This window comes from Phascolarctos cinereus, unplaced genomic scaffold (assembly GCF_003287225.1).
Source record: "Phascolarctos cinereus isolate Bilbo 61053 unplaced genomic scaffold, phaCin_HiC Scaffold_726;HRSCAF=1367, whole genome shotgun sequence".
Classification (NCBI taxonomy): domain Eukaryota; kingdom Metazoa; phylum Chordata; class Mammalia; order Diprotodontia; family Phascolarctidae; genus Phascolarctos; species Phascolarctos cinereus.
The window spans coordinates 174999464-175143642 of record NW_027556098.1 but is presented as its reverse complement, the minus strand read 5'-3'; the positions used below and the strand labels follow the sequence as shown (position 1 = coordinate 175143642).

General features: G+C 45.2%; 1 protein-coding gene across 1 annotated transcript; it reads left to right on the top strand.

Moving 5' to 3' along the window:
* Positions 1-23613: 23613 nt before the first annotated feature.
* NECTIN1 (nectin cell adhesion molecule 1) lies at positions 23614-127189 on the top strand. The gene is made up of 6 exons (XM_020984842.2): positions 23614-24553; positions 103962-104312; positions 106754-107056; positions 107673-107790; positions 110272-110423; positions 121813-127189. Exons 1-6 carry the CDS (start codon positions 24475-24477, stop codon positions 122355-122357), a joined length of 1548 nt encoding a protein of 515 aa, XP_020840501.1. The 5' UTR covers positions 23614-24474; the 3' UTR covers positions 122358-127189.
* Positions 127190-144179: the final 16990 nt, after the last annotated feature.

Here is a 144179-nt window from a genome sequence, read left to right as displayed (position 1 = left end):
GTTTTTTCTAAGAATCCGACAGTCAAAGTGAAGAGAGATATAGGATGACAGCTTGAGGAGATGGTAGTATTGTCCAAAGGTTTGTTGTTGTTGTTTTAAAGGATGGGGAAAGCTGGGTAGGTTTGTCAATGGTAGAAAAAAGCCAGTAGAGAGGAAGAGATCAGAGATTATTAGCAAGAGAGAGATGATTTGAGAGGGCAAGATATCAGAGGAATTGAGAGAAACTGGGATCAAAGATACAAGCACAGGTTGCCTGGATGTGGAAAAGGGTCACTTCTTGGGCACAGACTATAGTAAAGGAGGAAAGAGTAAGGGCATGGTGTTGTAAAATCCCCTCCCTCTCACTTGATCTGTTCTTTCCCCATCCTGCACAAAGAGCAGCAGGGGGATTATAGCTGGGTTATCGACAAGAAGTGAGGAGGAGAGAGGTAAAGCAAGAGATAGCTGAGAGTGATAAGTAAAGGCAGAGTGAGACAAAAGGACAGTGAGAGGGCAGGAGGAGGTGAGCCAGCCTCCTTCTTGTCTCCTCCAACGACTCCAATACAGTCTGGGCTGACTAATCATTCCAGTAACCCTGTTCTGTGATGGGGATAGCTATGACCAAAGTCAGAAGTTCCCCCCTAGGAACCAGACAAACCACCAACCTTCCTGATTTCCATTTTACCCCAGCCCAATTCCAAAAGCTTTGACCCTGAATCTAGAAGTGCTGCATCTTATGACAAGCTCTGATAGAAATATGAGGCAAACAGCTCGGGGACTGGCATTATTATATTCCTTTGATGGTTCAAGGGAAGACTCCAACTCTATAAATCCTAGAACTCCTGGGTCCAATTAAAATCCCGGGACTGGAAGGGCTTAGCATCTAGGAAAATAGCAGGCTTGCAGCTGCTCAGCAAATATTTAATGTTTATTTTTATGCATTGTCTCCTTCTTATTAAGTACTGTTTACTTACTTATCGATTCTATGCTGAGTGAAAAAAACGATATATGCAGCATTCCAGTGCCTATATCTGCTTCCATGGAGAACCAACTCCACCACGCCAAGGATGCCTGACTAGCCCTTGACAAAATGCAACGTAGGAAAGGTGGGGTTAGCTAGTAGATGAGAGATCAAAGCTAAGTTGTGATCGGTAGAGACACAAATGGATACAACCTTAAGCAAACAACAGTGTTGTTTGATGGAATCAGATGGGACAGACACCTTGAGGCTCTCTGCTAACCATGCAAGGCAAAGCACTTCAGTGGGGCATTTGCAAACTGCCAGGATAAGTACCAGATGCCATCCACCCCCAACAGCTATCTGTGTCACCTGGTGGTTAAAATGTCAAGGGGTTTTGAGATGTAAACTAGGGGGGAAAGAGGGAGTTCCTATTGAAGAGCTACTGTTTTCTAGTTCTAACAAGGACATCCCATGCAGCATGCTTGGAATTTCCCTTACTAGTTCCAGTAAACTCCATGAGACTTTTGGGACTGGCTTCTGACATGTAGGGCTGAATGCTGAGAGATTCGCACTGCAAGGATTCTTGCATAGACACCCAGGACTCCAGCTCACCTGTCTATGAAGAAGCAGTTAGGTTTAGATTTCTTGGATTGGTTCAAGGGCAGATGTCGCTCAGGCCAGTGACTATGGACTACTAGCTTCACCAGGCAGTTGTGGAGCTAAGTTCTCTTTGTTCTCCTGGAGACTGTAAATGCCCAAATGATCCTTTCTACCATTTTGTCTTCACCGTTGGTTAATATCCTTATTAGGGCGATGGTGGTGAGTCATTGGAGTGAACTCTAAGGGAGAGAAATTGCCCAATTAAGTGGGTTGGGTGTGGAGGATTCTGGGTTGGGATTCCCCCACTGACTAAATTCCCCACAGTCTACCATAATGTTTTGCATACCGAAAGTACTTAGTAGATGGCTGTTAGATGAATAAATGAATGAATGAAGTCATAGGATCATAACATCTTAGAGTTTGAGCCAAAAGGGGCATTTGAGATCATTTTAGCTAATCCCTTCCTTTTACATATAAGGAAGATAGTGACCTGAGTAGAGGTAGGCAGATGCAGAATAATTTGGAGATTTAGCTCCAGTACCTCCTTGAGGTGAGTCAAAACTCCAGGGAAGCTCCCAAGGCCATTGAAAGAGCTGCCCAATGAGTAATGGGAGTTGAAAGGAATGAACTTAGCCCAACCTAAATATCAGTTACACTAGCTGTTGTGGCTTAACCCCAACTGTCTCACCAAAAAAAAAAATGAATAATACTAAATATCAGTTGAAATTGGAGGAATTGCAGCTAAGGGGTGCAAAACGTTTGGAAAAGAAAGATCTGAGGGACTGTTTTTGTGTTGCTTCTATATAAGTATGCAACTGACTTTTAAAAAGAGAGAAAATGGTCCAGGGCATGGTCAGCCTCACAAAAGAGGCCAGTGATGTAGAAAGAGCAGGTGGACATTCCCAGGGCTACACTGATACTGCAGAATGTTAAAAGACCTAACAGAAGGCCTCTAGCACATTGGCTGTGCTACCTCTGGAGTCTTTATGAAAAGATGTGGATAAATGGCTGCTAGGATGAGAAGGCCCAGATAGGCTGTAATCAGCGCCGCTGGAGGCAGTCCCCACACTGGTGAGATCATAGTTCCCCTGAAGCATTAAGGACATGACCCTGGAGATAATCTTGTCCAACCGCTTCATTTCACAGGTCACAGGCTCATAGATTTAGAGCTATGTGGGACCTTAAAGGCCATCTACTCCCACTCCTCCATTTTACACATGAGGAAATGCATGAGGCCAAAAGAGGGGGAAAGACTCTCCCCAAATCCCCTAGGTAGTAATTATTGGCGTAGCCTGTATTCAAACCCAAGTCCTATGACACTAAATCCAGTGATATTTCTACTACAAAAGGAATGTCCTGATGTGGAATTGCTCCATTTCCCTGGCCTGCCTGCCCTCCTCTCCAGCCCCCTGAGCTGGCATTCCCCTCTGTAATTGGGCAGGTCATTCATTCCCCACCTCTTCATCTCACACAATTGATTTCCTATATTGATTGGGCAGCCCTGGTCCTAATGACTTCAGCCCTACCATTAGGCTATAGATAGGGTCTCAGGGGAAAGGGGGAAGAACTGCTGGAGTACCATTACTGTTTCTTGAATAAACATCCCTGAGATGTGTCCTCTTTTTTCCAGGAAGGACTAAGCCAACAAGCAGAGGAGCCAGGGAGGTCATCGGCGAGGGCCTCAGAGGAATCCTGCCCAGAGAAAGTCAAGCCAGGTAACTTTGGGTGGGAGTGGCAAAGTGATCTCTGATAACAGAAGGTCTACTATGCTACAAGGATGCTCCAAGCTATATTGGAAAGCTTTGTCTGGCTGCCCCATAGTCATCATGGGATTGAAATAGGAAGGTCTCTCAGTTATCTACTCCAATGCCTCATTTTACAGGTAACTTGTGGGCCAAATCACCAGGAAAAAGCCATTCTGGACTCCCATGGTTGTGACTTCAAAGTTGGGGGTTTCTCAATAATCATACTCTTTTTGGCTGATAGCCCATCCAGAAAGTCTACTCTTTCAAAACATCACAATCTGATTTGTCTAGCACTCTCATCAAAAATCTCTCACTTCCCTAGCAAGCTCTAAGCTCACAAGGCATGGAACAGAGAACAAGTTTATTACACACGACAAAGAAGTCTGACCAGAGCCCAGAGAGACTTAAGAAAACATTTCTCTCTTTTGGGTACAATTTTCCCAGGGTATCCTGAGTATCACCACCTAGTATCCTGAGGGCCACACAAAGGTTGATTTTCTCCTTCACTCCAAGCAGGAAAAAACTGAAGGTTGTTTAAGAGTCAAGTAAATCTGATTCTGATAAGCTCAACTTTCCCTCTATACAGTCATTCCAGTTTTCCACCAACCCTATCATTAAGAGTCTCTCAAGAAAGCAAAAAACTCAGGGTAGCTAAAGATTGATCCCACTCCCCAAATCTGCATAGTCTACACGGCTCACAGAGCCTAGGAAGGTTTTACTGGTTGTAGGGTTTACTTTTCCTCCTAACACTTCCTCTCACTGTTCTTTGGTTCTAATAGAGAACCATCCAATCATAACCAACAGAAAGTTTAGGTGGCCAAGCATGAAATCCGCAGCCTTCCGGGGGAAGACCCACTCTGAATTATATCCTTCTGTACCCCACTCAGAGCCTAGCACAGTGCCTTGCTCAATAGGTGCTTATTAAGGAATTATACAAAGGGCCAGATGCCACCTGGTAAACTTTGGAAACCTCTCCTGCATGATTCTCTGGGTCTGCTCTTATGTAAACCAGAAGAGTCATCTGCCCTAAAAGTAGACACCTCCCCCACATCATGGTACAAAGAAGACGGCACCAAACTTGCAGTCAAAGTTTGAGTCCTAACTCTGATACTTAATGAGTTGGGTGTCTATGAGCACCCTTTGAGCTTCAGTTTCCTCATCTGTAAAATGCAAATAATAATACCAGAACTACTCACCCCACATGGTTGTCATGAGGAAAAAGCACCCTATTAAAGTGAGTTATTATTATCATGATTGCGTGGTTTTGGAGCCCAGCATCCCACTCCATGAGTTCCCAGTAATTGTGAACAAGGAGCAGACAACAGGGAGGAGAGAGACCTCAGAAGCAGTTACCTCACCACCTAGGCCACTTCACAGAAAAGGAAAAGCTCATGACAGATTTATAACCTTAACTCGCTCACTTTCCCACTAAGAACATGAGGAGACCTGCTTTTCCCACCCTCCAACCCTTCCCTTCCACCCACCTGTACCTATAAGCACTGGGACTCCCAGGCCTGGGTGAAAGTGGAGTCACCTCAAGGAACCTACAATGTCTTCTATTCAAGGCATGGGAACAGCACAGCCCACCATTTTGCTTATAGGCTTATAGAACTGAAGGAACATTTCAAATAACCTAGGCTTACTCCCTCATTTTACATTTTACATTTTATGTTTATAAAACTGAGGCCCAAGGAAGAGGAATAATTTGCCCAAAGCCACACAAGTTGTAATTGTTAAAGACTGGTTGTAAGCCCCAGTGTTCGGACTTATGAGAAGCAACATGGTATGATGAGTAGAACGCTAAACATGAAGTTGGGAAGACCTGAGTTCAAATCCAGGTTCATCCACTTATTCACTGGGTAACCCTGACCAAGTCACTATTAACTCCTGTGGGCCTCAATTCTTGAGTTGTAAAAGAGACAAGCAGCTAGGTGGTACAGTGAATACAGCACTGGGCCTGGAGTCAGAAGATTCATCTTCATGAGTTCAAATCTGGCCTCACGCACTTTCTAGCTGTGTGACCCTGGGCAAGTCACTTGCCCCTGTTTGCCTCAATTTCCTCATCTGTACAATGAGCTGGAGGAGGAAATGGCAAAGCACTCCAGTATCTCTGCCAAGAAAACCCCAAATGGGGTCAGGAAGAGTCAGACACAACCAAAACAAGTCAACAACAACAAAAAGAGACAGTTAGACTGAATGGTCTCTAACGTTCCTTCCACCTCTAAATCCAGAGCTCTTTGCATCATAACAGCCTTCTTCAGAGTTAATCGCTTCCAAAAGGGGAGTGATCTCCAAACCCTGAAAGAATGAAACTTACTACTGTAGCACCCTTCCATCTCTGCACATCGGGGGTCCCCAAGTAACCTTTAATGTGATCATGCCAATACTCAGTCTAGGCTTCCTTGCTCCTTTCCCCCACCTCCACTAGACTGTAATCTCCTTGAGGGCAGGGACTGTGTTTTGCCCCTTTCTGTATATCCCCAATGCTTAGCACAGTGCCTGGCACACAGTGGTCAAAACTGCAGCGTTCTCCCATCCTGGCACATTGGGACCTCTGAGTCATCTTTAATATGATTGTGGAATCTTCATCTTGCGGATTAAAAATTGTCTGAGATGAGTGGTTAGTATACACATAGAAGATGGGCTTAAATGACAACTGGAAGGATTTAAATTAGAAGTCAGGAGAACTTCGGATAAGAGACTGGATGCAAAAACCACAGATTCTTCTTTGAACATCCTCATTCCCATCACCATAGGATGAGTCCATTTTTCAACCCATCCTCATGCGGATTCCTCATTTTCACTTTGGCCCCAGAGAGCCATCCCTCCTGTTCCCTTTCACACAAGATGCTCCTTTCGTTACATCCTCGCGGAACTCCTGTGTTTAGTTCCCCTTTTCAGTGACTTTCCCACCCTTCCCTAGGGTTCTGCCTCTCAGATATCCTGCCCCTTAGGAAACAATGAGGCATATGAAGATGCTATCCCATGATCCTCAGATATAGAGGGGGACAACTCCTGCCTACCACCGCCCCTTCACAATTCTGGGCTACAGGGCAGTGATTAAGAGTTCAGACAGGCCATTCCCTTTCTTGGGGAAAGAGCACAGGTTTCCCCAAACCAGGACCAGCACTCTAGGGAAGTCTTCCTTCCCTATTCATTGGTGTCATCCAAACAAATAAGAAGAATTAAAATGTATGTGCTTTAAGATTTGCCAAGCATTTTCCTTATAGCAACCCTGCAGAGGGAGAAGGTAGTATAAGTAATAGGTCCATTTTACGGATGAGAAAAAGGCATAGGGAAGTGATTTACCCAAGGTTACATAGCTAGCTAAGAGCAGGGCATGGAATAAAAAGAGAAAGGACCCCCCAAAATAACTCCATTATGCTTTCTCCTCCTCCCTCAAAGGCTGCCGAAAAGACTTAGAGAGAGGTCAGGTCCAAGGCCACAGAATTTTAGAATCAAAAAAGACTTCGTAGAAGGCACTCAATACAAACCCTCTCATTTTATAGATGAGAAAACTATTCTATTGCACAATAGAAATAAAAGATACTATTGAGCACACATATGACTAGAAAAGATGGGCCAGTATCAAGAAAGACAATAGATAGCCTGAGTGAAGCACTAGTGCTCCTGAGGTGATAAAAGAAAAAAGGGAGACCTCCAACAATCGTGTGGAGGATTTCTAACAACTATAGTTCACGTTTATGTAGCTCTTCAATGTTCACAAAGCTCTAGCCCTGTGAGATAACTAATATACACCATTATCTCCATTTTACAGGTGAGGGAGCTGAGGTCAGAAACGTCAAATGAATTGCTCACTGAATCTAGGTCTCCTCTCTCCTATTCACCCCCCCCCATTAGATTATAAGCATCTTGAGGGGCAGGGACTGCCTTTTGCCTTTTTCCATATCCCCAGCACTTAGCACAGTTACTGGCACATAGTGGGTACTTAATAAATGTTTATTGACTGACTGACTATTCTAGAAGACTTCTCATTACAAAGTACTGGTTCAGAACCACCAGCAAGAAACTCAGGAAGATGAGAATGTAGAGGGGCCAGGAGCTTCTTCCTTGGAGGAAATGCCCATACCTATAAAATGTGACCACACAGATAAAATGGAGGAGGCCTCAAAGTACCAGCACTCCTCCAACATTTCTCTGCTGAGCTAACCCGTGACTTGCACATGCAGAAGCCTGGACCCTGCCTGGCTTTGGAGATCCCTAGACTCCTTCTAATTCATATAGCTTCTCTTCCTCCCCCATCTTCACCCCCTCTTTTGAAGCAAGTCATCCCCACAGTTTTTTCATGTTCCCCACAGTCTTCTGTGACATATAAATCAGAGAAACTCACCCCCTAGCCTTCTTTATATAGCCATTTTTCTCCATCCACTTGCCTTAAAAAGAACTGGCCCCCAGAGGAATTCAAACTAGTTCTTTGAATAGGGTTCTGTGGACTTTTTTTTTAAGCCTTTACAAAGGAAATTTAGAAAAATTTACTGAGCAGTCAGAGTTAAAAAAAAAAAAAATCCTTCCCTTCTCCCCACCCCTCCCCCAGCCAGGGACACACAATTTAAATTTCATCTCTGACACTAACAATGTGACTGACCACTTTCTTTTTCCAGTCACAGGTCACACTTAACCTCTCTAGGTATCAGTTTTCTCATCTGCAAAATGGGCATAATAATAGCTAACATTTATATGATGTACAGCTTGCCCTTTGTATATGTAGTTAGATAGATAGATAGATAGATAGATAGATAGATAGATAGATAGATAGATAGATAGATGTGTGTATCATCTCATAATACCTACCTCACTGGGTTTCTGTGAAGTTCAAAGGGATACTGGATATAAAACACTTTACAAAAAGAGGGGTCTAGGCATTCCAACCTCTCAGAACAATATCTGTGGAGCATGAGCCCTTTCTGCCCCTGCCCACACAGGGGCCATTGCCTCTGGGGAGTGTGAAATCAACACTCCCAGCCAAGCAAATAGAGAAGAAAATCGGTACCAGCAGAGGCAAGATTGCTTTGGGGCCAGAGAGTCTGAACTTGAATTCTCCTGTCTCCTGACCTTTGTGACCTTCAGCAAGTCCCTTCCTTCTTTAGGATTCATTTTCTTCATAGATAAAGTGATTGGTTTAGACTAAATGATCTCGAGGGTCCCCACCAGTATTAGATCCTGAGAGATAATCTCAAACAACAGATAATACAAACATCTGTACTGAGTCCTGGAATCTCCAATGATCTTTTTTTGAAACAGATTTACCTACCTAATGGTGTTGGCTCAGGCTGATATGAAAAGGGAGCCGCATTCTCTCAGCGGGATCCCCTCTTTGATAAAGGGAGGAGCTCCAGAAGCGTGTGGAGTGGCAGTAGGGGGCCAGCCAGAGATGAAACATTTGCCACAGATCATGCACAAAGCAGATCATAGGCTCGCAGAAAATCGAGAGCAGGCTTTTTCCCCTAGAGCGGAGAGCAGGGCGGGGGATGGGAGTGAGCAACTCTGTTCCTATACCCAGCAAAGCGACCGGTACTGCTTGAGCTTGCGATCTTCAGCGCTGAGGAAGGCACGTTTTCTGCACCTCTGGACATCCCCAGACCCAGCACCAGCTTCTACATCGTCCCCTTCTCCCCCACCCCCAACACGTCCATCCCAACACACACACACACCATCCCCATTTCCCCACCCCACTCTCCTCCGAGGGATAGCCAAGCGAAGGATGCAGGGTGTGGACATGCGTACTTTCGGGGGCGCGGGCTCGATGTCCCCAGCTTCATGCCTCGCAAGCCACAAGAGTTCCTCACATCAAGACATCGGTCAACTTTTCCCAAGTAATTACTCTTCTGTGGCTGGCAGAGGCGGGGGAGCGGGAACTCTGCCGGCATTGCTCGGGAAATGGCAAGAAGCTGCGGGAGCTGCGGAAGCTGTGGGCACGCTGGCCAGCCCGCTATGCCCGTCTAGGCTTGGCAGAATGTTCCTGACCTAGCTCCTCTGCCGTCGGGGCTCCCTGCAGCAGCTGAGAGGGATGCACTCTCCAAGGGCCTGAGCGGACCTGGGACCCCGCACTTGCTCTGCTGACCCTACCTTGTCCAGGGGATGAGGGTGGGAGGTAATAAGATGAGGCAGCTTGAGCCCCTTAGTCCTACCCAAAGAAAAGGAAAGACCACCCCCCACACCCCCTCCCCCGGCCCAGACTGCCATACCTATGCCCACTAGGTGGCGCCGAGAAGTTGTGAGTCTGGCAACCCGCATCCTCGGAGTGGTTTGGATTTAGCCAACCCTAACCCTTGCGGTAAGGGCAGGATGCTGGCGCAGTGTATAGACTGCCCGACCTGAAGTCAGGAAGACTACTCTTCCTGAGTTCCAGTCTGGCCTCAGACACTAGTTGTGACCCTGGGCAAGTCACTTAACCCCATTTGCCTCAGTTTCCTCATATGGCAAACCACTCCAGGATCTTTGCCAAGAAAACCCTATGGGGTCATGAAGAGTCAGGATCATTTATTTGGTGACTGTAATACTAACTCAGTTCTATATGGTTTGAAATGAGGCAGCTGAGTGGGTGGGCCAGGTAAGTACTATAAGTTTTCTTGTGCCCATTTCACTGGCTTCACATTTACCCCTGTCTCAAAGATTGAAACCGAGGTCTTCTGATTTCAACTCTTTCCAAGGCACTAGACTGCCCCTCTACACTGAGAGTGAACTGTGTGCAAGGGACTGTGAATGGTCCAAAGATGTGCAAGGTCTACCAGTCTCAAATTATGTGCCCAGGGATAGGAGACATACAAATGAAAACTTAAGTACATATGACAAAGTGATGTAGTAGTAAGACTGCTGAATTCAGAGTCACGGAATCTGTGTGACTTAACTTCCCTGGTCTCAGTTCTCTAATCTATAAAAAGAGAGAATTGGATTAGATCAAAGCTTCTTCACCAGGGAGTAGATACACAGACGCTCAAGGGATCTGTGGACAGATTTCAAAAGGTTTATAAACTTGGAGAAGGAACAAAATTACATCTTTATTTTCAGTAATCTCTAATTGAAATTCAGCATTTCTATCAAATAGGACCTTAAAACAACAACACCATCAACAACAACAATATGATTTTGAGAAGTGATCCATAGGTTTCCCCAAACTTTCAAAGGGGGCTATCTCGAAAAAAAAAATTACGACTCATTGGTCTAGAACATCTCTAAGGTCTCTTCCACAGCACTTGTGATTCTGTGATAATTAATAACATATTAATTGTCTGGGGTTGGTGTAGAGGGATTCTCATACATATACCAGTTGGTCTAGATGACTTGATAAAGTATTTCCAACTCAGAGGTTCTGTGATTCTGTGTAGAGTGCTTAGTGCACTACCACAGGTAAGAGGAGGCATGGACAGATGAAGGTCAGGGGCAGCAGTAAAGGCTTCTCTCTGGTAGTGGCAAAGAATAGTTGTGGCCCTGCCCACTTCCATGCCAGGCAATGGTCAGGGGAAGAACAGCAGAAGTAGAATGTCTCCTGCTAGAAGAGTAGAAGCTGCTCCACCCCTGTCCTTTGAGTACTATCATGCCAGCCATTTTTCTAATACCCACTCCATACCCAGTCCCTCACCTGTGCCTTCAGGCAGAATAACAGCTGTGTGACTGTGTGACAATTAGCTTTCCCTTTCCAGAACTCAGGTTTCTCATCTGTAAATGAGGAAATTAGACTAGATGATTCCTTAATGTTCTTTCCAGTTCTATATCATATACCTAATTTAGATAAGAATTCATCATGTTTATAAAGAAATATGTAGAAAGACTGGGACACTAATGCATTGTTGGTGGAGCTGTGACGCAGTCCAATTGTTCAAGATTTCTATCTGGAATTAGTGCAAGAAAATAATGAATAAACAGTCTGAACTTTTTAACCTGCCATCCCACTACTGAGTATATGCCCCAAGAAACTCAAAGACAAAAACATAATTCGAGAACATACCAAAATATTCATTGCAAGACTCTGAGGAACAAAGAACTGGACATGGTAATTGATTAAGGAATGACTTTAAAACGATGGCCAATGAATGTAATGGAAAATTATAATGAAATAAGAAATGACAAATGTGAGGAACTCAGTGAGATATGGTGAGATTTGCATGAATTAACGTAGAAGGAAATATGTGGAACCAGGAGTACAACATACATGATGATCACAAGAATATAAATGAAAAGACCACCAAAAGGAAGTTGAATTCTGAATAATAGAGAAACCAGTCAAAGTTCTAGAGAAGAGAAAATAAAACATTTTCCCTCCTTGACAAGGCAGGAGCCGGGGAGGTGAATGGTTCTTCCTAGGGCAAAATAGTATACGTATTGTCAGATAGGATTTCTGCATCTAATGATTTTGCTTAATTCTTTTTCTTTATCACAAGAGAGGGCTCAATCTCAGGATAAGGGTTAGAAATGACTGTGACGTAAAGACAAAGAACATCAATAAAATGATTTTCTTTAATTGTAGAAGGTTCCACAGTTTCCTTAATCATCTGTTTCACCCTGTTGGGAAGTTCATTATTACTGACCTAAATCCTTCTTGCTTGGTTATGGGCCCATTTCCTCTTGTTCCATCTTCACTGGAGACAGATACCAGCTGGCCAATATGTGAAACACAATCTGGGTTGTGGTTCCTTTTTTTCTTCCAAGTGAAGTCTGACTCCCTTTCTAGGCATCTGAGGCAACAGAACTGGCTGGGGTTTGGGGGAGGGGAGACAGAAAATGGGAGGAAGACAGTAGACTGATAGGGTGACAAACTCAGGGACTCCCATCCAGAAGTCTTTTCATCTTTCCCAACTTTTTACATCTCAGTTCCCTCCTTTATATCTGAAAGTTTAATATTCAGTTCAGTCCTTGCTTGGAGCCAACTCCAAATGTTTATCAACACATGCTCTAATGCAATCAGTTCCTGAGGAAAATACACACCAGGTACCGGATGATGACAAGAGTATCAAACAGAGGTCCCTTTCCCACCTGCTACCCCTATGGCTGTCTGACTCTTTTCCTAGATCCTTTCTTCCCTCCGTCCCTCCCAAACAAGTTACAGGACTGACAGCCTTCTTTAAGTCTCTCCTTCTCCCAGTCTTCTACCTCCCTGCAGAGGGGACCTGTCTCCAGAATATGACTAATGATAAGGGATAACAAGAAAAAGAGGTCTAGGCACCCTCTCCCTCTCCCCAGAGAAGGCATCGTCACAGAATAATGGGTCATAGGTTGGACATGTGTGGAGAAAACCTATGTGGAGGTTTGCTACCAGGTAAGAGCCAAGTCCCTGGACCTGGTGGCTTGGTCTCCTGGAAACTGGATAAACCAACTTCAATGAAGGCATCTCACTTCACTCCCCACCTCCTAACCCTCCCATGCTGGAGACAGGATTTTTAACATACACCTAGAGTAGAATTTTGAACTGAAAAGAAAAGACAACTGAATTTTGAAAAACACCCCTAAAGTAGCAGCTAGGTGGATAGAGCACCAGCCCTGGAGTAATGAAGACCTGAGTTCAACTCTGACTTCAGACAGTTGTGTGACCCTGGGCAATTCTCTTAACCCTGATTGCCTCAAAAAAAGAAAAGAAAAATGCCCCTAAAGTTAAGCTAGATTTAAGAGTCCTTTGGAAGTGGGGGCCCTTCCATGGGGTGGGGGATAGAAAAGGCACGGGCAGAGAAAGTTTGATCTGGAAGAACCTGAGGATGAAAATTCTAGGACACTCTGTGAACACATGAGGTCACTGAATCCCACATGTCTAATGGCAGACTTCAGTGGATCACTTAATCAAACATTCACAGGTCCTTTGGAAGCCTCCTGGCAAAAGTGATATGCTCTATACTGCACACAAAGTCAGAAGAGCTGGATTCAAGTAATATTCAGTTCAGTCCTTGCTCAGAACCAACTCTAAATGTTCCAACTCTCACATTTACTATGTGTGTGATGTTACAAGATATGTTGTATCTCTAAGCCTTTGTTTCTTCAACTGTAAAATGGGGGTGCACTACCTACCATGTGGAATTATTATGAGGGAAACTCTTTTGTAAACTGTGAAGAGCTGAATGAATTCTTGTCATTATTTGTCATTATTAAGCTATGGACTTGTGTGTGTGTGTGTGTGTGTGCGTGCGCCAGAGTTCATTTGAAGGTACAATTAGCAACCTCTCAGCACAACACTCCTACTGGACAGAAAGAGGTCTTCACTTGAGACAGGGTGAAGCCCCCACTCTCCTTCTAAGGCTAATAGACTCCCATCAGTCCACTTTTCTAAAGACCAGGGTTTGCAGTCTTCAGCTTTTGAGACTCACAGCTGGCCTAAGAGGGACAACAAGGTCACAATGCAGAGAAAGACAGGACAGAACTGCCCAGGGTCAGGCTGTCTGAGGACATCCCCAGAGGAAATGTGTGTTTGGTTTGACCCTCCAACGCTGTCAACTGTGTCTTTCATCTAGCTGGGGGAGTTGTAAATGAGACTTTATGAGATTTCTAATGATGGCGGTTTCCCTTTATCAGCCTCCAAATGTGGCTTCCTTGGTCCATGCTTTTCTTGGAATCCTTTGGTCCAAAGCCAGGAAAACACCCACTCACTGCCCTGCTGCAAAGCAGAGTAAGAGTTCTCTCAACTAAGGAGGGAGAAGTGAGAAAAGTAGAGTACTGGAAAGCACACTAAGAGCTAGAGGTCATGGGTTCTAGCCCCAGCTGCCTCATCAATTCCATCTTTGACTTCCCCTATGTCAAAAACCTTCCTGTACCTTAGATTCCTTATCTGAAACTGAGAATAATGAAATCTGTTCTATCTCACTGAATGTCAGTCAACCACCATTTATTAAGCTCTAATGCTAGACACTGTAAGACAGTTAGGTGGCACAATGGATAGAGCACAGGGCCTGGAGTCAGGGAGACTCATCTTCCCGAGTTCAAATCCAGCTTCAGATACTTCCTAGCTATGTGACCCAGAACAAGTCACCTAACTCTGTTTGCCTCAGTTTCCTCATGTGTAAAATGAGCTGGAGAAGGGAATGGCAAACCACTCCCATATCTTTGCCAAGAAAACCCCAAATGGGGTCATGATGAGTTGGACATGACTAAACACACACACAGACCAGATGCTGTGCTAAGTACTGGGGATACAAAGAAAGGGGGGGTGGAAGAGGAATAGTCTTTGCTGTCAAGGAGTCACCAGTCTAATGTGTGTATTCATCTTTGAATCCCTATTGTCCAACATAGTGTCCCATATACAGTAGGCACTTAATAAGTGTTTATTAATGGAATAGAATCAAGCCCATAGGGTTATAAAACTTCAATGAAATTATAGATGTGAAAATGCTTTGAAAAGAAAAAAGCACCACACATGCATTATTAATGATGTGCCATCACAACTGTAAGTACATATGACGCACATACATTTTGAGTGTGTGCAGTGTATGCGTCTCTGGGCGTACTTGGACACTTTTTTGTACTATCTAGATCTGAGGCTATTTTGGGGTGAGCAGTGGGGGCCTTATGATTCCATTTGTGTAGGAACTCCCAAAGTAGAAACTCCCTCCATAGATTTTGTCAGCGGTCTGTGTTTACACAGGGACGTGTATCTGTCTAAAAGACATCATGGGATGGCAGAAAGAGCCAGGAATCTGTCAGAGTCCAAGGCTGTGGGTTCAAGCCAATCCAGGCTCCATTGTTATCTGTGTGATCAAATCCTTCTTGATTCTATGCCTTCACTCTCTCGATTATTTCTTATTTATTATCTCTATAGCTTGTTTACACACAGTTGTCTGATGTTGTCTCCTGAGCTCCTAGAAGGAAGGGACTATTTTGCCTTTCCAGTGCTTCGCACAGTGCATGGCACACGGTAGCAACTTGATAAAAGTTTATTGACTGATTGACCTTGGATTCGTCGCTTCCCCACTATAGGGCACAGTTTCCTCTTCTGTAAAATGAAGTGGTTGGACTAGAAATCCCCTGCTTGCTTCACATCGTATGATCCAAGGACTGAGCAGGCACGTTTGAGTGTAGCAATATGTGTTAGTGTGTCCACAGGAGAGGGTCATACCTCTCTCAAGGTGAGATTGTGTATGGAGTCAGGATAATGTGCATGGATCTGATGGTTGATCACTTTTTAAGGATGTGGCAGGATTGAGTCTGTACAAATTCCAGTATGTGGGTAACAAGCACTCCCCAGATAAATGTAGAAAAGGTTGGGAACAGTGTTCATGGGCTACTAGGTTTGCTGAACCTACCCTCAAGGCTGCTGTATGATATTAAATCCTAATTAAGAACCAGGACCTTTTGACTACATACCTTGATATGCTCTGATATGGGATGAACAGAATCAAGATGAACATAATTGTTATTTAGTTATCCCTTGTTACAAAAGACATGTCTCTGGCACATCCCAGGGCTACAATACTTTTCAGCCATCAAACCCAGATAGAAAGATTGTCATGACAGTGGGACATCAGACTATTCTTGCTTGGTGCCCAGAGAAGGTGAGGCAAGAGAAGAGACAGACAAAAGCTCTTTCCACCTCACTCACTAGGAGAAAGGAAAGCTTGGTTAAAGTCAGGCTCTGGGCCTCAGAAAGAGCTTGATAGCTGGGCCCAGAAATGGCAGGCAGGGGGAAGATTGGAGGCAGCTAGGTGGCACAGTGGACAGAGTGCTGGCCTTGCAGTCTCCAAGACTGGAGTTCAAATCTAGCCTCAGATACTTCCTAGACGTATGACCTTGGGCAAACTGCTTGACCTCTCTTCCTGTTTCCTCATCCATAAAATGAGGATAATTGTATAGGACTCAATGAGATAATATTTGTAAACCACTTTGCAAATCTTAAAGCACCATATAAATACTAGCTATTATTATTAAACATTCTCTTAGGAATTAACTTGTTGCTATGCATTTGAATGAATGAATGAATGAATGAATGAATGAATGAATGGAAAGGCATTTAAGTATGGACTACATTCCAGGATACAAAGGCAAAAGCATGGATAGTCTCAGTTCTAAATGAATTGGTTTTCTAAGGTTGGAAACAATACACAAATACATAGAGGGGAGTGGTGGTCTGAGAGGGGTACTTTGGTTCACAAAGTTAAAGTGACCATAGGAGGAGACGTGGGGAGTCCATGGAAACAGCCCATCCAGGAACAAAGGCAGAATGATTTGTTCTCTGGGCTCTGGGTTCCAGGGGTGGGAGGGGAAGGTCTGGGAGGTGAAAGAAAGGGAATCACATCTGGAGCTTTTGGGAAGTGGTATTCCCCAATCACTTGTAGCTGGGTGGGGTGAGGATGGGATAACCCCAGGGCATGGTCTCCAAAGTGGGTGGGGAGGAGGATAACCTGAGATATGCTGGCTTCCTTCACTCCTAATTCCCCAGCTAAACTCCCAAAGGAGCCACCTTCCTCTCCCACTCTTATGTGGATAAAGCCCCTCCTCCCTGGCAGGGGCCATTCATAGTGAAGTGGATAGAGTGTTGGGACTAGAGTCAGAAAGACCTGAGTTCAAATCTAGCCCTGTACATTTCCTAGCTGTATGACCTTGAACAAGTCACTTGATTTCTGCTTCAGTTTCTTCCATTGTAAAATGGACATAATAGGTATTATAGGGATCAAATATTTGTAAAGCACTTGGCACAGTGTCTCCTATATAATATCAGTTATATAAATGCTCCCTATTATTAACGTTTTCTGAGTTCGGCCAGTATTTTTAGTGGGCACATTTCCTGAGCACACACCAAAAAGGAAAGAAAGGAAGAGAAATAAGAATTCATTTCAATAGCAATTTTAAGGATTACGAAGCACTTTCTTCACAGTAACTCCATGAGGCAGGTGATATAAGTATTATTTTCATTTAGTAGATAAGGAAACTGGATTGTTGCAATTAAGTACCCACAATCCCACTATTAGTAAAAAGGTGAAGGCTGGATTTGAATCCAGGTCCCCCAACTCCATTGTGCAAGGCTGCCTCTCCAAAAATATTCTGAGTAGCTAGGAATTTTATTAGCAAAGTTTTTTTTTTATTAGCTAAGTTTTAACATCCATAAAGTAGACAATCCATATTCTAGGATGGAATTTCTTGGCCTGAAAGACTGTAAGCTAAGTGGCAAAGTGGATAGAGTGCTGGGCCTGAAATTAAGAACATTCAGCTTCTTGAGTTCAAATCTGACCTCAGACACTAGTGGAGCAACCCTGGACTCTTAACCCTCTTTGCCTCAGTAGAATGAGGAGAATAATGGCACCTACCTTCCCACTTGTTGTGAGGATTAAATATTTTCTCATATTTGTTTTAAAAAATAGCATCTGGCACACAGTAGCAACTATATACTCCTTTCTTTCCCCTTCCCTTCCTGGGGTGACAAAACAGGCCAGGATCCTCCAAGGAAGCACCTACAGGTGAGTGATGAGGCTGAGTGGTTACAAGGGGCTTTACATTCCCCAACCATTAACAATGCTTTTCACCTAGAAAAGCATTGGGCAGTCAGGGATGGGTTATGATCCTACTCTCAGAGGAAGCTGTACAGATTAAAGAGATCACATAGATCACAGATCTTTGAATTACTGTTGTTGTTTCAGTCATGTCCGACTCTTCATGACCCCATGTGGGGCTTTCTTCACAAAGATGCTGGAGTGATTTGCCATTTCCTTCTCCTGCTCATTTTACAGATAAGAAAACTCAGGCTTAAGTAATTTGCCCAGGGTCTGAGGCTGAATTTGAACTCGGGTCCTGCTGACTCCAGGCCCAGCACTCTATCTACCAAACAACCTAGTTGCCCCTAAGTAGCAACACGGGGAGGTTAATAATAATAGCTAGGATTTATATAGTGCTTTAAGGTCCACAGAACTCTATTTACACAGATTTGCTCTTTACAACAACTTTGGGAGGGAGGTGTTATTATCACCTCCATTTTACAGTTGAGGAAACTTGAGACAAACAGAAATTAAGTAACTTGCCCAAAGTCACACAGCTAGTAAGTATCTGAGACTAGATTTGAACTCAGACCTTCTAGACTCCAGGCCCTAGCTGCCCCCTATGTTGGGTATGAATGAATGAAATATTTATTAAGTGTTTATTATGCTCCAAGCACTGAAGCAATTATCAGCGCTACAACTAGAAAAGTAGAACAGTCTCTGTTCTTAAGGGGCTTATTTTCTACACCTATAGCAGAGTTCAGCTAGAGAGCTGAGTTCCTTGCCCAAGCCAAGGAAATTCTTTGGACTCAGTGGAGGAGTAGGTGATAAAGCCTGATCATCTTCCATCTTTTGTTTTGCTTTGGTTTTGTTTTTTTTATGTTTATTTTTATTTATTTTTTAATTAAATTTTTAAAAATAAAAATCCACCTTCTCTTCCACTGATCTCCCTATGCCCCCCCCCACCTCCCTACTAAGAAAGCAAGAAAAACAAAACCCCTATTACAAACATGCATGGTCAAGCAAAACAGATTTCTACATGGCCAGATCATCTTCCATCTTAACAGAAAGACTGGTGACTTCCTGTTCATCCACATAGTATATAAGTAGCCCCATCCCTAGTAGATGGGTAGAAGATAAGGTCCTGGCCCGAGATCACTGGTAAGCGAACCTGAGGGTCAGAGCGCAGCAGGAAGATTCTGGGTTCCCTTCCAAGGAGGTAAAAATGGAGAATCAGTATCCAGCCAAAAGGAGGGAAGTGACAAACGGGTATTTGAAGGAAAGTCGAGGGGAAGGACTCTCCAGGGCTCCTGCACTGCACCCAGTGCCCAATCTGGGTAGTAGGTGGGCTGGGATGGGGACGAGAACAGAGAGGGAGCAGAGAAAATCAACTGTCATATAATTATAGCAGTGAGTCTTCCACTGTCCAGTTTTAGACTATGCATGATACTAACATCATCCATGAGCACAGATTATAGAATCATAGACATTCAGAGTTGGAAGTGACTTTAGAAGTCATCTGGTCTGTTCAACCTTATATCTGCTAGAAGAATGCCCCGTGCAGCATCTCTGACAGATGGTCATCCTGTCTCTGCTTGAACACTTCCATTGCAGGGGAGCTAATCAAAGGTTGATTGTAGTACTGGCTGCTTTGTGTCCTATGCTATTTCCTAAAAATAAACCGTTTTCCTTGGCCTCCCTGCTGCTCTAAACAAATTCCTGATTATTTGCTTGGCCCGAACACCTACTCTTCTCTCCAACATAGGGGGCAATTTGAGAAAAAGGGATGTGGGTGGAGAAATCTGAATGTCTTCTCCCTTTGGTTCTTCATTATAGAAATTTCCCTTCCCTTTCACCTTGTCTCCATTCCATCAGCTCCAAACCGGCTAGAGATTGAGCTTTATACAATTCTCTCCCTTCCTCTTGGCCCTAGTTCACTGGGTCACATCTACCCTTGCCAAGGACCCAATTCAATATGTCATTACTACTGTTTGGTTTTGTGTAGGCCCTATCCAACCTCAAATGGTACCCACAGTTCTGGTACTCTCTAGTTATTTTCATAATGAAAGTTTGGTTGGTTGGCTTATTCCAGAGAATTTCTCTTCTGGCCTGGTTTTAGGACTTGCTTGCTCAAACACAGAAGGCCGGTTTCCATGATCTTTGGAAGTCTCTTCTTGATGAAGGATCCTGTATCCTTCTTGTCCCTGTATGGATGGTAGGACCTATTCTCCCAGCAGGACAACATGGGCATAGGCTGGGTGAGGCTGAGTGAGAGTCAACTTCAGCCTTGCAGGCATTGGGAATTTAATAGAATTTAAAGCTGGAGGCAACAGTAGCAACTACCTTATCTTAAAGATAAGAAAGGAGGCCCAGATTGGTGAAGTATGTTATTCAAGATCACCCAGGTGATAAATAACCAAGATGACTTCTGAATCTGGTTGCTCTGACTCCAAATACAGTGCTCTTTCTATTGTACCATCTTCGTACAACCCGCCAGTGGATGGAAAGACCTGCAGATCCAGAGAAAAACCACTGGGGAATCACTGAAATTCAATGACAGGGAGGCTTTGCAGAGATCTCTAGAAAAATAACAGTAATTAAAGGCTGCTGAGCACTTTGAAATACAGGTGTTTTGTCATCATCACAACAGCTAGGAGCATTGTGATAACAATAATTAGTTAACTGTTGTAGTGTCCCTAACTATAACTCTCTGCCCCACCCCCATCCCCAGGACTGTCAAGATTGGATGACCGTTTCGGTTGGGGCAGAGACTATGCCAGAGTTTGTCTTCCTTGACAGGGGCTTCAGCCAAACTTCATAAAACTTCCTACTTAAAGGATAACAGATTTAGAGTTTGAAGGGACCTTAGAGGGAATCTAGTCAATTCCTTCATTTTTCAGATGAGCTGGGTCCTAGATGGGTAAAGCATCAGTAGTAAGTAGCAAAAGTGGGATTTGAATACAGATCATCTAATTCCAGAGTTTTGTTTTTGTTTTGTTGTTGCCATTATACTATGGATTGCCAACTCCCTAGGGATGTGTGTTGTGTGTTGGGGACTACCACCTTTCACCAACTTCCAATCATCCCTTATCCATGTGCTCTTTGGGAAGTCTTCAGAAATTTATAATAATACTATTTCCTGAAGAGAAATTAGTTTGATGAGCTAATTACTGAGTAATGCTAGGGGCAGGGTAACTCTGGGCCTCCTCCAAAGTTGCTGCCTTGAAGTTTCAGATTCTGGGATCATTCTTACAGCTGCTTGCTCTTCCTCCTACCCAACTCATCTCATCCTTGGACAGACAGGTGAGATGGACAGAGATCCTCCAAATTCCCTTTGGGTTCTTGTCCTGGGAAGCATAGAAACTGCAGAGCTGGAAGGGAAACTCTAGAAATTCTACAGCAACTTCCTACCCAACCCAGGAATGCCTTCTGCAGATAGCATCTCTGGAGAATGCACAAAGGGGTGGAAAAGACAGTCCCTGCCCTCAAGGAGTTTACAATCTAATGGAGCAGACTACAGGTGAACAAAAATATTCAAAACCAAACTACATAAAAGATAAATAGGAACTAATTAACAGAGGGGAGGTGCTAGAATTAAGAGATTGGGAAAGACTTTCTGTAGGAGATGGGATTTTAGTTGGGTTTAAAAAAGGAAAAGATGGGATTTTTTAGTTTGGGTTTAAAAGAAGTTAGGGAGGTCAGCAGTTGCAGTGACCCACTCCCTCCCTTAAGAGGTCTAATGATTAGAAATGTTCTTTTTGGAGGGAAGACCCTAACTTTGGCCCTTGAAGATTAATTCTACATCACCTTCCCAGGATGACCCCTCAGTTACCTGAAGGTAGAAATCACATCATCCTAGAGTCTTTTCCCCCCCAAAACTACACGTTCTTGTCCCTTCTCAACCCAAGTGACGACTGTCTACTGGACAGAGAAGTTGACTTGGAATCAGAAGGCCTTGGCTTCTCTTCCCTAGAAGGTACTATTTATTAATTGTAAGATCATGGGGGGGGGGACAAAAAACTAAACTTCTCTGAGCCTCAGTTTCTTCATCTGTAAAATGGAGATAATAACACTTGAACTAGCTTCCCTACTGGGTTGTCAGGAGGTAAGCATTATATAAATGCAAACTATTGTTATGATGTCTAACCTGTTCAGCCACAGTTTGACTTGACCAGCCTTAACTCAGGCCATCCCACCTCTCCCTCCCCCACCACTACAAGAGAATCATTACAAGGCATCTGCCATTATATGAGAAGGTGCGTACACAGGTGATTGTGTGACTATTAGTGTGTGGACATGTAAGCAGAGTTGGACTATGAGGCACCTTGTGGTGTAGTGCAGGGGTGAGGAACCTGTGGCCTCGAGGCCACATATGGCTCTCGAGGTTCTCAAGTTTGGCCCCTTGACTGAATCCAAACTTCACAAAACAAATCCCCTTAATAGAAGGATATTTTTCTGTAAAACTTGGGACTCAGTTAAAGGCTTTACCGAAGGAACTAGAAGGCCACATCTGGCCTCCAGGCTGCGGGTTCCCTACCCCCAGACAGGAAAGAAGTGGTGAAACAGATGGAGCACCAGGCCTGGAGTAATGAAGACTTGAATTCAAATCTGGTGTCATACACTTACGAGCTGTGTGACCCTGTTTGCCTCACTTTCTTCATCTGTAAAATGAGTTGGAGAAGGAAATGGCAAACCACTCCAACGTCTCTCCCAAGAAAACCTCACATGGGGTCGTGAAGAGTTGGACTGAACAAGTGGGGGAAAGAACACTGGAAATGGAATCAGAAGACCAGGGTTTTTAAATCCTGACTCAGCTACTCTCTACTTGTGTGACCTTGGGCAAGTCACTTCCTCTTCACATTCCTCATTTGTAAAATAAGGGAATTGGACAAATTTACCTCTAAGGTCCTTTTTAATTCTATATCCTCTGGAACTTATACTCAAAACATGAAACACAGAAAATCATAGAGGTCAAAAGACCTAAGCAGCCAAGACCTAGCTTACCTGGCCCCTCCCCTTCCTTTTTGCTTTCCGTTTAGGGGAAGAATTTACATTTTATCAAAAGCAAGTTTCTTTCTCTCCAGGCCCCGTTTTGGGGACCAGACAAAGGGCAAAAAGCTTGGTCTAGTTTTCCTAAGGCCAGCACAGAGAATTCTGCCCTCTCTGGTTGCAACTGGGGAGCCTAGTCTCCTCCTTTAATTCCTAGAGGAGATCTAGGAGTATGGGGGGGTGGGGGGGAACCGCAGCATGAAGAGAGAGCTTCAGGCTGCTGGGGTAGAAATGCCTGTTGGGTTCGGCCCCCTTGGAAAAGTGCCCAATTCACCAGAATGTGGCATGGGTATGAAACGGGAGGGTGGTGGGGAGTTCCTGCTGGGGACAGTCTTCGGGTGGGCCGCTTTTAACAAGGAAATTCCCTTAGGCAGAGTAAGGAGAAGAGGGAGGGAATGGCCAAGGAGGGAGAGTTCCCCCTCCGTTCCCAAAGGGAAAGGAACATTGTAACCACACTGGCGACTGGGGAAGACTAGGCTCATTTTCTGGAAAAGGTTTCCAGGAGATGATAATGAGGAAATCTAGAAAAGAAACGTTAGTGTATTGCTCTCCGGTCTCACCTGTCAACCACAGAGCCTCCCACCCAGGCTCAGGATTCCTCATCCTCGGCCCCCAGACCACAAGCTATTAATCCCGTCTAGAATCCAAGAATCCTTCCTCTCTTTCCCCCTCTGCCCCCTCCCCCTCTCGGCAGCCAAAGCCTCCTTCTGCTCTGACCACTAGAGGCCACTACTTCCCTTCGCCAGTAATGCCGGAGGGAGGCTCCCCCTTTGGCCCTTCCCCTGGCAAAAAGCTACCTAAACGAGCGTCCCCCCCGCCCCAAACCCCAAGGGTGGACCAGGTAGTGACCCCAGTCACCCTCTCACTGCAGCCGGACCTTTGGCCTTCCTCCCTTGGATCGCGCGGTCCAGGCTGCCCGAGGCCTGGTCAGGCTCCTAGGGGGCCAGGAGGGGGTTAAAGCTAACCCCTCCTCCTCCCGTCTGACATCACTGGAAGAGGGTGAGAGGCTGGGAGCTGTGTGTGTGTGAGAAAGAGAGAGTGTGTGTTCGTGCTGGATGTGGGCTACATTGTTGCAGCTCGCGGGAGGAAGGCTGAGAGGGAAAGACAGAGAGGGAAGGAGGGGGACTCTCTCCTTTCGGATGCTGCGAGAAGCCCTCGAGGTAGTCCAGTCACCTCGCAGCGCTGTAGGATCCTGGGCCCCGGAGCCCGCCTGGAGCCCACACTCGGAGGACCCTGGCCAGCCATGGATGCCTGCAACTTGGAGCGAACGGGGACTGTTTGATTGATTGTGCCGAGCACCCCTCCTTTTGCTCCCAGAGACCCCGAAGATCAAGAGGCAGACTGCACTTGGGCTCCGGGAACCAGAGGAGCCCAAAGCTGCGCGGGGCGGGGGGGGGAGGGAGTTCCCTCCTGCCCCAGCCGGGGGCTGCGTGGAAGAGAAGGGAGAGAAGGGCGGGGAGGGGCGGAAGAGGGAAAGGAGAAGACGGGGCATGACTCGTTTAACTTGCGGCGGGCATCTGTCGAGGCTCTGAGCCGGCTGCCCTGGGGGGCCGGTTTGTGCCTGCGACCTGGGCACCCCTGCTGTATCAGATCCCGAGTTGACATACTGCAGAGAGCTGACCTGGATACTCGGAGTGCCGGCCACCCAATATTGATCCCTGCTCGTCTTTGGGGATCGTTTCGGGAGAGGGAGGAGAGCTCTCCTCGGACCCCCTCTCCCAGGACCTACAGCCCCCCAATGGCTCGGATGGGGCATGCGGTCGTCTCTGGCTGTCGGTGGGCTGTCGCTCTTAGCTTGGCCACTCTTTTCCTCCCAGGTAAGCGGTTTTCTTCTTTTCACCCTCGTCCCTTCTAGGCTCACATCCTTGGAGAGGCTAGGCGCTATGTGGCTGGACTGCAGGCGTCTGATTTGTGGGGAATGAGAGGGACCAGAAAAGTTGAATCGTGGTTTAGGTAAGGTTTGGGGGTGGGAGAAGAAGAGAGCGAGACTGAAGCTTTGAGAAACCCAGGCAGACCTGCTGGGAGCTGGTGAAATGCAGGCTTCTCCGTGGAAAGCAAGCACTTTCTTGCGGAGGGTTTTTTTTTTTAAATAATAATATGTAATCGCGTTCTATTTATTTAATAACCAGCTCTCTGCTCTGGAAGCAGTTTGGAAACACTACGTGTTACATAAATGCAAAATAATCATCGTAATTACCTTCTCGGGGTACCGATACAACAACCCCTCCGGGGAAGGTGTCAGTCTCAGAGCTGGTGGGCTGAGGGTTTAGGAAATGGCTTACGGCGGGAAAGCGTTCTTGTCTGACATTCTTTTCTCCCTGAAATGGGTTTCAGGGACTGGGGGCTCCCCCTAAATCTGAGTGCCCTAGGTCTTCGGCTCCTGCGGCACTAGGTAGACGAGTCTGAGAAAGATTACTTCTCACCTGCGGCTTTCTAGTGAGGCTGGGTTAGGAGTCCGGGGGGTGGGGGGTGGGCAGGGCTGGGGATTGAATCCTTGGGGAAGATGTATGGAGAAGGTCCTGGAACTGAATTCCCCCTTTCCCAAACTCCCTCCCCAGCTCGAGGAGGTCTGCTCTGAGGAGGTGCTCATTCTTCCTGTAGTCTCGCTGGCTGCGTGACCCACTTTTTCATTCATCCCCCCGGGGGTGCCCCCGCCCGTCCCAGGGTGTGGGCCTGTCGGCAACCATGGGGTTAACCAAAGCCCGGAGTCCGGGGGAACCAACAAAAGGTGGCTCGCGTCTGCCCATTCAGATACCGAGAGGGAAGAGGGAAGGCAGGGACAGGCAGGGGTGTATTGTGCTGGGAAATGAACTGGAAAATACGTTTGGGAGGCAAATTTAATGTTCTTAACCCCTTGAAGCACACTGTCCCTTTGCCCCCATGGGGGCTACCAACCTTTTAGCAAGAGGCCAGAAGGCAACATGCATTTTACGTGGCCAGGAAGATGAAATAAGAACACTCTATCACCACAATCAATGAAATCATCCAATGAAACAATATTTGTAAAGCGCTTAACACAGTACCTGGCACAGATTAGACGTTTAATAAATGCTTATTTCTTCCCCCCCCTTCCCCCTGGTGTGTGTTGGGGGGGAAGAGTGTCCTGTTTGAAACACGTGATCTTCACCTTGGAATCTGGAGGTATAAGTACAGAGACCCTTTTTGTATTGGGATGAGAAGGGGGGAGGTATTAGGTTCTCTTGCTTGGCTGCCAGTGAGTGTCTGGGTGCAAGTAGTGAGTGCCACCGACCCAGCAGGGGGCATAGGAGCCGGTAGTCCAGAAGAGGCCAAACCTGCCTTGGAAGGTAGAGGGGTGGGGAGCAGGGAGGAAGAAAGGTGGAAAATCATAGGGAGGCGTTTGTCTAATGGGCTTGGCAAAGAAGGTAGAGGAAGGTAGCACTGCAGTAATGTTTAGCTGCCCCATTCTGGTCTCTGCTCTTAATGGGGTGCCAAGAAAACTGGAATACATGACCAGTTCAGTAAGTGGGTTGGTCTTCCCTATTCTGACAGTGGCACTGCCCACTTCGGATGGACATCATCATCTTTTCTTCAGGACCTAGAACTTGATAAAAGCTCTACCCTGTCCCTTACACCCCCCACACGCACACTTTGGGGGCTTTGGGAAGCTGTGGGACCAACTGGAAACACCTGGTACCTATTGTCTGTAAGCCTTGGATCTTTTCATTCTTTCCTTCTCAACATCCCCAAAAATTTGTAGGAAGGAGGGCAGTGGTCTGCCTAGGGCACCAGGGGTTAACACGTGGGGCTGGGGACAGGACCATGGCCAGGAAGCTTTTGGGGACTGGGAAACAAAGCCTCCACGCTGTCTCATTGTTGTCTTATGCTTCTCCTTAGTGTGATACCCTAGGGCCCCATTCCTCCTGTGGGGCTGGGGACTGACTCAGCTGCCTGCCTGCCACCTCTGGGGAGGGGGCACAGATGCTTGGTGCCCTGAGCACAAGTGCTTGACACGAATCCTGCTCCAGGATGAGAAGGAAGGGAATCTCAGCACAGATTGGCACTAAGTGCTTTTTGATTGACTAATTGATGGATGTATTGAATCATCAGAGGCTAAGTTTTGTGGACTAAACCTTAGGTTTCCCTAGCTCTTTTCCTCCTAAGTAGATCTCTCAGCACTCTTACAGATCCTATTGGCTTATTCTTCCAGCAGTTTTAGGGAAGAGCAGGGAATGATACCTTCCTCTATTGCACAAATGGAGGCACAGAAGACCAGAGAGATTAAGCAACTTACCCAAGGTCACACAGCCTTTCTTCCCATCCAGCAGTCCTTTCTGCTCAGAGCTAGGGCTGCTTCTATCCGTCTTCCCTCTGGGGGAGCCAGTCTCGCTGGCCCTACTGCTCTTTTCCAGGTTCTGCCTGGGCTATGGCAGGAAGCCGAGAGGCTGTTGAGGAGACAGCCTAGTTGGGGAGGGGGAAGTAGAGAGAAGCGGAGCCCCCGGAGTGTGCGTGGGGGCCCCTGACTTTGAAATGCTCCCCATCTGGCTGTTGAAGTATAAACAGAAATATGTTTTCAGCAACACAGACTTTGTTACTCAGGGCAGTGAAATCCTGGATTCTCTCTGCTTCCTGGAATTGAAATCTATTATTACCACTCACCGTTACTTAGAGTGTGTCAGGAACCAAATTAGAGTGGGGCAGTGGGGAGTTGAAGGGGGGGAGAGCATTATTTAGAAGAAGTGGGAGAGTGTCCCATCTATATACACCCCACCCTTCTTAATTGGTTTCTCTAATCCTTTTGTTGTCAAAGGGAAAACATACACACCCCTGTGAATTGGTTTGAAGACCTGTTGTGGCCACAACTGGAATGCCCCTTAACTACAGCCTTGGCAAATATCTGGTGTGGTTGCTCCCTATGAAAACTGGAATATTATTTTTCTTCACTTCTCTTCCCTTCTCATATATACTATGTATCACAATCAGTATCGTTAGGAAAACACCAGACTCTGCCAATCCAGGATTTCTTCGGATGCTAGCTAGCTGGAATTGGAATGATGCTTACCTAGGAAGAGAGGGGGGCACTGAAAATAACTTAGGACAGCTTTCTCAGTTCCAAAAGCCAAGAGGAAAATGGGCATGTGGAATATAGAGGCAAGCAAAGGTAGATGAGATGAGGAGGAAGGGAAGAAGAAGCTATTACATCAGAGGCTAAGGAGAGCTGAGCTAAGCTCTGAGGCAAGTGTCTAACATCCACGTCTATATGTGGGGAGAGGGAAATAGAGGGGATAGTCAGTAAGGGCAGTGAGATAGAGGGAATGTCTACATGCCTGTGCCTCTCTAAAAAGACTAGGAAAATCTATGTCGTAGGTCTAGTTCCCTTATGAGTCACTTTTCTTTGCACAGGAAAAAATCTACAACTAACTGGCCATTGGCTTTTCCTGACCTCCTCCACCACCACCCTTTAGGCTCTCACCCCCAATCCAAGCCCAGTTGTGGGGAGGGGGATAGGCTAAGGAAACATGGGTGGCTTTGAGCACAAGTGTCTCACCACTGTTGAACACAAGCCCTGCATGGGGGATGTGCTGTGTAGGGGTCGGGGGAGCCATAAGAATGGCTTTGAATGTGTCCACGGCTGATTTGCAGCCTCCAGTGAGAAAATACATAAGAGATGTGGTGGTACCTTTGATTTGCTAATTTTTTATTTCCGGTTTCATTTGATAAAATTCAGCAGCTCCCACCTCTTGGGGTGGGGGTGGGGAGGCATGAAAGAAAAGTCCTTTTCACTTGCATTACTCATTTGCCAGCTTCTCCCCTTTAGGGGACCTTAGCTTATAAGTGGAATACTGACTGTTACCCTTAAGGTAAAAAACATCTTACCACCTTGTGTGAGTGCTCGCTCATACAGGTGGGCTTGTGACTCTGTGTTCAGGGCTCACCTTGTAGAGGGCCAGGTCTACAGGTCAGCATGCAACTCACCTTGTAGAGGGCCAGGTCTACAGGTCAGCATGCAAATGGGGGAATGGTAGGAAGGAGTATTTTTGTGTGTCTACATATATGTGTGCAACCACCAGCTTCCAGATTAGGATTGCAGTATTGATTCTGAATTCTCTGGTTCTCAAGTTCTGTTTGAATATGTCTCTACACAAGCAGGGCAACTGTATGTATATGCATATCGTATATGCACATGCGTATTGCTGCATGGGCCTATTTTCCTCCCTTTATTTAAGATAAATTAAGATAAATTAAAATTTTATAAACAAATAAATAAATTACTTGGGTTGAGCCAAGTAACCTTTAAAGTTCCTTTACAATTCTAATATTCTACCAAATAATCTGGCCACATTCAATCTAGTCATTAAGAATGGGAGAAGGGAAGAAGGGCATATATGGCAGTCTGCTAAGTGCTTTGCAAATATCTCATTTTATCCAACACTGCAAAAGAGGTGCTATTATCCCCATTTTACAGTGGAGGAAACTGAGGAAAACAGGTGAAGTGACCTGGCCAGAGTCACACACAACTAGTGTCTGAGACCAACCAGTCTTCCCGAGTCCAGGCCCATTGCTCTCTATCTACTGCACCATCTAGATGTCCTCAGAATGGGAAATTCAAGGATCTGAACCCTGAATCCTCCTCTGATCTTGACCATGAATTTAGATTTGTTGGGTTCGATTCACCCACTTAATCATGTGCCTATGGTTTTAGGAGAACTCTTGTAGTAATTTTCCCCCACCTATGTACCCCTTTGCCCCTTTCCATCTCCTCTGTCTGGGGAATTTAGCTCAACAAATATATATTATTTAGGTGCTTACAATATGCAAGACTCTCCGCTGATTACTCCAGATGCAATGATGCAAAGTTCCTGCCCTCAAAAAAGACACAATAATTTCAATAGGACATAAGCAAGTAGAAATGATTCAAGGTAGAGGGGTCTAATATATACAAGTACTCTAAGAAATACAAGGAAGGAGACAGCACTTTCAGCTGAGGGGAGCAAGAAAGATTTGATAGAGCACCTGTCCTGGAATCAGGAGGACCTGAGTTCAAAAAGGGCCTCAGACACTTACTAGCTGTGTGACCCTGGGCAAGTGACTTAACCTCAATTGCCTCAAAAAAAAAAGAAAGAAAGAAAAGAAAAATGCTTGATAGAGGGACCACATTCATTCAAAAAACATTTATTAAATATCAAATATAGATACTGTATAAATCTATATCATACTATATTATAGTATAGATAGCAAGATACTATGCTAGGTGCTGAGGCTACAAAGACTTTTTTATATAATTCCCTGCTGTCAACAAACTTACAACCTACCGAGGTTATAACACATACCCAAGGAAGTCAAATGAGAGTGTTAACATCTTTGGGGGACCAGAAAGATCTTCTAGTAGGTGATGGAAGGAAGGAAACCAGAGGCTTTTTTAAATTTTTTTATTTTTTGGCTAGGCAGTGGGGTTAAGTGACTTGCCCAGGGTCACACAGCTAGTAAGTGTCTGAGGCCCTTTTTGAATTCAGGTCCTCCTGACTTCAGGGCCGGTGCCCTGGACCACCTAGCTCACCCCAAACCAGAGGCTTTTTGAGGTGGGGCTGAGAGGGATGGCACTCCATGCCTGGGGGACAGCTTATGCAAAAGCTTAGGGATGAGAGGTAGACTGAAATACAGAGTATGTGGTAGGAGTCTGGCTGGAATGTGAAATTCATTCCAAGCATTAATTATGGCAGGGAGGCCAAAGAGGACAAGTCTCCTTCTCCCACCTTGTCCCCTTCTCTGAGGTTAAAATTGGGTCCATCCTTGCCTAGGCTTTTCCAGTGAGTTGTCTTGATCCCTGAATTTCTGGGAGGGGCATTCAGAAGGGTTTCTCCAACATTTGCTTGTTGTCTTTACATTATCCTGTAGGGAAGAGGATTCTTCCTTAGAGGGTGGAGAGAGTGCGGGATTTAGAAGAGGGGAATGGGCATATCTGCTGCTCATTCAATAGCTAATCCCAGTGGGGACCTCAGTCAATCCTGAGCATCTCTGAGGGGTCCGTATGTTGGGGTCAGTGACACATATGCTTAGCAGCATTACACAAAGGAAAACAGGACTTAGAGTTAAAAAGAGCCACAGCTTTTCACAGGTGAGAAAGCAGGATGGTGCATTGGAAAGTGTTATATCTGACTCCGAATCTCTTCTCTCTCTGTGGCTTATTACTGAAATGATTTTGGTCATCCCTTAATTTCTGTGGATTTCATTTTCCTATCTGTAAATCAAGTGGGTCGGACTAGGCATCTTCCTTGGTTCCTTCCAACCTTTAAATCTATGATCCTAAATTGAGGAGGGGCCCAATCATGGGAGTGATTTACCCAAGGTTACATATCTGCATTTGTCTTCCCTGAAGGATTGTGAGGTCCTGGAGGGCAAAAAGCCCCTTTGAATCCCCAGCATCTTATTGCCGGGCCAGACACTGAGTAAATAAGTGCTTAATAAATGCTTGTGGATTGACTTAAATTGCAGAGTCAGCATTTGAATGCAGGCTCTTCCCATTCCAAACTCTCCTGCCCCAAACATTTTCATGCTAATGCTGATTATGAAAGGGACCCTGAGAGCTCATTGGATGTGAGAGACTCTGGCTGGGGAGTGCTCTGCCTGGGTCTCTGATTGTAGGACAGGGCAATACCAGACCTAGCCACATTTTGAGGAGCGTTTTCCTCCGTGGGCTGCAGCCTTCCTCCTATTGAGCTACAGATGGATTGGCAGGGGACTCAGGTAACTGGAGATCTAGGTTAGAATCACCTTTCTACAGGGATTCCCTCCCCTCCCCCACTCCCCTAGCCAGAGATAACACACTCTGTATTGGTAATGCTGTAAGCCTGGGCTCGGCTGGTAGTAGGTTGGGGTAGGCGAAAGGAGAATGGAGCTGGGGAGACATCAGAAATCCCACCGATCCTTGGGACCCTTTCTGAGCTTCTACTATCTGTCTAGGAGAAGAATAACTGTTTTTGCCTTTGGCCTGGGCAGGACAGAAAGCTTTGGGTATAGTGAGAAATTTGACCAGTTGTCTGTATAGAAACTATGGTATTTTCCCAATATTACCAATATTTCTTTTCTAGGCAGTGGGGTTAAGTGACTTGCCCAGGGTCACACAACTAATTAGTAAGTGTTATGTGTCTGAGGCTGGATTTCAACTCAGGTACTCCTGAATCCAGGGCTGGTGCTCTATCCACTGCTCCACCTAGCTGCCCCTAAAGATACTTTTTCTTTTTTTTTTTTAGGCAGTTGGGGTTAAGTGACTTGCCCAGGGTCACACAGCTAATAAGTGTCAAGTATTTGGTCTGAGACAGATTTGAACTCAGGTCCTCCTGTCTTCAGTGCCAGCACTCTCTCCACTGTACCACCTAGCTGCCCCCTAAGATACTTTTCCTTGAAACAATGTTGTGGGGCAAGTATTATTATGGCCACTGAAAACTGAGGTTTGGAGAAATTAAGTAACTTCTTATTACCACATAGTTCATAAATATCAAGATTTAAAGCCAAATTAAATTCTCTTCTTTTCTGGTCCTGTGGTCTTTCCATTATCACGTCCTGCCTATCCAAGGGGGTATGCATGGAAATGTCCTGAGGCCCTGGGTAATCTGCTTAGTAGGGGAAATGCTTGGCTTGCTTTGGAAAGAACATTCCACCCTGACCTTAGAGCAGGAAACTACAGACCAGAGCAATTTTCCTTAAGCGTGGATCTGATCATGTGACTCCCCTAACTCTAGTAGCTTCCTATTGCCTGTAGGATAAAAATATGAATTCCTCTGTTTTTAAAATCCCTCACAACCTGGCCCCAACTCTCTTTCCAGCCTCATTGGAAATGACTTCCCTTCCTGTATGCTGTGATCTGGCCAACCTTGTCCTCTCTTTTTTGCCTCATTCCATTTCCCATAGCCATGGGATGAGAGAGCCCTTTGCCCCCTTTCCCCTCCAGTGCCTGGAATTCAATACCATCTTACCTCGACCTCATAGAATCCTTCTCTTTGAAGATGCAGCTCAAAGGACCATCTTCTAAAAGGCTTTCCTGATCCTCTCCAACTGTTAGTGCCCACCTTCCCAAACCATTCTTTACATGTTTGTATTTATTAAATTTATATTTATGCTGTATGTATATATTTTTACACGTTTTTGACTTTCTCATTAGAATGTCAGGTCATTTCTAGAAGGAATCATTTCACTCTTTGTACTTGCCTCACATTGTGAGTACTTGATTAGTTGACGATTGCCCCTTCTCGCCCTGGAGTGATTGCAGAGAGTAGACATACTTGGCATCTCTACCCTTGAGGCCCCGGATCTGGTCTTCTTTGTGCTAACTTTTTGGTTAGTGGGTACTTCGGTTCCACTGGAAGCAGGAAGGTGAGCCCCTTCTTTTCTCCTTGAAAGAGAACTCAGAAGTCTCCAACCTCTTATTGAGGCCACCTGGGACAGATGTAAAGAAGTCCAAGAACAGCTTGGAGAACCATCCTCTCTCCCTCCAAAAGCTGCCCCCCTCCCTCTGACTGGAAATTGTGTTTGTAGCAATAGTCACTGGAGGGAGAGTCAGGTGGCCTCCTTACACAGATGTTGGCACCTGAATGCTCCAGTGGTCAAATTCTCCCCCAGCAACAGGTATGGCCAAGCCTTTGTTCTGTACCATTTCATGGAGGAGCCTTTTGGCACTCCCATCTTCTCTTGCTGGCTCCCTGCCCAGCTGGGGCTTTGTTGGCCATCTGGGGTCCTCTCCCTAAGAGCAGCCAGGAGCTGAAAGGGAATCCTTGGGATCTAGTCTTGGTCCTACTTGGAGACTTCAAATAGAGCAGTACTAATAAGTCTTTGCAGAAGTCATCTTGCCCATTTCCTGGCCTCTGAGCCCCAGACCTAGAGATGGATCAAAGGCATAAGTAGTGGTGGGATCGGGAGAGCAGATAATTCTCCCCAAAACTACCTCTTCCTCTGTCCTCACAACTTTCCCTCTCAGAAAGTCATCCCCTTTTTTTTCACCCTGTGATTCTTTCTCTTTGTAAGCTGAGACCATTTATTTCTCCGAGGAGTGAAGGAAGCTTAGAGAATCAGGGTGAGTCAAAAGAAAAGTGAAGGAAAAGAGCCCAGGGTTAACCAAGCTGAGATTACAGTGTCCAACGGGATCATATTTGTAATAGCATCTCACATTTGTGCTCTCCTTCAAACAACCCTGTGAGATAGGTGGGTAGTAGCATGCCCATTTTACAGATGAGGAAACAAGTAACTTGTCAGAGGCTGATGTAAATGGCCCCTACTGGCTGCCATCACTGCAGTACAAGAGAATGGATCTCAAAAGGAAGAGTTAAGGATGACCCCAGAAGATGTCCTCTCTAGGCTGTATTCCAGACCTTCTCTAACATGCCATGGAAGCCTGTTTAAACTGGAAGCTCACTCCACCCCTGGATACACGTGGGAAGTATCTTGTCCCTACAGGCTCCCCCTCTGGTTCTTCCTGGAACCTCCATTTCAAGGAGGTTCTTCATTCTTTTCCAGGCTGCACTCTCAACTTTGGATTTTCTCTATGGCGTCCTTAGGCAGGGTACCTTCATCTCTTCCCCTTTTCCAGCTTCCTTTTATGTGTTGTCTTCCCCCGAACAGAATGTAAGCTCCTTGAGGACAGGAACTGTCTTTCTGCTTTTATTTGTACTCCAGCATTTAGCTCAGTGCCTGGCCGTAACAAAAGCATAATAAGTGCTTGTTGACTTAATTAACTAACAGGATCATTGATTTAGAGTTGGAGTGAACCAGAGGTCACTTAGTCCTACCCCACTTTACAGATGAGAAAACTGAAACCCAGAGGCTCATAAAAGGGATCATCAGAACAGGATTTGAACCCAAGTCCTCTGGCTCCATATCTGATGCATGTTCAGTGAGACCCAGTTAAATATTGGTGTGGAGTCACAAACAGGCACAGGTGAGTATAGGGTCTGAAGTATCAGGAAAGCAGAAGTCTGCAGTAGAAACCAAAAACACTCTCAAATGGATCTGTGATCTTAAAGATTTGGGAGTTCCCTCCAGTGATAAAGATAAAGTCTACCAAGCACTTTGCTAAAATTATCTTACTTGAGTCTTGACAAAAACCCTGGGAGGTACATGCTATCTTCCCCATTTTACAGATGAGGAAAATGAGGAGGCTCAGTGATTGCTTTTAAGAGTCTCTTGGTTTCAGTAAAGTGAGGTTGGACTAAGTGCCCTCTGTGATGAATCACGAGTTAAGTGACCTCCAGCTCTAAATCAAGTTAAGTTACTCACCCAGGTCACACACAGGATCAGAAATTGGATTTGAACCCAGGTCTTCCTTGACTCCATGTCCAATACTTGATCCACCAAAAGGGGGAATGGGAGATGGGAAGTGTTCATACTCATTAGACTGAAGAGTTCCTCTGCATGAAGATGAAATCTGGAAAACACAGAGCCTCTTCTCGGTCCCCTGCCCCCACACTCTTTCCTCCCCTGTGCTGCCCCGATTTTTCCCGGTTTATGAGGAGTCTCATTACCCAGCCAAAGACAATAAACCCGCCTGGCTATTCCAGCCCTGGATCTCATTAGAGGACATTAGTTCCACTGGCTGGTGGCTCCAGTAGGTCCACAGCTGCCAGGCAGAGCACACGGGCAGCAGGGCAGGGGGGAGGGGGGGAAGTGGTACAGTAGCATTGGCCACAAGCACAAGAGACACCTCTGATGAACTTTAGCCTGATTGGAGCATGTAATAGGAAGTCTAAGAATCATAAATTTCTAGAATTAGAAAGGGTCCTAGACATCATCTTATCCATCCTCAGTTCTAGAATACCCTAATGAGTATTCTTCTAACCACCTTAACCCCGCCCCCAAAAAAACCAACCTAATACCTAGCATTTGTGTAGTAGTTTTTATAAATATTATCTCATTTTATCCTAACAACCCTTGGAAGTAGGTGCTATTATACCCATTTTATAGAGTATCTTGAGCCAGGATTTGAACTCAGGTCTATCACCAACTAGCCATCTCTAAATGGATCCATCCTTTAGGAGAGGTCAGGTGGCACTTTTCCAGCTACGAGCCTAAATGCCTGAATTCCCCCTCCCTCCCCATCATTGACTGGATTTCTGTATTTATTGCATAGGCACTTCTATATGTAAGGTCTACTGTATTATCTCCCTAGAAAGAAAAAAAAAATAACTTGAGAGCAAGGGGTTGTTTAGATTTTTGTTCTTGTATCCCTGTGTGGGGTCACATATAAAACATATAAAATTCTGTTTAGATTTAAAATGATTAGCAATCTGGCCCCTTTCTACCTACACCTTACTGTCATATTCATACTCTGCCCTCTAAACCTGTCTGCTTGCTATTCTGCTGACAGTCCCCCATGCCTGGAATTCTGTTCCTCATCTCTACTTCCTGGCCTCCTTGAAGTCCTAACCAAAATCCCACATTCTGTAAGAAGACCTTCCCCATCTTCCTTATTGTGAGTGTCTAGATAGATAGGTATTTGGACATGGTTATCTTTGTATTTTCCCCCTATTAGACTGAGCACCCTGAGAGCTGGGACTGGTTTTTTCCTCTTTGTATTCTCACTGCTTAGCACAGTGCCTGACGTGTTTGCTTAGTGCTTAAAAAATTTGTCTTGACTTGACTTGACACAGTGACTGTTTAATAAATGCTTATTGGTGAAGAAGTACTCATTAGGAAGCATTATCTTTGCTCCCTTCCCAGGGCTATGGTGAGGAGGTGTGAAATAACTTTTGTAGAGTACTTGGAGGAGCAGGTTGCCAAACACACCCGTCAGAGGGGTTTGAGGGTTTGGTGAAAAAGACAAGCTTCCCAGGGCCAAGGGTTACATAGCAACAATGCTGGAAGAAGACTCTGTTCTTAGTACTCTCTCCCACACTGGTTTGGCTGGGAAAAGTGTTAAAAGATACACTGTATCAGAAGGGACTCCAAAGCTTCCTAGTGTGGCCTTGGAGAGCAGTACAAACAACCCTTACTCAACCCTGCTTACACCCACTTCCTTCCCGGGATGACCCAGCCTTTTGAAAATCATGGTCATGTCCCTCATTCCCCAAGGATGTCTGAGATGTCTCAGAGCCCAACAGGCCAAAGGATTCTTTGTTTTGTTTTGTTTTGTTTGTTTGTTTGTTTTCCTGAACAAGGGGGAAAAGAAGGACCTAGACACAGCCTTACCTACCCAGGAGAGGCACAGGACCTTGGCTACAGGGAAAGACTTACAGGATAGTAGCCAGCCAGCTGGGCCAGGGCAATCAGAAGATGAGCTGTGGAAGCTGCTGCCCCCACCCCCCACTTATTGCTCATATTTCCGAGTTCCTATTTTACCCATTACCAGAACCACCTTCATCTAGAAGGAAAATAAAATGATAAGATGAAGCTAACAAATGTGTCTACAGGCACTTAGCTTATCTGATGGTAATGAGGCCTAAAGGCCTGGATCCATCCTTCACATCCTCCAAGGACTCTGGTCGCCTTGGTGCTTTTTTGCACAGGCCACAGATAGTCTTTTGGTCATCTTGCAGATAAGTGCAGTTGACCACAAGGGGGACCGATGTAGCTGTAGGTGACTTGGGGCAGACTCATCCACACTACAGGAGTAAAAGGGTTAGAAGCAGCATCTTCATACACAGAGGACAGCACCGTCAACCTAGAGAAAGTAAATGAGGTAGACTTTTTGTTCCTGGAACCATTACTGAATCCCCATGTTCTCTAAGTTAATTTTACTGGTGTATTAGATCATGCTCATAGTTGTATTTAGATAGGAAGGAGTGTCTTGGGTGCTATTATCATTGTGTCCGGGAATATCTTTGGAATATTAGCACTGTGTGGGGGTGATATTGCAGTATTCTTGAAGTATCTTGAAAGCATTGCTTTGGTCCTACAATATCTTGCCACGACCACTGACCACTATTTTGGGAATGTTAGCATTCCACCCCTGAAGTGTAGTATTGCAGACATGCAATGTAGAGAGCCCTTCATTTGTAATCAGAGTACCTGAGTTTGAATTCTGTTTGACTCTGCTGGTTATTCCCTTAGGCCAGTCAGTTAATAGCCCTGGGCCTTTCCTCCTTAAGATGAGGGCATTGGACTGGGATCATCTCCAACTTGCCTTCTCGCTCTAAGTCCTGTTTGTTTACTTGATATATGTTTTGAATTTACTTCGGGTATATGTTATTTCTTTTTCTCCTCCCCCCATAGAACGTAAACTCCTCCGAGGGCATGGACTGTTTATTTTTACTGTCTTCGTAGCCTCAGAACCTGGCCTAGTGCCTGGAATTTTATAGGTGCTTAATATTAATAAACATGCTTGTCATTCAAGTATATGTCACTTGGGGTCCTTCCCACCTTACTGAGTTGGAAAGATTAGAGGCTGCTACCTCTACCAAGAGAAACACCTAGGGAATTGTGACTAGCAGGGAGTTAGCCCTGTGCTGAGGGTGGGTCCAGGACTTGGGAAGCTGATGCTGCCAAAGCCAGCCCCAGGCCAAAGCCTCTGGAAGGTTCTGTTACCTAGCTCTCACCTAGTACTCACCAAAGCCAGAACCAGTGATTCCCATGGGGCAGATAGGAAACAAGAGGCCAAGAGAGATGACAAAGGACAGGCCCCTCCACCTCCAGGAGTGGGGAAGGGATTTGCTGGGTGCTTTGATCTCAAGGGATGAAAAGAGTTTCGAGGCCTCTGCCCATTCCCCACCCCTACCCCTGTACCCCCACCCTGGGCACTGGGTGCTAGACACCAAGCAGGGCCAATCTCTTTAGCATGGGATCCCCACAACTCACAGTCAGGAGCCTGGATTTCTCTCTCCTTAGAGAACATGATAGAAGGCAGCAAGATTGTCATTTATTTGTCAATTATGTTAATAATTAATAGCCAACCCTCAGTGATCCATGTACAGATTATCTACTCTGTGGATTCTCTGCTGCAAGTTTTTCATCCTGGCCCTTTCTCCCAGAGTGCCCTACTGTTCTGTCCATCGATGTGTACTCAGGGAACGCAAACTCATTTGAGTATTTGCCTGCCTAATTAGGGAGGTAAATCTGCTGCAAAATAATCACCTCATATGTTCCAAAGCCAAAGAGAAATTACTTTTTAGTCTCTCCTTCTGCCCTAGACTATCTGTGCTCTGTTAGCAAGGATTGCTGCATGCCCTCTGTGTCTCAGCATACACCAGAGCCTCATTACTAGCTCTCTAACAAAATTCTGTTCTCTACTAAGGAAGTTTTGAGAGGAAAGATTGGCTCATAGCAGAGTAGTAGGCTACAGTGACCCAAAGGGGTTAGGTTACTTGCCCAAGGTCACACCAGATCAAAGCAGACTCGGGCTGGATAGGCTGTGGAGTATAGTGGCAAGAACATTGAATCTGGGGTCAAAGAACCCCTGGTTTGTCTAGCTCTGTATATTAATAGTTGTGTAACCTTGAGCAAGTCACCTGACACCGCACCCCACACCCCCAGCCTGGATTTTCTCTTGTATAATCAAATGGAGTTGAAAATGTTTGCATTTCCTATCTCATAGGGTTATTGTGAGCAAAGTACCATGTGAAGGAAGTACAGTGTGCTAAAGAATTGTCATGTTATGGCTAATTTCCATCAGAAAGCAGAGAACACATGAGGAAAACGGCAGAAAACCCATTCTTTTAGGTTATATGTGTGGACACACTTTTCCTTTCCTCTTTCCCCATCGGAGACAGTGTAGCCTTTATCAGGAAGTTGCTCTAGGATGGTTGGGATTTCACATCCTGGACTTTGCACATAGCTTTGAGACATAAATGGGAATACAAAGACAGGTTTTTCCCAGTGTATGAATAAAATTGGAGCCTATGGAAGTAACAATGCATGGGATTATTTTATTTATTATCCCCACTCTTCACCCCTCCCCTTCCCCAAGTGTTACCTTATCTGATTGGCCCATTATGGTACATCTCTGGATAATAGATGTGTCGGCATCCAGAAAGGTGTCCAAGGCAGTTCCCATGGTCCCTTCCTGCCTGGTACTTGTATAGATTTATGCCTCTTGTTTGTGGCACCCATAATAGAGTCCCCCACTGGGCTAGAACACACTGGTAATCAGTGTGGGGTTGATGGATGGTCATTTGGGAGCTAATGAAGCGGCCCCCTCCTCTAATGTGGCTGGGCCCTGCCTGCCTGTAACCAATGCCTGTTTTGCCTAGCCCCCTTGCTCATTTTTTGTCCTCCAGGAGTCAGATAAACTGCTCAAGGTCAACCCCAAAGACAGGGTAGGAGTGAGATGTAGTAGAAATACGGCAGGGTGAGGGGAGGCAGGCGTCAGCAAGGACTGTCTGGGGAGTCCTCCATGCGGTGCCGCTGTCGAGATGTTTGCAGAGGGTAATCATGTGGGCCTGTGTCTGCTGCCAGGAAACCTGGGTACGAAAGACTGGCAGTGGCTTCTGGGCAACTTCTCCCAGAAGGGCTCTTCCAGCCTCCCTCGATGTCCTCTCCTGTAGGAAGCTTTCCCCGATTAAACCCCACTTAACTCTAGCTGTACTATCACTGTGCCCTCTGAGCTGTTTACACAGTGCGTTCTATAATAATCATTTGTAGCAGTTTACAGGTTTCTTTGCAACTGTTTTTATATCCCCTGTGTTTGTGTGCATCTGTGCATCCTGTCACCCCTGCTAGATTATGAGCTTCCTGGTCCTAAGAGGCATGTTATTTTCCCTTGTTCACTTCCCAGCATTCAGTAGAGGGTGGGGTATGAGCCTGGTGCTGATGGACTGCACATGATAGCTGTGTCTACACGGCAACCCAACTGAAGAGTCAGAACTAGGTCAACAAACCAGTTGTTTTGTCTACAGGACGCCAAACAACTGGTTTTCCAGTTTGTCCCTTGGCTGTTTTGCTTGTAACTCTCTGAGTGTACCCCTGTATCCCCCCACACCCACTATACACACAAGACATGTACTTTGCTCATTTAGAGGCAGAGTGATATAGTGGATAGATCACTGATTAGGAAGGCTCGAGATTAAATTCCATTTCAGACATCTAATAGCTGTGGTCCTAGGCAAGTCTCAAACCTCAGTTTCTTTACCTACAAAATAGGAAAAACAACTGTAGTGTTTAATTCATAAGAATAAATATCAAATAAAAAAAAGAATATAAAAGCACCTGGCCAACTTCACATGTGTTAGTTATCAAAAGTTATTAATATTCCAAGGTCATCTTATCTTAGATGTAGTACCCCTCTGCCTCCTACCATACCCATTTCCCATCTCCCTGTTCTACCAAGGATCCCAAGCTACCATTTAAAATGGGACAAAAATGAAATCTAAAGATGTTAAGTGACTTGGCCAAGGCCACACCACACTTTAATAGGTCCATCAGAAGTGAGAAGCCATAAGGTGTAAGGTACAGTGGAAAAGAATACTGAATTAGGGAGTCAGAAAATGGTAGGGTCAAGGGACCCATACAACCATTTATTAGTGTGTTATATGGACATGTCACATAGCTTCCTTTTCTTGTAAAACCAAGAGAATAATGCTTCTAAGCCTTCCCTAAATTAGGTCTCTACAGACACCTTATCATGGTATGAAGATGATCCTGAGTTCTTAGAGGCTATGCAAACTGTTGCTGGCCTGACCGGGTTGGAGATTTCGATAGGGGCTGGGCAGCAGGCAGACCGTGTAGTCTTCATTTTCAGAGGCTCTGCCTGGCTAAGTGTGGAAAGGCTCATTACTACAGTACTGTCCACCAGGTGACACGTTTCAGCCACAAATTACAAAAACTATCTCTAAAAGCACTGAGGGGCTGAAATCTGCATGGGTGAAGGGAGTGTCTACATGGATGAAGTCATTGACCCTTGAATTATAAACCTGTGCTGTCTCATGATTGGGAGGAAATGGCTTTTTAATCCATGAAGCACTGTATAAATCACAGCTATGAAAAAAACCCACCCTGGTTCTGGGTGGCTCCCTCCCTGGGGCCACCATTTTTGGAAGGACCCTAGTGATAGCTTCACCTCACACAGGCCTGGTCTTTCCAACTCTCCTTTTCTCTTCTGCATGCCTGATTGTAGCATTATACCACTGTGCCCTTCTAACATCCTCTTTTGAGCTGTTTTCCTCATTAGAATGTAAGCTCCTTGAGGTTGTACGGACTGTCTAATTCTTTTGTATTTGTATCCTAGCACATAGCACTGTGCCTAGAATTTAGCAAGCACACAATCAATGCTTTATTTAGCTATCTCTTATTAAAATTACCCAGGTCTTCTGACTTCATTCTATTAAAAAAAAATAGAGTTTCTGGCCTAAATCTGCAGAGACTCACTTCCCTTCCAGTCTTTCTTCTACTTTCTCTTTCTTTCCCCATTAGAATGCAAGCCCCTTGAGGGCAAGGGCTATTTTGTTTATGTATACTTAACCCAGTCCCTGGCACATAGTAAACGTATAATAAATGCTCCTTCTGTCTAGCTATGTTGTTATTGTTCAGTTGTATCATAAAGAAATCACGAGGCCCTGGACCAATACTGTCCATGGGGTCTTCTTGGCAAAGATGCTGGGGGTAGTTTGCCATTTCCTTCTCCAGTGGATTAAGGCAAACAGGTTAAATGACATGCCCAAGGTCACACAGCTAGTTAGGGTCTAAGGTAGGATTTGAACTCAGGTCTTCCTCAATCCAAGCGCAGTGCTCTATCCATTAAGCTGCCTAGATGCCTCCTAGGCAAACAGAGGTTTAAGTGACTTGCCCAAGGTCACACAGCTCTCAGCACTCAGGTCTTCCTGACTCCAGGCCCAGTGTGCTATCCACTGAACCATCTAGCTATATAGCAAGTTGTTGAAATCAACCCATGTCTGATTTCTCCATACTCTTGAGACTTGGAAATTAAGGACCAAGTCCCAGAAAACTCACCTCCTAACCCTTTCATTTCACAGCCCTTCTCATTAAAGAATCACATAACCTTTCCCCTCGTGGGGGCCTCCAGAGTAGTTGTAGTTCACAACAACATGAGATAGAATGAGAACAGTGGTCTGTCTGCTTGCCGCCACACTAATTAGTGGCTGTGATGTGGCTCCTCCCTGACAGATGTATTGATCCTGGTTTTATATGGGGAAATCCCTCCAAAGCAATGCTCTTGAGATCTCCTAGGGAGGGCTTTGATATCCCTGGGCACAGCCCTTGTGGAAGGGGGATGGTAAAATATCAAGGGGCATGAACAGATTCAGGCTGCAGCTTCTCCTCTGCCCACACATGACTAAATGTCATTTCCACATGCACTGATACCCCATTAACCCCTAGCCAACCAGTCTTGGCATCCAGCCAGAATGTCGTTGGTCCACTACTATGCTGGGGAGCTATGGGGCTGGGGAATAGGCCTCCAAGTCATGAGATGATCACAGGTGGAGAACTGCAAGAGACCTTAGGGGTCATCTAGTCCAACTCATTCCACATATAAGGAGAAGTAGTACCGAAAAACAGGCTGATTGCTGAATCTGAATCTTCATAGTTCTGACAGACCTTCTCTCTGGTGGAAGAGCAGAAAGACAAATACCAATAGCTAGCATTTAATATAGCACCCGCTATGAGCCAGACACAGTGCTAAGTGCTTTGCAAATATCTCACTTGATCTTCACAGCAATCCTGGGAAGTGGGTACTGTTATTTTTGCCCATTTTACAATTGAGGAAACTGAGGCAAACAGAAATTAAATTACCTACCCAAGGTCACACAGCTAGTAAGTATTTGAGGCCAGATTTGAAGTCATCTCCTGATTATTGTCCCCCTGTTTTACTCCACCAGAGCTACACCACCTAGCTGCTGGCAAATTCCTTTAGGTCAGAGACATATAAACTTTCTGTCACCTCCCGTGCCTAGAACAGAGCTCCAAGGGGCCAGAGGAGCTCTACTGGGATGTGGGGAAAGACTTAATTGTTAAATTTTCCAGGAGAGCATTTATACTTCAGAAATTTGCAAAGGCTACACATCTTACTGTTTTGTTGATTGTCTGGACTTAGAAAAGGGGTGGAGGAAATGTTAATAAAGGTTAAACATAATAAAAGTATGTTACTTGCATATTTCCCCCCTTGAGCAAGTTGTTGAACATTCACTTGCATATCCCTGGGAGAAATGTTTGTTGAATGAATGAATGAAGCATTTTACCTTCGCTTTCCAAAAATCTTTCCCCAACCTAAGTGAAAAGGACATCGGGAGAAAATCATACCAATAGTTAACATTTCTATGGCATTTTAAGGTTTGTAAAGCACTTTGATGTATTATCTCGTTTGAGCTTCACTACCAGCCTGTGAGGTAGGTGCTATTATTATCCCCATTTTACAAATGAAGGAATTGAGACGGAGGTTGAATTACTTCCCCAAGGTCACCCAGCCGAATCAGATTGAATTCTAGTCTCCTGGGCTCCAAATCCAGCCTTACTGGCTTAGAAGATGTCAGGTCATTTGCTAGCCTCTTCACTCCAGACTGGGGAAAAGGTATCCTATCCCAGGTTTGGACAGCCTAGCTCATACCTGGGTGTGTGGGAGAGGGGGCATATTTATCTCTTAGGACTCATGAAGACAGGGTTCATGAGCCAGTCTAGAAGGATAATAATACATTTACACTGGACATGACAATTTACAGAGCATTTTTACCTGTTGTCTCACTTGATCTTGGCAAAAATCTGTCAGGTAAAGAACAGAAGGTATTATTATCCCCATTTTATAGGTAAAGAAACTGAGGCCCAGAGAACTCAATTAACCAAGTGTGGGAAGAAATTGGTGGAGCCTTATGGCTTGAACCCCAGTTTCCTGATTTCTTACCGTGGTGCCACTGTATTTTTCTCTAAGAAGCTAGAAGTTTTGTCTATCCAGGTTTTCTTAGATGCTCTGATCAGTGGGCATTCACAGATAAAGAGAATAGGGATAGAGCTCTTTGGTCCTGTTTGCCTCAGGCATTTGAACTTTCTTTTTGGAGAAGAGCTACTTATCTCTTGTAGGAATTAAGTTGATGTTGGGGAGGAAAGGAACCTGAGAAAATGGTATTTACCCAGAGGTAGGAGGAGAGGGAGATATTGAGAAGAGATAAGAAAGGAAGAATCTCATTATTTGAGGCACCTGGCACTGAGTCTGGCTTCCTCACCTTAGACAGTGTATCCAAGCTGACCCTGTCCTGGACAAAAAAAAAAAAAGCAGGTCATCCTGCTTTGCAGAGAGTCCCTGGCAGGGTTCACAAAGGTTTCATCATCGTTTGAACCTCATGGTGATGCAGTTGATGCTGTGTGTTCCAATGGACTGTGCTGAAGTCAGTGAGGAGGTGGTATGGTGTGATTTCTTGACCTATTGTGATATTATGCTGTGATGAATCTGTTACATGTCATGACACGTCATGTTATGTTGTGTTGAGGGAAAAGTGCTGCTTTATACTACCCTGATAACACAATGAGATCCAGCAGCTATTTTATTAAACTCCTAAATGCCTCATGATGGGTGTACAAAGGCAAAAATGACAGTCCCAGCAGGAATAATCCCAGCACCAAGATTCACCTGGCTGATGCCTTCTTTCTCCTCTTCCTCTCCCCTCCCCTTCCTCCTGCTTCCCCCTCTTTGGCCTCCCTCTGTTCCCCTAAGAGAGCCCTTTCTTTTCCCTCCCCTTATCCCTTTTATTTCCTTTCCTTGTCCTTTTCCTCTGTCTTCCTCTTCCCTTACCGTTCCCTTTCTTTCTTCTCTTCTCATCAACGGTAACTGCTCTTTGTTCAGAAGCCCCCTTCAGCCCCAGGACAGCCACACACACTTCTCACCTTTCTTCTCTGGGCTGGACTGACTTAGTGGATGACAATAGACTTACATGTCTGTGATGCTTCACAACAACAGCACTATGAGGTAGACAGTGCAAGTATTTTTATCCCCATTTTACAGAATAAAGAAACTGAGGTTCTCTCAGAGGATCAACTAGTAACTGTTAAAGTGTTTATTATGTAATCCCAGGTTTCTACAGTCTATGAATGTACTTCCTCCACTGTGATATGCTTCTAGACCTGGAGTCCATGTTGCCAAGGAGTAAATCAGCTTTCACCTCAGTGGGTCTGACATTGCACTTTATTTCACCTTTTCCTGCTTTCCTCCTCACTCTGTCCCCTCTCATCTCTGGGCCATCTTTTCCCAAGCCCAGCCACTCCCCCCACCAGAGGAGCCCCCCACCCCCACCCCGAGGGCTAGAATTTTCATCCTTCCCCACCTTTCTCTCCAGTTCCCTGGGCCTGTCATTTATCTACAATTTCTGCCCATCTCCTCCTGGCATCAGACCCCTCCCTACAAGGGAATGCATGGCATGGGATGGGTGGTAGCATTCCTATGCCCCTTCCTCGGGCACCTCAGACTTCAGCTTGCCAGATCCCTGAAGGCTAGGGAAGGGATAAGGAGAGGGAGGACTCAGGTAGAGTAGATTCCCCATGGCCCACTTCCCAAATGTGGAGGAAGGGCCATGGACTGACATGGGAGTGGTCCTCATATTCCCCCAAGGAAGTTCTCCAAATAAAAGCTTTTAACAAAAACCCCCCCTCCTGGAAACTGTAGTTCCATTCATCTACAGTAAGACCAGAACTCCCCACCTGGGGAGGGTGGTGCAGTTTGCCAGTCCATGTAATAAGAATCCGTAGGCTCAGACAAGGAGGGAACAAGGAACTGGGGCAGAGCAGAAGATAAAAAGTAATGAGGGGTTCGGGGGAGAGAAGAAGGGATGTGGTAACTTAGAGAAAAGGAGAATGAAGCAAAGACCTAGAGCTGAGGTAAAGTAATAGAACCTGTTGGGGAAAAATGGGCAGGCAGACTAGAGCAGAAGGAGAAATTTAGGGAAGGTGCTGGAGCCCAAGATTTGGAAACTCAGACCAGGAAGTCCACCTTAGTTAATAATTAGTGAAGGTGGTTAATAAATCATTGACAATGTTCCTTCCAAATTTCAGCTTCCTTCCTTCCCCCTGCACTTTCTAGGGTTGTGTCCTGGAGTCTTCTAAAAGACAATCCCCATCCTCTCCTTTGGGGTGAGGGGGGGCACCCTTCTCAAGCCGGCAAGTCCTCCTGGTTCAGTCCAAGCTATTACTATTTCTCTCCTGTAGCCCCAGGGGGACTTCGGGGCCACTTGTCTGATCTGGGTGCCCTCTTTCCCCTATCCCCAATAAGGTTTTGGTCTTGAGAGCCAGCCTAGTGTTTAATCCTAGGGAAGATAAGTGACCTGGTTTAGCTGTTCACCCCTACAGACCCTTCTGATGTTTCCTTGATATTTCAGTCTGCCAGGAAGCAGGGCAGAAGGAACTCCATACCCCTTCCTCAAACGGGCTGTGGTAGGGTGGAGGGCAAGGGGGGGGGGTGCTGGCTCATAGTCTCCACATAAGAAGACTCGGAGCTCTGCTAGTGCTTCTCCTTGTCAGTACCCGACTTGCCCCCAGTAGCTTACTTGGCATTAGGCCCTTTTTATCAGCATCTATCACCATGGTAAGGAGGGGCCTGGCACTGGCCCACAGAATGGGGGCAAGGTGACCTACTTGGGCCTTGTAGTTTCCCTAGAAGGTCAAAACTCTCTAGTGTAACCCTATGGGAAACTTTCCCTGCTGACCTTTTTTGAGAAAGCTTCCTGCTTCATTTCTTCTAAGGGATCTTCCTCTGAATCCCAGGAGAAGATCAGATTCATGGGATCATAGATAAGGAGCTGGATGGGATGCTAGTCCAATCCCCACTCAGGAAACTGAGGCAGAGAAAGGGGCAACAGAATGTCTAAGGTCATACAGGTGGAAGGAAGAGCTGGGACTTAAACCCAGCTGGAAGGGAGAGCTGGGACTTAAACCCAGCTGGAAGGAAGAGCTGGGACTTAACCCAGCTGGAAGGAAGAGCTGGGACTTAAACCCAGCTGGAAGGAAGAGCTGGGACTTAAACCCAGCTGGAAGGAAGAGCTGGGACTTAACCCTAGGTCTTCTGGATTCCAAATCTAGGCCTCTTCTCATTATACCACGCTGCCTCCCTTCCAGCCACTCTAACACTTTGTTTTTGACATCCCTGTGGCTCAATTGATCCCATACCCAGAACCAAGATCCCTCATTCAAACGTAGCTTGTTGCCCAGGGATGCTCCCTTCCCCTACTTTGATGATGCTCTAAACCCCAGCTTCCCTGATTTCCACCTTCTCTGTGTCAGGCAGACACAGAAGCCTTTGGCTATCCAACCTCCAGAGAGGCTGTAGTGGTATGAGCAGGTGGCATTCTGTGTGTAGTTACATTTGTTATGTAGCTATGCATGGCTTTTTATAATTGTGGGTTTACTATATATATAATGTGTATGTGTGCTTTATGGATACTGAGCTTATGAGTATGTGATGTGTGTGTTTTGGAGAGGCAAGAATTGCTAGGTTTTAAAAAAAAAGTGTGATAATGTTTATTTTGTGTTTTATAAAGCATTGCTTTGTTCTGTGTTAATCCAAGCACGTAACTGTGTGTCATAGATCATAGATTTAGAGCTGTGAGGGACCTAAGAGGTTATACAACCCCTTCATTTTATACTTGAGGAAACTGAGGCCCAGAGATGTTAAGTGATTTGCCCAGAGTCATCTAGCTAAGTAAGTGTCCAAGGTGGGAGTCAAACACTTTGTCATGTCCAGCATGCCGATGAGACCACGTCATTCTATTCTTGCTTTGACACTTCTGTGCTCATAGATATATGCACGTGTATGTGCCTATGTATTTATTAGTTGTGAACTAGTGTGAACACATGTGTTTATGTGTGTTTCTGTTTCAGTATGCTCTGTACATATAAGACACTTTCCCTCCTTCCAATGTTGTGGCTCCCCCTTCCCACTGGAGAGCAGAAGCAAAGCAATCATTTTCATGGGTTAAATGGAGCTTTGCCCAGAGTTTTTATGTGGTCTCAAGATGGACTTTACTTTCCTTGACTTTGACAAGCCTTAGGAACAGTTTGCATGATGCCCCTTCATTAGGGCCCACCTTCCCCTGCCCCCGGTGCTACAGAGGTGAGGGTCAGACTCTCAGGGGGACTGGCCACCTTCTCACCCAGCCTGACTGCACCTACAGTCCCACTGTCTTTGGACTGTAGTCTGAACCCACTCTCTAACCTTGATTTGTTCCAGGCATAAGAATTCCTAATTAGTCTGTAGGTAAAAGGGAAGACCTTGGCTAGAGTGACCTTCTGGATTTGAAGGTGACTGACTAATGTTTACCCTTCCAGGGGTTTCCCTATGACACCACATTTTAGCTAGACTTGTGAGGTATAGAGGAGTGCCCTCCCCACCCCTCTCCACTTATCATGTAGAAAGTTGCTGTGTGGAGAAAGAGGCTGGAATCAAGAAAGGATGAGGATGTTTTGGGAGGGGACAGATGGGAGGAGAGGGGAGCATGTGCAGAGCCTCTCGTGGCCTGAGTGATTCCTCCCTCAGCTGGCCCTGTCTAATTGGAATTTGGCTAGTGGAGACCATCTGTTCCATTCTGGCCTGTTGTCATGACAACCAAGTGGCTTGAGACTGAGGTTTACTGAGAGACAAGTAGCCTGGGGGACGTCGGGGAAAAAACAACAGAGGTCCTCCCCCTCAAACCTTATTCCCCTACATGTCCCCCTCCCAAACCCCTAGCTAAAAATAAAGCTCAGGGTTCCCCTGGCAGAGACCTTGGGAGTCCCCTTTGGCCATGGCAATCCTCTCTCCATACTCCAACCTCTTTTGTCCTCAGCCTCTACTATTTCCCAGACTCCTCTCTGGCTCCCCCACAGCTCACTTCCTCCCTCTCCATTCATAAGTACTTTCTGGGCTGGGCTGGCCTCACCAGTCAGTCTGTGTGTTCAGCTCTTGCTCCTCTTTGCTTTCTCCCGACCTTCTCCATTAGCGGTCATCCTCGTCCCTGCTCCCGCAGGTCCATCCCAGCCTGGGCCCCCACCCTGCTGTTTCCCACTCAGCCACTTCTGTGTTTCCCCCCACCATAAAGAGATGCCGAAGCATTTTTGTCTTCATATTTCTCCTTCTAAGTCATCATTCCTGCTTGCAGCCTCAGCTATCTACAGCAGGATCAGATAGCAAAGCCAAACTAAATCTAAAAAAAAAACTCATAGAAAGTGAAGATGAGGTCCTAGATGGTGCCCTCCAGGGAGTATCTTGGCCAGCCTTTCCTTCCGGACAGCCACTCATAACCCCAGGAAAATAAGCTTTGGTCCCTGGTAGGAGATTCCACAACCCCACCCCACCCCCCAGCCAACCTCCTCCCTCCCCACATGTAAGAAGCCCATTCCTTATGTCTGATCCAAACCTCACTTGCTTCAATAAGGTGGTATCCTCAGCCAGTGGCTTGGAGAATACTGTTTAACATCCTACAGGGTTAGGCCTTGATGGCAGGATCCCCTTTTTGTACCAACTGGAAAATAAGGGCCCCTCTTTATTTCCAAGAGGAAAAGAAAAAAACCCACAGTAGACCACATTAAAAGAACCTGAGAGATCAGAGGTGAGATAGTAGGAGCATGATATGCATTGTCTGCTAGGGTATGCTTTTTAAAAATTTAAATATTTCTCAATTAACAAGGGATTATTTTCTTTCCCCACCTCCACAAGCTCCTCCCCTCCACAACACACTTTTGAGAAAGAAAAAGAAAACCCATGCAGTAAACACACAGAGTCAAGCAAACAAATTCCCACATTAGCTACGTCCAAAAAAATGTGTGTCTCAGTCTGTATCTTATTTAAGTGAGGGTATAATTTGCCTGGCTGACTTAGAAGCGTCCCGGATAAAGAACTCTGTTTACCTACTGATTTTTTTTTTCCTTGCTTTCTGGGCTCTCAGCCTTCTGCTTTTGGCTTCACCGTGGGACTTTCACGGGATCAGAGGAGCATAGATTTCAAGGTAGACTTGTGGAGATGAAACAAGGTGGTCTAAGGAGGGAAGTTGAGAGCATTGGGAACAGCAGGGAGGATGTATGTACTTGAAGGCCAGCTGGGCAATGCTTTGGATTCCCGAGGGCTCTGATGCACTCTAACACACCAAGAATCTATGTTGTATTGTTTCCCCTTTTACTTCTGGACAGCCAGTTCTGGTTTTTTTCAGTGCTACTTTCTGGGCTGGTCTCTAGGGAAAGCCATGCCCACTCTCTTGTCTGTTACTGAAGAATCCGACTGCCTGGAGAGTAAACCAGCGTGTAGCCTAGTGCTTTGTGCTTCGGGGACTCCAGGCCCCAAGCTCAGCTTGCGGGCTCTGCTACCTTAGTATTTTCTCAAAGGGCTGAGTATACTTCCCTTTGATGTATTGTCGGTACAGTTCTTGGGACACGGGCTCACACTTCTTAGTTAATATTCAGTAGCATCTGATAAAGATGGGGGTTAGGCATCAGCTCTAGAATCAGATTTCTTGGTTACCTTTGCCATTCCCAGGCCTCCTGTTTGCAGAGTCTTGTCCTGAATATGAAGGCAGGCGTTAGGACACACTGCACAAACCTAGGTACCCCACAAATAAATATTGATGTTTTTGTTTAGTCATTTCAGTCATGTCCAACTCTCTGTGACCCTGCTTGGGGTTTTCTTGGGAAAGATAATGGAATAGTTTGCCATTTCCTTCTCCAGTTCATTTTACAGATGAGGAAACTGAGGCAAACTGGGTTAAGCAACTTGCCCAGGGTCACACAGCTAGTAAGTGTTTGAGGCTGAATTTGAATTCAGGTCTTCCTGATTCCAGGCCGGGCACTCTATCTACTGTGCCACCTAGTTACCCTTATGCAAACAAATAGCAAGACACATACACACACACCGTCCATAGAACTGAGTATTGCATATTGTAGCTGCAAGGAGTTATAGATCTGAGCTCACTCACTATAAGGGTTACTAGAGCTTCTGGAAAAATTGAACTCAGTAGAATTAATCTCAGAAAGCTTCCTGGAGGGAGGTAGACATGAAGAAGGGTTGGGAAGGAAGCCAAGAACATGACTTGGCAGTGAGGATGGAGGAGAAATGGAATACCTTTGGCAGGTCCCTCTGTGAAGGTGTCAGGATGAAAAACTGTGGGGATGGTATGAGTTTTGGGAAGTAGAATATTGGGGAAGAAGAATGACCTGGGAGGAAGGGGGAAATATGGTAGCGAGGTTTAAGAAGAAGGACTAGGGGGGCAGCTAGGTGGCACATTGGATAGAGCACCGGCCGGCCCTGGAGTCAGGAGGACCTGAGTTCAAATGTGGCCTCAGACACTTAACACTTACTAGCTGTGTGACCCTGGGCATGTCACTTAACCCCGATTACCTCGCCAAAAAATAATAACAATAATAATAATAATAATTAGAGCTGTCCAAAGGGACTACCATGAGCTACCTCAGGAGGTAAGGAGTTTCCTGTCACTGGAAGCAAAGGCTAGATGACTGTGGGCAGGCATGGGTTTACCAAATGACTTTTTAGGTCCTGTCTAGTTCTAATAGTCCGTGATTCTGAGACCTGGGTTCTAGTCCCAGTTCCACCTATTTGCTGTATGACCTTGGACAGGTCACTACTCCTATAGGCCTTAATTTCTTCATCTGTAAATTAAGGGAATTTGACTAGATGATATCATTATAATAATAACTAGCATTTATATAACACTCTAAGGTTTATGAAGTGCTTTACAGATATGATGATCTCCTTTGAACCTCATATCATCTCTGTGTGGTAGGTTTTAGCATTATTCTCATTGTACAGATAAGAAAACTGAAGAATCCAGATGGTGGTTAAGTGACATGCCCAGAATCATACAACTAAATGTCTGAGGCTGGATTTGAACTCCAGTCTTCCTGACTCTCTCTCCACTGTGCTGCGTGGCTGTCTAAGGCCCGTCCAGCTCTCATGTTTCATGACTGCTTTTACATGGTTAACTCAGGGGTAAAAAGAGAGATAAGCTAAATGGAACTTCTTAGGGATAGCAGTTGTGGGCGAGAACCTTGAACATAAGCTAAGGAATTTGGATTTGATGTAGTTTCTGGGAGCATTGCTGGTTTCCCATCAAATGTCAGTGCCATTGAGAAGAAGTACATTCCACGGTGGAAAGAGGCTACGGCAGCTTTGTTCCTTACTAGTGGTGTGGCCTTGGACAACTTCCTTGGCCTTGTCCGAGTTTCCTCAGTTTCCTCAACTGCCAATGGAGAGCACCGGAACAAGATGATCTCCCAAGCTTTTCTTAATGAATGTTACTTGAGGAAGATGTGATTCTTTCCAGAAGAGCTGTGTGGAGAGAATAGCGGGAGGCTGATAACAGAGCCCTTTGCTTCCAGGGATAAAGGAAGAAGGGCGGAGACTCTGGGTGTGGCTGAGGGAGGGCATTTTGGTGGCATGTTAGAGGTGCTTTATAACCCAAGCCTAAGGCCCTTGGCCCAGGGTCAGGATAGAGACAAACACCTTGTGAGCCGCCTCCAGCCAAGCTCCATTTCAAAGTTCAGTCTCTCCTCTACCATCTGTTCTCCTCACAAGCTCCTGAACTTCGCAGCTTTTTGCCTGCTCCATTCCCTTCCTGCTTCTGCTTCCTCCAACCTCTCTCCCCTCGAAGCTTGGAACCAAGAAGCCCAGCTTCCGATCCAGGCTGCGACACAAACTGGTTGTGTGGTTCTGGGCAAGTCAGTCAACCTTAGAGAATCTTAAAGAGTTGGAAGGGATTGGAAGGGCCCTCTATCTATTCCAACTCACAGCTAAAGAAGAAGCCCTCAGCAACATCCCCAGCAATGGTCATCCAGTTTTTACTTGAAGATCACCCAGTGATGGCGCAGCTAGGTGGCGCAGGGAATGGAGCATCAGTCCTGGAGTCAGTAGGACCTGAGTTCAAAATAGACCTCTGAGCAAACACTTGATGCTTACCAGCTGTGTGACCCTGGGCAAGTCACTTAAATGAATTGCCTTAAAAAAAAATACCCCAGTGAGAAGAAAAACCTACTGCCTCAAGGCAAGCCTATTCCACTCTGGGATAGCTCTAATTTTGGGGAAGTCTCTTCACAGGAAGTCTAACCTTCCTAGTCTTTTCTTTCTTTCTTTCTTTCTTTTTCCAGACAGGAAAGCCTTTCAAATACTTAAAAGATTGGCATCATTTTCTTCTTCACCCCCCTCCCCCCAAGTCTCTCTTTCACCAGGCTAAAATTCCCCACATTCTTCAACCAAACCTCATATAAGACACTTCATCCTGCATCAGTGTGACGTATATTAAGCCTGCACAACTTTCTGCCGCTTAGGGCCCTTGGGCCACTTATAGCACCATGCCAAAGGATTTCTGGTGGCCTGCAAAAAAATGTAGAGGAAAACATCCTTTGTATGTAGAAGAAATCCTTTGGCACGCATAAGCAGCCAGCTGGCTGCAAGTTGTACAGGCCTGATGTATATGAATAATCAAATTCTCCTCCAACTTATAAATAGTCTTCCTAAAACACCTAGGGCTCATCTTCCTGAGTTCAAATCTGGCCTCAGACACTACTAGCTGTTGTGACCCTGGGCAAGTCACTTCACCCTGTTTACCTCATTTTCCTGATCTGTAAAATGAGCTGGACCAGGAAGTGGCAAACTACTCCAGTATCTTTGCTGAGAAAACCCTACATTGGGTCACACAACTGAAACAACTGAACCACAAAACATGGTCATCCAGAACTGAGCAGGATACATTCTTGGTTAACTACCACTCCCTTATTCCTGAACGCTTGCCTCTTTTAATGTAACCTCCAACTAAGTTAGTGTTTTTAGCTGCCGTATCACACCATTTATTAGGCTTTGAGGTCCACTAAAATCCCCAGATCTTTTCCAAATAACCTCCATGCCTTCCCAGTCTTGTCCTTGAGAATTTGTGGTGGTGTTTTTTTTTTAAACCCTAGTGTAAGGCTACATTTATCCATATTAAATGTATTGTATTCAATCATTCATTCTTTTTGGATCCTGATTCTGTCATCTGACATATTAGTTATACCTTCCAGCTTTGTGTCAAATTTGATAAGCATTGCATCTGAGCCTTTATCTGTCACTCACAGAAGGGTTGTGTAGCTCAGGGCCAAGCCCATATCCTTCTGATGCTCCATCAGAGACCCTCTTCCAAGGTGACATCCCACCGTTAGTGCCTGCTGCTTGGGTCCAGCCATTCAACCAATTCCTAATCCACCTGTCTGAACATTTGGTGCATCCCATTTCTCTTTACCCTGTCTGAAACAACAGCGATAGCCTCTTTAAGCTGCACCTTCCTCTTCTATAAAATGGGGGTGGTGATACATGGCCCGTCTTACAGTGAGAAAAGCACTTCTGCAAACTGAAAACTTGACATAAAGATCTTGTTTCATGCTGTCGTGTATGGCAGGCATTTGTTACATTTCACATTACTCTTTCACGTACTGCGTTCCAGCCAAAATGGTCTGCTTACTATTCTCCAGACTTTTCAGGCATCCTATTCCCTTCTATCTTTTCTGAGGCTATTTCCCTCTCAAGCAATTTTCTCCTTCCTCACCTTTGCCTCTTAGAATCCTTAGCTTCCCTCTTAGCTCAACTCGAGGACTACCTCCTAGAAACTGTTCCTTCCACCCCCCACCCCCCAGTGGTGGTTGTTCTTTCCCTTTACAAATTGTCTTTGTCCCACTCACTGTGACCCCATTTGGGGGTTTCTTGGCAAAGATACTGGAGTGGTTTGCCATTTCCTCCTCCAGGTCATTCTCCAGATGAGAAACTGAGGCAAATAGGGTCGTACTACTAGTGTCCAGGGTCGTACTACTAGTGTCTGAGGCCAGATTTGAACTCATGAAGATGAATCTTCCTGACTTCAGGCCCAAGTACTCTTATCTTTTTTTACTTGTCCGTTTACATGTTGTATCCTCCTTGTCTCCTCCCCTCCCCTGCCCCTTCTATCCTCTCTCTGTCTCTATCTCTCTTTTCCTTCCCCTCCCCTCACTAGTAAGTCAGATGGCTAGTGAACTATGTGACCTTGGGCAAGTCACAACCTCTAAGTACTCTGGTCAGTTCACTAAGACAATAAGGTGCCAACCTGCATTAGTAGAAGGAGTTTCCTTATCCAGGAATTCCCTATCTATACCCATGAAATCACAGGTCCAGTCTCTCTGCCTCTGAGCCAAAGGGTGGGAGCATTTATAAGACAATTTATGGAGGTAAAATAATGACTCCAACAAAGGTTACAGTCACTGCTTATTGTTTGAAAAAGATCTTTTTTCACCCAGAGAATTGTGTTTAATACAGTGTTTCCCCCCCATTTACTCTCCATTCTTCCAAAAATACTCTTAATCTACCCATCAGCTATGCCCCCTATAGTTAGAACCCCAGGCTGCATACACTCGGAGAGAAAAGATGTCAGCAGTATGGAGGGCGGGGTACACAGATGCAGAGAGTGTTTTGTGTGGGGAGTTATGGTAGGCAGCCACTTTCCCCACAAAGAGATCCAGTTCCCAAGGAGGATGCCAGGCAGACCTGCTGCCCCTACAAAAAACAAAGCCATCCTAATTGGCTTTTAATCTAGGAATGTTGGGTCTGCTGGTGTTTGTGCTGAATGGTGAAGGGAGATAATATCTTTCCCTTTGAGTGAAAAGTTATTTGATCTCAGTGTGTTGGAAAACCTGTGCCCTGGTGAGACTGAAGAGGGGGAGAAAGAAGAGAGAGGAGAAGGTAGAAGTTGGTAGAGGAGAGCAAGGGCCTGGCTCACAGCCTAACCCAGAGCCAGGAGGCTGGTTTTCTTCCCAATAACAATCATAAATAAAGAGAAACAAGCATCTCCCTTGTCTTAGCTCAAGGCCATTGTTTGGTACTGGGGCTCTCCCTCCCTCCTGCCTTACCTCCACCCCTCCCCCACCCCCCATAAGCCATTCAGTCATGGAGGCAGTGAGGACAGATTGTGTGCAGGTAGACATGGGAAGCCAGGCTGCCAGCTGTTTCATCTAAGCTCAGCAGAATAGTGGAGGTGGGTATTGGGACAGGTGAGATGCCTCCTATTCCCTTGCCTCTCAGGGTTTTTCTCTGCCCTTCCCCGCCCCCCCCCAAGAAGGAATCAAGGATTCACTGTGTGGACTCTGAAAATGGGTATTTAGGAGGGGCAGCTGCCACAACCCCTGAATTCAACCCCAACTGTGCCAGGCACCGTGCTATGTGCTTGGGACATAAATGAATGAGGCATGGGCTGTCCTTAATAAGAATATATTCTCCGTTCCCAGAGACCTTTCTCCCATTTTCTCTGCCAAGCCATAACTATTCCTTCTTTCAAAGATCTTAAGAGTCACCACTTCCAAGGAAGCTGACCCTAACTAAGCTCACTGAATTCCACTCAAATTTGTCCTCTGAGTCTGTGCCGGCCGTGGCCCTGTGAACTCCATTTGCCTGATATTTGTAGGCTCTCTTTGGCCTGATTCTTTGAGTCATTGCATCTTTTTCATATGAGTTACCAATAAAGACTAACTGTTTCAAGGCAATTACCTATAGTCATCCAATTTCTGTTTCATTCTCCGCTCACCACCCACCCTCTACTCCCCTGCCTCCATATATGTACATACTCCATTAGCCATTGTGCTGAACTCTTAGAGGTGGAAAGGAGAGGAGACTTCAGGAGGGATAAGGCAGAGAAAGTCAGATTAACCTGCAAAGTATGGTTTCTCTCCCCTCCACCCCCATCCCTGGCCTGGAGTTCTGCTGTACACACAGTGGATGGGGAACAGACCATTGAGTATGGAAGCAGGAGCATGGATAAGACCTGTAGGACCTTTCTGACCTTGTCAGTGATTCTAGGATGTTCCCCACTTGGTAGATGAGCTGTGATAACAGCCAAAGGCAATCTGTTCTTCCTAATTGCTGGGTCTTGACCTGTTCCTTCTTATCTGGAACATACCTCCCTATTCTCAACCTCCCTGCTGCTCCCACATAAACACACCGCTAGATTAACTCTTGGCCTGGCCAACATACATCAACCCTTTATCTGAGCCTGTCCATGCAACTAAGAGACCACACCACCATCATACGCACACATGAGCACACACGCGCGTGCACACACACACACACACAACTGTTTGAGTCAAGGAGGAAGGGAAAGATGTTTTCCATGAGTCTGCTTCCTATCAGATAAGGGCCTTCCCTGACATCTCTAGAAATGAGATCATAGAATTGTCTCCTGTTGCCAGCCCTCATAACTAGCACCAGAGAAGTCAGGGGGGCAAGCTTACTGTGATCAGGCAGCAGAGTTGTGACTCAAAGCCCTGACTCAGGTTTGTTCTCTCTCCCCTGAAGCCAAGTTTTCCAAGGCTAGTGGTAACCGACACTCAGCTCCAATTTTCTCTTGCTGGACTGCCAGCTACTGATCTGAAATTTGGTCAGTCCATCTAGCAGCCCAGAATACTGAGCCCTCACTGTATAGACCGAACCTGTCCCAACCCTTTATTCATTCATTGCAGTCAATTTTTGAGTATGAACAAGGTAACAGGGAAATAGATCTTATTAAAGTGAATAAGACATGGTCTTGCCCTCAAAGAGTGAATACTCTAATGGAAGCAGTGTGCAGAAATTCCGGAGGATGAAAGGTACAGTCCCTGCTCGTTCTTTAGACAGCTCCCAGTCTAAGAAGGGATTTAAGTGTGCCTTAGAGAAAACAGGAAGGAAAGCTTTAAGTCATGTTACTAATTCATATTTACATAGTACTTTAAGGTTTCTTGAGCCCTTTTCCCATAGCAACCCTATGAGATGTATAGTATAAATATTATTACCTCCATTTTGCTTAAAAGAAAATAAAATCTCAGAAGTCCAGGGTCATTCAACTAGTGAATGTTTGAGTTGGAATTTTTACCCAAATCTCTGTTTCCATACCCAGTATCCTTTATACTAGCTGAGGGCTTTCAGTCCATCTGTGTCTTAGATTCAGGTAGGCCTACCAGTCAGCTCTGAATGGGTGTTTGGTCTATACCTGCTTTCCAGAGAGACAAAGCATAACATATATATTTGTCATATGAAAATCACTTGGGGGACATACACTTATTGGGGGATTTTATTTTTCCAGAGAGACAAGGGATAGAAAGAAAGAAAGAAAGAAAGAAAGAAAGAAAGAAAGAAAGAAAGAAAGAAAGAAAGAAAGAAAGAAAGAAAAGAAAGAAAGAAGAAAGAAAGTCATTTCCTGGAGGATGTTGTAGATAGGAAACATTAGATCCATAGACTTAGAGCTGGAGTGAGCCTTGAAGGCCATCCCCTTCATTTTGTACATAAGGAAATTGAGGCTAAGAGTTTAATTGACTTACCCAGGGTCACATAGCTAGTAAGTGTCTGAAGGAAGATTTGAATGCTGGCCTTTGACACCAAGTAGCTTCTGGGTAAGGGTTAGAGTAGATGATGTCTGGGGTCGCTTTCAATTCTAAGGTTTGGAAAAGAGATAATAAAGCTGGAAGAGACTTCAAAAGTCCATGTAGTCCAATCTCCCAATTTTTTTTTGTTTACTTATTATTTATTTATTTGTTTGTTTGTTTGTTTGATTTTTAAGCAATTGGGGTTAAGTGACTTGCTCAGGGTCACACAGCTAGTAAGTGTCAATCCCAATCTAAGACAGACAAGAACCAGTTCAGGAACCAGTGCAAGTCCTTGAAGCTGTCTTCTGAGCTCCTGTGTTTTCTCTAGCCTTTCCTTCCCTCTGTCCCCTAGGTTAGGTCTGAGGTCACATTTGAACTCAGGTCCTCCTGACTTCAGGGCTGGTGCTCTATCCACTGCCCCACCTAGCTGCCCCCCCCAATTGTTTTGAATGGGGAACTGAGGCCCAGACTGACAGAGCTGGGATTTGAAACCGGCAGACTCCAAAGCCAGCACTCTCCACACTGTATCTACCATCGAGCAAACACAAATAAGCGAATACAAATAAATACTACTTCTGTGACCCTAATCTCTCTAGGCTCCATTTGCCTTATCTGTAAAATAGGGAAAATGCCACAACAGCTGAAAGGTAAGGGTCTGGACCAGATGAGCTCTTGAGGCCCCTTTCATCTCTTGGGAGCTATGTCCATAAGTAATACCAAGAGAGGGCAAGAGTAAATGGAGTGGTTGGAGCTAGATGGAGTACCAGGGTGAGATTATTGGAGGAGAAAAGTCTTCAATAGGTTTTGGGTAGAAGAGAGGCAACAGGCTTGGTAAAGAGGGAAAGTGAGAATACATTCTGAGACAAGGAGAATGCTGAGTGCCAAAACAGTCTTGGAGAGGGAATAATAAAATCAGAGGGAGCAGGCTTGCTAAATTGGAGTAAGAAAGAATGTGAAAAGGAGATAGAGTTCCTTGAATTCAGGAGGAGAGGAATTTATATTGTATTATAAAAATATATATTCTGCTATAATATATAGTAATATTATAAAATGTCATGTTATGGAAATAAAACTGAATTTGGAATCAGTGACCTGTTTTGGAGTCCCAGGCTCTACTTGTTAGCTGGGTGACCTTCCTTGGACAAATAATTTCATCTGTCTAGGCCTCAGTTTCCTCATCTGCTTCCTTCCCTCTGTCCCCTGGGTTCCTAACTTACCAGTTCCCCAGTATTTGAAGGGATCAGACTGATTGGTCCTGTCTAGTTCTAATATTCTGTGATCCTCTGAGGGGAGGAAAAATGTATAGTTCTTTCTTCCTGGTAACTAAAAAAATTAGGCCAATACTGTAAAAAATGGGGAAGACTGATTTCTGTCACCAGATTATTGACCATCCATACTCAAGGGACAGTACCTTTTCCTAGCCAATGGAGTTTCTGGGGAAGGGTTAGGGCAGAGTTTGAAAGACCTAATGAGAAGCAGAGGTGAGCAAGAACAGAGGAGAATGTCTCAAGATCAAGGGCCCTTCAATGGAAGTATAGTTATGTGGCAAGACTACAGAGACGGAAGGTCAAGGAAGGGAGGGCAGAGTCTGAGGACTGGGAAAAAAGATCTTTTTTTTTTTTTTGGCTAGTCAATGGGGTTAAGTGACTTGCCCAGGGTCACACAGCTAGTAAGTGTTATGTGTCTGAGGCCGGATTTGAACTCAAGTCGTCCTGAATCCAGGGCCGGTGCTCTGTCCACTGCGCCCTCTAGCTGCCCCGGAAAAAAGATCTTTTGGAAAAAATAGAACCCAGAATTAGGAACAGGGGCTGGTTGCAGCTACTTCCTAGGTAGATGTCAAAATTTGACATCCAAATTTCATCTTGAGTCCAAAGGAAGGGAGTTAGGGAAGACAGACTCGCTGTACTTGGAAAATATAGTCAATACCTTAGTATCTGACTGTGTATTATTCATTTCTTCCTAAAGAATGTCCCTCTGGGTGGCCTCTCCACAATTTAATTCCAATAAATTTTTTAAACCTACTTTGAGCAAGATGAGGAATAATTAGTTTAAAAAAACAGAACTAAGAAAGTAAAACTTCTAGGAAAAAAAAATAAGACACAAAGGGTGATTTGTTCCCCAGAATTGTAATTTAGAATTGTAGGAACCATAGTGGGGTCATCAAGCCCAGAGATTCTCAGAGTGTTGTCTGGTGACCTCTAGGGCAATATCAGAGGAAAAGGAGTGTCTGATGAGATCAAAAGTATTTTCATAATAATACTAAGATGTTTTAATTTCTAATGTGTTAGCTATCAATATTTAAAACCTAGCGATCTTCAATTTTTAAGCGTGTAAAAGAGTCTTGTGACCTCTCTTAACCTCTTTTAAGAAATGAGGTAACTGAGGTGCAGAGAGTTAAGTGACCTGCCTAAGGTCACACTAATAACAAGTAGCATGTTCTACCAGAAGAAGCATTCAAATTCAGGTGCTCTGAACTACATTGCCTCTCAAACTCTCTTTCTAGGACAGGTAAGAACCAGTTCAGGAACCAGTGTAAGACCTTGAAGCTGGCTTCTGAGCTCCTGTGTTTTCTCTAGGCTTTCCCATTGCTTCCTTCCCTCTGTCCCCTAGGTTCCTAGCCAACCAGTCCCAGGGGCAGTGCTGAGTCAGTCATCTCACTCCCTCTTGGGTTGTAGCAGATGTTGAAGAAGAGGTGAAAAGAAGCCAAAGGTTGTGTCACCCAGGTCCCTGGGACTGCGGATTCTTCATTTGCTTCCTGGGTTGGAAGCAGTCTCAAAATCCTAACTGGACTTCAACTACTACTGGGAGAGAGGCAAGAAAGGACTAAAAGGCAGGGGTAAAGAGAGCGGCCTGCATGGGACCAGCATTTGCCAGTAGCACAGTGGTCCCTGGCTGGGGGGGAATGGTGAAGAGAGAAGCAGCCCAGCCAGTCTCCTGGCTTCTAAGCATCTGTTAGAGGAAAAGAGAGCCTATAGGGAAAGAAAGAACAAGGAAAGAGATGGTAGGGCCTGTCAGGGTATAGCTGAAGTCCAAAGAATCAGTAGCGTTTTCCCGTATCACCCAGGGTCAGTTTGGCTTTCTCCAGCCCTTCTTCCTGCCTAGAACTGCTTCTGAATATGGCTGACTCGCTGTAATTCTCCCCTAGGCTCTGTTTCCAAAGACAAATGAAGGGAGTTTCAGTTGCAGCTCCTGGGATGGCAGTTAAACTACAGAAAGAACTTCCCTACTGCTTGGGCTCTATAAGATGCTCTTTTTCCATGGGTAATGCCTTTATGCATTCTGGCCTGAAGAGGTGTAGATTGGAGACTGTGGGAGGTACGGATGACCTCTTGAGAGTTCACTGACTCAGCATTCATTGGGCGATAAGGAAGATTTGGCCCCTCGGGGATGGAAGGAGGAGGAGACCGTCAGCTGTCCCCTCATGGCCGATGACCTCCTCCCTGAGACCAGGGCGTCTCCAGCTCTGCCATAGGACTTCATTAAATGGCATTTTCCTGGAGTAGTTCTCAGGGCAGGGCAGTATGGTGACAGAATGAGTCAACACTACTCCTGTCACTGCTGGAGCCACCGGGCATAGAGGGAGATAATTGGGAGCCGTTTTGACAGCTTAATGTCTGAGGTTGGCTTCCTGGAGGTGCTGAGGTGTATGAGTGGGTTGGGGGCTAGGGGCGGGTAAGGAAGAAACCCATTTCACTTGTCTGCTTTCAGATTGACCCCACACACACACCCCATCCCACCCTCTTCAAACTCCGCTTACCCGACAGCAGTTTACTGGGCAGGAAAATACAGCACCAAGACGGAAATTAGATCTGGAGAATAAATGAGGCTTTCTTTATTAATTTCTCAGAACTAATTAGCGTCTCCCCCAGATTCCTCTCTTCTTCCAGTCCCACCCTGAGCTGAAGAGAGAGGTGAGATATGAGAAGGAAAAGGCATTAGCATGAGACTCCAGGGTGCCCCATGGTGAGTCTAAGATGTCATTCTCAGCCCCGGGTTCTGCCCCTTCTCCCCTCTGCTTCCAGTGAGGAAGGGCCTGAGGCAGAGAAGGAATAGGAGTGGGTACCCAGGGTCTGATTTATAAAATCTTGATTTGTAAGGACCCAAGCAGCAGCGTGGTATACTGAAAAGAGTGGAAGATTTGGAGTCAGAGACCAGGGCCTCATAGATTTAGACCTAGTGACCCTGGAGCCACTCATCATCAATTTTCTCACCTATACAGGGATAATAGTGCCTTTCTCAGGACTGCTGGGAGGGTCAAATGAGGAAGATAACATATAAAGCATGTATGTTGTCCATTTCAAAGTGCTATATAAATCTGCTGCATTATATCTAACTCCCTTCATTTTACAGGGAGGAAACTGAGGCACAGAGAACATATAATGACATTGCTCAGCATCACCTAAGCAGAAAGTGACCTAACTGGTTTAAATCCTGGCTCTGGTACTTACTCTGTGACCATAGGTGAATCACTTCAAGTTGCTAGACTCTAGTTTCCTCTAGGGGGAGGAGGGAAGGGGGGGAGAGAGAGAGAGAGAGAGAGAGAGAGAGAGAGAGAGAGATTAAATGCTTTTATGCTTTCTAAGGTCCCTTGCAGCTCTAAATCCTAGAATTTTGTTTAATTTTAATTTTATCTTAACATTAATTTTTAAAATTTGAGTTCCAAATCTCTCCTCTTGCAACTATTGAGAAGACAAGCAATATGTAAATCCCATAATCTTGTCTATCTCCCTGCTTCCCAAGGGGATGACAGCAGCTAACCCAGCTGTGGCCAGCAGGTATGGGAGAAGTGTGGGGCAGAGAGTGAAAGAAAGGGAGGAACAAAGACAGGAAGAGTGGACAGTTCTGCTATTTGGGCAGAAGATGAGGGCTTAGTTGTCAGCTTCCAACAGAGAGACAAGGATTCCCAGGACATCATTCACACTGCTCATTCAATAGTGTGTCCTGGCAGCCCAGAACACTCATACAGTCAATGGAAGCTGCTCTGAGAGAGATTTCGTATTTCAGACCTCCCACCATCCTCAGCCTGGTCACACTATATATATGTGGAACATGATATTGTTTATCAGGGCTGGGAAACCTGCAGCCTCGAGGCCACTTGTGGCCCTCTAGGTCCTCAAGTTGGACCCTTCTGACTAAATCCAAACTTCACAGAACAAATCCCCTTAATAAAAGGATTTGTTCTGTAAAACTTGGACTTGGTCAAAAGGCCGCACCTAAGGACCTAGAAGGCTACATTTGGCCTCCAGGCTTGCAGGTTCCCCACCCCGGTTTAGAACTAAGCAATATAAATCTAGAGAGGGGCATTCATGGGCTGAAGGAGATATGATAGAGACCACTAGATTGGGAAAGGAACTAGAAATCATGACATTTAGAGAGAGTGCTGGACTTGGAATCAGAAAGGCTGGAGTTTAAATTTTGCCTCCAGACACTGGCTAGTTGTGTGACCGTGGGCAATTTCCTGGCCCGGAATAATGAGGTTGAGGAAATAATAGCACCCATCTCCCTAGGTTATTGAAAATAAAATGAGATAATATTTGTAAAGTGTTACACAAACTTTAAAGCATACTACAAATGCTGTTATTGTTATTATCATTATCATTATAATAAGAAACTGGGGGTGTTTAGCTTAGAGAACAGAAGACTAGGGGGTGGGGTATGACTAGTTGGCCTTCGAGTATCTGAACAGGGATAAGATTAGATTTGTTCTCAGGGCAGAATTAGGGTAGAAATTGTGGAGAGAGCTTCAACTCAATATAAGGGAAAACTTTCTTAAGTTTTAGCAATCGAGAAGTAGATACTGGGCTACCTGGGGAGTTATCAAAGGTGTTTTCTCTCTCTCTCTCTCACACACACACACACACACACACACACACACACACACACCCCACCATCACCATCACTGGAGGTCTTCAAAGCAGAGACTGGCTGGTGATTTCTCAGGGCTTTTGAAGAGGAGATTCCTGCTCCTGGAGGGTTTAGAAAAGCTAACATCTAACAGTCCTTTCCAATGGCAAATCTTATTCTGCAGGCTTCAAACTAAACTTAAGCAAGGGGTTAACCAATAGATAGAAAAGATTATTAACCGTGTTGCAGATGAGAAAACGGAGACTTAGAAAACCTGGGCTTAACCAAGGCTAAATTTAGGCTTAGCCAAGGTTACCCACTTGTAGGTGGACATTAGAATGCAGTTCTCCAGACTGCTGGTCCAGTATTCTACTACCCACTGTGAATTTCTGTTGTATACCCTCCGTAACCAAAGAAAACTTGTGTCATAGATGAAACCTTTGGTTTGGCATAACTTAGCACCTTAATGCAGAGAGGAGAGAGGTTTGGCCTGGTGATAGGATTTAGGTCCAGAAGGGACTTTGGAAGTCATCCAGTCCAACTCTGATTTTACAGATGAGGAAACTGAGGTCCCGAGAAGTTAAATGACTTAAATCAATCAACCTTCTTTATGCCAGGCATATACAAAGAATGAAACAATCCCTACTTGCCAATAACTTACATTCTAATGGGGCCACTCATGTAGGAAGTTGCATAGCTGAGATTTCAACTTAAGTCTTAACTTGTCAGCCAGCCTCAACTTCCTCATCTGCAAAATGAGGATAATAATAACACCCATCTCACAGGGTTGTTTTGAAGATCAAATGAGATACTTATGTGTAAAAGCATTTATTTCCCCTGTACCATAGTATCCCCTTTCTTCTAATTGCTGTGATCTCTGGTCCTACTGTGAACAATTTTCACTGGAACCCAATTCACTTCTAAGCCCCTAATCCAAGACTTGCAGAGCTTCCAGAAGGTTCTATTAAAACCCAGCAGCATAGGCATTACTGGCTCCAAATGGGATACATTCACCTTTGGGTAAAACTCAAGCTCCATTACTCAGGAAGGGGAAGGGGCTATTTTTTTTGGAGGGGGGGAGGGGAGGACACCAAGCATTTGTAATACTATTCACTTTTCAAAGCCCTTTTTATCATTATCTGCATCCTGTGCTGTAGGTAGATTATTAGCCACATTTTACAGATGAGAAAACAGACTTAGAGAAGTTTAGCTAAAGTTACCCACTCCTTTGTGGGCATTAGAATACAGAGCTCCAGACTACTTGTCTAGCATTCTATCCACTGTGAATTTCTGTTGTATACCCTCCTGCCAACCCTGGGGTATTGGGAGAGGGCCGATTCACTGAAAATCGGATCTCTTACTAATTGCCAACTCACTTCCTGGGTGTGAGTTCAAAGTACTCTAGCCCACACCTAGGCTGGTTCCTTTTTCCTCCAAAACTGATAGCCACTGTAGGTCATTAAACTAGATAAAGTGGTTTTCTTTTTCAGATGCATTCCCACCCCCACCAAACCACAAGCATCCTTCCCCAATATACCTTTCCTATTACCCTAAGGAATCTGGGGGTCCAACACTGCTGTTTTGGAAAACCAGGAATAAGAAAAACACCATATTTCCTGGTACACAAATGCCATGCCGTATAAGTCACAGCTTGTTTCAAAGCCAAAATGAGGTTACACAATTTCTGCTGTCCTGTTCCCCCTCTCCTGCTAAACAAATATCCTTCATGCTAAACATCTACCTACTGAAACGACATACCTGTCTCTCTTGAGAATTGTTGAAATCCCCCTTGTAAAAATATGGCCCTGACTTTTTTTGTAGGCCAGTTTAAAGAACTGAATCACAGACTGTGAGTGCTTTAAAGTCCTTTATGGATTATCCAACCCCCTCATTTTACAAATGAAGAAAATGAGCCCAGGTAGGGAAGTGACTCCTAAGATCATACTCTGAGATATTGGCAACATTAGAAACTAAGCAACTTGACTCAGAATCACAGCATCTCACAGTTGGAAGGAACTTCAGAAGCTAACTAGTTTAACCCATACAAAAATAAGAATTCTTCTTCCAGCATCCCAGCAAGAAGTCATCTGGATCAGCCTTTGATGTAAGGCTTCCAGGGAATGGGGACCCCCTATCTAATTTTACTTTTGGATCATCTTAATTGTTAGGAAGGCAGCTGGGTATTGAAGTTGATAGAGGGCTGGGCCTGGAGTCAGGCAGACTCTTCTTACTGAGTTCAAATCTCTTCAGATATTTCCTAGCTGGGTGACCCTGGGCAAGTCATGTAATTCTCTTTGTCTCAGTTTCCTCATCTGTAAAATGAACTGGGGAAGAAAATGGCAAACCTCTCCAGTATCTTTGCCAAGGAAACCACAAATGGGGTCATGAAGAGTTGAGCACTACTGAGACAACTAAACAACAACCAAATTGTTAGGAAGTTTTTCCTTAAATAGCGTTTAAATCTTCCTGTCTCTAAAGAATAGTATAGCATGGTGGATAGAGGGCTGGACATAGCGTTAGAGAGACAAGAGGTTCAAATTCTGCCTCTGACATTTACTTTACTAACCTTCCTGACCTTTGGTTTCCTCATCTATAAAATGGGACTCAAGAGTAGTGACTTCACAGAGTTGTGATGAGGCTCAAATAAGCTTACTTTTGTAAGGGGATTTGCAGGCTTTTAAAGAGCTCTGTAAATGTCCAGGGCTATTATTTTTGATTTTCACCCATTATTCTTGGAGCTGGGATCATGCAGAGCAGCTCTCACCTCCCCCCACCCCATGTTTTGTGGGCTCTCATTCGGTATGATCTTAAGACTTTCCTCATCCTAGTCATTCTCCTCTGAATGCTCAGTCCCATCAATGTCCTTCGTAAAATGTTAAGTTTTTCCCTAATAATAATACCTGATGCAAAGCCATCTGTAAAACCCTTGAGTCTGCCTCACAAGGGGCCTCCAAGCTCAGGGAAATACAAAGGTAAACCAGAGCATGCACGGGTAGACAACTTTTCCAAAGCAAATTAAGCAATGTACAGGACACTAGGCTGCTAGGCAGGATATGTAGAGGCCCAGCCAGGCAAGGCTATCCTCTCTTCCACCCGCCCCCACCCCAGAACACATCTAACTGTGTGACCATAGGCAAATCACTTTTCTGTCATGGACCTCATTTTCTTCATCTTAAAAGAGGGTAATTGATTAGATAAGAAAAAGATCCTGTCTGGCTCTCACATTTTATGAAAAAGCAGATTCTCTCAGATTAGCTGGCAAAAACCCTCAAGAAGAATCTGGCCATTTAGTGTCAAAGCAGAAAGGAGGGTCCTCAGGATTGGAGTGAGGTTGAGAGTACATTTCCTAAGGTCATAACCTCAAGCTCCTTTCCCCTTTAGACTGGTAGCTGGCAGCTTGGTAGCAGAATGGGTGGAGCAATGGGCTCTGGAGTCAGGAAGACCTGAGTTCAGATGCCACTTTAGATTGTTACTGTGTGAACCTGGGCAAGTCACTTAACCCTGTTTGCTTCATTTTCTTCTGTAAAATGAGCTGGAAGAGGAAATGGCAAACCACTCCACACTCGAGCATTTTTGCCAAGATAACCCCAAATCAGGTCGCAAAGAGTCAGACTCACTGAAAATAACTGCTAAGTCCTGAGGGGAAGTGTTGGTGTTGATGGGGGCAGCTAGACAGCCACCTTGAGGACTGGCCATCCCATCCATTCTTAGGACATGATTAGATGCTTGGGAGCTTTCTCCTTCACCTCTCCCTCATGGAATCCTTTTCTTCCTTAAGACACAGTTCAAGCACCAGCTTGTATAAAAAGCTATCTGGATGCTGTTCACTCCTACTGCCCTTCCTCCCAAACGATCTTGTGTTTAGCTACTTTATACTTAAGCTTCTTGTATTGATTCTGTGTATACATGGTATATATGCTTGTTGCTCCCATTAGGATGTAAGCTCTTTGTGAGGAGATAAAGGAGTATCCATGGTGCCTAGCACAGGTAGCTTGGTATGCTGCAGATGCTTAAGTAAGTACTTGCTGATTTACTGAATTAGGTCAATGGTGTTTAGTCGTTTTTTTAGTCCTGTCCAACTCTTTGTGACCGGAGTGGTTTGCCATTTCCTTCTCCTAGTTCATTTTCCAGATGAGGAAACTGAGACAAACAGGTCTAAGTGACTTGCCCAGGGTCACCCAGCTAGTAAGTGTTTGAGGCTAGATTTGAACTCAGTTATTCTCGACTCTGGGCCCAGTGCTCTATATCCATGGTACCACCTGCCTGCCCTGGAATCAAGCTGCTAAGACTTGACCAGTTCTCTGTGTAAGAGCTGATGGAGTACAGATGTATACAGGTATCTGAAGAAGACTTCTCTACTCTCCTGGAAGGAATATAGACAGAGCTCCCTACTGCCAGTTGGAGGGAAAGCTGGCAGTAGTGTCAGCATTGTGGGGTGAAGTATTATTGTCAGCCAAATGCTGGAGAGAAAGGGCATTCCAGGGTGCTTTTTAAAGATGTCTTGAGCCTTCCAGGTACCACTCCCTGCCACCCTCTCCAGAAGCTGAATAAAGACAACTCCCTAGCACATCAGTCCATCTGCCCTGGCTTCTTATAATACTAATAGCTCCCATTTATAAAGCACTTTAACATTTACAAAGCATACGAACAAGCACACATATATCACACATTGTCCCATTTGACCCTCTCAACAGCCCTGGGAAGTTGGTAATTCAAGTATCTTTACTTTCATTTTACAGATAGTCACTGAACTTCTCAGGGAAGCTAAATGACTTGTCCAAGGTCACACAGGTAGTAAGTGGCAGAGCCCAGGCTCTGCTTTCACCTAGAAAAGCCATGTGCTTACCATCAGGAGTGCACAGGCATTTACTAGCATCTGCCTGTGCAAATTAGTTACTAGAGACCCGAGTGGGAGTACGGACCCCACATATTCCTAGAACGCTACCACCTTCAGCCATAACTAAAAACCTGAGCACCCGGAAGCCTAGGGAGAGCTCTCTGGGTGGGAGGACATTCCAAACCTACCCCTAACCTCCCTTCAGAAACCTCTTTCCCATAAACATTGTCGGAGTAGATTCCTTGCAGGGGAGCCTAGAGTAGGTGTGAGGGGAGTTCTTCATAGAAGTGTTTCATTAGGAAAAGTAATTGTCATTTGGGAAATGAGGCCAAACTGTGAGGAGGCCTTGCCTCCTCCAAAATCAGATCCCCCAGAGCAGAGGCCTCAAACTCATGCTGTCGGAACGTGACTAGAACTGGAACCAGATTAAAATATAATTGGGAAATGTTTAAACAAAAAATAAAAAATGCAATGCAATATAAGTAATGTTAATTTGAGGTTTTTTTAAAGTCTACATGCAGTCCATATCCATGGAAGGGATCTGGTTTTGTTAGCTTCTCACCACTGTCCTTGAGTTCCAAAGGGTCCGAGGCACTATCAGGTCAGATTAGCAATGCTGTTAAGGTCTCTCAGGACTGATTCACCAGTCCCTTCCTCCGTTCTCATTCCCATCCCCATCCCCCACTTCCACCATCTGTGTACTAGCCATCAGGATTGTTGATAAACTTTGTTGAAGTTGCAGAGCCTTCAGACCTGAGTTCAAGGCCCAGTTCTGCGTCGTCCTGTTTGTGAAACAGTAATTGTTGACGTACGGAGCTGTCCTTCCCCTTCCCTATTACTCTAGAGGACGACATCATCTTCCCAGTCCTTCAGGCTCACAACCTAGGAGTTACCCCTCCTCTTCACTATCTCTCATTCCCCATATCCAATGTGTTGCCAAGGCCTGCCGATTTTACCCTTGCAACATCTTTCAGATAAGCCATCTTCTTGCTTCTGTCACTGCCAACACCCTGATGCTGGTCCTTATATCACCTCAAGTTTGGGGTATTGAAATAACCTGCTGGTGGGTCTGCCTGTCTCAGGTCTCCTCATTCCAATCTCTTCCATTCAGCCACCAAGCTGATTTTTCTTTTTTGTTTTTCCTTTTTTTTGGGGGGGGTGGATAATGGGGTTAAGTGACTTGCCCAAGGTCACAGAGCTAGTAAGTGTTATGTGTCTGAGGCCAGATTTGAACTCAGGTCCTCCTGAATCCAGGGCCGGTGCTCTATCTACTGTGCCACCTAGCTGCCCCATGATTTTCCTAAAGTTTTGATCCAACCATGTCACCTCCCCCCAAAACACTCCATTAGCTCCTTATTGCCTTTTGGATCAAATACCAAATTCTCCTTTTGGCATTCAGAGCCTTTCCTAACCTAGTTCCCTCCTGCCTTTCCAGTGTCCTTACACCTTACTTCCCACCATGTCCTCTTCAGTCCAGGGACACTGGCCTCCTGGCTGTCCCTTGAGCAAGATACTCTTTATCTTTTGGCTCTGGACATTTTCTATGGCTTTCCTCCATGTCTCCATGCTTTCTCTGCCTCTTGCCTTCTCTGGCTTCCTTCAAATCCCAACAAAAATCCCATCTTTTTTTTGGGGGGGGGGCTAGGCAATGGGGTTAAGTGACTTGCCTAGGGTCAGTAATCTATCCACTGTGCCACCTAGCTGCCCGTAAAATCCCGTCTTCTACAGGAAGCCTTTCTCAACCCCTCTTAATTCTAGTGCCTTCCCTCTTGTATTAATTTCCTATTTATCTTGCAAATAGCTTCTTTGTACGTATTTGTTTACTTTTTATCTCACCCCATTAGATTGTGAGCTCCTTTAGGGCAGAGACTATTACTGGGCTCTTTTTTCATCCCGGTGCTTAGCACATGTAGTAGGTGCTTAATAAATATTTATTGACCCACTGTACACAGAGGGCAGGTAGGTAGACAGTGGATAGAGTGCAGGGCCAGGAGTCAGGAAGACCTGAGTTCAAATCTGGCCTCAGACACTTACTAGCTTTGTGATCCTGGGCAAATCACTTAACTCTGTTTGCCTCAGTTTTCTCATCTGTAAAATGAGCTGGAGAAGGAAATGGCAAAACACTCCAGTTTCTCTGCCAAGAAGATCCCAAATGGGGACATGAAAGAGTCAGACATGACTGCACAACAACAAAATCTATACACAAATATAGAGTATCTTCAAGGAGGCTATTTATAGAGAACAAGCAGACCTTGGCAAGCAATTGAGTACATCCTTACAGTGTGACTATTAACTAAAAGATGTAGAAAATATGAATAAATATTGTTTGATTATGGAAAAGCATAAAATTCAGTTTAAAAAAAGGCTTTTTTTATAGTAAATGTGTCCCGTCATACTGTAAAAGACCATTTATGATTCCTTGGAAGTTGTGTCAGAATAAGGGCAAAAATAGCCTTGATCAATGTCCCTTTGATGGTAAACAACAGGTGAGAGAGAGAGATCCTCCAAAAGTATCCACCACAGAGAAGATCTGGCACAGAGTGGTGGGATACTTTCTGAGTGGTGACAGCCTTGAGATGCTCTTGTTTGACGAAGTGCTGCTTATATCAAGCCGTGAGATGTTGCACAGTATCCTGGGAGAAGTCTGTGATCACTTAAAGGAGTTTGGCTTGTCCATCCACACATGAAAACAAAGTAGATGAAAAATATTTGTTGCCCAGATTTTCACATGCATTTGGATGAACACCCCACAGAGTTTGTTTGGCAGTATACCTGGTATAGACAGCATGGAAAATGTTTTGGTCCCACGGTTGCAAAGGAAGAAGAAAGCCGGGATAGTGTTCAGGAAATTGCAAAGCTCTTTTATTGACCCCAAGCTTGCCATAAAAGCAAAGGCCTATCTTTTTACTGCTGATATTTTGCCAAGTGTTGTTATATGCCAGTGAGACATGGAACTTAGTTCCTCCAAAGAAATGAAGATGAGAATCGCACAGAGGTCAATACAGAGCTTCATGTTTTGTGTGAGCAGGCTTCGACAGATAACCAACCAGGAACTATGAAAAACCATGAGTAAATGATGTCCATCAAGAAATTATGGGACAGGACAAAAAGATAGGCTGGTCACACATCAAGAAAGAAGGCATGAAAGATAGATAGCCAAAGTATCTCTCTAGTACCATCACGATGTTGGGAGAAATTGGGGAGAGGAAGGATTTTGGCACACTGTGTAGAAGCTCCCATAGTGAATATGGAGAAGAATTGCACAATGTGGTGGGGTTGGGATTTGCATCTTTGGAAAGTTGATCACATCCATTTGAGTAGGGATCAGTGGAAAGAGCTTTCAGTCTGGACCTGGATTTGAATCTCAATTCTCTTACTCCTATGTGAGCATGGACAAGTTAAATCTCCTTTTGAGTCTCAGTTTCCTCTTTTGTAAAATGAGAGTCAGACAGTTATCTTCCAAGATTTCTTCCGACTGGATCGTATGATAACTAATGGCTGCCCTATCTACAACCAATGATTGTTGCTAGGATCAAATGAGATAATAGATGTGAAAATGGGAAGGTATTACTGTTTTCCTTCTCTGGCTTTAGGGGATAGGATAGCCTGAAATGCTTCCATCCACTGTCCTCCCTTCTCCCTCATATCTAGATGAAAAGCTAAGGAAAACCTTCCCTAATCTTCAGGAAGGCAAGTCTTCCTATCCCTCCAGTTTAACCTTAGCTGAGATACAGCCCAATATCCCCTCCCTCTCCACCCCACCCAACCCAGCCCATTTGCCAAACTGGACAAACTGAGCTTCTGTTACAATGAAGGAGTCAAAGTAAGAGATCTGGAAGAACTTATCAGTAAAGAGAGGCAAACACCCCAGCAGGTTCTCCAGGGCCCTCATGAAGTCTACTGCTCTGAAGATCTTCAAGGACCGCTATTTATCTGTATAGGTTGTTTCAACTCAAATTCGCCTTGAGGAAGTAGGGTTGACTTAATTTAACTTTCTCTATCCCAGCTCTGTCTTTGCCCACTCCCACCTCCTTAAGTCTCACTCATGGTTAGGAAGTTCCACAAAAACTAATTCTACCTGAATGTAAGCTCCATGAAGCCTGAAAGCATGTTTTGCCCTTATGTCTTCCCCAAAGTCTAGCCCTGTACTCTGCACCTACTAAGTACTTAATAAACAAGTAATAATATTTGTGGGATGTATGAGTGAATGTTGTGTTTCTCCCCTTTCACCCCCACCCACATGTGTTTATAGCTTCAGGCACTGGCTCTACCTTTCACTGGTGCACTGCCTCCTCCAGGTCCACTCCAGAACATGTGCTAATTAGTGCCTGAGGCAGCAAGTCAGGAAGAGCTTGGCCAGCCAGTGGGTGGATGTCACCAGATTCACTGCTCCCTGGTAACACCCTCCTGCCTTGCTTGGAGACTTACTGCATCCCAACTCTGATGCCTCTGCTTTCTCTTCTTTAATTCCCAGCACTGGGACAGAGGGACGGGAGCCATTTTGGAACTACTTCCCCTGGAGTCAGGAGGACCTGAGTTCAAATCGGCCTCAGACACTTACTAGCTGTGTGACCCTGGGCAAGTCACTTAATTCTGTTTGCCTCCTCCTTCCCCCCAAAAAGGAGTAGATGAGACTCAAAGGAGTAAAGGGAGGGAAAGGAAGAAATTTTGGAAACCAAGCTGAAAGCGCCCAATACATTGGCCTCTAGAAATGTCTCTTATTGATAATAACACATTTCCTCAGTGTTTTAAAGCTTACAAAACATTTTCCTCACAATGAACCTGTGAAGGAAATGCTAATTTTATAAATGGGGAAACCGAGGCTCAGAGACTTGCTTACACTTCGTAGCTGGTAAGGTGGGGCGGGGTGGGAGAGCGCAAGACTGCTACCCAAATTTTAATCTAGTGTTTCCTCATTAAGCAATATTTTTTTTCACTTCTATCTCTTATGCTACCAACCTTTAAAAAGATGACTTTGAAGATGGGTAGCATAAAGGGCAAGGGTCTTATGTATCCAGTTACTTTTGAAGATGAAAAATTGTTGTAAAATGACCATTCTGATGGTGCCCAGGGCTGGAAAGAGAGACAGAGAAGCAGTAAGGTGGATAATAGCAAAACATATGTAATTGCTACAGTTCATATCTTTTTAAATTTAAAAAGCAGCAACAGCAACTTCCTAGTACTGTCTTCTCCCTTTGGGATCCAATAGCCAGTTGCCACTAGTCTTTCTAGGGTTCAAAGGCTTTCCCAGATCTAATTGTAATCTGCACCCCCACTCCCTCCACCTTGCTACACACAGTGCCTCACGCCCACAGCATGAGAGCTTTTTCCTGGGCACCCTCTGTGCCACCACACCCCAGTTCAAACCTCTCTCCTTATCTCTTCCCATCACTGTCAGGGGAGAAGAGGGATGGATAGGATAGTCAGCTGTGTAATGAAGGAGTCTCTCCCTCTAGTAGGTTCAGGCAGCAGCTTTCTGTTGATTGTGGTGAATTGTCAGGATAAAGTGGCTGATCTATTCTCCCCTTTATCAAGGCCCTGGTCCTGGTTCCTCCCCAGACAATAAAAAGAGAGATAGAGCTTCCAACCTTGCCCTATCTGCAGCCAGCAGTCCCTGCCCGGGACTTGTCTGGTCCTGAAAAAAAGGGGTGGGGGGAGAAGTGCCTTGGGCAAAAGACCAACCAAGCAAACAGAGCCAGATTTTCCATGCTGGAATCAGAACTCTCCCTTTGTGCACTCTCCCCACCCTCTGTTTTGTAATGCTGTGCAAGATGGGACACTCATCCCCTTGCTCCCTACTGACCCTATGAACTTCCCTCACTTTATCTCTCCGTCCTTGTATAGTTCATAGTGCCATATTTGGATGGGACCTTAGAGAGAATCTAATCTTACACCCTGTTCTTTCTCTTCCCTCTTAACCTCCCCCCACCCCATTGTAATATTCTGGAAGTAAACTGGGGCCAGTATAGCCTTCCTGGGCTCTTGCTCTTATCTCTCACTTTCTTCTTGCTCCCTTGGTTCTTCTCTCCAGCTCCCCGACCCCAACTTCCCACCACCCCAGGAACTGACTCACTGACGCTCCTTAGCTCTTGCTTCTGGAGCATGTCGGGGCAGGGCACCTGGGTTCTGGTCGGACAGGCTCCAGTTGTCTGTGCCTGCTTGGCTGGGCGGAGGCGGGTGGGGGGGATGTGCTTTGACCTGCTTCTCTTGGCTCCTGCTTTCTCCCTCCTTCCCCCAGGGAAAGGCTTGAACTTAGAAGCCACCTTCCCAGGAAGAAGCTGACAGAGGACCCTGAAGCCTTAGCCCTTCATAGGCTTGTAGGCAGCTGGCAGGAGGAGGCGGGGACATAACCTGGTCCCTTCCTGGCATCTGTTTACACTGGCCAGATGCAGAGAGGCTGGTCACCTGGCTAATCACCACTTGGAATAGGGAAAGGCTGCCTCTCCCTGATCTCTCCTGTCTATTTTCCCCCTCAGACCTTCCCAAAGCCTTTGTTTTGCACCTCTCTAATGTACTTAGCATGTATTGTATATTTTAGGGGTGTGTGTGTGTGTGTATATGTCTTATCCCTTTCACTAGACAGCAAGCATAGTGAAGTCAGTGGACTTTATCCTATGAAATGAAGTTTGGATTATAAAATATACACTAGTAAAATATGGTAGGACTGAGTGCCCTGTTAAGTATGGGGGTGCCACCTCCTGCCCTGGGTAAGGTGCTAATGTTGTGGCTAGAGATGTTGAAGTTGTTGTAGCTTTGGAAAATAAATCCTACCCCAATCTCTCTCTCTCTCTCTCTCTCTCTCACACACACACACACACACACACACACACACACACCACACACACACACACACACACACACAACCCCCTCTGTTCCCAGAAGGCACTGGATGTGTTGACCTGAATTTAATTGAACATGAAACCTCAGCCTATCCTCCAGAAACCTGAATACCAACTGACTTTGGAGTCTGAGGAACTGGCTTAAAATGTCAGCTATGAGATTTACCCGAGTAACCTGGGGCAAAACCCTTAACCTCAGTTTCCTTGTCTGTAAAATGAGGAAGTTGGACTACAGGACTCTTTAAGGTTCCTCCCAGCTCTCAATCCTCTGATCATCCTGTCAGGGGCTTCTGCCACCCTATCCCTCCTGTCACTTTTCCTTTCTCCCTAGAACTGAGGAAAAGCCCTGGAATGGAAATCAGGAGACCTGTGTCTATCAGGTCTGCCATGGACTTGCTGTGTGACCCTGGTCAATCAGATCTCCTTTCTGAACCTCTGTTTCCCAATCTGTAAATTGAAAAGGTTGAACTAGATGATCTCTAATGTTCCTTCCACTTGCAACATTCTATGACTCTTGGCCCTCTGGGTTAGTGGGAGTGGTTGGTGGGTTCCAGGACTGAAGGCAAGGGGAATGAATAGGCTCAGGCAGGTCAGCCTGGGTTTCAGGGGAAGAGATGATCCCTAAATTAGACAAGTGAGAGGAAACAGGATGTCTCCTCCAACCTATAATAAGAGCTATAAGCTATCACCTTCTGGATTCAGCCAAAAAATCACCATGGCCCTGAACTGGGGACCCTATACAGAGAACTATAAACCACCCCCTGAAATCTTAGCAGCTTTGACCTGCCTCTCCAGGCTCTTAGACCCGAAATCAAGCAGGACCAGCATGTTCTGGTGTTGCTAAGTCATTAGGCAGTGTCCAGGGGCTAATATAGTTGCTGAACGATCTCCCCCTTGCCCCATACCTCTTGAAAAGGGTAAAAATTATAAGTTACTCCATAGAGCACCAGATACCCAGTTAGCCCATGGTGGGGGGTGGGGTTCATGTGAGGCAGTATATAAGAGGATGGGCATAGGGAGAAAATACAGCCAGTGAATATTAAATTAAGGAAGCAGGTAAGAAGGAATTGAATTTTAGAATGTCAGAGTGGAAGGCATTTTAGGGATCTCCTAGTTAAGTGCCCTAAATAGGAAACTGAGGCCCAAGGAGATGGCAAGATCTGCCCAGGGATCTAACATGCCATAGTTAGGACAAGAAACTGGGTCTGCTGACTCCCCCATCCAGTGCTATTTTCACAAAGCTGGGCTGCCTCCCAGCCAGATTAGATATTTGCTTATCCATCCACCAGCCAAGAAGCAAGTACATCTTACCAACAAGAGTGAAAGACAATAGCCATAAATAGAGCTTGAATTTGTATAGCGTGGTTAACGTTTCCCAAGTGCTTTCATATCCATTATTTCATTATTGAGGAAGAGGGCTGGAGGCCCCCTCGCCATCCCTGATCTGCACGTGCCTTGCTGCCTTCTCTCCCCCTGATGCGCTGGAGAGAGTGCCAAGCTAGCAATGAGACAATCTGGCTTCCAGTCCTGGCTGTGTTTCTTCCCACCTGTGGGACTCGTCACTTCACCTTCACCCAAAATGAAGTGGTTGGATTGTAGGATCTCCATTTTCCCTTCTAGCTCTACCATTCAATCATTCCCTCCTTTCCCCCACCCCCACCCCCACTACTTCTTCCTATCGACAGAGTCAGGGCACATTTCCTTTCCAAAAGCCTCCTCTAGCTAGCTGCCTTTCCTTCCCCAAGTGTCACTGAGGATTTTCAGTGGTCTCTCTCTGGTTCTCCTCTTGCCTCACTGTCTCTTTGACTCTCCCATCTATTTGAACCACACACACACACACACACCATTTCAGTTTTTCAATCAAATCATTAATTACCTCTGTAATTAAATCCAATTAACAATTGCAGGGGCCTTTCAGAGAGGGGAGCCATTAGCCAGGGTGAAAATGAAAGTGAAAACCCACCCTTTCCCAGCAGTAAAAATCAAAGCAGAAAAAGAATTCGGGAATAATCGGAGGCCCCCCAATTAGAAGCTAAAGCCTTGTTTATTCAGCTAATTAGACATTCAGTCCCAGCAGCTTCTCTGGTGGAGGTGCCAGCTACTTTAGAGACTTTGGGGACATTTCTTCAGGATAGCTATTTGAGTTTTGCACATTCCCCGTTTACTCAACCGCTATGGGTTATGGGGAGTTACTAATAGAATTTATTGACTCTGTGTGTGTGTGTGTGTGTGTGTGTGTGTGTGTGTGTGTGTGTGTGAAGCCTAACCTTGGAGACAAAGGACCTGAATTCAAATCCCGTCTGTCTTTTACTATCTGTGTGACCTTGGGAGAGTCACTTAATCTCTGGACCTCATTTTTGTCATCTGTAAAATGATGGCATTGGATTAAAGGACTTCTAAAAGTGCCTTCTAGTTCAATATCTATGGTACTGTGATCCTAAGACAGGGAAAGAAATAGGGAAGAGGAGGGTAGTAGGGAAAGAACATAGTATATAGTGGGAAGAGTGTTTAGATTTGAAGGCAAAAGACCTGCTTTGAATTCTGCCTCTGTGTGACTTGAGGCAATTCCTTCACCTTTCTGGTCCTCGGCTTTCTCATCTATAAAATGGGGGGATTGGACTGGATGATCTCTAAGGTGTCTTTCAGGTTTCAGGCCTTAATCATAGAATGCCCATCGATTAGTAGATAAGATGAGAGTGTGTGTGTGGTGTGTGTGTGTGTGTGTGTGTGTGTGTGTGTGTTAAGACCTTTCTGTGGTGCTGGAGTGGCAGAGATAGGAGAAAGATACTACCTCCTATCCCTACCACAACTACCTCTTAGGTACAATACCTAGGCACAGTTGGAATGATACAGATGGGTTGTATCACAACAGCTTAATGTATTGGGGAATCCCGTTGGACCTGCAAAGTCAGGAGACGTTAGCCTCTAGACACAGTTCTGGGCCTCAGAGTGCCCATGCTAGAAAGTAGAGATATTATGATACAGTGAAAAGCAAACTGGTCTTAGAGACAGAGGACTTGGGTTTTAACCCAGTCTCTGACACTTCCCTTCAACCTGTGTGACCTTAAGCATGTCAATTAACCTCTGGACTTCAGTTTTCTCATCTGTAAAATGAGACACATTGAGGTCCCTTCTAGCCCCAATCTCTGATCTAAGAGTACCTACATCCACCATCCTGTGACCAGGAAAGGATCCCAACCCTAAGACTATGAGATATTTTCTCAGTGACCTCTCAAGATTTTCTGGCCATTTTAAAAAAAAAGTTACTTGCCTAGGAAGTGAGAAGAGAAAGCAGCAATAGATTAAGCCCTTGGACCCAACCTGGGTCCCCATTTGGAATTTTCTTGGCAAAGATACTGGAGTGGTTTGTCATTTCCTTCTCTAGCCCATTTTGCAGATGAGGAAACTGAGGCAGAAGGTGGTTAAGTGAGTTGCCCAGGGTCACACAGCTAGTAAGTGTCTGAGGCCAAATTTGAACTCAGGAAGATGAGTCTTCCTGACTCCAGGCCTAGCACCCTATACATTGCGCCACCTAGCTGCCTTCAGCCTTGGACTGTATCTGTGCCTAATTCCTCAGTTTGTGAGGGTTCCTTAAAGGGGGAAGAGGGAGGAAGCAGCTGAGCCCAAGTGAGTCAGAGAGGCACTGAGGACATGGGAAGTGGTGACCGGTAGAAGCTGGGATTCTGGCTGTGCGGCTAGGCTCGGCGCCCCTCCTGCCTACGTGCTGGTTCCACGAGGGAGTGTGAGGAACAGGTCCCGACACGTGGAGCCCCTACCTAGCGACTCCTGAAACCTTGACAAGTCTGAGCTGGAAGAGGGATGGGGTGAGGCACCTGGCAGACTCATGTCGGGCAAAGCACTGCTGGGGGATGGGTGTGGAGGGACCCTGAGCCCGAAACTCTGACTCTGCTGGGGACTGGGGAAACAGAGAGAGAGTGGGGGTGGCCAAAAACTTGGGATTTTCATCTCCTGGTTCCCAGGCCCCCCACCCCAGCCTGTCCCAGCTGGGAGGGGCAGGAGGGGAACAGGCTGAAACAGCAATGGATTCTCCCAGTAGTCTGCCAGGAAGGGGGAGGTTGGAGAGGAAGAAAGGGCAGTGGGTGGTAGGAAGATGGGCATCAGAAAGTCCATGGGGTTAGCTCTTATTATAGAGCGGAATGAGGCCTAGAAGATCAATCCACCAACCTACCCACCCATAGCCCTCTCAGGGAAGCCTATTGAAATCCCAGAGACTCCTGGGATAAGGAATTTAGGGGATGTCAGAGGACTGAGAAAGCTTCAGTACACAGCCAGCCCACCTTTCTTTCACTGGCTTCCTGAAAGGTCTCTAGGATTAGGGTTGAGGTTGTCATGACGATTGAGTCTACCATCTTCACCAGTGTTTTAAGTCTAGCATTAATACTGGAATCATAATGCCCGGGTCAGCTGGTAGGATGGTCAGAATTAGGAGTCTGGTTGGTGTCATAGCTAGTGTTGACAATAGGAATAAGTGTGAGAGCTATGGTTGGTATTTTGTGTTTAGATTTAGGCAGGGGTTAATTGTAGGGTTTGGGTTAGTGTTAGGTTGGGTTAAATCCAGGGTTTACATTGAGGTTTAGGTTGGGGTGATTAATGGAGTTAAGATTGGAATTTAGTATTGAGATGAAGCCTGTGATTGAGCACAGAGGTAGGATTCCATATTCAGGGAGTATGTTTTTCTCCCTCCTTACCTTGGGCTAGGAAGGTAGTTTAAGCCATAAAGGTAAGGTGTGGTGGGTATGTAAAATGGGTGAGGGGATTAAAAGAGGTTTAGAAGGAATCTCCTAAGAAGGAATCTTTCTTCAGAGGAAGAAGACCCAGGCTTCTACATGATTAGAGGAGTTGATCAAACATTGGAATAGACCAGAATTGCCCAGAGAAGGTGTGCTCTAAGGTCCAGTGGAGAGGACTGAACTGGAAACAATTTCTCTGTGTGTTTTGTTCTTTAGCTAGAATATAAGGCTTCCAAGGTGATTAAGGAAATTGGCTAATTAGCTCTGCAGCTTGAAGGATAGGGAATCATATTGGCAGCTTGGAACCCTTGTGTGCGTGTTCCCAGGATCTGGATTTGTTCCTGAGAAGCACTTCCATTCCAGGGATTGGGGAGTGGGAAGGGACAGGAAGAGAGGAGTATGCTATGTCTATGAGGGTTTGGGGTAGTGCTTTGACCCTGGAGAGGAGCTGGAGCTAGGGGATCTCTCTACTGATTTCATGATGCATCTCTGGGAGCTAACTGGGGGATCTAGAACTGAATGATCCTCCCATCCAGCGTAGCCTAGTCAGACTTCCAGAGACAAAGTAGCTTTGGAAAGTAGCCCCCTCAAAAATCAGCTGCTAATAAATAGGCTTGTTTGGTTTTTTTGGGGGGGTTGTTTTTGTTGTTGTTGTTGTTGTTGTTTTTTGTAAAGCTACATCATCCCTTTGCCACTTTGGCCCGGTATCCTATCAAGGGGAAGCTTCAACACTGTCCAGCCAGGTAGACCACACCCAATAAGCCATTCACTTACTCTCCCTCCTCTCTTCCTCTCCTCCCACCCCCAACCCTTTCAGCTCTTCTCATTTGTCAAGGCATATTATTTTCCTGTTCTCCAAAGTGTGGTCTGAGCCTGGGTTCATTCTCCCCAGAGTCATTTTAGACTAAGGATTCTTAACCTGTTGTCTAGGAACTTGATTTTTTTCTCTAAAATATTTTGACAACTGTCAATATAATTGATTTCCTTTGTAATCGTATGTGCCTTAATTATGCCTTTAAAACATTCTAAGAAGTTGTCCATAGGATTCGCCAGTCTGCTACGGCGTCTATGAAACAACAAAAGCTTAAGGATCCTGATTTTTTTCGATTGTAGTCAATCTTCCACCCTGCTACACTTACATTCACTGTCATTTAACTTGAAATATATTTATTACATCCTGACTATGTTTAAGGCTTTGTGCTGGTTTTTGGAGATACAAGATAAAGGCAAAAACAATCCCTGATCTCAGGGAGCTAAAACTTTTATGGGGAAATAGCCTGTACAGAGATGAGAATAAATTAATGGTAGGAAGTGAAGGGAGAAAAGGGGAGATCATTAAACAAAGAGCTTTTGGGATGTTTCAAGGGAGGATGAGAGCAGTAACATCTAGTAGAACTGAGGAAGGTTTCATTGAGAAGGCAGTCTTAAGGCCGAGCCATGAAAGATGAAGGCAGAAAAGGTAGGTATCTGAAAAGTGTTTCAGGCATTAGGGAACAGCCTGTACAAATACGCAGAGGTAAGAGATGGGGTGATGAGCTCAGGCAACAGCTACTTATATGCCAGTTTAGACTGGAAGATAACAATATAGGGAAAGGGGGGAACTGAAGCGCTTTAGAGTTGGAGTCACACTGTGGAGGCCTTTAGGTGTTATATTTTAATCAGAGGAAAACACAATGAGACCTGTGCATTAGGAAGATTCCTGTGAAGCCATATGAAGGCTAATTTGGGGATGAGAGAGACTTCTGGCAGGGAGACCAATTAAGAAGTTATTACATTTCTAGGCAAGTAATGAGTAGAGCCTGAACTAAGGTGGTGGTCTTGAGCAGGGAAAGGGAGATTTCTGAAGTAGATAGAATAGGAATGATTGAGTTTGGGGCATGCTGAATCTGAGATACTGAAGAAACATGCAGCTAGATACATCCAGTGGGCAGTTGGAGAGATGGGACCGGAATTCAGAGATTAGGCTGGTTTAGAAATTTGAGATTCACCTACTTGACGTCTGTGATGTGCAAACTGCTGTGCTTTGGATGCAAAGACCAAAAAAAAGTTCCTCCAAAGAGTTAATATTCGCTGGGGGACACGATGTACACAAATAAGTAAATACAAGGTAATTTGATGAGGGAGAAAATGTTAACAACTGGGGTGGCTTCTCATAGGTAAACTGAGGCAGATGTGAGGTTGGAAGGTATCCTAGGCATGGGCAATAGCCTCCATGCAAAAGCAAGGGGACTGGAAAGGTGATGCTTCTCAGGGAACAGCTAATAGGCCAGTGGGAGTAGAGTGCTTGAAGGGGAATCACATAAAGGATTTGGAAAGGTTAGCTTTTCCTGGGGGTTTGGCTTTGAAAGGGAGAAAGATATAGGCTGAATAATAATTATAATAATAACTAACATTTCTATAAAGCTTACTATGTGCCAAGCACTGTGCTAAGCGCTTTACGGTCATCTCTTTTGATCCTCATCACAGCCCTGGGAGGTAAGTGCTATTATCATCTCCATTTTTAGATGAGGGAAATGAGGCAAACATAAATTAGGTGACTTGCCTAAGGGTCATACAGCCTGACTGTCTGTGGCTGGGTTTGAACCCAGGTCTTCATGACTACAGGCCCAATAATTTATCCACTTTTGTCACCAGCTGCCTCTTTTTTGGGTATGGAGAATGAATGACCTTCTTACCCAGAAACTGGAACAAAGGAAAAAAGAATGGGGGATGATGCAGAGGAGTTTTGTATCAGGGAATAATAAATAGCTCATATTTATATAAACACTTTAATTTTTGCAAAGCTCTTTACCTGTGTTACCCTATTTTATCCTGTCAACAACTCTATAAGATAAATACTTTTATTATCTTCATTTTACAGATGAGGTAACTGAGGCTGAGAGATCTTAAGTTACTTGCCCTGGGTTGTCCAGCTAGTAAATGTTTCAGGGAGCTCACGACAGCCTCTATCAAGGGTTGTACTAGTGTCAATCAGGGAAGGATAAAAGGATGTCCATGCCGCATTGAAGGTCAAATCTAGATTAGATGATAAAAATTTATAGCCGACCCAGCCAGCAAGATTGGGTGACTTCCCCCAGCAACACTCAGCAACTGGTGAGTGGGAGTGGAGAAAGGAGGATGGGGGAGGGGGAGGGCAGGGCCTCAGGGTTGGAGTTTGGCAAGTCATGGACCTAGGACAGGATTCCAGGGCAGGGGATAGTGAGGGCATAGTTGAACCAAGCAGTGCTGAGGGCAAGCTTATGAAGAGATGAAAGTCAATCTAGAGCAGAAGTAATGGCCCTGGGGGATTATAATGAGGATGGAAAAGATCCAGGGCTTGGCTTTCCCATTCATGGCTGAGGTGAAAAACCAAGGAGACAGGAGATTTGAGGAAATCTGCACTGGAACTCTAGGGTGTTTAAAGGGTACATCATCATGACTATTGAAGTCCTCAGTATAAGGGCAAAGCATGGGATAGGTGGAAAGACTGAACCAGGTACTTAACTCCTTGAGAAATAAGGGGAGAGTGACTGGGAGGTGGATGACTGCAACATGTTTCTAGTTCAAATGATACTAGATGGAACAAACCCATAGAAATAGAAGATACCATCAAGGGAAAGAATGGAGAGGAAGAGAAGAGAAACAGAAACTAGGACAGAGCCCTAACCCATGCTTAGGGGGATGGAGATGGATGATTCAGCAAATGAGATTGAGTAGTAGTGAAGAGGAGGAGGAGGAGGAGGTAGCATTGGAAGAGAGCCAAGAGAGCATTGTAATGGAAGCTGAGGAAAGAAGGATTGTCCAAACGTAAAAGGTGATTAACAGTTTCATTGACTTATATCAGAGAATTGATTTGCTGTTGAGTGGTAGGGTCTGAAGCCAGGTTACGAAGGGGAGTGAGAAATGAGTGGAAATGAAAAGAAAAAAACTCTTATTGCTAGTGGTAGCACCTACTCTCAAGGAAATAAGGAAGTAGAAGCAGGAATTTACTATTTCTAGGAGTTTGATTGCTAAAGGAAGTAAGGACATAGCATGATATCTTGGGGATGATAGGGTCAAGTGAGCATTGGTTTTTTGTTTGTTTTTTTTTTAAGATCGAGATGTGTTTGTGGGCATCAGAGAAGGATCTAGTTGATGAGGAGAAATTAAAGACGAGGGAGAAAGAAAGATCAGTAGGGCAAGTACCCAGAGGAGAAGGGAGAGGGTAGAGTCACAGGAACAAATAGTAGGATTGGCCCCCGTGAGGCAGGTTACTTCATCTTCTGAGACTGTAGAGGATGGGAGAAAGTATAGAGAAGTTTTGGGGTGTGGAGTGATAGAGAACACAGCAAATGGCCTTGAACTGGGGCTGTTGGCCTGGGGTCTGTGAACTCGTTTTTGGTTTTTTGGGGTTTTTTGTAAAATATTTGGTGACTATTTCAATATAGTTGGTTTCCTTTGTAATCCCATGCGTTTTATTTTATGTACTTAAAAACATTCTGACATGGATCCATGACACAAAAAAGATGAGGAACACCTGTCTTAGGTGAGCTCATCTGCTTAGGAAGAGGGGGCAGGGATGGCATTAGGGACTGGAGAAGAGAGGTTTTGGAAAAGTTTCTGTGGGAAGAATGTGATAGACAGCCAATCGGTGAAGAGGAAAAGGATTTATCATTTACCAGTGGCCCTATAATCAATTATATTAATATAGCCACACTTTTGTTGTCCCTGTATTGTGTGAGTATGTGTTTCTGGAGTGTATATCCCGTCCTTCCTCATTCTCCTGTGGGCATGGATGGAACCAGGGTATTCTTCCATTGTTTGCTCCCTGCCCACAGTGGATACTTAGTCCAAGATAGTAATTTAGTCAAAGAATGACTCCAGGCATTTCCATTGGGAAAATTAGCTCAGTTTTTGAAGCTCAGCCCAACTGGGAAAAATTGGATCATGAGATTTTAGAATTGTAAGAAAACTTAGAAAGCATGCTCCCCTAGGTCACTAAGAACAATTTTTTTTCCAAAATAGAATAACTCATTAAAATGAATAAGAGATCATAAGATTTAAAGCTAGAAAGGGGTTGTCTGCTACAACCACTTTATTTTATAGATGAGGAAACTGAGGCCCAGAAAATTTAAGTTATGGGCCCAAGATCAGAATTTCCATCCATGTCCTCTGATTCTAAATTTGATGCTTGTCTGTACTTCTCAAGTTTCTTTGCCTTTTCTCTTTCTTTCCCTCTTCTAATTCTCTGTGCTCTGCTAATTAGATTGGCTTGTTGGATGCATCTAATATATAAACAACTGCTGAGAGATAACCTCCCAGCTTTCCACCCCCTCACCACCAGATCTTATCTCCCTCCTGACCCTGGGACCAAGGACTACATCGATAGGAAGAATAGAACTGAGATGGAGAAAGGACCCCAGCTGGGAGATGGAGGAGGCCTAATGGGAGGGAGGGGGAAAGGGAATGACAATAACCAGCTCCTCAGGAGAAAGAAGGCCAATCTGCTTTTGAAATGGGTTCCAGGCCTCTGTCTGAAAGGCTCCCAGAGGGGTCCTTTGGGTTGGCCAATGAGAGCCATCTCCCTTCTGATCAACAACCTCCAGAGAGAGAGAGATTGATTTATTAATTGATCATATATATATAGTTTTCTCTGGCTACTCAGAGCAGTCATGGTGATCAGTACCTCTTTCTTCTTGGGCTAGTTTGAAGTTGGGCAACTCGGGTAGATAGGCAGCACTCCAGATCTCTTATTCAATTTTTTAAATTAACAATGATCTATTTTCTGTCATACATCACCCACTCCCTTGCCTCCTAGAAAAGAAAACCAAGCATGTAGTCAAGCAAAAACATATTCCCACACTGACCATGTCCAAAAAATAGATCTTATTCTGTACCCTAAGTCCATCACCTCTTTGTCAGGGGGTGGGTTGCATGCTTTGTTCTGAGTCCTGTGGAACTGTTGATCATTTTATTGACTATAGTTCTTATATGTTTCAAAGTTTGTCTTTACAATACTGTTATTATTATATACATCCTTCTTCTAGTTCTGGTCACTTCCTTGTGCATTAGTCCATACATATTTCTTACAAGACAATAACATTCCAAGCTATTGCTTCCAGCCTGGGAATTAAATCTTTCCCCAACAGCTTCAAGTCACACTCTCTGAGCCTTTCTGGCCATGGTTATGTCTTGGCTGCCCAGTGGTTCCCAAGAAGCTGCTGAATTCCTGCACCAGAAATTAGCTCACTGGGAAGGAAGAGGCAAATGAACTCAGGAAAAGCAGAGCTGGGCATGGTTGTACAGAAGCTGTTAGCCTCTGCTTCCTAGGGAACAGGAGTCTTCCTAATACTTCATTTCATGAATGAAAAACTGAGAGAGGACTTCACTCATCTGGGATTTCTTAGGTTCTGCTGCTACTTCCGTAGAATACACAAATATTTCTCAGAGTAGGGAATGGTGGAAATAAACTAGGCAAATAATTAGGACTTGTCCACAAAATTATATTACTCTCATTAGAAATGAGAACATACTGAAGCCCTTAACAGCCTCCTTCCCCTGCCCATACCCATAGGCACATCAGGTGGGCATCTTGACATATGATGCCTAGGCAAGCATAGCATCAGCCCCTGGGTTCCTCTGGGAATGAAGACTCCAGACTAGTGCAGATTCCCTGGGAATAGGGGAGGTGCCAAGGTTGGGAAGACATACCTAGAGGTAGCAGGAGCATTAGGTGATAGACTAAGACAGTTGCTGGGGGGCAAGGGTACCAAGATGAGAAGCTGCTGTAGTATGGAATGCTTTGGGACTACCTTAAGCTAGCATTCTCAGAAAAGGCTGGGTTGATGTTTCTCGACAGATCATAACCTCACACAGCAAATTAAACTCAGCAGAATAAAAAAGGAAGAAGGAGGGAGAGACACAGACCCAAGGAGGAGAGCAAACAGCAAAACTTAATGACTTTAATATGGAAGAATGTGCCACTAATTAAGCACAAACACTCCACTAATGCAGGGAACACATGTTGTGGATTTCACTTAAGCAGGAACCAAATGAGGTGAAAATCCTTCCAAAGTGATAGCAGTTTACAAGTGAAGACACTCGACCTCACTGTTAGAACTGTATCCCTCTGTCCCTGAACCTCCTCCACCTCTCCTCTGTCTAGGCTTGTCTCTCTGCTCTCCTTCTTGTCAAATTCAATTCAATTAAACAGACATTTAGGAAGCATCTACTTCATGCCAGGCATCGTGCTAGGGGATGAAGATGAAAGGTGGAAAATGAAATCCCCCCCTTCATGGTGCTTACAGTCTAAGCTTCTCTGCTGCCTTGTCTCTCTCTTCTCTTTCCTTCATGTCATAGCAAATTATACATATAGAACTGAAGACGACCGCAGAGTTCTTCTGGTCCATCTCGCTCATTCATAGAGGAGGAAAGTGGGGCCAGGAGAAGTTGCCAGATGGTACTGGGCAGAGCTGGTCTTCTCACTCTCTTCAGTTTTGATTCATGGAATAGTGGACAGAGTGTTGGACTGGAGGTTAGGAAGACCTTGGTTTAAATCCCACTTCTGACATTTATTGGCTAATTATATATACATAATTCTTTGTACATCTCTTTCTGAACCTCATCTGTAAAGTAGGGCCAATAGTCCCTGCCTCTCAAGGGTGTTGTGAGGTTCTAATGAGATGATTTTGCAAACCGAAAATCACTATCTAAATGTCAGTTATTATTATTATTATTATTATTATTATTATTATTATTATTATTTAGATGACAGATTTTTGAGCTGAAAGAGACCTCAGAGGTCAACTAGTCCAGAGATGTCAAGTAAGATGCATAGCCTTGAATCCTTTATCATTCCCAAGTACAGTGGAACCAGATTACAGTATCATTGGGGAATATTTTAACAAAAATAAATAAAAATACGGTAGAATACAGATAACATTTATATGTGCTTTTCTAAGTCAAAATATGGGTCTGTAGGGATCCTTACATATGAAGTAGAGGCCTCTGTTTCTATTTCAATTTGACACTACTGGTCAGTCCAATTCCTTCATGTTAAGAAATGTCTAGGACTGCATCTTTCAAATGAAGAAACAGGGTTGAAGTGACTTGCCGCGTAAGTATTGTCTAGGCAAGCTCATTTTATTTTCCAAGGACAATTAGGCCTTCTAGCCCCTGGACTAGACTGATAATTGCCCTCATTTGCCCCAGCCTATGACTTCCCAGCTTGAATATTCCCCCCCCACACCTTGAAAACCTTCCTCTCCATTTGTTGCCTCTGGGTTTTTCACATATCCTATCTAACTAGGGCATAAGGGTCTCGAATATGCATAAACCTCATTTAAAGCTTTACTCCTGCAGAAAGTGTCTCCTGGCTTTGCACAACCAGATCACCACAATCCTCCAATATGGGCTTCACAGCCTTCCTTATACATGGGCACTAGGCTCATTTGCCTTGCTGAACAGATTTGGAAGGTACTCCAGAGATCTACTTTTCTAAACCCCTACCTTTCATAGATAAGGAATATGAGGTCCAGAGAACTAAAGACCCCAAGATCCCACACAACTAACCAGGACCAGAACTTGGCTGCCGTACACTGCTGCCCTTGCTGTTATACCATTTTTAGAGCACCAGTTCAAATCTCAGATACTGTACTTATTGTATCACTGAATCATTTAACCTCTCTGGGCCTCAGTTTTCTCATCTGTCAAAAAAGGAGGGGGTGGGGATTGAACCAGATGGTTTCTGAAATCCCTTCCTGTTCCAGATCCATGATCCTATGATCCCTTCCTCTTGGGCATCACTGTTTGGAGAGCTCTCCAAGACCATGTTCCTTTTTTCTTCATGTCTCCCATCTCTCCTGGGTTCTGTACATGGGGGCTTCTCTCAGCCCTGGGGTATTGATACACTGACTGCAGCTGGCTTGAGAGTGGAGAGGGCCAAGACTTGGCAGGGTGGTCTGACAGATTCCCCCCTCCCCAAATCCCATCATGAAAGGAACAGCCTCCTCCAAACAGGTGTTGAACATCATCCGGAGAGCCAGCGAGTACTCAGATGGTTCACATGTCAATATGGAGCATTTAAAGTTCTCCTGGAGAAACCTGGGAAATTCTCCACTCCACAACAGCCCCCATCCTTCCAGAGAAATGGGCTGCCCACACTCTTTAAAAGTGTGTCATTAAAAATGCACAATTGCTGCAGGAAATCCAAATTGTAACGTCTGTTGGGAAATGTTACCATTTGCTGCTGCTGCTACTGCTGTTACTGCTGGGGTGGAGTGGGGTTTCAGTGTCTGGAAAGAATGAGGGTTTTGAAATGTCCCAGTTCCAGGTAGTTCTGGGTTCAATAAAAGGTGGGAAATGGGAGGAGGGGTGCAGAATAGTTGAGGTTGTATCTGAAAAGGTAGTGCTGGAGGGACAGGGTATATGAACCCAGAAAATAGGTTTCTCAGTTCAAAGTCCTGGACAGTATTTCCCAAATCGTATTCATAGGAATCTTGGTTGCCCCGTAGGGACATGGATAGGGTGGGATGGGATCTATGAGAAAAGTCTGATGTTGGCAATATTGTCTGAAATTTTGTGTGAATTAAAAAATACTTATGCATAACAATTTGGAGGAATAAAAATAGGCTTCATTTCCTCAGTTTCACTCCACATTTTCTCTCTACCCTCTGTTTATATTGGGAATATTCCAGACCCTTTCTCACACCTATACCCACACCCATACCACCTGAATTAATGGATTTCATCCAAATGTTTTCATGCTGAAATGTCTTTAGTGGCTAAATGAATGGGAAATGTTGCCCTGGGGATGTTGCCAGGATGTTAGGGAAGTATTGGGGGGGGGCAGTATTTGAGGGAAGGGTGTTCTTGGGACTGAGAAAGAAAGACTGATGCTGGAGGGGGATTTCTAAGGAGAGGGTAAAGAATAAAAAGAAACAGGATGGAGTAGAAAAAAGCATCAGGAAATAGCAGCTAGGAGCCAGAGCCAGAATATATAGGGTTGACATGCAGAAGAATCCAGACATATGAGAATATTGACAGATTGAAAATGTGTAGATCTAGGAAAACATCACCCAGGAAGGCAAATAAATACAGAAATATGTAGGCCAAGCCCTGACCCCATTCTCATCCGTTCTTACCTCTACCCCACCAATGGTTTGGTCCCCCTAGTCTACCCTACCCTAGCCCTGGAACCACCTTTACTCTACCCACCTACACCCCAGCATCATCTCCTCTTGTGACAGCCTTTGCCTCCAGATGTTGGCATGGCAGGAGCCTGGCAGTTCCGGGCTGAGTCTTTCCCAAGAGAAGTAGCAGCAACCTCTACTTCCCTAGACATTTTTTCAGACTTTGGATCCAGAGGTACCCATGGCTCCTGAGTCTATTACCATCTCATTTACAAATAATATTTAGAGCACCTTCAGTATCCTACTTTGTATATCACTCAAGTGGGGTAAGGAAATGCTTCACACCACATCTGCCCTCTACTTGTATTTTGTCAGGGAAAACTTTTTGGAGAACATGGACATTTGAAGAAAGTGGATAGTGGTGGGTTGGCAGGCAGAAAGAGAGAGGATATGATGTAGAAAATGGAGCAAACTCTGGGCTAGAAGAGGGGAGCCAAGAGAGTGACATAGAATCATAGACTATGGAAGCTAGAAGGAACCTTAGAGATTGTCTCTCATTTTTTTTTAGATTGTCTCTCATGTTATAGATGAGGAAACTGAGGCCCAGAGAGGTTAAGTGACTTTTCCAAAGTTACACAGTCAGAATGAGAACATAGGACTAGAGATTTAATTCAGTGTCTTTTTCATCGTACTGTTTGGCCAGAATAAATACTGGAGCTAAGGGAGGAAGGAGAGATGAGAGAATACACAGGTGAGGCCTTGAAGGTAAGAATGTGGGGGAAAGAACTGAACAGTCAGAAGACCCGGTTTGGTATCCCAGCTCTTCTACTTACTACCTGCAAGTAGAGGAAGTTGGACTAAATTATCTCTAGAGTCTTAAACTTGTAAGTGTCAGGGATTCGGATATGGTGTTCAGTCATTTTTCAGTCATGTCTGACTCTGAACGACCCCATTTGGGTTTTCTTGGCAAAGATACTGGAATGGCTTGCCATTTCCTTCTCCAGCTGGTTTTGCAGATGAGGAAACTGAGGCTAACACGGTTGAGTGACTTGTCCCTCATCACACAGCTAAGTGTCTGAGGCAGGATTTGAACTCACAAAGATGAGTCTTCCACACTTGAAGGGAGATAACAACTGATATTAAGTTAAAGCTTTACTTATTTCATTTAAGCCTCCCAACATCCCTGTGAGATAGGTACAATTTCACAGATGAGCCAGAGGCTCATAGAGATTGTGACTTGCCTGTGTCCACACAGTTAGTAAGTGTCAGAGCTGGGATTCGAACCCAAGTCATCCTGACTCCAAATCAAGAATGATGGCCAATGATACTGACTTTAGGGGTTTGGACTGAAGGAGACAGGACAGTATGAAGACAGGACCATCATGGATTTTGCCAGTCCACTGTGGGAGGTGGGGAGTGGGGTGGAGAAGGAAGGCAGGAGATAATGTTCTCCATATAAGTGATGGTGAGTGAGGAGCTTGGACCATGGCAGTGTATCCTGCTGGCAAGCCTGGTAGGAGGAGGTCCCTCAAAAAAGGAAATGGTGGGATGAAGCCTGTTTGGTCTCTTTCCCTTGGAGTCCTGACTACAGATTCACTGTGGCATCTAGCCTCTAGGCCTACTTAATTAAGAGTAAGGGTGTTGGGCACTGGCAGTCGTTCATTCCCACCCCACCCCCAACAATCTCTCCTTCTAGGTGAGAGTAAGAGATTGGGCAGTGCCCTACCTGCCTCCTTTCCTTCAGTGCCCCCAGGCACAACAAGGCCCTGTGGAGCCAAGCCTCCATCTGGGGAACCTGGCTGGGGCCTTGGCTCCTTTATCTTGGCTTCCCCCCAGAGCTATTGCCCTCCTCCCCCTCCTCTCCCACGCACCCGCTCAAAGAGCCTGGCGCCAGCTACACAGCCCATCATTAGCCTACCCAATGTTGGGGTTGGGGGGGGGGAGGCAAGTATATTGAGGGGAATGTCTATATTTTCCATGACCCCAAATGAGAGGTAGAGGCGTCTGGGCTGGGAATAGGACAGTAGCAATTAGCTTCTGGTTGTAGGAGCCTGGGATGTTTTCATCTCTGTCTACAAGCTGGGGGTTGTGAGACCCCCTTGGACAAGTGGGAGTTTTCCCTGTGGGCAGTGCCCTTCAGGGAGAAGCCAGACAGTGGGCACTCCCTTGGCCTACTGGCTGCCACCCCAGTGAGGCAGTTTAACTGGCACCCTGGCCCTGCTACGGCAGCTCCTCCCAGAAGGATGGTAGAACCTTTCCTGCTCCCACCTGTGGTAACTAAATGGCCAAGCCTGGAGCCTGTGCAGAGGGATACCTGCCCCCCAGCCAAGTCTTCAGCCCCTTCAGGGCTCTTAGGATAGTAGCATAGGTTAGTTCTAGTACCAAAACAATGCCAGTGCTATGGCTGCCAGGGTCTTTGCTCATCCCCTCTATTTCTTTCTTAGCTTGGAAAGGCAGATTCTTCTCCAGGAGCAAAGGGGTATGTGTGTGTGTGTGTGTGTGTGTGTGTGTGTGTGTGTGTGTGTGTGGTGTGTGTGTGTGTGTCTGTGTGTCTGTGTGTGTGTGTGTGTGGAGCTGGGGGAGTTGGTAAGGCATAGTCTACCTGGCCTAAGCTAAGTGGCCCACTTATTTGCTGGTCCCATCTCTCCCTACCCCTGATGCCCTGAGGCAATTGGATAGGTTCTATCTACTCCAGCTCCAAAACTCTGACCACTTGGCTGCGTTGCAGGGAGATTCCTAGATACAATAGTTGCTCAGCATGCTCAATGAAATCACCTTCCCTCCACTGCTCCTACCCAACCCCATAACCCAAAGAACTTGCACTTCCTTACCTTCTACAGAGAACCTCATGGGAAGGTAGGGGAAGAGACCCTAGACCCTTTGCCCTGCCATAGCCGTCCACCTCCCTTTTCCCCTGCCAGGGGGAAGGAGCAGAGGCCTGGCTCGTTCTTCACCATTCCCCCAGATCCCACAGCTAAGGTCTAGCTTCTCATCTACAATCTCCCATCTTCTGTCGTCCCTACCAGAGAACTGACTATATCTCCAGAGCAGAGGTGTGTTTACTGGTCTCATTCATCTCTCCCACCATCTGCCTTCTCACTCACAACCTATAAGAAAGGGAGGAAAAGACATTTGCTTTCCCTGGCTAGAATGAGGATATTGGGGCAAGACAAAAGGCCTTTTCCTTCCAATTCCTATACCATGCAAAGTCTGAATCAGTCATCATTTACTGAGTGCCAAGCCCTATGGTAGGCTTTATAGACAAAAATGAAGCAGTCCCTGCCCTCAAGAGGCTTATATTCTATTATGCTTTGTATCAGACCAAATTGAGACCTCAGAGACACCAGGCAGATTAAGCTACTCTGAAGTATTGATCTAGTTTGTTTGGGTAACACAGTAAAGGAAGAAAAGTGAGTGGAATCTGGCTGGCATCTTTCCATGTCCATACCCTAGCCCCTCAGCTGTCTGGTCTCTCACCTTGACCTCTACCCTTAGAACCATAGACACAGTGGTAAGACTCATGGAAGAAAACCTGGTCATAATTGAAGGGGGAACTCCTAGTCATATAGGAATACCCAGGCTATGGGTATCAGACACACAAAACCAAAAAGGATTGAAAGGGCTTGGTAATGGAATTGACTGTAACCAGCCCTGTGGTGGCAATCATGGAAGGTTTCTTGAAAGTGATCAACTTTGAGCAGTAGGAAATAATTTGCATTAAAAAGGATAAAGGTAAGGGGCGGGGGCTTCCCTCTCTTATGACCTCACTTTATTTACCCAACTTGGTCGTCCCCTACCCCCTGACGGGATCTTGGCATTGGTGAGCTGGGGGATGGCGGGACTAAGGAAGTGGCTGTATGTGCTTAGTTGTGAGGAAGAGGATGGAGGAAAGGGGGGGAGGAGGAAGGTCATTAAAAGCATTAACCTTTCAGTGGCCATGCTGAGTCAGCAGAGTTTTGGCTTAGGTCCTTGAATGAGGTGGGTGAGTCATCTCCACTTAGCAGGCTTCTCATCCAAAGTGATGTTCCTTCCTGCTAGGGAGTAGGGGGCTGGGAGTGCCTTAAGTGTAGAATGCAGTGGCACTCCCCTCCTCCACCCCCACCCCCCTCAAGGATATTGGTTTTAGAAATTCATCTATTTCAGCATGTCAGTCCTTCTCACATCCCCTCTCCTACAAAAATACAACCCTGTGCCACCTTGACTTGGGGCTTAGATCTTAATGAAATTATGCTACCTTGACAGATGACACCAAGAAAGGGGGGAGGGGATAGACCAGACACATCTAGAGCCTTGGAAAGTGATTGAACATGTGGAAAGATCAACAGCCTCTGATTTTTACCATTTGGTCTCATGTCCCATATCTCCTTCCCAACCACCAACCATACCTCTGCCCATGAAGAGATGATTTCCCCAGCCACTCACGTCTTGCTAAAAAGAGCTTAGAGGTCCAAAAGGGAGTGGGGGAGGGGGGAGAGTAGGCCAAGGGCAGGGGTCCAGGGAAGATGAGGCTTTCCAGTAGGGCAACTCCCTTTCACCCCTGCCCCAGCCCACTCCGTGGGAATCTGTAGGACTTTGGGCAGATTAGCTGAGTGGTGGGCAGGGTGTGGCCCTCTAGGGAGCAGGTTTGTCAGCCAGCACTGAAGAGCCTTTGTATTTTGTTGCTGAGCTTGGGCTTTTGTGGGGTGATGACATCTTGGGGGGGGCCAGGCTCCTGTACTGCTAGTTCAGCACTTCCTCCAGGGACCAAGGCATCCAGACTGCCCAGCACTGGGACCTGACAACCTAATGTGAGGGGCAGATGTGAGACAGCTCCCAGACCTCTAGATCCTGTTGTCTCTGGCTGGTTGAGGAGTTAATAGAGGGTGAGAAATTCAAGGTCTTCTCCTTTGGTTTCCCCAAGTGATGAGGTATCTAATGTCTTCCACCCCCATGGTTCTATGAGATTGCCTTTCCCTCTGATTTACCCTGAGAAATTCTGTCCAGTCCTAGGTCAGCACAGTATATGATTTTGGGATTCAAAGTCAATCTCTTGGCCCCTTTCTGAGCCATTTTCCTCCTCTTTTTCTGCCAGTGCTCCCACACAGGGGGTTCCTCAAAAGGTCATGGGGAGGGGGGACAGGCCCTAGCCCTTCTGCCTTCCCACCCCCAGGCTATTCTTGCACACTTAGCACCCTTCCCCAGCCCAGCCCACTCAACCTCAGAGACAAACCAGGTTGGGCAATCGGCCTTCCTAGGACCATGGGGCATCAGACTACAGGGCTCCACATGCCTGCCCTGCAGGAGGGCTGAGCCTGACTGTGCCCACCCAGAGCTCTGGCAAGGTGCCAAAAAGAGGTGGGGTGCTTGAGCACCCTAGCCTTGGCCCCTCACTCTAGTCTTGAGACTGGGTTCCATCTCTTATCCTCTGAACTCACCAGGTGGGGGACTGAGGGCCACAGCTCAGGCAAGGAACGCCTGCTCCTGAATCAGGCCTAGGGGGATAAGTTAAGACCATGACTCCTCCTAATCAGAATAATATTGGAAAGGACATGGAGTTGGGCTCCTTCAGACCTGGCTCTGCTACTAACTAGCTAAGTGACTTAGAGCAAGTCACTTCTTTTCCCTGGGCCTCAGTTTCCTGAACTGTAAAATGAGGGGATTGGAAAAGATGATTTCTAAGGTCTCTTCCAGCTATAACATTTCTGTGATTATAACTCTTCAAATCCACAGAATGGGAAGAAAGGGGGTGGGATGTGGCCTATAAAAATTACAATTTGTGAGTTAGAAGGGGATGAGGGAGAGAAAAGAAACCAGTAGTAACCTAATGATGCTTTGTACCCTGTCTGGTAGCCTAGCTTCCCTTGAGAAGGTTGACCAACCCTAAACTAAGTACCCCAAGGTTGAGATCTTAGACACACCCTGTTGTTATTTTTTGTGGCTATTATAGGGATGAGGGAGGGAGAAGTCAGAGAAATTGATGCCACAGTCTTCAAGCCCAGGCTCTATAGCATTTGAATTTGTGGTAGGGCAGGTTGGAGCCTACTAGGATAAAGCAGCTATTTGTGTCTCTATCACTCTATCCTACCCCTTCACCTAGAGCAGGGTTCTTAACCTTGGAAACTTATATTGTTTGGGGGTTTAATTTTGATCATTATATTTCAATATAATTGAATTCCTTGGTAACTATGCATTTTATTTTATGCACATAAAAACATTTTAAGAAGGGGTGCAAAGGCTTCACCTGACTGCCGAAGGGGTTTATGATACCAAAAAAGGCCAAGATTCTCTGTCTTTGCCTTTTCCCCTCTTCCCCAAGGCAACGTACCTTTATGGTTAAGAAATCAGCCAATCAAAAGGAAGACACTTCTGTACTTCTCCCTGCCCCCCCCATGAAGGAGGGGTGCCCCTCCATACCCAGATTGACACCTCAGACTCTTTTGTTATGGGGACTTCCTTAAAAGGGAAGTATATCTGCCAAAACAAACCCAGGAACAATGTAAACAAAATTATTTTTAAAAAAAACTTTACACAAATAAAATCAGATTTAAATAATTGAAAAGGTATGAATTGTGCATGGGTAGGCAGGGCCATATAATAAAAATGACATATATTTAATACCATCTCAATTAAATTACCAAAAAAATTATTTCACTGAATCTGGGGGGAAAATCTGTTTATACCCCTACCCAACAGAATGAGCTGGGGGAGAGTGCAGAGTCTGTCACTGAAGAGCTCTCCTGCATCTGGGGATCATCCCTGCTCCCATTCCCCCTTCCTCCAGGATCCAGCCCCTCCACTCTCTTCCCAGGCTCAGCTAAATGCTGAACCCTACTCCCCAACGTGCTCTAGCATGCTTTTGCTGCCTCTGAGAGCTTCACAGTTGGGACACATGGTGGCTGCTCGTCCCTTCTTCCTACCCCACCCTCATCTTCCATGGGCAGTGACTCTCCTCAGTCCTGCTCCCTGCTCCATAAGCAAGACTCGGTGGAACAGCCATCATGCAGCCCACCCAGAAAAGGGAACACCATAAGATGTAACAGAAAGAACATCACACTAGGACTTAGGAGGTTAGGGATTGAGACGATTCCTATGGGCCAGTGGTTTTACATCTGAGCTGCATCATCCCATTTATAAAATGGGGATAACATTGGCACTTATTTCACAGAGTGGTTGTCAGGGGGTGCTTTGTAGTATTTGAGCCTTATAGGAATGGAAGGAGGGGGTTGGGCTAGATAACCTGAAAGGTCCCTTTCGGCTCAGAATCTAAATGATCTGATTACCTTGAACCTGTGGGATGAGAAAGAGCCAAGTGCAACCTCCTTCTGAAGGGCCTTCGTGTCTCCTTCTCCCAGCCTGTTAGTTCTCTTCCCTCCTACCTGAATTTGTTTTGTATTATTACTTTTGCATGTGTTTGTACACACACATATAGATAATTATATATAAAACTATATATAGTTAACTATATAACTATAGTTACACGTACATATAATTTTTCTTTATATTTCTATGGAATGTGAGCTCCTGTGAGGACAAGGACTATTGTAGGTTTTGGTTTTGGTTTTCTTTGTATGCCAAGTGCCTTATGGCCTTGCTTTCTGAATTTAATTGGCCTGTAGAATGGGGGTGAAGATGTGGGGAGGCTCTTCCAACAGCTGCATTTTTGTAAACCTCAACCAGATCCCAGAGTTCCATGGACTCCAGAGCCTGGGGGACCTGTACCTATTGCTGCTCATCTTCTTGGGGAGGGAGGGGGCAGAGAGTAAGGAAGGGGAGGAAAGCTTGAAGTGAAGAGGGGTGGGGAGCAGGCTGGACTTGCCGAAGGGCTGTGCCCCTGCGCCCATTCTGAAGCGGCTTCTCTTGATCATGGCCACGCCCCTGCCCCCACCCCCCCCAGCTCTCACCCTTTGTCCCTGAGCCCTCCAGACTGGCTTTTCCTGTTCTCGGCTTTGTGTGAATGTTCAGCAATTACTGCAGTGTTATCTCCGGCCCACTTTGGAAAGGGATGATAGGCCAGGCAGAAAGAGGAACTGAAACAGATTTGTGTGTGATGGTGGTCAGCGCTTTCTCTTCTTGGTTTGAGAGCCAGCAGAGCTTCCTTTTTTCCCAGAGGAATAGCCAAGGGCTTAAACCCTGAAAGAGTGTTTAAGGCCCACTGGCCTTGGAGAACAGCTGCTTCTCCCACAGAGCCAGGAAACTGGGTTCTCTTTTGAATTTCATTTCATTTTTTTTTTCAGTTAGCACAAATCCATCTTTTCTTCCCCACTGCCTACGGAAAAGAAATAAATAAAAATAAAACCGTTGTACCAATACACAGTCAAACCAAATTAGATTCTGGCATTGGTCATGTCCAAAAAATAAATTCTTCACTCTGCATCCTGAGTCTACCATTTCTCTGTCAGGAGGTGAGTAGCGCGCTTGCCTTTGCAATGTTGTCATTTGTATAAGCTGTGCTGCTGTTTCTGCACGCTTCACTCATTTAATTCAGTTCAAACAAGTCTTCTTAGGCTTCTCTGAACCTGTCCCCTCCATCATTACTTACAGCACAATAGTATTTCTTTACAGTCATACCGTAATTTGTTGATGGACAACACCTTAGCACCTAGTCGTTTGCCACCACAGAAGAGGCTGCTATAATATTGTTGTACGTAGTGGGCCTTTTCCTCCTTTTTGGATCTCTTTGGGATAGAGGCCTAGTAGTGGGTCAGAGGGCATATATAGCTTAGTAACTTTGGGGGAATAATTCCAAATTGTCTTCTGAAATGGACTGTGGGATATTCTCCAGCTCTGGTACTGATTCACCCTTCGGTTCAGTAAAATCAAATTCTGAATCATGGGACGTAAATTCAATTAAATTCAACAAGAATTTATTAGCTGCCTAATCTATACCAGGGGCAGTTAGGTGGCACAATGCGTAGTGCCAGGCCTAGAGTCAGGAAGACTTCTCTTCCTGAGTTCAAATGTGACCTCAATCACTTACTAGCTGTGTGACCTTGGGCAAGTCACTTAACCAACCCTGTTTGCTTCAGTTTCTTCATCTGTAAAATGATCTATACAATGACCTGGAGAAGGAAATGGCAAACCACTCCAGTGTCTCTGCCAAGAAAACGGGGTCACAAAGACTTGGATACAACCAAAATTTCTCAACAACAGAAATTTTATACCAGGTACATACTAGGTACTAGAGATATCAAGACAAAAGTGAAATACTACCTACCCTTAAGAAATTTGCATTTTATTATTGGTTTCCCATTTAAATTGTGACTTCAAAGAAAGGAAAGGGAAAACGTTCCTTCCCCATTACAGGGATAGAGAAGTCTCATAAGGTTATATGGAGGAAGGACCTTGAGTAGATTTTAAAGGGTAGCAGGATGGGAGGGAGAAGGGCATTGCACGATCTATTAGAAAAAAATGTGAGAAGTTTACAGAGGGTCTGTGTTGGAGAATCATAAGAGAGAAGTACATCACAAAACTTTTCCAACTTGTAAAAGAGAACTGAGAAATGATTAGCATAGTGGGTGGAAAAAGCTTTGTACGTGGATTCCTATCTTCTAGTTCTCATTCTGCTACCAAATATTGGTGTGATCTTAATAAGAAATCATAGAATTTGGGTTTTTGTTGTTTGTTTGCTTGTTTTTGTTTTGGGGTTGTTGTTGTGGTTGGCAATCCAGGTTGTGCCCAGGTGTCACAGAGCTAGTAAATGTCTGAGGCCAGGTTTGAACTCAGATTCTCTTGACTCCTGGGCCAATGCTCCATCCATTGCACCACCTAGCTGCCCCTGAAATCATAGACTCTCAGAGGAAGGAGGTAAGCTGCGAAAGGCCCTAACTGAAAGGGAATTCCTTCTATAGCCTTTCTGATATTCTAGCCTCTGCTTAAAGATACATGTCCTCCTGAGACGGACTATTCTACTTTTAGATAGCTTTAATTGTTAGGGAGCTTATCCTTACATCAAATCAAAATATGCTTCTGCATCTTCCACCCAGTTCTGCCCTCTGGGGCCAACAAGATGAGTCTAATCTCTTTTCCAGATGTCAGCCCATCACATATTTGAAGGTAGTTATATGTTGCATCTACTAGTGCTCCCATCCTGCCCCAAACTTCCAGATTACCTTCATCAGACTAAATATCTCTATTTCCTCCAACCAGTCCCAAGAGGGAGTGCCATTTCTCCTGAAGCACATCACTCTTCTAGACATGTTTCCTCATTTGTAAAGAAAGAAAGGGAACTAGACTGGACAAGAGCTCAGTTCTACAAGCCTGTGATATATGAAGTACATCTTAATGCCTATCTCACCTCGGTGGACATGGTGCCATCTAAAGTGACTCCTTCTCTGCCCTGTTAAGGGGGCAAATTTGATCTCCAAAGCCAATTCAACCTCTAAATACTATAATCTCTCCCTCACTCCTGATTTCACAATCCTAATCACTGAAGACAGGAAGTGCCCACTGGAGGTCATTGAAACCACTCCCATCCTTTGGGCAAGACCTAAATGTGAGCCTATAGCTGGACTAAGAGGACAATGCAGATATGAGGACCAAATGGGGAATGACTTTATAAAGCTAGATAAGTCTGGAGAGGGCAGAACCAGGGTGTGGTGTTTTATGGAATCTGCCAAGGCCAAAGTACCTAGTGGAAGCAAATCTGATCCCAAACCTCTTCGGGGGTGTTTGTAGACTACAAACAATCCAATCAAACCCTACCAATGAAAGCCCTACCACACTTGAAATTTGCCTCCTCCTGCTATTACCCGCCCCCCCTCCCCCAATATTGTTTGTCTAAGACCATTAACCTCTACATATCCCCTTCTGAGCTAGCTATGGCCAAGTCATATAACCTTTCTATCTCTCAGTATCTTCATATGAGGGGTTGGACTCATGGCAGCTAGATGGTGTGGTGAGCGTGGAGTCAGGAAGATGTGAGTTCACATACTCGCCAGCTGTGACTCTGGGCAAATCACTTAACCACCACTGCCTCAGTTTCCTCATCTGTAAAATAGGGGTAAGAATAGCTTCCACCCCCTCCTCCCAGAGGATCAAAGGAGATATTTGTAAAGTGCTTAGCACAAGGTACGTCTTTGTTCAGTCATTTTTCGTTTATGTCAAGACTCTTCATTTGGGCTTTTCTTGGCAAAGATACTGGAGTGGTTTGCCATTTCCTTCTCCAGGTCACTGTATAGATTTGGAAACTGAGGCAAACAGGTTTAAGTGACTTGCCCAGGGTGACACAGCTAGGAAGTGTCTGAGACCAGATTTGAACCCAAGAAGATGAGTCTTCCTGACTCTATCCACTGTGCCACCTAGCTGCCCTATGGCACATAGTGGATACTTAATAAATGCTTATCTCCTTCCTTCCTCCCTCCCTCTTTCTATAGTTCCTTTCAGTTCTAAATTTATGCTCCTTTGAGTTCCAAGTGATTTTTAGCCAGTGTTTATTAATTTGCAAAGGATGGGTAAAAATCTACAAGTAAATTACTAAGGAAGGGCAGAAAATCTACAAGTATGCATAAATGGTAGAGTAGTTTAAAGAGTGCTCTAAAGTTATCAAAAACAACCTGGTTCAGAGCCAACAAACTTGTCCAAGGATCCACTTGGACCTGTCAAACTGACCTCTCTGTATCCAGCCTCAAATATACAGGATACATCAGCCCTACTTGGCTGGAAGAGATACAGCCTGACCTTCCTCTCCATTTCCACCTTCTTCTTTCAAGATGCTGTGCTTGACTTTCTGTTTCTAACTCTGTCCTAGGGAGGGATCAATATGGTCTTCTTCCCATTACCAGCTCTAAATCACAAATCCTGATGCCAATCCTGAATATATAAGAAAGCTGTTGCAGATATGTACAGCTAAACTAATTCAGAAAGGTTTTTTAGTTTGTTTTATTTGTTTTGTCCAGACCTGTGATTTCTTTTGTTTTGAAAACTCCCAGTGGGAACTTCCACTAGTAATGCAAATGTGTAACTGCTCTGCTACTCACTTAGTTTTATACTCCCAACACTCTCCTCTCCCCCAGAGAGTTGCCTAGGGGCAGTAAGTGGTTTGGCTGAAGTCCCACAACCAGTATGTGCTAGAGGAGGCCTTGAACCCAGGTTTTCTGAATTGAAGGAAGGTTCTCTAGTTACGTCACCATTCTGTCACTGAAGCATGTCAGTATATCATGTTTTCCTGGGCAATAGTCAGGGAACATTCCCTAGAGAGGGAGAGGTGTGAGTGGACTCCGAGTGAGAGAAGGGCCTTGATTTGGCAGGTGATGGTGGGTGATGTAGAAAAAGATCTTCCTAGTCTAGAAGTGTGGAAGTTAATCTAGATGTGTGGCTGCTCCAAGAGAAGAGACAAAAGAAGCTGTGTCAAAGTGGGGAGTTCTTCCTGACTGGACTAAAAAAGTCCAAGTTGAAGAGCCATAGGATATAAGGGTAAATAAATAGATACAGGTAAAATTGAGGCTAGGATGGGGTTGAAGGGCGGGAGCAATCACGAAAATTCCTGATACTTGGAAGATGCCTGTTTCCCCCCCTCCCCCCAAAGTGTTTTCACATCCATTCGATCAATTTATTCATAAGCTTTGGCAGTTAGTGACAGCCAGGACTAGAAACCTTAGGTATTTGGCTATTGGTTCCTTCCTCTTTGAATTTTTTTTTCTTTAGAAGATTCAGAGAGTAGCAGAGGAGTTAGTTGTCCAGGTGTCCCTGACCCTGTCTCTCTGTGTTCTTTTCAGGTCTGCAGGCCCAAGTGGTCCAGGTAAATGACACTGTATCAGGCTTCATCGGCACAGATGTGGTACTCCACTGTAGCTTTTCTAACCCCCTACCCACGGTGAGGATCACCCAGATGACATGGCAAAAATCCACCAATGGCTCCAAGCAGAATGTGGCCATCTACAATCCAAATATGGGAGTCTCAGTGCTGCCTCCCTACCGAGAGCGTGTGACCTTTCTCCAGCCATCCTTCACTGATGGTACCATCCGGCTCTCCCGTCTCCAGCTGGAGGATGAGGGTGTCTACATCTGCGAGTTTGCTACTTTCCCCACAGGGAACAGGGAGAGCCAGCTCAACCTCACTGTTCTAGGTAAGTTCACCCCAGTTACAATACCACGCTCTCCAGTGATGGGTCTCCTGATCAATAGCCTCCAGGAGTTCCTACATTGCTTCCGTTTATTGAGGGGATAGGGAGGTAGCTTTGACTGGGACCCCAGGACCTTCTACTTTCCCTCTTGGCCATAATGATCTTAGCCATGTCTCATGAGGGTTGATTGTACCAACCATGATCCTGGGCCTCAGCCCTGAGGTTTACATATGTTTAAGTCTTGGTCAGGGTGTTCCCATGCTACCACTGGGACAAGGATGAGGCACCCAGTTAGCTCTGACATAACTAAGCAATAGAATTTGATGAACCATTGTTCTGACCCCGGAGAAGTGCTCCTTGGGAACATCATAGTGAGCCATGTCAGGAAGCAGGGAGTTTTTGAAGGTATGTTACAGTTTTTTTTTGGGGGGGGGACAATGATGGGGTTAAGTGACCTGCCCAGGGTCACACAGCTAGTAAGTGTTATGTGTCTGAGGCCGGATTTGAACTCAGGTCCTTCTGAATCTAGGGCTGGTGCTGTAGCCACCACGGGGAGTTTTTGAAGGTCATAAGAAGAGCTACTTCTGGAGCAGGTAGGGAAGATTAGAAGGCAGAGCAGAAGGACCTGCATATTAGGATGAGTACAAGACCGTGGACCAGACAGTTAAGGGAAGTTTGGGAATCTCCTTTTAGGAGAAGGGAACAGTGTACAAGGTACAATTGAAATAATAATAACTACTGTTATTATTACCAACAAGAACATTTAAGTAGAGTTTGAAGATTTGTGCGATGCTTTACATAACATTATCTGAGGACCCAAACTTCAAATTCTAGCTCTGACATTTAATACCTTTGGGACTTCAGGTGCATAACTTAACCTCTCTGGGCCTCAGTTTCCTTCAAGTATGAAATATGGGGGGTTGGATTAGATGACTCCTAAGGCCCTTCCAACTCTAAATTTATGATAATTTATTATCAGTCTTCTCTGCATGCATTACAGTAAGACCCAGGCAGGAGACAAAGGTTTCCAGACCTCTGGAAGGCCAGACAGGCACCATCAATCAATTAATAAGCATTTATTAAGTACTTACTATATCCCAAGTACTGCTTCATACAGGTATAAATGTTCTATCCTGTACCCTCATCTCTTTTCCCTCTACACTGTCTCAACAGGGGCAATTTCATCTGCCCTCCATGACTTTATATTTTATTTTTGTGGAGGCAGTCAAGGCTAAGTGACTTTCCCAAGGTCATACAGCTAGTGTCGGAGACCAGATTTGAACGCAAGTCCTCCTGACTCTAGGGCCAATGCTCTATCTACTGCACCACCTAGCTGCCGGTGAGAGGATGCCACGCGAGTGTGCGCGCACGTGCACGCACGCACATACACACACACACACACACACACACACACACACACACACACACACACCCCTTATGACTCTATCAGCTCCATGCGGTTGGCTCCCAGATCTATATTTCCAGCCCCAGTGTCTCCCCTGAACTTAACTACTACATCACCAGTTGCCTCCTCTCTGCCCATCCAGTTACCACCTTATCTCCAGCCCTCACCCCCTCTCACCTAGATTTGGGCAACAGCCTCTCCCTGCCTCAAGTCTCTCCCCACTCTAGTCCATCCTGCACACTTCTGCCAAAATGATTTTTTCTTTTTAAACATATTTCCACATTTGTCATGTTGTGAAAGAAGAATCAGAACAAAAGGGAAAAACCACAAGAAAGAAAAAAAAAGTGAAAATAGTATGTTTCCATCTGCATTCATATTCCATAGTTCTTTCTCTGAATGTGGATAGCATTTTCCATCATGAGTCAAAGTGGTTTTTCCCAAGGGCAGGTCTGACCATGCCACTCCCCCAACTCAGTCGACTCTTTCTTTCTATGGCTTCTAAAATCTAATATAAACCCATCTCTTGAGCTTTTAAAGCCCTTCACAAGACTGACCCCAGCCCATCTTTTAAGCTTTGTTAGACATTACTCCCCTCCAAACTGTCTTGCCCTCTGTTTCTCCACCTCCATGCCTTTGCACTCACTGTCCCTTGTTGCTGGGATGCTCCCCTTCCTCACTTCTGCCTCAGAGAATTCCTCTCTTCCTGCAAGGTATGGCTCAAGTACTACCTTCCACATGAAGCTTCTTGGATTTCCCCACCTAATCCATGCTTTCCTTCCCAAACAACATTCTGTTGATGTTACTTTGTATTGATTTTGTATTTAGTCTCCTCATGTTTATTCTGTATGTACTTGTTTATCTCCTACTTGTCTTCCCTCTTGGAATGTCCTTAAGAGTAGGAATTGCTATTTTCTTTGTACTTAGATTGTCTCTTCCATGTTCTTCTCTACCTGATTAGTGGGAGGAAAAATCAGTGGGTAAAGGGTAGGCAAGAGAGGGACTGGGGACTCTCATCATGTCCTGTCTTATTTCCTGGCAGCCAAACCAACAAACTGGATGGAAGGTACAAAGAAAACCCTGACAGCCAGGACTGGACAGACAGAAAAGGTCCTGGTGGCCACTTGTACCTCCGCCAATGGGAAACCACCTAGTACTGTTTCATGGGACACCCGGCTGAAGGGTGAAGCTGAATTCCAGGAGATCCGGCACCCCAATGGCACAGTGACAGTTATCAGCCGATACCGCCTAGTGCCCAGTCGAGAAGCACATCGGCAGCCTTTGGCTTGTGTTGTCAACTACCAACTGGACCGGTTCAGTGAGAGTGTCACCCTCAATGTGCAGTGTGAGCCAGGGAAACGGAAGAGGAGGGGAAGGGAGAGGAGGAAAGAAAAGATGGGAAGGTGGGACAAAGGGGGAGGTAGGAGCTTTAGGGGAAAGAAGTCTCAGGGCTGGTGGGTGAAAATGATCTTGAGTGACCAACTGCTATCTCCTCTCCTTGACTCCAAATTCTTTCCCCACCATTGCATCCATTTCTTCTTTTTGTTCCCCATCTTCTCTTTTCTATCCTCTTGACTTTCTTTTTTTACCCTCCCTCTTTTCCTTCTTTTCCTTTCTTTTTGTTTGTCCTTCTCTGTGTATGTGTGTGTATGCACACATACTCTTTCCCTTCTGTACTCCTCCCTTCATCCTCCTCTTTTTTCTTCCCTTCTTCTCTCCTCTTGTCTTCTCTCATTTATCCCTCTTCCTCCCCATAAACCTGCTATTTCCCTTTTTATACTTATGCCTATGCTGTCTCTTTACCCCTTCCTCTCCACATCACATTTCTTATGCTCTTTCCCTATTCTGTACTACATTACTGTTCCCTTCAATTTTGCTTCTTTTTACTATGCCCTATTCTCCCCAACACATCTTCCCTGACCTCTTCCATCATTTTCCACCACCCCATCCCCAACCCACAGATGAACCTGAGGTGACCATTGAGGGCTTTGATGGAAACTGGTACCTGAAACGAATGGATGTGAAACTCACTTGCCAGTGTGATGCCAACCCTCCAGTCACCCATTACCAATGGAAACTGTAAGTATTTCCTAGTTCTCTTTCCTTGGCCTCGTTGTCCCAAACCTTGGGCCAACACTAAGACTACTACCCCCAGATTTAGTCTTCTCCCAATGGGGTGGGGTGAGCAAGGGCTATTAATTATGGGGGGAAATAATCTACAAGCATATGCAAAAGAATATTATGTTATAAAGTATCAAAAGTAGAATCCATAGTGTCTTAGTAACAACATCAGTAGCATAAAAAAATAACAACTGGATGAGGATTTGTTAAAATTTCTCCCAGTGTCCTTCTCTACTCCTTCCAAGAGAGCTGTCCTATAACAAATAATTTTTTTTAAAGAAACAGGAAAGGAAAAAAATAGCAAAACCATTTGAGCAAAATCATACATTGAGAAAGTCTGAAAACATATGCCGTATACCACACCCATGAATCTCTCCTGCTCCAGGGGAATGGGTCTTCTCCTATTTCTTCTTTGGAACCATGCCTGAAGAACAATGTTATTAACACACGTTGCCATGCCAAATCTCCAAGCCACAAAGAACAAAATTCTTTAAAAACAGAGATCAAGGGGGCAGCTAGGTGGCGCAGTGGATAGAGCACCAGCTCTGAAGTCAGGAAGACCTGAATTCAAATCCAGCCTCAGACCAAATACTTGCCACTTACTAGCTGTGTGACCCTGGGCAAGTCACTTAACCCCAATTGCCTAAAAATTAAAAAAACAAAAAACAAAAACAGAGATCAAGTAGAAGAAATTATAACCAGGTGGGAACAGGATGAGGAGGTATATGCCATCCCTTTCTGCTCCTAGAGATGTCTCAAAGATGTTTTCTGTGAGCCTGTAGAAATGAGCCTTTATCCCAGTACACTAATTCAATTACCAAAAGGAGTCATTTTAGCCACTGGTACAATTGTCTACAGAGCATTAAGCAGAAGAGAATAATTGCAGAGTGGTGATCTGTCCTTGCACCATTTCTACCTGAACTCCATCAGAAAAGATGAGGAGAAGGAGACAGCAGTGATGATGATGATAATAATGTTTCTGTCAGAACTCCACTGAATGTAAGGAGACAGGAATAATTAATACTAATGATAGCTGACAGGTATAGAGTACTTTAGGGTTTATGAAGCACTTTCACTATGTTGTTGGATTTCACAGAATCATAGCATTTCAGTGTTGGAGGGGACCCCTAAGGCCATGCAATCCAATTTGGAAATACCTTCTGAGCTGGTGTTATTCAATCCCCTTTTCCAGATGAGGAAACAGAGATTCAGAGAAGAGTCTTTGCCCATGGTTATACAGCAAGCATGTGTTAGAGGTGAAATTCAAACCCAGATCTTTTCTGACTCCATAGTTGTACTCTCGCCACTGTTTCACACCATACCCTCAAAGAAAAGTCAGAAGTATCACTTTAGAATAGGTCAGAGAAAGGAAAGACCTCACTCTTTTCTCTTGTGTTCCAATGAAGTCAGTCATCCAGTAATAGGCTTCCTTTATCATGTCTCCCTGCTGTTTGATACTAAATGTGTTTTCATTTTTGTTCAGTGATTCAACTTGACTCAGCTTGCCCCAACCCCCAATATTTCTTTTTGAGTCATCCCCAGGAAAGCTGGCCTTACAAAGTGGTCAGAATCATGCATTTTCCTGGGCTTACTCTCGCCTTTTCCTAGGCTGACAGGAAGAAAGGGTAGGGAGAGGATGGATGATCAGACTTCCTGGTTTCTCTGGGGTTTCACTCAAAAGTCTCAACTCTCCTCATGTTAGTTACCCTACCACCTCATTTCTGATCTTCATGACATGCAGTACGGGGAGACAGATAAGGTCAGGAGGATGGGAAGCTAGATACCTGGGTTCAGGCTCTTCATATTCTTCCCTCTCCCACTTCATCCCAAGGTTCTAATGATCCCAACCTCAGATTCAGTTGTAGAAAATCAGTGGGAGATCAAGGCTGAGAAATAGGGGCAGGTTAACGGGAGAGAGAAGCTGGAAGGATGTAGTTAGAAGTAGCTAGAACGGCGAACACAGCCTTGTCAGAGATGACTAAAAAAGGAAATCTAAAAGGGCACGAAAGCAGTCATGTTAAACCATCACAAGGAAAATGATACATAAAAGTACCACTTGTCCTTGGATAAGCATGTCATGCTTCCCAAAATCAGCTCTGTGACCAAAGGAACAGGCAGCATCCCGAGCTTCACTCTGTATCACAGCTGGGGGGTCTGGAAGAAACATCATCCTTGTCCTTGGGAGACAGATAGGACAAATCAACATGTAAAAAAATGGAAAACGCATTAACAGGAGCACAAGCTGGTTGTAGGTATATATTCAATTCTACAGACTTATTGAGTGTCTTCTATGGACCACTCTCTATTCTCAGTGGGAACCAAGTGAGATTAATCAGGGTTGAGGGAGAGAAGTGACAACGCTCTGTCAAGGAGGTAGAAAGAAAACGTTTCTCATGATGGAAGGGTGGAGGAATGATCACTTGATCCCTTCCCTTGCAGGTTGAATGGCACTCTCCCCTCAAGTATGGACACCCAAAACAAGACCCTGTTCTTTAAGGGGCCTGTGACCTATAGTTTGTCTGGGACCTACATATGTGAAGCTACCAATCCCATTGGCACACGTTCAGGCATGGTAGAGGTCAATATTACAGGTAAGAAGCTTATGACTGTCTCCCATCCCCGCCAGTCCCATCCTCACCTCTCTCCTCTTCTGGCCCCCTTTCTAAGGCAGCATGGCTTGTACCCTAGGTTTGGCCTGAGCCTTAGGAGCTTGGATCTTGTCTCTCAACTGGAGCTACAGATGAGGTTGTTGTCTACCTTTGCTTATGCTCTCTCCCTATCTCTATCTCTATCTCTCTCTGGGCTCTGGTGAACCCCACTCTGTTGTCTTTCTTCTGTGCTTGATTGAGGTCAATGATGAGAGAGAAAGTGTCAGGCATAGTGAAGGAGGCTGGAGGAAGAAGAGAATCATTTGTTCTTTTAGGGTGAGTTGCTAGGGCAAAGTTCTGATGTTTGGAATTTCCCTGTAGGTCCTGCTGAGAGAAAGCCTATGTGTGATGCCAACAGTCCTCTGTACTAGTTCTGGTTTGCCCAGCCCAATCTATAAAAGGTCCTTGTTTCCTCCTTGGCAGCATGCCTGTAATTCTGGCAGCTGCCACCAGGTGAATGGTAGTATCTGGCTTTGGTTGTATCGATCAGGTGGTAGGCTATGCACAGTCAGTTGAGAGAAAGCAAGAGCATACAATTAGGGCTTTTGATATGAAGAGATCTTGGAGATCACCTAGTCTATACTCTGGTAGTTTTACAGGTGAGAAAACTCAGGCCCAGGCTAAATGACTTGCCCGGAGTTATATAGGTAATAATTAGCAGAGAAAGGACATCAGGAGGTTTTTCTCCTAGGCAGAAAGTGATGCCACACAGATGCTAATCAAGAAAGGCAGTTTTGCCTTGAGTTGGTGGAATAAAAAGAGTGTTGGTGTCGAGGTGGTCACAGATATGAACGGCTGCACCAGGGTGGTTTTAGTAGAGTTAGCTAGGGGCGAAGCATCCCAAAACAGGATTATCCCTGGGGATTTTGTTAAAGTTATTTACTACAAGGTGATGGGGCAAAGATGGACTCTGGCAATGATACCTCAAGGGCTGATTATTGTATTGTCAGTGTTTGGTGGGGAACTCTCTTGTTGGGCAGGTTTGTATCATAGGCAGCAAAAGCAGAAAGATCAACCCTCAAAGAACCCCTGGAACCATCCCCAGTGTGATCAGAAACCTGCCCTGCCCTTGGAACCTTCATAAGTTGCCTTTCTCTCTCCTTTACCCCCACGAGCATCTTCCTATCCTCCTGCACCAGAGAAATCACTGCCCCATGCCTACACCAGGCTGTTTGACCCTAGAGAAATGGGAGGCAAATAGCAAGAAAAGTCTAGGGCCTTGGCGGTTACGGCTCCTGGCTGCATAGGGAACAGAAGGGACAGAGCAAAACCACACTTTCCTTCCTCTCCAAGCAAGAGGTCAAGTGCTGTGTGTGATTAGATCTGGCAGTGGAAGAAATACTTCTTCCTAAAAAAAGAGGCCATCCCAGAAGCTCCTGGGAAGGGGGCTTTTGATGAGATCAACCAGGGCTCTTTCCAACAAGAGATCTTTTCTCCTGGCACCAGGGAGAGCCTTGTCTTTAGTTGCCTGTTCAGAGAAAGAAGAAAATTTCCCCTCCTGGTTAATCTTCTGTTGGTACCTCTGGAGAAATTGTCTACTAGCAGATCAGTGAGCGTGGCTGGAGTGGGTAGAGGAGACCCAACAAACAGCTGTGACTTATTTTACCATCATTCCATTTTCCCTCTCCACCAGGGGGTAATGACCAGCATCAGGACCCACAAGTCTCCTGGAAATGGCTTTGGATGTCCAACCTCGGAAGCTTCTGTGCGGTGTTTGGTTTCTTGCTTCTCTCGAGGTTGTCAGGGGTCCGTGGCTGCTGTGTAGGTTACTGTCAGTTGGTGTATGACCTGCAACATTTAACCCAGGGCCTAGGGAAAAGAGAAGTAGGGAAAGGGTCCTGAAGTTAGGATCAAAGGCTTTGGCTACGAACAGATAAGAAAAAAGGGAACAGGGAGGAAATAATGGAATCAGGTTGGGAATTGGTTATCTTGGTGATGGTGGTTATAGGGGGACTGGTGGTGCTTTGCCTGGGGTGGGAGCTGGGGGGCGGGGATGGTTTGTGACACTTGGGTGGGGGAAGAAGAGGAGAAACATCTCACTGTTCATAGAGATGATGGAAATGGTAATTGTGGTGGTTGATGGTAGAGGAGATGATGGCCTTGACCATGGTAAATGGCAATTCTGTTGGTGATCCTGATGAAGAGGGGTATGCCCATAATTGGGTCACTGATGCCAGACAGCTGCTTTCGGGGGAAGAGTTGGCCAGGAGACAACACAACTTCCCTGGCACTAATGGGAAATGGGGTGCTTTGGAGGCAACATGGTGGGGAGGGGTAAGCGAGGCAGGTCTCTTCCCCCAGCCCTCAATGGTGCAGTCTGGGGACTTAGTGAAGGGTGACAGGATTGTTGGCTGCCTAGTTAGGCCGAGCTGAGGGGAAGCTGAAGCTCATTGAATCATTCATGAGCCCAGGATCTGTTTATCCAGCTCTCCCCGAGGGCTGATTAGGCCCCCTGCTCAAGAGGACTCAGCCGGTCGTGCTGAGCCATTACAGGGACATTTGTTCCTGGGCTCGAAAGCCATTTCAGGATTGTCAGCCAACCACAAAAACCTCTTCCCAGAGCCATTTGCCACAAACAAGACTGCACCTGCCATACTGGTCACCCTAGGTGGAGGAAGTCAGCCCCCCCTACTCCCCCCCAAAAAGAGTCACTAACTCTAACCCCTACCCAGTGATGTGGGCGTTCATTCTAGGGGGCCCTGGTCACCCTGTTGGGCTGGGGAGCTAGCCAGAAGGAGATGGATAAGTGGAAATTTAATATTTGATTCTGGCCATCCATATTGGTAATAGCTTTTTCTGCCTCTCCTGGGGAGGTGGATGGTATATGTCTGTGTAGGGAACTGTGATGTGGCTAAGACAGTGGAAAGGGAGAAGAGACTGCGTTGGGGGTGAATCAGGCTGAAGGGAACATGTATGAAAAAGTGTAGATAACCATAGCATGTGCAGAAGGCACAGATGCTACATGTTAACATGTGTGAGCATATGCCAGCATGCTTCCTCTTACTGGTCCTGTACCCAGGTTCTCCCCTAAATACGTGCCGGGACACATACATGTTCTCTTCTCCTATCAAGGGTTGTAGTAAATGACTTTAAATTGCAGAAGATAAGAGATGGAAGGTGAAGCACATAGCAGGTTGTATGGATAGGCAGTGAGGATTAGATTTATTCAGGCCAGGGTAGTCTCCCCACAGTTAGATTGAAGACTCATAGCTCTAGAGCTAGAGAGATCACAGACACTGTCACTCCCTCGTTTTAACCAATAAAAAGGAACTCAGGCCCAATGATGCCTCTACCACCAGGTAAATCGGCTGGTATAGTACTCTCTGATCACCTGCAAAAAGACACCAAGAGCCAAATTCCTTCCAGTGGACATGAAGGGAAATCTCATCCCAGAGACCCTAGTAGGTGACAGATGGTCATTCTAAGACTTTAATGCCCAAGTAGTCCCAGAGCAATCACAAATGCTTTGTCCTTGCCCCAGTTCTGTATCCTTGTTCCCCAGCTGGGGGATACAAAGGAGGGCTGTAATCGTACTGGATCTTTTGGATTTGATCAGCCTAAAGAAAAACTAGAGAGATTCAAGGACTGAGCCAACAGAGAGCTAAAGGTGAGGAAGGGAAAGTATCCTGACTTCTCTCTAGCTTGTTCAGCTCCCCTTTCATACACTTCTTACCAATGAGGCAAAGAGACCCCTGGTATCCGGAGAGGTCCATCCCATGACCCCAGTTCTGTCACCCAAGGAATAATTACCCCCACTTCCTCCACGCATTGAGTCTCTTTCCCCATTTAGGAGACTTTCTAAAAAATTTAAATTAATAGATATTTTCCATTTGGAAGATTTCAATTGAGGGTTAAGAGGATAAGGTACATGAGGTTTTGAGCTCTTCAAAAAGAACATGACTGATTCTCAGTAGTTCTCTTCTGTTTGATGAGAAGTATGTGATCATTACTTGTCTGTGAATCCATGTGTGCTAGTAAATGTGAGTTCAGATGTGAACAAATGTGAGTCTGTAAACATGTGCAGGTCCCGTGGGAGAGTGTGTATATGTATGAAAGTGTATATGGTGTACTCAGAGGGAGGATTAGTTCTCACCACTGGTTTGCCTGGGCTCTGTGTCCCTCCCACCTTCCTCCTGATGGCAGGAGACAGGCACCACAGCTGCAACAGCTGGATGGTGGGTATTATTTCTGAGAGGTTGAGCCCTAGATTCCCATTGCATGCTGGGAAATGTAGTTTCTCCCTAGTTTCCCGGGGCTGCCCTAGCCTGTAGCTTTCTAGCGTAACATTTCCATCATTGGACCCAAGAAATAAGCCCGGCCCTTCTTTTGACACCAGACTTAGCCTAAATACTAAGCTTAGACCATCTACGTTGAGCTATAACCCCGGCACTGTTCCCACCCTCAACCCTGCTCCGCACCCCCCTCCCCACCCAAAAAAACCCCAAAAAACTAAACACCACTCCAGCTGTCAGTCAGACTTTGATTCCCCTTTGTAGGGCCCATGGAGGGGAGGCAGTAACCTGGGCTCTGGCCAGCCAGCAGCAACACTTCCTTAGCTCAGTTCCTGCTGTAGCTGCTCCCAGCTGCTGGCCCTCCTCCCCCAACCCCGGGCTTTGCTGCTGGCATTGAGACAGGAACTACTAGATGAATGTGACAGCTGGCAGGGCTAGAGGGGGTGGGGGTCGGGTCAGGCAGCAGCAAAAGCGGATGCCTCATTCCTGAGCATACAGCCTTCTCTGTTTGGGAGGGAGTGGAGGAAGCCTTACTCCCTACATAGCCTGAACCCTAGCATCAGAATACTTTCACTGGAAAGCCATTTGAGCCATCCCCCTGCCTCCAGGCTGACTGCTCAGCTAGCTGGACAAGAGGCCCACCTTCCTTATCCTGAAAGGTCCTCAAGAAGGAGGCCTCCTCCCCCCACCCCCTTAGGGCCTACCAAGACACAGAGGGACCTGGAGAAGGCTGAAGCACTTTATAATATAGTACTGCCCATCTTATTCTTTCTGTCGAAGCCTGTGTAACCTTGGACCTGTTACTTCATTTGCCTAGGTCTCAATGACCTTATCTCAAAAGGAAATTGGTTCTCTAAGGGCTCCTTCCGGCATATTTTCTTGTGACTATATGATACAGTGAGCTTCCAGGCAGAGATCAAGGCTTTATTATTGGCCCTCTCCCATGTGTACTAAATGTCCAAGTGGGATACAGTTACAGTCCATTTAGGGTGAACACATGTAGCAGTTCAGTAACCATACAGGGCAGGGCATAGCTAAGCACCAAAATGAGTACTAATGATTTTCATCAACATCATTAACAATAAGCATTTATTAAGCACCTACTATATGCCTGGCACTAGAAAGAGTAGGAAAGGTAGAAATATGGTCCCTGTCCTCAAAGAGATTACCTTCTAATGGAGTTCAGAGAAAAGGGAAGTCATCGTGGGCTGGAGTGATTAGAAAAATTGTACATAAAGGAGGTGGGGCTCCAAAGAAACCTGAAGGATAGCGGGGATTTCAAAAGGTAAAGAAGAAGGAAAAGGGCATTCCTAGTGGGGAACACAGGAGTGAAAATTTGGCCTGTTTTAGGGTACAATGAGGATCTTGGCCTGGCTATGGCAGAGGGCTCATGTTTGGGATTTGGGGAGATGGAAGCTGAGTAACTAAGGTGGTATCGGTGCCTTGCACTCAGTAATAACTTAATAAATGTTGTTGAATGGAATTATGAAGGGCTTTGAATGCCAGGCTGACTTTTATCTTATGGGCAGTTTCAAGCCACTGAAGGTTTTGAAGCGAGGGAATGGTAAACCAGAATGGCACTTAAGTAAGGTGAATCTGGCAGCGGCCACATTGATGGAACTATTTGGGGTTTATAAAGTGCTTTCCTCACCGAAGTCCTCTGAGATAGATAAAACATGTATTGTTGTCCCCATTTCACACGTAAGAAAAATGAAAGTTGGAGAGGCTATTTAAACAATTTGGTTGTACAGCTAGCAAGTAATAAAACTGAAACTTTAAGCCCAGCACACCTTGGGGTTGGGTTGGAGGTAGGGAGGCCACTGGGGTAAGAGACGCCTGTAAAAAATGTTAGGAACGCTTGATAGGAGAGTCATTACAAAGAAAGAATCAACAGGATTTGGTGACAGGTGGTGTATGGAGAAGTCATGTGATCTAGAACTGGGACTTTCTATCTCTCCCAGCCTAGAGAGATAGGGGGACTTTGCCAAGGCAACACAGGCAGTAAGTAATTGAATCAGGTTTCTTTTTCTTTTCTTTTTTTCTGGCTAGGCAATTGGGGTTCAGTGACTTGCCCAGGGTCACACAGCTAGTAAGTGTCTGAGGCTGGATTTGAACTCTGGTCCTCCTGACTCCAGGGCCAAGGCTCTATCCACCATGGCACCTAGCTGCCCCCAAAGTAGGTTTCAAACCCAGGTTCTTTGATGTGAAATCCAGTACATTTTCCGCTCTCCTGCCCATGCTTAAGAATGGGTGTAATTTTGAGCTTCAGCTAAGATAGATGATAATATTGGGAAAGGGGGAAGTTAATAGGAGAAGCTGATTTCTGAGGAAAGGCCATGAGCTCAGTTTTGGATGCATAGAGTTTGGGGGTACACTAAGGCAGTATCAGTCTCTGTAGGATCTAGGCAAAGATACTCTGTAGGCAACAGCAGAGGCAAGGTGGGGGCTTGGCTAAGACATAAGGGAAGAAGGGACATACACCTTGGGAATAAACAAACTTGTCAAAACTGTGGGACAGGGAAATGATTCGTTAAGGGAAAGGAGAGAGACCAAGAACTAAAACCAGTTAGTGAGCCAGAAAAGAGAAAGAAGCCAACAGCAGAAACAGAAAGGAGAGAAGGGCAGGGGGGAAAAAAGCCCCTAAGACCTCTCCTGTTACCAAGACCTCAGGACAATAGAGTTTTCCCAGTGGAATGATGGTGGGTGTCTACACCTGCAATTTGTCCATCTTTCGACTCTACAAGTCTTCCACATCCTTCAAGGCCCAGTTCAAATGCTACCTCCTTCCTGAAGACTCCCCTGGATACTCCAACCCACAGAGAGCTCTCCTGCCTCTGAACAGATTGTCTGCAGTATTCATTGGCCCTATGGCACAGTCATAGACTACTTTTGGAAGGGGCTTGGAGCTCATCCAGATCAACCCTTTCATTTTACAGATGAAGAAACCGAGGCTCAGAGAGGGGTAGTGATTTGTCTGGTGTAGAATGAGCTCTTCACATGGATTCAGAAGTCCATGAATTTGGGCACAGGATCTAACAGTAAAGCACCATACATACTTTTTAGCAATTATATATGTATGTCCTATCTCCTGCACTAGACTGTAAGCTCCCTAAGGCCAGGGACCATCTTTTATTTCTTGCCTTCACTCATAGTTTCTAGTGCTGTGCCCTTCACAACAACACAGTAAGCACTTAGTAAATGTTTATTGAATGAATGAATGAGGAGGAGGAAGTTCAGGTGTAGAGAATGAAAATGGTGGAGGTCCAGGCAGAAAAGGGGTCCTGGAGGTTAGTCCAGGAGGAGCTAAGATTCCTGTCACCTGCCTCCCTGGCCCCACATAAAAAGTCCTCCCCTTCCAGGTGGTGAGCAGGTGCATAATCTGATAAACAGGTAGGGCTATAAATGGGATGGGGAAGTAAGCCGGATGAAGGAAGCTAGGGGAAACTAGGAGGGAGGCATGAGACTGGGAACAGGGGACAGGCAGATTAATGTTCTAAGAGGGGAGCTGGCTGTAGGGTTTTGAGCAGAGGGACAGCTACATCCTGACTGTTGGCAGTTTTCCCTGAGCAGTGGCAGTGGGGCTCTTATCACCACTGCATTTCCTCATCAGAGATGCTTATAGGAGATTATTGTTCGGTCTGCAGGATGTCTGAGGCCATTCTCACTTTGTGAGAACTCACTGGGAAGTAGAGTTCAGGTCTTAGGGCTAGGAAGGACCTTTGAGATCAGCAAGTGCAATCCTCTCATTTACAGACAAGGAAACAGTTTCAGAGAGGTTAAGCAACTTTCCCACGGTTGCACAGCTACCATTAACAGAAATGGGGCTAGAACTCAGGTCTCCTAACTGGCACTCTTTCTACTCTTGAGACTGAGCTGGGGCAAAGAAGTTCATCTTCCCTGTTTCCTTCTCTGCTATGGGAATAATCAGTCAATAAGACCCAGATATATGGGAAATGAATGAGTAGTCTTAGTGAAATGCTGGGAAGGCAGAAGAGGGGGAGAGGCTGGCCCCAGTCCCCTCGCCCCAATTTCATGGGGCAGAAGCACCTAGAGTTTGCAGTGTACCTGCTCTGTTCTGTGTAATAGAGTGAAAGGGGAGAGAAGCCCAGGCATTCTGAACCCTCTGGATATAGATCAGCCTGTTCTTCCTCTCCACTGCCAAAACTGAAGACCAGCAGACTTAGCCCCCCATGACCTGGCCTTTCTCCTTACTTTATCTATACCAGGGCTACTGAGGCCAGTGCTGGTCTCAGGAGCCACCCAGTGGTGGTGCTAGGAATGGCCACCAGTCTACCTTGCTGTGACCCCTTCTTAGAGCTACACCCTTTGACTCTGCCCTTCTTGAATGACTTCTCCTCTCGGTTTCTGCTCTTCCACTCCCTCTGAGCCCTTTTTGCCCCAGTACCTGCTGTGGTACAGTGGGGGGAAAAAAGCACTGGAGTCAGGGGACCTGGGTTCAAGTCCTGACTCTTGTCTATTATCTTCATGTTTTGGGGAGTTAACTGTAAAATGAAGTTTGGTGAGGAGGTCAGACTAAACAGTCTCTAAGAAAGTCCTGTCTAGTTTTAAATACTATTATATGGAGTTGCTCTTCTATCCACAATGGAACCATACCAAAGGGTGACCCAGCAAGGGGTTGGGGAAGAGGAATTAAGGAAAGAAGGGGCATTTGTCACCAGCTTTGTTCACTCTCCTGGGTAATGCAGCCGTGCTCTGCTTTGTGGGCTGGTGACCATCACTGCTCACTGCCTCATCTTTCTTTTTCCCTTCCTCATCTCTTCTCTTCTACTTGTTTCTCCCTTCCCCCCTCTCTGTCTCTCCTCTTCTCCTCTTCCTCTTCCCCCCCTTTTCCTCTGTTCCTCTCTCCAGTTCCTGCTCCCTTCCTCCACCTCTCTCTCTCTCTCCCTCAGCTCCTTCCCATCACTCTGCCCAGACCTTCAGTACAGACACTCCCTCTGGGATTCTGCAAGCTTTCCTTCCCCCATCCTCAACCCTAGCCAACCAAAGACACCAGCTGTTTCCATCTGTTAGAGTGTAACCTTCTCTCAGCCTCAACAAGAGAGGAACATACTGGGCAGGGGTGGGGGGATAAGGTGGTGGGGGTAATTTTCAGGGTAGACTTGGGAAGATGGTCTGTGTTTGGAGGGTGATTGTAGATAACCAGCTATTTCCCCCATAGCAGACATCTCTCTCAATGGGCTAATTCCACCTGTCTCCTGTTCCTTCTCCTTCTTATGAGCCTAAGAATAGGAGGCCAAGGAGGTACACATGTAACCAGCACACGTGCAGGTTTTTGTTGGGTTTTTTGTCCTGTAGACCAGTGTAGTGTATTCTTGCAATGTGCACATCGTTGTACCTGTCTTTCTCTCAAGCATTGTCTTGTGCCCATACACACATGCCACCTGCACACACACACCCTAATCTTTTCTCCTCTCTTCCAACCCCCCCCCCGACTCTGACCAACTTGGGAATAGGTATATGAACTCCTAGGGATGTTTGCCTACCAGAAATTCCAATTTTCCAATGTGTAAGCTGCCTTATAAGTGTGCTGAACTATGCAATCCAGTCATGATAATGGAAAGAATACTGCATTTGGAGCCAAAGTGTGTCCGTTCCAACCTCAGCTCTGCTATGAATGATCCATGTGACCCTGGGCAAGTCACTTAACCTCTGGGCTTCAGGCCTTCTCATCTATAAAAGGAGGACTTTTGACTAAATGACTCATAAGGTTCCTTCCACTTCTAAGATGAGTATGTGATATTATGAACCATAGAGCTTGGCTAATCCAACCCCCTCCATTTGCAACTGAGGAAATTGTGGCCTAGAAAGAAAGCTAGATTTGCCTATAGTCACACAACACAGCATCTCCAGGAGTTTTTCTAGTTTGGAATATTATGGCATGGTGAGTCCAACACTCTACTTTCCCACCATCTCTGAGATTGTCCTGTGTGAGTACATGTGCAAATGTTCTCATGCATGTACGTGTGTTATACATGTGCCATATTGGCTCAAATCTAGGCCGCCTTGCTTTCTGTGAAACCCCAATGTACCCCACACTCAACTGGTGTTACTTTTCAGAGAATACCTCTCTATAATTGTTTCTTTCCAGGAGATCTGATGTCTAGAATGGAGCTTCTTCTGTTCAGGTAGCTGATGCCTGAGCTAAGATGTCTAGAGTGTAGCTTCTTCTGTTCAGGTAGCTGATGCCTGAGCTAATATCCTCATGAATGCCCTGAGGTCAGACACACATCTTTCTGTGCACAGACACCTCTTACCACCCCCCTGATGCTTACTCCTTTCTTACCTTGCCTCTTCCTGCTCCAGATCCTCATTTCATCTATGTGATATCTGCCTGGTTGCTCAGCACCGTCTGATCTGGGCAAACCTCCATCTAGAGTTCCAGAGGTGTCCCTCTTGGGCTTCTGTACATTGCCATCTGTTGCCCGCACTCCCAGGCCGTTGGCATGCGTACAGCATTGGTCTTATGTCCTGACACCTGAGAATCCCTTCTCCCCTTGACCTGGAGAATAGCCTGCCCCCCCCCCCCAGTGCCTCTTCAGACCAGTCCTCTTCAAAGCCATGGGGAAAGCTAGCCACAGTGTCTGGTACGTAGTCTGTTCTCATGAGACAGTTATATAAAAATACACGCATGGAGGAAGCATTGTTCTCTAAAACACATCAGATTCTGAGAAAATAGGAATTGAGGTGTGTAGGTGAGGCTCAGGCGCGGGAATGGGACTGGCGTTGTTTCTGGGTAATTAGCCAGGGTTGCTCAAAGATTCCATGGGTACCATCTTCTGTCGTTCTCCCACTCTGGTTACAAATTATCCAATAGAGCTTGAAACATGGTGAAGGACAGGAAACCAGCAGGTGTCAGGATCCTAAGATCCCTCCATTTTAGGGATGGGGGAAGCCTAGGGTCACCAGGCTAAGCCACAGGAAGCCACATTCTTGGAGTACTTCCCCTACCCCAGCTCCCGCCCCCTTCCTGGCTTTTCCCTCCCTATGCTCCCACCTCCCACCCCAATCCTTCCCCCAGAAACCCTGAGAGGCAGAAAGAGACTGACGCTGTCCCCCTTCCGTGTCTTTTCCTTACCCAGAGTTTCCCTACACCCCGTCTCCAACCGAACACGACAAGCGATCTGGGTCCGGCGTCCCCACGCCCATCATTGGGGGCGTGGTGGGGGGCATCATCCTGGTGCTGTTTGTGGCGTTGGTGCTTGTGGTCTACTTCCGCCGGCGCCGGCACACCTTCAAGGGGGACTACAGTACCAAGAAGCATGTCTACGGCAATGGCTATAGCAAGGCGGGGATTCCACAACACCACCCACCCATGGCCCAGAACCTCCAGTACCCCGACGACTCAGATGATGAGAAGAAGGCTGGGCCGCTGGGGGGGAGCAGCTATGAGGAAGAAGAGGAGGAAGTGGGTGGGGGTGAGAGGAAGGTGGGGCCCCCACACCCCAAGTTTGATGAGGACGTCAAGCGACCCTACTTTACCGTGGACGAGGCTGAGGCCCGATCTGACGGTTATGGGGACCGGACTCTTGGCTATCAGTATGACCCTGAGCAGCTGGACTTGGCTGAGAACATGGTTTCTCAGAATGACGGGTCTTTCATTTCCAAGAAAGAGTGGTACGTGTAGCCCCAGCTCTATGCCCACTCCCTTCCCCCCTCACCCGCACGACCCCAGCCCCCAAGTCCCCGAGGAGCTCAGCAGAGACTCAAGTGCCCCACCCTGAAGCCCCCCCTACACTCTCGAGGTACACGGGGAGAGGGATCAAGCTGGGGCAGGGGGCTACTTTATTTTTTATCTCTTTCCTGGATGACTGCCTTCCGCTCCCTGCCCCCTCCTTTGCCCCTTCCTCCCACTTCCTGTGGTGTTGTGTTCGACTGTGGCTTTGGTGTTCCTGTACTTTCCTTTGACTACTATCTGCCCCGTGTATATGGAGCCTGTTCATGTCTTGTTGTGTTTCTTGACCCTGGGATATGAGGGGGCAATGGTACCCAGCTATCTCCCCTCCCCCCTCATCCCTGTCCCCAAACACTGGAATTTGTTTATATGTTGTCCTCTTTTTTTTTTTCTTTATAGAGGGGGAGGGCTCCCCTGGAAGAAGCCCGACCCACCTCTCCTTCCCCAATGCTATTCCCTTTTCCTAGGTTGGGTGAACCTAGGGCCACCTTCCTCTTTCAACCGACCATGATTTAGCTAGAGTGAGTGGACAATTATAGACCACCCTGACTCATCCCAGATGGAAGGGATGAAGGATTAGAGGAAGCAAAGTGATGGGATTGGACAGTTGCCTCCAAGGATACCGTTTAAATAAGAAAAATATGGGTTGTTGACTGATAATGTAATGCCTGCACTGGTCACAGTATATTTTGCATTTTTTTTCCTCATTGCCTAACAGAAGGTTAGGTTGGCCATGATTTGATTGCTCTCTAAAGACTCCAGCGCTCGCACATGCACGCGCACGTGCACGCGCGCACACACACACACACACACCTGTTCTCTCTTTTTCTCCCCAATGACTCTAGAGAGGGTTCTTACTCATCCTACTAGCTTTTACCAACATGTTTATGTGTACACACACACACACACACACACACACACACACACACACACACACAAAATATATGCCTACCCTTGTGATTTCTTCTCTGGCGTCCCCCGTCCTTTACAGGAGCACCATATCTATTACCCTTAGCCATGAGCTTCACTCCAGGTAGACGATGACCAGGGTGTGGCCACTTCTCTTCCCCACCCCCAATCCAGAGTATCTTCCCTCCAGGAAACTGGGGATCATCCCTGGCTGAGTGAGTTGGGGAAAGGAGCCTGTCAAAGAAAAACTAAGATCTGAACATGATCAGATCAGATATGGGGCCACCTGTCTAGACCAGTCTACATTCAAATTCCAAGACCTTTGTTTCTTAGTCCCAGCCCATCCTGCAGTCTAAGGTGCTGATAGTTCCTTGGTTTTCTGTCTTTCTGTCTCCATACACAGCCAAACCCAACTCTGCTCCCCAGATCTGCAGAGGAGGCGGCCCCACAGGCTTTCAGTATAGAATGAAATTATTTAGGGAGTTAAAGGTGAAGAAATGGGGGGTGTGAGTGTGTGTGTGTGGTGTGTGTGTGTAGGGAGGGGAAAAAAGAGTTGATAACTGACTTGGGGCACTGTATAAAACTCTGGAGAGTACAGATTGATGATATACCGTATTCGAGTCAATACTAATGAAGTGACAAAGTTTAATGAAAAGGGGAAGGGGGCAGATGGATCCCTGAGTTCAAGCCCTGGAGAGTTCCTCTTCTGTTGTACCGCCTCCACTATCCTTCCTGCCCTCCTCAGATTTCATCCTGTCCTTCTACCAAAGGAGGACCATGGAGAAGGCATCCAGATTAATGCACGGCCCTTCTTGGCCCCTGGCTCCCTGGTTTCCCTACCTGTAAATGGAAAGAGAGAAAGACAGAGGGAATTCCCTCCTTCCTCTGTCTCCCTCCAAGTTCAAAGTGCCTCAATACAGCTTTCCCTCTCCCTAATCCCAGTGCCCTGTCCTTAAATTTGAGGTGAGTGAGCACGGGAAGAGAAAACTCAGGAGGGACTTGACTCTTCCCCCTTTGCTTCTGACAGTGAAGTCCCTTCCCACAAAGAGCACCAGAGATAGGTGTCAGGGAGGGAGGATTGAAAATGCTGTCTGACCAACAATTCCCACTCCTGCTCAGAGTTCTGGGTCCCACTTGATCCAACTAAGGGCCATAACTAGAGAGAGAGTGTTTCTATGGAATGATAGGCAATTGTTTGGGGTGGGGGAGGCATCCTGGAGAGCATGCATTCAGGCAACCCCTTACCATTTGCTTACTTGCCCTATACCAGATGCCACTATAGAGACCTAGGCAACCTGTAACCAGGCCTTAGTTTCCTCACTTGTAAAAACTAGATGAATTCTTCTTGCTCTAAACCTTGGGGTCCTATGATACTACCCAGAAAGCTGTCCTCTCACCCAGGTGCTGACACTCCCTTCACCCTCTTTGCCCTGATCCTGCTCTCATCCCACCATCTCTGAACATGGGTGAGTTTCCCAGCCAACTTCTGACCCCCCCAACCTGCCTGCAGGTACTTGAGCAGTGATCCTAACCCAAAGCCTTTGACCACTAGGACCCTATCCTGACCCTCCCAGTGGGCAGCCCAGTAGCCATGTAGCAGAAGTCTCAAGCCGTGCTGACCCCATGGCTGGCCCTTCCCTCTCTTGGGGAAGATGGGTCAGGGCAATCTGAGGCCTCTTCAACGATGGCAGGGTCAGGAACAGCTCTGGGACTGGATCCAGGGAGTCCCACCCAGATGCTATCTCCCCCAGCAGTATTAGTACTCTCTTTCCCCTCCTCCCCCACCCCTAAAGAGCAGGGGATTCTTCTTTATTATACCCTGCCACCCTTGGCCCACCTCACTTCGCATCCTCTTCAGTGACCAACTGCTTTGTGTGTTTGTTCCATCCAGAGGAGCCAGGGCCAGTGAGTGGACTGCTAGAAGTGTTCCTTTTTTTCTTAATTCCACCACCCCAGTCTGTTCTCAGTCCTGTTCTCCCAGTCTGGCACCTTCTGGAATCCTAGAGTCAAATGACTCTCCCTGCTCTTTCTACCCACTGGTATAGTGTCCAACCAAACCCTAGTATTTCTCTCCTTTTCCCCTTCCTTTCCCCCTCCCAAAGCAAAGCACAAAAAGCAGAGCACATAAGGGATGTGTCAAAGCATCCCCCTCCCCCGGACCCAGCAGCTGCTCCCCAGGTGGCCCACCATGACAGCCTTCAAGAGGACCAAGGACACTGGAGTGGCCATCTCCTTGAGTCCTCTTTGGCCCTCCATGCCAGGAACTCCCTGGGTAAACATGAAGATTGACATCATTTCTTTGATTGTTCTCCATGGACGAGGACCAGGCAGGGTGCTAGTGTTAGACGAGCGGAAGAGGGCCCCAGCCTCCCTTATGGCATCATTGGGCTATGCCACCTCACAGGGGAGATGCCCAGTGCCACCATAGATACCCAGCCTATTGGAAAGGATAGATGGTAGAGAAATACAGTGAGAATTAGGCTTCCTAGCTAGCTATGGGGAATGATTGGTGCAACAGCCACCCCAGCTGTTTCCTTCTGGCCTCATGCAGTGGCATACCCATGCCGTCCACTGTTCTTCCTTCCCTTATTTGATTACAGACTTTGATAATATTCTTATTCCACCACAAAGTCCATCTGAGCTCCCTTCCCTTTATCAGACCCAACATAGCAGACACCTAATACTTGTGTTGACACTCCACACACAGACACATGTAGGTGTACATGTCCACATCACACATGAATAGGTATATATATGCAAGTCCAGTTGTATACATGCTCAGACATGGGCAACTTGCAGATATGCACACACATACATACCCACACACCCATCTCCCCAAGAGGGGTAGGCTTGATCTTGCTTGAATGAAGCACTGTAGGGGGAATGCCTTTCTGATCTTAAGTGAAAAGGTGACCAAGTTTCAAGGGGTACTGGTGGAAAGAGACAGGGGTCCCAATAAACCAGGCACTATTAGTCTCTGCTTTCCTCCCGCCCTGCCCAAGTCACATGTGCAATAATTGTCCCAACTAAGAACCAGGGAGCTGATAATGCTGTCGCTAGGGAAAAGAAGGGGTGAGCCAAGCACAAAAAGTAGTGAAGGGGGTCAGATGGTTGCTCCCAGTGAAGAGATTGTGTCCTGAGAATACGGAGGAAAGGAGGGAGGATGGTCAGGAGAAAGGCTTTCCCCAAGTCCTGACCTTTTCTCAAAGAATTGTCAGGGTCGGGAGGGGGAGAGGTGAGGGATGTGGGAAGCCCCTTTGGTTTGGTGATCCTGGGAATCCCTGATGTCTTCTCCAGTCCACCCTCCTCTGACATCCCATCCAATCCAAGTAAGGACATTTGCATGTGAATGAGGCCTGGATATCCAGTCATGTCTTTCCTGGCCCCATGGAACTAAAAGGGAGAAGGTATCGCCTTCCTACCCAGCCCCCATAAATCCGGACACTCCCCAGCATCTAGGAGCTGAGCAGCAAGTCGGACTAAGTGAAACTCTTAAGAGCGCAAGTTTGGATTCCTCAATATTGATGCTTTTGATGGCTCAGAGGGGAAACCCAGGAGAGCTGGGTGAGGAAGTGAGGATATGTGTTTTAAGTGGAGTTTTTGTGGTGTTGTTGTTATTGTTACCTTTTTTTTTTTAAAGAAAAAAGGAGAAGTCCCCTCCTTGCCCAAGATTGTAATGAGCTGCCTTTTTTCCCTCCCTCCTCCCCCTTATTTCTTTGGTTGAGTGAAGCATTACCAGGGGATGGGCCCGCCAGATTCTCAATTCTGACTATTGAGTGGGGCGTTTGTTCCCCCTTTGTATAAAAAAAATTATGGGTAAAAATGTACTGAGGAAAAAAAATGTACTTTTTTATAAATAAAGAGTTTAAAACAAACTCGGTTGTCTTGTGTGTACCCTTTTCTTCCATCTAAGTTTTCAAGATCAGCCTCCCCAAAGCATCGTGATTTGGTTTGGGGTGCCCTTGGCCCAGGGCAGGCTGTCTGCTGAGGACTCTGGCAGCGGCTTGGCATTGGAATCTCTCCCTCCCATTTTAGGTGCATCTGGGCGAGGCCAAGAAGAATTGGATCTCAGCCTCCCCTCACCCCTCCTCAGTTTGGTCGTGGTGCTGTCCAGACCTGAGACTGAAGGTTTCCTGGTATAGTTCTCCCACCCTCGGTCCCCGAGAGCACATATGCGGTTCCTCATAGGGACATAGCTTAAAGTCTAGAAGGCCTAAGAGGCCAGTCGTATCCAGACCAACATCCTCATTTTACAAATGAGGTAACTGAGGTTGAGAGAGAGGAAACAAAATCTTTGCTAAGAAGACTTAGTGAAGGTCATGCACACAATAAGTGCCAAAAATCAGGATTTGAACCCAGGTCCTCTGACTCCAAAGCCGTCATTCTTTTCCTGTGATGACTTAGCTGCTCTTGGGCTGTGCCTTCCAGGAGTCTTGCACTCAAGTCTTTTTTCTCCAAGTTCACCCAGCCAGTGGCTAGGGCATGACATCTTGGCAGAGTGCTTCACAAATGAGCCCTAAGTCAGCTTCATGCCCAAGAGAGATTCCAGCTTATGAACAGTGAGTTCCAAGACCTCAGGAGGTGCCCAGTGCCCTGGGCTTAGCACTTACTATGGGCATAGCCCCAAGCTTGGCACCATGCGGAGGCACTGGCAGGAGCAGAGCAGTCTTCTGTCAGACTTCAAGTGAATAGTAGTCATAGAAATGAATACAAATTGATGTCACCCAAAGTTACCTAAGCTAAACTCAGTAGCTCATTTGGTGATAAGGAGAACAAGGGCATTGGTGCAATTTCTGAAGGTGGAGGTTGGAGTGGGGGAGACATCTCCATCCCAAACTGGGCAGAGGAAGGAGTGAGCTATGATTTTGGTCTTGGTTTATACTTGGTGATTGCAGCAATTGAAATGTGTGCATTTCAATCAACAAACATTTATTAGCCTGTCTTATGATGTGCCAGGCACCGTAAGTACTAGACATACCAAGATTAACGTGAAACGGTCCCCGTCCTCAAGAAGCTTACATCCTAATGGGAAGATAATTGGGTTTGGCTGTCTGGGGCACTGTGACAGCAAGCTGCGGGACAGATACTGGGCAGGAGAGGGAAAAGAATTTAGTTAGCAGAGTGTCTGTAGCCAAAGGTCCTAGGAACAGTCGGGACCAACTCTAAATGGTCTCTGCCTCCCCAGAGCCCCCTCTATCCACTTTGTTCTGGAAACTGAAGGGTATAGACTACTATACAGAGGTTCCCCAGTTTCAGAGATTCAGAGTAGTAGAATCAGAAGAAACATCAGTAAGAGATCATGTAATCCACAGAATCTTAACCTTTTTTAATGACCCTTTCTCAGAAAAATAATTTCAAAAGTATAAAATAAACTTTGCAATCACAAAGGAAATAAACTATATTGAAACTTTTTTTTATAAAGTTCAAGGACCCCAGGGGTGGGGAATCTGTGGCCTCAAGGCCACTTGTGGCCCTTTGCCTGAATCCAAACTTCACAGAACAAATTTCCTTAATAAAAGCATTTGTTCTGTAAAACTTGTACTCATTCAGATGGTCATACCCAAGGACCTAGAGGCCCACAGGTTCTCCTCCCCTGGCAACCCATTCCTTTCATAAATTGACAAACCCAGAGGGGAAAGTTACTTGCTCAAAGTCACAAAGCAAGTTAATAAATAGATCTAGATGTTAAAGGACCCCAGAAGCCATCTACCCAACCTCCTTATTTTATAGATGGGGAAACAGGTCCAGAGAAGGGTTAAGAGACTTGCCCAAAGTCACACCAACAGTTAGTGCTAGCAAGGGTCCTAGAACCCATGGCTCCTAGTTTCGGGGGCCTTTCCATTGTACTACACTGCTGTCTAAACTCCAGTTCCCATTCCCTGCTCCCTTCTTGTTTTCTCCTTTACTTCTGCCAAGTCCTTAAGAGAAAACCACCAGGTTCACACTTGTCAAGTTGAACTGTTCCCCTGGAGAGTGGTCGGGTGGAGGATAGAAGATAGTCAGCTTTGCCCTCTGACCTTACAATGTGAGGACCCTGAATGAGCCTCCTCCCCACAAAGCACCTCCTCCCAGAAGGGTTTATACAGTCATCCTCGGGTTGCCCTGTAGTTACTAAACTTCATCCTGCTCTAGCATCTCCCCACCCCCCCACCCCCACCCCCCACCCACCATCTGCTTCCCATCTCCAGGTCTGGAATGCAGTACAAATCGATCCTTTCCAAGGAATGGGGGTGGCAGGGGCTGTTCCAGTAGCTACCCCACCTCCAAATAGTTTCTCCTTTCACTGAAATCAACACCAGGAAATCAGGCTTCGTCGTTAGGAAAGAGAAGAGAGGAGGCAGTTTTGGGTGGAATGATAGAAAATTAGAACTGAAAAGAGATCTTAGAGATCATCTAATCCAACTCCCTCATTTTACAGATGATGAAACCAGGAGGAAAAGACTTGTTCAAGGTCACACAGCTAGTAAGTTGGAAAGCTGGAACTCAACCCTGTGTGTTCTGACTCTGGGTTCAATGTTGTTTCCACTTTGCTATGTTGCTGCTGTTAACCATGGTGTCTGACTGGGGAACGGTACTGCTTGCCATCTCGGGGGAGAGGGGGGTAGACCTAGACACTGATGTAGTGTAGAGCTTAGGCACAGTGCTTGAAAGAAGAGCCAGACATAAAGCAAAGGGGGGATGGGGGAAGATCTTCCCCAGCTGTGGGCAGCTGGAAGGACCCAGGGTCTCTGAGCCAAACTAGCAGACTTGGGTGAGGCAAGCTTGAGGGTGTGTGTAAGGAGAGTGTTGTTCGGATACTGGTATGCTAATGAGATGCAAATTGTTCGTTTAAATGGTCACTTCCCAGGTTTTCCTGGCCATCCGATTAAGTTAATTTTTAATTTGTGCTGGCAATAAATGCTTAATTACATTATTAATATATTGGAGTGGAGCAGTGGATGGAGCACTCTAATTGGCATTTAACTAGATCGTTCTGGCAAATTAGCTGAGCTTTTCTCAGGCAGCAGGAGGAGGACATCCCAATTAGTCCCCCATGCTGAGAACTTCTCCCTAGCTTCTCCTGGCAGAGCTTAAGGCAGGGGCACTCCAGACCCAGATCTCTCCCTTCAGACCCACGCACCAGAACATCACTATGGCCTGCATACAGCCTCATGTCCCTGTGGAGGAAATCTCTCACTTAACAAGGGCATCTGACTCCAGGACACTGGGAAGGACGCCTGTAGGCATGTGGCCTAGTTGTAAAGGGTAGGTAAGAAATCCTATCAGAAAGCTATGGGAAATGAATCCAATGACTTATGGGAGAATCCTATTTGTCCTTCTCCCATAGGGAGGGGAACAGCAGTTATAGTAGCTTAATCCTTAGGACACTTAATGTCCACCTAGAGCCCAGGAATGCCAGGAGTGCCTTTAGAATGTGTCCCATCTACCCCAGGGAGGTTGTCCCACCTTGACTGATGATGGATCAGCAAGGATGGCTGAGACATAATAATAGTTAGCACATGTATGGTACTTTAATATTTACAAAGCACTTTGTATATATTTCCTCATTCGAGCCTCACGATAACCCTGGGGTAGGGTGCTATTATCATCCCCATTTAATGGATGAAGAGACGGAAGGTCATAAAGGTTAAATGACTTGCCCATTGTCACATAGCTGGTAAGTGTGGAGAGGAAGGATTTGAACCCAAGCTTTCCAGATTCCAAGTTCAGCTGTGGGTGTGGGTAGGTGGGTATGGGAAAGAGAGAGAAAGAAAAGAGAGAGAGAGAGAGAGAGAGAGAGAGAGAGAGAGAGAGAGAGAGAGAGAGAGAGAAAGAGAGAGAGAGAGAGAGGAAAGATGAGATGAAAGAAACAGACAAAAAGAGGGATTAGAGATGAGATGAGATAGAGGTAAAAGAAACAAAGAAAAAGATGAGATAGAGATGAGAGATAGAGAAATGAGATGACAGGAGAGAGAGAGAGAGAGAGAGAGAGAGAACGAACAGGAAAGGAGCATCCCCAGTGGTGTTATTCAGAAGCAGTGGTATGGACTTGATAGGTTCTTAGGGTGTCTAGAATTAGAATTAACCCAGGGGAGCATCCCCAGGACAGAGAAAGGAGAGGCACCTAACCTTTCTTACCCTATCCTGGTTACCGAAAGTTGAAAGTGAGCGGGGGTTAGAGTCACTCCTTACCTTTCAGAGTGCTGCCATTTGAATGTGGGAGACAGGTCACAAAGTTCAGAATGCCCTCAAAGCAACCAGTGCCTTAGTGTTTAGGTGAGCCAAAGTTAAGAGGTCAGAATCCAGATCAAATTCCTGGGAGATGTGAGTCTTAAAAGTTTTGGAGGAACAAGAGGGACATGGATCAGTAAAGAGAAAGGAAGAAAACATTTGAAGATATCGAGGAGGGGTGGGGAATATCCTGTGGGAAAATTTGGAAGAGGCTAGCCTCCACATTTAGAGGAATGGTCAAAGTTGGAAATTGGCCCCCAGCATCCTGGACTCTTTAGGCTCTTGCTAAAGCCATTTTTTTACGTCGTACCCTGGGGTTTCAAAACTTGAGTTTTCCTGTGTCCATGACTGGTATAATCTCACAATCTTGTTCCTTTTCCCCTCATATATAACACGGGGGGATGAGGGAAGGCAGCCAGAAACACTCTGCCTCCCTCCCTCTATCCCCCAATTCTTCCTGTTCCCATCACCTCCCTCTGGGGAAAGTACTATTTTGTTTTCCTTTTTTTGTACGTATGGGTCCTCTTCCTTTTTCTTTGATCTCTTTAGAATATAGGCCCAGTTCTGTCATTGCTGGATCAAAGGGTATGCTCAGTTTAGTGATTGGGGGGAGGGGGGCATAATTCCAAACTGCTTTCCAGAATGGCTGGACCATTCACGGTTCCACTGCAGAGATCTTTTAAAGTTTTCATTCTTTCATCCGGTATGTTTGCTATTCCTCCTAACTTTGTGTTATCCTGTTCCATCAGCTTAGAAGACCCAGGTGTACACAGCAGGTGACAGGGGAAGGAAAGAACAAAAAAGAAAGTGGCCATAAGCTCTGGAGGGACAGGAATGCTGGCTGAATTTGCTGTCTGTAACATCCATATGGACACAATTTAGAAATGCTGTGTTGGGCCCCCAAGGCCCATAGTAATCCATGCAGACCCATTGCCACTCCCTTTATGTAACAATGAAGAGAAAAGCACAAAAAGTTAGCCAGACTCTTCCCACTGAAATGAGCCACTGTGCACAGGACCTTTGTCCTGGGTAAGAGGGTAAGGGGAGGGAACCAAAGGAAAGAAACAAACATACACAGGGCCTGTTTTCTGGGAGCTCCCAGATAATTAGGGGAGATGGGAACCACACATCAAAGAGAAATAATGGCATATGCCACAGAACACAAATTAATATCCTTTAATGCAAATTATAGCGCATAATTGACAGAGGGATGTTAAGTCATATAGTATCCAAACTGGGGGTGGGGGGGTTGGGTTAAATCAGGCAAGTCTTCCCAGAGGAGAGGAATGTTGGGTAGAGTGGTTTTCTCATGGACTTTTGCTTTATTTTGTTTTTGAGAGGAATCTCAGAGATATAACCAAATTAAATTATACCTATGATGGTGTACTGTTGGAGAGGAGATCATAGGAGAATTATTGAAGGAACTGGGGCTGTTAACTTGGAGAGAAGAAGACTTGGTGAGGGGACATGGTAACTGTCTTCAGATAGACAGGCTGTAATGCGTGTGCAGAAATTAATATGAACAAGATAGGATACAAACTCATTTGTGTTTAACAAATATTTATTAAGTGCATAGTGTCTAAGGTCTGTGCGAGGTACTGGAGACACAAAGGCAATGATGAGATATGTCCTGCCCTCAAGGAGCTTATAGTCTGCTGGAGTACAAGATGCACTAGGAAAATCTAAGGAGGAAAAAATACTTGAAACTGGAAAGATCTTAGAAAACTTCATGGAGGCAGTTATGCTTGAGCTAAGTTTTGAAGAAAGATACGGATTTTGAAAGGCAGAGGTGAGGAGAGAGTGTGGACCTATGCTTACAGTCAAGCAATAGGACGGTAAGTTCTGGGGGAAGACAGTCATCAAATCTGACTGCAACATAGAGTATAGAGAGGGAAGAATATTATAAAAATTAGAAAAGTAGATTGGAGCTACATCACGGAGGGCCTTAAAGGCCACACTGAGGAATTTGTATTTTATCTAGAGGCAATAGGGAGTCAGTGAAGATTTTTGAGCCAAGCAGAGGTCAGATCTGTGCCTTAGGATGATTTATGTTAGCCATAGTGTTGATTGCAAAAAGGAGATCCTGGAGGCAGAGAAACCAGGTAAAAGACTAATGTGATAGTCCAGGTGAGAAGTACTGAGAGCCTGAATTAAAGTAATGAAATTGAAAGCAGAGAGAAAAAGACCAATGAAGACATGTTGGAGAAGTAGAATTGGCAGAATTTGGTAATAGACTGGATTAGAAGGTCATTAGTTTAGAGCTGGAGGGGAGCTTAGACATTTTCCAATCTGACCCCTTTATTTGAGGAAAATGAGGCCCAGTGAGATTAAAGAGATTAGGTCAGGCCATACAGGTACATTCAGCACTCTTTCCACTATACCAGGCAACATGTAGGGAGCAAAGAAGGAAGAATCAAATGTAACTCCAAGCTTTTCTCCTACTTTTAACATTTTATTTGACTCTGAATTTAACAATGCCAAATAAAATGGTCATTTTCTTATACATTTGTTGTTGTTCAGCCATTACAGTCATGTCTGACTCTTTGTGACCCCATTTGGGATTTTCTTGGCAAAGATACTGGAGTGGTTTGCCATTTCTAGTACATAATAGATCAGAAAAAAGAGGATTATACATGCAATAGCAGGTCTCTATTATGTACAGCTTGCTTTTCTCTTTAAATAATAAAGAAGTTCAATCTATAGTTTTCAAAGCTGTCCTACTTGTCTGTGCTTATTTCCTGCTTCCATCAGATTGTGAGCTCCTTGAGGGCGGGGACTATTTTTCCCCCTTTCTTTGTATACTCAGTGCTTAGCACAGTGTGTGGCACATAATAGATGATAATAACAGATAATATTTACCTAGCACACACTGTGTTCCAGACTGTGTCCTCCTTGCCACAGAAGCAATGCTTTTGAATTGTGGTGCTGGAGAAGACTTTTGAGAGCCCCTTGGACAACCAGGAGATCAAATCAGTCAATACTTAAGGAAATTAATTCAGCCCATTCACTGGAAGGTTAAATACGGAAGCTGAAGCTTTAAAACTTTGGCCATATAATGAGAAGACAGGACTCACTGGGAAAGACCCTGATGTTGGGAAAGATTGGAGGCAAAAGGAAAGGGGAACAGCAGAGGTTGAGATGGACAGATAGTGTCATGGAAAAATGAACATGAACTTGGACAGACTTCAAGAGAGAGTGGAAGATAGAAGGTCTTGGCATGCTGTGGTCCATGGGGTCGTGAAGAGTCAGACACAACTGAACAGCAACATTCCAGGTACTGTGCTATGCACTTTACAATTATTATCTCATTTGATCCTGACAATGACCCTGGGAAGTAGGTATTAACTATTTTGCAGATGAAGAAACTGAGGCAAGTAGCAGTTAAATTACTTGCCCAAGGTCACATATCTAATAAATGTCTGAGAACAGATTTGAATGCAGGTCTTCTTGACTCTAGGCCCAGCACTCTAGCCACCGTGCCACCTACATGTCCCTAGATGTTTAATAAATGCTTATTGACTCGGCACATTGTCTTTTTTTCTGCATTAAAAATGCCTTAATAACTCTCTTTTCTTTGCCTCCTTTATTTTTTTCTACCCCATATGTATCCTCCCTCATTGTCCCATCCACCTCCCCTGGGAAGTAGAAAAAGAAAAATGGAGCCCTCGTTACATGTCAACAAAACAAATTTTGCCATTGGTTATGTCAGAAAATGTATGTTTGTTGTTTTTTTTTTCTGCGTCTTGAGTCCATCACCTCTCTGTTAAGGGATGGCCAGTGGGTTTCTTATCAGTCCTTGAGTCATAGTTGATCATTGCATTGATCAGAGTTTACATGTACATATATGTGTGTGTATACATGTACGTATGTACATGTGTGTGTGTGTGTGTGTGTGTGTGTGTGTGTAATATTGTTATTGTATAAATTCTCCATCTGGTTCTTCTGAATCAATTCATACAGGCCTTCCCAGGTTTCTTCTAAACTGTCAACATCATCATTTCTTGATAACATATTCTTTAATATTCCTTTCAATTTCCATTTTACCCTCTGGTTCTAAAACATTTCAGGCAGTTTTCCTTGATAATTTCTTGAAAGATGATGTCTAGGCCCTTTTTTTGATGATGGCTTTCAGGTAGTCCAATAATTTTTAAATTATCTCTCCTGGATCTATTTTCCAGGTCAGTTGTTTTTCCAATGACATATTTCACATTGTCTTCTATTTTTTCATTCTTTTGGTTTTGTTTTACAATGTCTTGATTTCTCATAAAGTCACTAGCTTCCATTTGCTCCATTCTAATTTTTAAGGAAGTATTTTCTTCAGTGAGTTTTTGGACTTCCTTTTCCATTTGGCCAATTCTTCTTTTTACAGCATTCTTCTCCTCCTCATTGGCTTTTTGGACCTCTTTTGCCATTTTGGTTAAGCTACTTTTTAAGGTGTTATTTTCTTCAGTATTGTTTTTGGGTCTCTTTAAGTAAGCTGTTGACTTGTTTTTCATGATTTTCTTACATCACTCTCATTTCTCTTCCTAGTTTTTCCTCTGCTTCTCTTACTTGCTTCTCAAAATCCTTTTTGAGCCCTTCCATGGCCTGAGACTGATTCATATTTTTCTTGGAGGCTTTGGATGTAGGAGCTTTGACTTTGTTGTCTTCTGGTTGCATGTATTGATCTTCTTTGTCACTAAAGTAAGATTCTATGGTCTGACTTTTTTTGCACTGTTTGTTCAAGGTCCCAGACAATTATTTGACTTTTAAACTCTTTGTTAAGATAGGGGTCTGCTTCCACTATGGAAAATGTACTGTCCCAAGCTTCAGGGGTTTTGTGTAGCTGTTTTCAGAGATACTTCCAGGGACCTGTAAATTTTCAGTTCTTCCAAGGTGGTATAATCAAGGGCGAGGTTTTTACTCCTTTCCTGGCCTGGGCTCTGGTCTATGATTGACCACAAGCACTCTTTTCTTCCTTGGAACTGTGAGGAGGATTTCCTCTTCACCACTATTACAAGCTCCACCATGCCAACACTCCTCCTCACCCCAGGACTGCCACCCAGAACTGTGACCCAGATCCAAGCACAGGCAAAGCAAGAGAATCCTGCCTCAGTGCCAGCAAAGAGATCTCTGCAGTCCCTCTCTGATGAGCCCCTTGATCTTCTCTCTGTGTGTGGGCAGAGAGCTCCAGAAGCAGCCACCACCCTGGGGCTGCACTGGGACTGGGTCCGGACTAAGCTCCTCTCTCATCATGGTCAATAGACCTTTCCTACTAACCTTCTAAATTGTCTTTGACATTTGTGGGTTGAGAAGTCTGGAAACCGCCACAGCTGCCTGTGATTCAGTCCCCTGAGGCTTGCTCCAGGATTGCTGAGGTTCAGTCTTTGCTGACATGGCCCACACTGAACTGAGCTCCTCTCCCAGCCCAGCACAAGAGACCTTTCCTGCTGACCTTCCAGGCTGTCTTGGACTGGAAATTTGTTTCACTGTCTTTTTGTGTGTTCTGCTGCTTAGAGCCATTTTTTACAGGTATTTGGATGGGTTTTGGGGAGAGCTCAAGTAAGTCACTGCTTTTACTCCATCATCTTAGCTCCACCCCCTATAATATTTCATTAAATTTAAATCCTGTAATTTGGCCACTTCTTAAGAGATGGGCAGCCCTTTCATATACATCTCTACTATGAAAAGAGCTGCTACAAATAATATTATACATATGGGTCTCTTTCCTCTTTCTTTGATCTTCTTGGGTTATGTACCTAGTAGTGATATCACTGAGTCAAAAGGTGTGTAGAGTTTAGTGACTTTTTTGGGACATAGTTCCATGTTTCCCAGAATGGCTGGGCCAAGTCACACCTCCACCAACAGTTTGCTAGGGATACTATTTTACTATTTTCCCACAGCCCCTCCAAAACTATTATTTTCCCTTTTAATCATCTCTTCTTTTTTTTTTTGGTTAGGTAATGGGGTTAAGTGAATACAGTTTAGGACATGCTATGTCTGAGGTATGAACAAGATATCTAGATGAAAGTGTCCAGCAGGTAATTGAAGATGGAGGACAGGAATTCTAAGGAGATCTTGGGGGTGAATATGCAGATTCAAGAGTCATCTGCATATGAGCAGCTTTGATAGACTTAGCCCTTCTCAGCAATGCAAGGATCTGAGACATCTCCTAAAGTCTTATGATGGAAAATGCTATCCACATCCAGAGAAAGAACTACAGAGTTTGAATGCAGATTGAAGCATTCTGTTTGCTCTTTTTTTTTCCTTCTGTTGTTTTGTTTCCTCTTTCTTGTGGTTCTTCCTATTGGTTCTAATTCTTCCTTACAACACGACTAATGTTAAAATATGTTTTTAACAAAAGTCATCTGCATAGAAGTTATTATTAAACCTAAGAGAGAGCGGGAGAGTATAGAAAGGTAAAAGAAAAAAAGCCTAGGACAGAACCTTGAGGGACATCAACATTTAAGAGGTGGAAAGAAAACAATGAGCCAACGGAGGAGAAGGAAAAGGAGCTATCAGACAAGTTTTGTTGTTGTTTAGTCATTTTTGGTCATATCTGACTCTTCATGACCCTATTTTGGGAGGTTTTCCTGGCAAATATACTGGAGTGGTTTGCCATTTCCTTCTCTAGTTCATTGTACAGATGATGAAACTGAGGCAGAGTTAAGTGACTTGCACAGGGTCACACAGCTAGTCAGAGTCTAAATTTGGACTCAGGTCTTCCTGACTCCAGGCCTGGCATTCTAACCACTATATCACTTGGTTGCCCCATCAGACAAATAGAAGCCATCAAAATCTGTGTCATAGAATCCAAAAGAGGAGAGTATATCCTGAAGAAGAGGGGGCAGGGTTTTTAGAGAGTTTATGATGTTAAAAGCTTTAGAAAGTCCAAGAAGGGAAACGAGCAAAGTTATTGCTAATGTGCTACAGTAGCAAGTGGGCTGGATTTGGATTCAGAGTATGTGGGTTCAAATCTCAGCTCTGTTACATCTTGACTGTGTGACCTAAGTCTCTTTGTGTGACATTTTTCTCAGCTGTACAATGAAGGGGTTGAATTAAATGGCATCTAAGATATACTAAGCTCTAAATCCATGATTTTATGATGTAACAGCAGGTAACCATAGAGAGAACAACTTCTTAAAGTTTTTCATTGATATCTTTTGTTTTTCTATTACCTACATTTCCCAATGTATACTTCCCTTTTCCCTCTCCCAGAGAATCAGCCCTTAAAACAAAGAATAGAAAGAGGAAGGGGGAAAAAGCAGTTCAGCAAAATTTACCAACATATTTAAAAAATTCTGAAATTTTGTGCATTGGTAATACCCATAGTCCCCTTTTCATTGCTCTTCTTTGGGGCCAAGCTCAGTGATTATACTTTTGCAGCATTTGGTTTCAATTGTTTTGTGCTCGTTCTTTCCATTACATTTTTGTAGTTATTGTGTCTATAGTTTTCCTGGTTCTGATTACTTCATTTACTTTGCATCAGTTCATATAAATCTTCTCATATGTCTAGATTCTTTATACCCATTGTTTCTTACAATGCACCACACTTTATTTAGCACTTCCCTAATCTATGTGCAAAGAGAACATTTTCAAGTCAAGTGATGCAATTTGAAGCCAGATTGAATGGGTGGTGTGGCAATAGGTGCATTAACTGGATGCTGCTCTTTTTTTTATTATTATTATTTCAGCAGTGTAAGGGTGGAGAAATGTCGGATAATAATTAAAGGAATTTCAAGGTCAAAGGATGATGCATAGAAAAAATGTTCGTATGTGTTTAATGACAGCAGAAACCTGCACATGTTTGTAAACATCATGAAAGAAGCCAGTAGAGGGAAAATGAAGATGAGTGACTGGCCAACTTTCAGAAGAAAAGTTGGGATCAAAAGCACAAAGACAGTTGGCCTTAGCAAGCAAAAGGGTTTGTCTCATCATCTGAGACTGGTGAAAGGAGGAGAAGATGCTGAATCTATAGAGAAGTTGTGAGGTGTGAAGAAAGGCAGATAAAGGATCTCAGAGCACATGCTCTCAATCTCCTCATTAGAGCAGGAGGCAAGGCCATCCATTAAGGAAGAAATGGAACTTGACCTCGCTGGCCCTCAGTTTCCCCATCTGTAAAATGGGAGGTTGAACAAATAGCCTCTGAGGCTTCTTCTACTTCTAGATTCATGATTTCAGAGAGGCAGATTTGGGTTCACTAGAAAAAAAATTCCCTAACTGAGCTATCTGAAAGTGGGATGGACTACCTCAGGACATAGTGGGTACCCCCACACATATACATCTGCTTCAGAAGATCCTTAAGCAGAGGCTGAATGACTACTTGAGAATGTTGTGCTGGTAATTCCTATTTAACTACAGGTTCTATGGGTTGGACTAAATGATCTTTGAGGTCTCTCCCAACTCTAAGATTCTAGGAAACAGGCAGAATTAAGGGCTGAACAGGAAAATAGATTGAGGCTGCCAGAGGACCCTGCCCCCCTCCCTATTACACTGTACCAAAGCAAAGAGCCTTGGAGATTGGAGATAGGAGCTGTCAGCCTCTTTTAGGCATCTCTCAGACAAGGAACAGCTAGATTTGGAAGGGGGTGACAAGGTCACAGGAGTCTCTTCCATTTGCTCCTGAAGCCACTGACAGTGATTAATCATTATGACTAGAGCCCACCTCTTCCATTTATTGCCTCTGATGCAAGGACGAGATACCAGGGGTGACAGCCACCAAGCCAGAAGAACAGAGATTTCAGGGTACTGGGAGGACTGAGCAAGGTCTTACTCACCAACCCACTTAGTTTCAGGATAATACAACCCTGTGGGTATTGGAGCTCATTCCTAACATTCTGTTCTTCTGTGCCCCCCTTCTCCCTAACCTCACATAATACTTCACTGCAACAGTTCCTTTCAGGGCAAGGGTTCTTAACCCTCTTTGCATCTTGGATCCCTTTTGCAGTCAGGTGAAGCCCAGGGACCTTCTTTTCAGGATGATGTTTGCAAATGCATAAAACAATACATAGAATCAGAAAGGAAACCACCTAAAGTTGACAGATCCACAGTCAGAACCCAACTTGGCTAGCATGTAGAATGTGTACAAAGTGATTACCATGAAAAAAGGTTGAGAAGGTAGATCAGAGACAGATATTGGAGAGCCTTGAATTGCAGAATAAAGTATTTTTTTATTTTATTCACTAGGCAATTGGGAACCACAGAGAATTGTTGAGGAAGGGAATACTGTGATACAGCTATGCATTAGGAATATTACTTGGGCAGATGTATGAAAGATAAATTGTAGAGAAGATAGATTAGAATCTAGGAAACCAGTTCAAAGGCTATTTAGGCAAGAGATAATAGGAGCTGGAACTAAAGTAGCAGCAGTGAAAGTGGAAAAGAGAGGGGAGGGATGGGAGAGAGATTTCCAAAGTAAAATGAACAAGCCTAGAAAGAATCATAGATAAGTGGGACAGCTTTGAAAGTAAAATGTTGAATTTGTAATATATTTGAAAAAGAAAAGCTAGCTGTTCATTATAGAGATTCAGTTTCATGAAAAAAAATTTTTTTCTGTGCTATTATGCATATAGAAATTATAATTTTGGAGCAGCAGAGCCAACAAAATGTCAGGCTAGGACATTTTTCGGACCTAAGAAAACTTAGAAGGTCAGCAGGAGAAGTTTGTGCACCAGTTGTGGAAGTTTGTCTGGAGCCCTATTGCCATATGTGCAATGGCAGTGGCAACAGCTTTGGGAGTCCTCAGCCCAGAGATGGCAAGGGGGTCAGAAATAGATTATAGGGAACCCTTTGCTGGCACTGGGTACAGCTAGCACTGATTGTCAACTCTATCGTCCATATTGTCCGTACACAGTTCTTAGTTGCAATTAAAGGGTCGAGAGGAGCACTGGTGGTCAGTCACAAGGGAGCAGGGACCCTAGTCACAGTTCCCAGGCAAAGAAGAGCATTAGCACTTGTGGCTGCAGGGGACCATGGACCCTTCCTGGGTTCCATTTACCAGAGCACAGCCCAGAAGAGCAGTGACCACACCTCTCCTTGGAAGCATCAAAAACTTGCAGACACTAGAACTAGCTCTGAAAACAGCTATGCAAAAAAGCTTAAAGCCTGGGACAGTGCCTCCCCACCCCCAGGTGAGCAGAATTCAACTTTAATATAAAGTTCAAAGTCAAGAAATAGGCTGGGAAAATAACTGAACAACAACAAAAAAAACCCCTTTCACTATAAAAAGCTAATAAGGTATCAGGAAGGACCAAGATATGAACTTAGAAGACAACAATGTGAAAACAGCTATAAATAAAGCCTCAAAGTAAAAGAGAATTAACAGCGTGGTAAAAGAGACAAAAAAAATGCAGAAGAAAATAACCCCTTAAAAACAAAATTGGCCTAATGGTAAAAGAGGCACAAAAATTCACTGAAGAAAAGAACTCCTCTTTAAAAAGCAGAATAGGCCAAATTGGGAGGAGGGGGAAGGTACAAAAATTCACTGAAGAAAAAAATCCTTAAAAAAGAAAAAAAGAAAAAAATCCTTAAAAAACAGAATTGGCCAAATTGAAAGAGGTACAAAATCTCACTGAAGAAAATAATTCCTTAAGAATTAGAATTGGGCAAATAGAAGTTAATGACTCCATGAGACATCAAGAAATAATAAAACTAAGTCAAAAGAATGAAAATTAGAAGAAAATGTGAAATATCTCATTGGAAAAACAATTGACCAGGAAAATAGATTGAAGAAAGACAATTTAAGAATTACTGGACTACCTGAAAGCCATGATCAAAGAAAGAGTCTAGACATCATATTTCAGGAAATTATCAAGGAAAACTGCCTTGATATCTTAGATCTGGAGAGTAAAATAGACATTGAAAGAATCCACTAATCACCTCCTGAAAGAGATCCCAAAATCAAAACTCCCAGGAATATTATAGCCAAATTCCAGATCTCCAGGTCAGAGAGAAAGTACTTCAAGCAGCCAGAAAGAAATGATTCAAATATTTTGGCACCACAGTCAGGATCATATAAGATTTAGCAACTTTCCTAGTATAGCACCATAGGGCTCAGCATGTGATGTTCCGGAAGGCAAAGGAGCTAGGATTACAACCAAGAACAATCTACCTGCCAAAACTGAGTATAATCCTTCAAGGAAAAATTGGATATTTAATGGCATAGAGGACTTTTAAGCATTTCTGATGAAAAGATGAGATCTGAATAGAAAAGTTGACATTCAAACACAAGACTTGAGAAAAGTATAATAAGGATAAACACAATGGAGGTGATGAAGAAGTTGGAAGAAAAAAAGAACTAAGGGGAAAGGTTAAAAGAATTGAAGTAGAAAGAGCTTCATTCATTAAGGAGAAAAGAAAGTTACGGGACTATTGAATAACATTGTTTAAGGGCATGGCAGTTAGGTGACTACCACCTATCTTTCTCCCAATGACCAAATTATATTATGAGAAAATATCATAAAGTTCAAGAACGTTCTGACAGTGAGAAAGCAATTATCAGGAGAAATTATGTATTTTTTCCCTCCATATTTGAAAAAAAAACGTATCTTAGTCTTCTGGTTAACTTTGGATTTGGAAGAGGGTGTCTTGGGAAGGATGGTAGAGGGAGAGGCTGGATCTGTTATTTCATTGACATAGAGAACTCCCTGTACAGAAAGGCTTCTCTACCCATGCAGGTTAGCACCTCCTCTCCAATTCTGATCTTAGAAAGTTGTCTGGGTACCAAGGGCTCCCCATACTGACTAATTTTGAGCTTGGGCAAATTACCAAAAAACATATTTGTGCTTCAGTTTCCCCATCTGAAAATGGGGCCAACTCTTACCAACAGAGCAGAGACTTTACACTTTCCTTGTGAGGGTGAAGAGGGGACAACCAGCCCTGGACCTAGTTAGAGACCCACTTTCCTGGCTCTTTAGTAGTTTGGTTAGTTGTCTTGTAAAAAAGGGATATCCTTTAAATCAGTTAGTATTGATTACTTTGATTTATTTGTAGTTTGATTGCAGGATTAAACTCCCTTCTTTAGGAAAAACTAGCCCTAACACCTAAGCTAGACATACATAGTCTCTTAAGTCTAGGTTACCAATAGATTTAATGAATAGATTGATGAGACCTTATCATATAGTAGCAGATAGTTTAGAGTAAGACATATAGCTTTGAAGGAATAAAATACTCATAAGATTATAAGACTCTTAGGGTTGACTAGAGGTTAAGTTCCTCATTGCCAGAGTTAGCTCAATAGTTAGGAGGCTCTGAAGGAAAGTGTGGGAGAGAAGAGATATTAGGCTGCCTATCAAACTGAAGGTCTACAGAGCCATTGTGCTGAACTCATTGGTGTATGCCTATGGAACCTGGACAGTATACCAGTGCCATACCAAGAAAATGAATTGCTTCCATTTGAATTGTCTTAGGAAGATTCTGAAGATCATCTTCATCTGGCAGAATAAGGTACCAGACACTGAGGTCCTTTCTTGAACTAAACTGCCAGCCATTCAACCTCTACTGCAAGAGCACAACTCTGATGGGCTGGCCACGTTCAAATGCCAAACGTACACTTGCCTAAAAGATTATTTTATGGACAACTCACACAGGGCAAGCATTCACATGGTGGTCAGAAGAAGTGATACAAGGACAATCTCAAGGTCTCTCTGAAGAACTTTGGAACTGATTGCATGACAT

Coding starts and splice junctions, on each gene's coding strand:
- NECTIN1 (XM_020984842.2), top strand. CDS start 24,475: ATGGCTCGGATGGGGCATGCGGTCGTCTCTGGCTGTCGGTGGGCTGTC. Junction 107,057..107,672: donor TGTCACCCTCAATGTGCAGT/GTGAGCCAGGGA, acceptor CCCAACCCACAG/ATGAACCTGAGGTGACCATT. Junction 110,424..121,812: donor GGTAGAGGTCAATATTACAG/GTAAGAAGCTTA, acceptor TTCCTTACCCAG/AGTTTCCCTACACCCCGTCT.